This window comes from Gossypium arboreum, chromosome 11 (assembly GCF_025698485.1).
Source record: "Gossypium arboreum isolate Shixiya-1 chromosome 11, ASM2569848v2, whole genome shotgun sequence".
Classification (NCBI taxonomy): Eukaryota; Viridiplantae; Streptophyta; class Magnoliopsida; order Malvales; family Malvaceae; genus Gossypium; species Gossypium arboreum.
Window position 1 is genome coordinate 122,314,864 of NC_069080.1, and position 144,179 is coordinate 122,459,042.

The 144,179-nt window shown below is 32.8% G+C and overlaps 10 protein-coding genes, 3 long non-coding RNA genes and 1 pseudogene across 30 annotated transcripts; 5 read left to right on the top strand and 9 right to left on the bottom strand.

The window, feature by feature from the left end:
- Positions 1-16,225: 16,225 nt before the first annotated feature.
- Positions 16,226-24,893, top strand: LOC108471802 (importin subunit alpha-like; annotated as a pseudogene).
- A 1,819-nt stretch (positions 24,894-26,712) lies between these two features.
- Positions 26,713-27,653, top strand: LOC108471803 (uncharacterized). Its single transcript, XM_017773368.2, has 3 exons — positions 26,713-27,000; positions 27,092-27,317; positions 27,422-27,653. Exons 1-3 carry the CDS (start codon positions 26,857-26,859, stop codon positions 27,535-27,537), a joined length of 486 nt encoding a protein of 161 aa, XP_017628857.1. The 5' UTR covers positions 26,713-26,856; the 3' UTR covers positions 27,538-27,653.
- An 872-nt stretch (positions 27,654-28,525) lies between these two features.
- Positions 28,526-30,043, bottom strand: LOC108471804 (F-box/FBD/LRR-repeat protein At4g26340-like). The gene is made up of 3 exons (XM_017773369.2): positions 29,099-30,043; positions 28,878-29,015; positions 28,526-28,807 (listed from the first exon to the last, which is right to left on the bottom strand). Exons 1-3 carry the CDS (start codon positions 30,041-30,043, stop codon positions 28,526-28,528), a joined length of 1,365 nt encoding a protein of 454 aa, XP_017628858.1.
- Positions 30,044-37,157: 7,114 nt separating this feature from the next.
- LOC108470954 (pentatricopeptide repeat-containing protein At1g09190) lies at positions 37,158-40,985 on the bottom strand. 4 transcript variants are annotated; one of them, XM_017772490.2, is made up of 4 exons: positions 38,331-40,985; positions 38,068-38,216; positions 37,936-37,976; positions 37,158-37,558 (listed from the first exon to the last, which is right to left on the bottom strand). In XM_017772490.2, the coding sequence occupies exon 1, from the start codon at positions 40,555-40,557 to the stop codon at positions 39,100-39,102; it is 1,458 nt and encodes a 485-aa protein (XP_017627979.1). In that variant the 5' UTR covers positions 40,558-40,985; the 3' UTR covers positions 37,158-37,558; positions 37,936-37,976; positions 38,068-38,216; positions 38,331-39,099. The 4 variants fall into 4 exon arrangements, with proteins under 4 accessions (XP_017627979.1, XP_017627980.1, XP_017627978.1 ...); XM_017772491.2 differs by having other exon boundaries at positions 37,158-37,555; positions 38,331-40,978; XM_017772489.2 differs by having other exon boundaries at positions 37,158-37,562; positions 38,331-40,978.
- Positions 40,986-48,147: 7,162 nt separating this feature from the next.
- LOC128283547 (uncharacterized) lies at positions 48,148-48,995 on the bottom strand. Its single transcript, XR_008273910.1, has 2 exons — positions 48,949-48,995; positions 48,148-48,378 (listed from the first exon to the last, which is right to left on the bottom strand). It is a non-coding gene; the product is annotated as an uncharacterized LOC128283547 (long non-coding RNA).
- A 10,864-nt stretch (positions 48,996-59,859) lies between these two features.
- Positions 59,860-61,433, bottom strand: LOC108470956 (uncharacterized). Its single transcript, XM_017772492.2, has one exon. The coding sequence runs from the start codon at positions 61,229-61,231 to the stop codon at positions 60,080-60,082; it is 1,152 nt and encodes a 383-aa protein (XP_017627981.1). The 5' UTR covers positions 61,232-61,433; the 3' UTR covers positions 59,860-60,079.
- Positions 61,434-64,128: 2,695 nt separating this feature from the next.
- LOC108474070 (uncharacterized) lies at positions 64,129-69,176 on the bottom strand. 12 transcript variants are annotated; one of them, XM_053022198.1, is made up of 6 exons: positions 69,051-69,176; positions 68,094-68,199; positions 67,909-67,964; positions 66,053-67,804; positions 65,333-65,471; positions 64,129-64,852 (listed from the first exon to the last, which is right to left on the bottom strand). In XM_053022198.1, the coding sequence occupies exons 1-6, from the start codon at positions 69,060-69,062 to the stop codon at positions 64,302-64,304; spliced, it is 2,616 nt and encodes an 871-aa protein (XP_052878158.1). In that variant the 5' UTR covers positions 69,063-69,176; the 3' UTR covers positions 64,129-64,301. The 12 variants fall into 12 exon arrangements, with proteins under 12 accessions (XP_052878158.1, XP_052878157.1, XP_052878156.1 ...); XM_053022197.1 differs by having other exon boundaries at positions 66,053-67,807; XM_053022196.1 differs by having other exon boundaries at positions 67,909-67,967.
- Positions 69,177-70,444: 1,268 nt separating this feature from the next.
- Positions 70,445-75,165, bottom strand: LOC108472818 (ATP-dependent DNA helicase Q-like 1). The gene is made up of 10 exons (XM_017774376.2): positions 74,974-75,165; positions 74,398-74,759; positions 74,043-74,294; positions 73,618-73,781; positions 73,390-73,486; positions 73,260-73,303; positions 72,176-72,290; positions 71,735-72,088; positions 71,097-71,321; positions 70,445-71,025 (listed from the first exon to the last, which is right to left on the bottom strand). Exons 1-10 carry the CDS (start codon positions 75,086-75,088, stop codon positions 70,918-70,920), a joined length of 1,836 nt encoding a protein of 611 aa, XP_017629865.1. The 5' UTR covers positions 75,089-75,165; the 3' UTR covers positions 70,445-70,917.
- Positions 75,166-77,871: 2,706 nt separating this feature from the next.
- Positions 77,872-79,670, bottom strand: LOC108472528 (uncharacterized). 2 transcript variants are annotated; one of them, XR_008273771.1, is made up of 2 exons: positions 79,088-79,670; positions 77,872-78,994 (listed from the first exon to the last, which is right to left on the bottom strand). It is a non-coding gene; the product is annotated as an uncharacterized LOC108472528 (long non-coding RNA). The 2 variants fall into 2 exon arrangements; XR_008273770.1 differs by having other exon boundaries at positions 79,084-79,670.
- Positions 79,671-86,060: 6,390 nt separating this feature from the next.
- Positions 86,061-87,995, top strand: LOC108471805 (universal stress protein A-like protein). The gene is made up of 4 exons (XM_017773370.2): positions 86,061-86,475; positions 86,564-86,676; positions 86,764-86,882; positions 87,888-87,995. Exons 1-4 carry the CDS (start codon positions 86,298-86,300, stop codon positions 87,991-87,993), a joined length of 516 nt encoding a protein of 171 aa, XP_017628859.1. The 5' UTR covers positions 86,061-86,297; the 3' UTR covers positions 87,994-87,995.
- Positions 87,996-88,607: 612 nt separating this feature from the next.
- LOC108471806 (histidine kinase CKI1-like) lies at positions 88,608-92,221 on the top strand. Its single transcript, XM_017773372.1, has 6 exons — positions 88,608-88,799; positions 88,888-89,550; positions 89,639-90,014; positions 90,107-90,693; positions 90,768-91,946; positions 92,021-92,221. The coding sequence occupies exons 1-6, from the start codon at positions 88,608-88,610 to the stop codon at positions 92,219-92,221; spliced, it is 3,198 nt and encodes a 1,065-aa protein (XP_017628861.1).
- Positions 92,222-112,202: 19,981 nt separating this feature from the next.
- Positions 112,203-115,500, bottom strand: LOC108473954 (calreticulin-like). Its single transcript, XM_017775791.2, has 14 exons — positions 115,348-115,500; positions 114,553-114,660; positions 114,278-114,470; positions 113,925-114,183; positions 113,761-113,817; positions 113,621-113,668; positions 113,442-113,528; positions 113,301-113,358; positions 113,136-113,203; positions 112,948-113,043; positions 112,800-112,847; positions 112,692-112,721; positions 112,514-112,603; positions 112,203-112,428 (listed from the first exon to the last, which is right to left on the bottom strand). The coding sequence occupies exons 1-14, from the start codon at positions 115,445-115,447 to the stop codon at positions 112,417-112,419; spliced, it is 1,254 nt and encodes a 417-aa protein (XP_017631280.1). The 5' UTR covers positions 115,448-115,500; the 3' UTR covers positions 112,203-112,416.
- A 4,636-nt stretch (positions 115,501-120,136) lies between these two features.
- LOC108471016 (uncharacterized) lies at positions 120,137-122,835 on the top strand. Of its 3 annotated transcripts, none has more exons than XR_001869442.2 (5): positions 120,137-120,282; positions 120,423-120,570; positions 121,182-121,297; positions 121,766-122,240; positions 122,386-122,835. XR_001869442.2 is itself a non-coding variant. In XM_053021923.1 (5 exons), exons 2-5 carry the CDS (start codon positions 120,463-120,465, stop codon positions 122,481-122,483), a joined length of 630 nt encoding a protein of 209 aa, XP_052877883.1. In that variant the 5' UTR covers positions 120,137-120,282; positions 120,423-120,462; the 3' UTR covers positions 122,484-122,835. The 3 variants fall into 3 exon arrangements, 1 of the variants encoding a protein (XP_052877883.1); XR_008274524.1 differs by having other exon boundaries at positions 121,766-122,170; XM_053021923.1 differs by having other exon boundaries at positions 121,766-122,073.
- A 16,477-nt stretch (positions 122,836-139,312) lies between these two features.
- On the bottom strand, positions 139,313-140,166 carry LOC128283806 (uncharacterized). Its single transcript, XR_008274216.1, has 2 exons — positions 140,108-140,166; positions 139,313-139,493 (listed from the first exon to the last, which is right to left on the bottom strand). It is a non-coding gene; the product is annotated as an uncharacterized LOC128283806 (long non-coding RNA).
- Positions 140,167-144,179: the final 4,013 nt, after the last annotated feature.

A 144,179-nucleotide genomic window follows, 5' to 3' on the forward strand; every position in this document is an offset into this window, starting at 1 on the left:
GCTCCCCCTAAAGCACTCTTGGGAAATAATCTATGATATCTGCACTAATGATGTGTTAGTATTTCTCGTAAAACAAAGTCAGGAAACTATTCCTATTTGGGGCCTTCAAAGGAGGCATTCTGTCAATTACCGATCGAACCCCCTGGGACATAAATTTAGAGAACAAAACCTCATTCATCAAATGAGTGATACACACATTGATGCTTTCCAACAAATAAGTAAAATCCAAGGGACTGGAAAAAGAAAACAGTCATTGAAAGTACCATGTGGCAACCCCAAACATAGCATCCAGATCGGTAAAGGTACCACCATCGTCATCCACCAAAGAAGTGAGCGAATTCATTTGTCTCCAAGAAGTGTCATACTTGTGGTAGAATGATGTGTTTCGATCCCCAAAGCGCAACCAATTCATTCATGCCTGTTAACCCTAAAACAATTCCTCTTTGTCAGCTTTTATATTAAGAGCCAGTTTAATGTCAGTGAGCTCAGCCAAAATGGTATCGGAAGGGTCAACCTAATTCAAATGCTTCAACCGAGCTGTAGCCTCTAAACAAACCTATGCATATTTCAACGAAGAGTCCTACCCTAAGTAGACAAAGTAGTCCCTAAAGTACAAAGACGACTAAGAACCAACCTTGTAGTTGTTGTCCAAACTCGTCTAATCTCAGCTTCACATGAATGCTCAGAGACCCAATGAGATTCAAAGTAAAACACCGATGGCAGTCGCCTAAAAGCATCCCCAGAAAGTGAATCAAAAACCATAATCACCAAAGGATAATGGTCAGAGACGGAATGAGGAGCATGAAAAAGCCGAAAAGTAAGAAAACGATCTCTCCACTGAAGAGTAACAACACAATGATCCAATCGTTCCCGAATATTAGTGGTTAAAAACTGACCCTATTTCTAAGTGAACCATTGGCCCTCAAAGCCCAAATCATGAAGCTCACAATCAGCTAAAACCAAACGAAAGGCCTCTATTTGTCGATCAGAGCGAAGACATCCCCCTCTCTTCTCAAATGAGTACGCAATCTCGTTGAAATCACCCACAACCATCCACGGAAGAGTAAGATCCCACCCCAAATCCCGAAGCAAACGCCATGAGTTGGCTATGGCTTATTCCACAGGAGATCCATAAAATCCAGTAATTCGCCAACTCGTCCTTGGACCATCATCAACCACAACCACATCAATATGATAACTCGAATAACTCTGCAGATGAACCTGGTAACCTAGTTTCCACCCCAACGAAAATCTCCCTATTGCCAAAGCTGAGACATCCAAACCATAAAGAAAACTAAATCGACGATGAATTTGATCCATCCTCTTTGCCTCAAGTTTCGTCTCTATAAGAAAGATCATCTGGGGATTGTATTTACGCAGCGTGTGCTACACATGATGAACGTTCTGTGGATTCCTCAAACCATGGACGTTCCAACTAATCAGAATCATAACGACCGACTGCCTTGCGTAGCAAAGCTAGCCGCATAAAAAGTTGAAGTAGTCTTTGTCGAATTCATTCCTCAAAAAAAAGTGAATCGAGCCCGTTTCTTCTCACCTAATCTAACGGTAGTCGAAGGATGTTGTTGTGCAAATTCAGCCAAGGCTGTTGAGTGATCATTAACATCCAAGTCCCCAATTGGAGCCTCCGTAGATCATAACTTATCCAAGGTGAGACCTAAGTTATAGTTTACTTTTTGCACAAAAATGGAGGTAAAAGCTATCAAAGGAGACAGGCCAGACAAACCAATTCCTTTGCCCAAACGTATCATTGGATCAGGGCGTAATCAGACACTAGGTTGAGGTTGTTGACAACGGGGTTGTGCTTACAAAGAAACATCCTATCCCATAGGGACATCTTTCATACCAATAGTCAACCAAAGAGGGTAGAAACTTTCACCGTGCCCCAATTTGCGATAAAGGAAGCAAAAAAAATGATAAGCATTCATACTGGAATTGTACATAGACCCTCTACTAAGAAGACAAAGCAAGGTATTTCTTGCGTCATAAGGGAATCTGGATACCCATTCGCACTAAACCCGTATAGAGTGTTGGAAACTAAAAACAAGAATGGAAGAATCAAACTCTAAAAACGTTCTAAGGAAATTTCCAAACTGCCTAGCCAGATCCTCAGTGTGATATCCAATAGGAATATCATGGACCTGCACCTAAAAATCAACCAAACACAAAGGCACTTGAAGAGGATCGTCCCCCGGTAACAGGCGGTGAAACACCAATAGGTGATTATTGAAAGTCTAAGGACTACCCTTAATAACTCGATCAATATCCATTTCCGTATAAAAACAAAACAGAAATCTTTCTCTCCCAAATAAAAAATTGTAATTCCCTCAATCGGGTGCCATAGATTTGCCATCGTCGTGCACATCGCTTCAAATCGAATCACACTAGCCGTCATGAAACAGCCGACAAGTCAAATTTCAAGCTCGGTCACACCCTTAGAACCCCCAACAACGACTGGCCACACTTCATCTTCATCATCACGAAGGGATAAACCTGCAATAACATCTTCCATGGACGAAAGCAAACCAAGGAACCACTGTCAAAGTGATAGAAACGGAAAAACTAGACCGAAGGCAACGAAAACCATAAAACATGTGCCAAAAGGCAGACAAAAAACAATTCAATTTTTGTTTAAAAATTATTTAAAAGTATGAAAAACAAAAGTGTCATCATAATAATATAAATTATAAGTTAAAAGAAAGAGTATTTTATAATTTTATTTATGAAAGGATATTTTAAAATTTTATTGATAAATTGGTAATTAAGGGTGACATCAATTCAATAAAAACTTAAATATAAGTATTTGAATTGATAAGAATAAATAAAAATGGAGGAATTATGGTATGTTGAACTTAAATTTATATTATTTATTCTTAAAGAAAATTTATTCATTATTTTTATATAAATATATTGGCGTAAAATAGAAATTTGTTTTTTTTACAATAAGTTTAATGTATCATTTGATATTTGAGTTTGATATTTTTTTATATGTCGTACTTGTATTTATTTTTGATTCAATCTAATACTTGTATTTGACAAAAGTTTTATATTTGGCACCAAAAGGTAACAATGTTAACTTTTAGTATTTAATTTGAGTTTTAGGGTTGATTTGATGAAACTCAAATCGCTAATATTATTCTGTTTGAATTTTTCATGATTTTGTAATTAATAGAATAAATTTATTGTTAATTGTGAATTGTTAAATTTTAGCAATTAATTTTATCAAATCAACTCTAAAACTCGAATTAAACACTAAAAAAAAATATTGTTATCTTCAAGTACCAAAATATATAACTCTTATCAAATATATGTATCGGACAAAGAACTCAGTACCGCATTAAAAAAATGTTAACCTCAAGTACTAAATTATAAATTAAAACTTTAAATTATGATTTTAATTGATTTAAATTTTAATAAGATTATATGGTACATTGATTTTTACTTTTTATCGTTTAAGTGGATTGATTATTATTATTATTATTGTTATACACATAATCTAACCACCATAATTTTGAAATGAATTATCTTAGTTTATAATTTTTATGGTTTTTATAAAATTTAATATTTTTATAATTTTAATAAAATTTAATTTTATATTAAAATTTAATGATTTTTATAATTTTATTGATTTTTATTTCTTATAAATTTTTGTCACATGTCACGTCGTGGTAGTGACACAGTGTGGTTTTAATTGAAAAAAAATTAACTGAGTTAACTTTAACAGTCAACTGTTAAAGTTAACGGTCAGAGAGTCTTTTTGATGCATTTTGACATTTCAAATACCTAATTGAATGTAAAAAAAAGAAAAAGAAAAAGAGAAGGGGCTTAATTACTTTTTTTGAAAAAACTTGAAGGCCTTTTTGATGCATTTTGAAAGTTTAAGTACTCGATTGAGTGCAAAAAAAAAAGATTAAATTTTTTTTAATTTGATAACTTTTTACATCTTTAATCCTTTACTTTTTATCGTTTAAGAGGAATGATCAATTTTTTTTAAAACACATAATCTAACTACCATAATTTTGAAATGAATTATTTTAGTTTATAATTTTTTCATTTACTTTTTATTTTATTGCTTTTTTCATTTACTTTTAGATTAGATTTTTGAATTAATAATATTTATTTAAATTTATTTACACAACTTAAATCATTTAAAAAATCTTTTATATATTTTCTCAATCTTATGTAATTATAAATAGAATGTATTATAAATTATTATATTAAAAAATTACTTTGTCTTGTATCATTTGATAAATAAATTCTTTGGACCAACACTAAAACATTTTTTTTTCCCAAACTGTTTACTTTTCTTTTTTGTTTTGTTCAACGATGATGCTAATCTCTAAGTTGACTACCGCTCGACTTTTTCTTCCTTTCACCAACCTTTTCTTCTTTTTTCCTCCTCATTTACTCCATGTGACTTCCCTCTTTTCAATTTATAGATATATTTTGTGGGCATCTTTATTGTCTTCACAAGTTGTGATGGTTAGATAGTGGTGCCTGTCATTGTTGAAACTCTACTGGTCACTAATAATTTCTCTTAGAAAGTGGATGACTCTTCGTCGGCTTCTTAATCTGTTTATTTTTTTAGAATATTTCAGAATAATCAATTATTTCATGAGTTAGTTTGGATCCGTGTTGTATTGAGTTTAGTTTGGATCTATGTTGTATTGAGTTTTATATGTTTTTTTGTTTGTTTTTATTACTTAATAAATCTTCACTTTTAGAAGTTTTTGTTTGCTTTTATAGCATGGTTTTTTGTTTTATTTATACATGTAGTCTTGGTTTTGCAAGTGATTTTAGGGATGGTTTTGTCGTCGTCTTCTCCAATTTGGTGGATGTTCGATTTTGTTACCGGTTTTGCCTACCCACAACTTTGGACCATCCGAGACTGATTTTCTTATCGTGATAGTTACTTGTAATCATACTAGATATGTTGTGCTTAAGTTGTGGCAAAGTTAGTTATCAACATACCATAATGTTCTATCGAAACCTTCATCGTGTTGATGGAGCTTGTATTTCACTACCGACAGTGAGTATTTATTATTATTATTATTATAATTATTATTATTTATTCAAATTATATCATCCCATAAATTTTCCTTTTAAAAAAATAAATTCTCATATGCAAAAACTAAAGGTAAGATGTAACCTTAATATTATAATTTAAAGATATTGGGCTTTGAAATCTTAACGTGAAATCATGGGTTATTCCTTACGTGATTCTTTTGACAATTAAACCTTCTCAATCATAACTTTCAGCTTGAGTTTTAAATTTTAATTTTTTTTTATTTTAGACCTAACCTTAATATTATAATTTAAAGTCCTAACGTGAAATCATGGGTTTGCATATCGTAATCCTTACGTCATTCTTTTCACAATTAAACCTTCTATCTTGGGTTCTTAATTGTTAGTTTATCAAAACAAATTCATTTTATTTATAATTTTAATATCCTTTACTTTCGCCCAAAGTATTATCTAAAGCTTTTTATGATTCAAGTTAGGTTATAGGTAAATCATTTGGCTATGATATATTTTATTTAAATTATTTATAATTTAATAATAAATTATAATCGTGTCATTCCTTTTAGATATTAAAATATATAATTTTTGTCAAATATAAGTATCACATCAAACTAAAACTAATATAAGTACCACATTAAAAATTATTAAGTTTAAATATCAAATTATGCATTAAACTATTTAAAAACCTAAATAAATTGTAAACATATATAGTTATATTAAGAAATTTTCTAAATGGGAAAGCTTAGACTTCTCAAACCATAAAAGGAAATGTTACATAAATTACTAATATTAGATATTGTTGGATCCGAAAGAATTTTTTTAAATTATTTAATAATGAATATGGTGCAATGAAAACAATTTTATCCTATAAACCAAACAAGTATTAATTTTATTTTTAAAAAATTCAAAGCACGGTAAGGACAAAAAATAAAGTATGATAAATTTGAATAATTAATTAACTTTTTAAGTTCCAAAATTACTATTTTAGAAAATTTTAAAATTTTAATTTTCTTTATATATTTTTAGAAATTTTTTAAAAATATAATTTTTGGAATTTTATAAATATTTTAAAATTTTAAAATTATTATTTTTAAAATTTTGTTGAGAGAAAACCAACTTGCTCGTTTTCAAAATTGACACGAACTAAGAGAGTATCTACACTAATTTGTTATTCAAATTATTTGAGTTATTCCAATTGTAAAATTTAACTCGACTTAAACTCAAATTACTTATTCGAGTTGATTCGAATAACTCGATTCGATTAACTCAAAATTCGAATACTTTTTTCAATTTTTTCGAATCGAATTGAGTTTTGGCCACCTTTAATTAAGACTTTAAATTATAATTTTAATAGATTTAAATTTTAATTGTATATCATTCTATTCGGAAATGAATTAATAAATTTCCCAAAATTTAGGTAAAGTTTAAAAATAGTTTTTATGCAAAAACCAAAGCTAAAATCTAAACTTAATATTTTAATTAAAAAATTTGGCCTTTCAATTCTTAGGGTGAAATCATGGATTATTCTTTTGACAATTGAACCCTTCTATCTTTTATACCTAATCATAACTTTAATCTATCCGCTTGAATTTTTAATTTAATTTAATTTATTCGCTTTCAATAAAATTCTATATAAGTTTTTGCCTTTGTATGGCTTATGTATAGATACCAACGTGTTCCCATCACAGAAGAAATTATTCTTCTATACTTGTGCAATATATACATATCCTTTCCCTCACATAACAGAGTTACCTTCATTAATTGCCATCCCTCTTCCCCAGTCTCTATCTTTCTTTTTGTTTAATCTTAAATTTCTACATTTTCTTCCTTCTTTCACATGGAAAACATACTTCCCTGCAATGATACATCCCACTTGTCAGTGATAACTCTTATGGAGACTAAAGAGGATCGTTGTGAAGAATGTGGAGGGAAAATCTCGAGTACTGCCTTTACTTGTATTTTGTGCAATGTTTGGAAGCACATTTCATGTGCGGATAAACTGAATAGTGATCTGCCTCATGAGATTGTTCACCCCCTCCACTTGCAGCACCGACTTCAACTAGAATGGCGTTATGAGAAGGATTTCATTTGTGATAAATGTTTGTATGTATCTACAGCTGGTTATAGATACATATGTTCTTCATGTGATTTCAATCTTGATCTCACATGTGCTTCTTCGGCCAGTGCTCAACTGCCAAAAGATCAAGAGCCATTGAGATTTAAAGATGGAAAGAGAAAGACAATCTCGCACTACAGCCACTTTCATGAGATGAGCTTCTTCAAATATAGGAAGGTAAACGATAAAGACTATGATTGTTTTTGGTGTGAAAAACATCTACTGCCATCAGAAGTGTACTTTGGTTGTAGAATATGTAAGTTCTACCTCCATCAGGTGTGCAGTGATAAGATACCCAGGAGACTTTTTCATTCTTTTCATCCTAAGCACCCTCTTCGCTTAACCTATACCCACGATAGTGTTTTTTATAGCTTACGATTACCCACGGACGATGTTAAAAGTAAATGCAATGCTTGTTTAAAGGAGTCTCGTGGTAATAGCCCTTTGTATGTGTGTGAGATGTGCAGCTTCTACCTTGATTTTCACTGCGCTAAACTCTCTCCTTCCCTAAAACTTGACTGCCACCATCACCTTCTCACTTTTTTCAAATATTTTATCAAGAAAGGTGACGGATGGGATTCATATTGCAAAGCATATTGCAAAGCATGTGGCAAGGATTGTGGTGGTGCTAGTGTTTATCGTTGTGTGCCATGCAATTTTAGTCTCTATTTAAAATGCGTTGTATCATCTTCAGCTAAACATAAATATCACAGACATCCGTTGATGATGGAATTGATTAAAGAAGATGATTCTGAAGAATATTATTGTGATGTTTGTGAGAATGAAAGAAATCCGAAAGATCCAGTATATTATTGTCAAAGTTGCACATTCATATCTCATATTTAATGCGTACTTGATCAGGTAATAATCTTTTTTCACCCTTCAATTTAAATTTTGCAATCAAAGGGGAAATTTATAATATTTATTGATGTTGCTTTCTTCAATTTCTTTGTAAACAAAATAAAATAAAAATAAACAGAAAAAATATCAAATAAATTTGTCAAGTTCTCCACTTTGATCAGTTTAAATGAAATAATGATTAATACTTGTTTGATCTATAGGATAAAGTTTCATTGGTAAAGGTCCCATCCTCGTCCCCCCCACCTATGGAAATCAAAGCTTTGTTTGTGGATGAAATGAAGCAGAATGAAGGGACCGACGTCATCCGCACTCTGGTTTGCAACTACATTATAAATTTATTAACTTCATTTAAAGTCAACATTTTTTTCTCAACAAAAATTGATATGTTGTCCATGCAAAAAATGTTATACAACCAATAATTAAGAAATATATAAGCCTTAAGAAATGGGTTTGCTCATTCTTTGCTTTTTTTTTATTTGTAAATGTCCAGATTCGACCTATCATTCATCGTCATCAGATGTATGAAGTAACTGAAGAGTTAAAAAGAAAAACATATTGCTACGGTTGTCGCCTGGTTCTTAATGGTCCAACCTACTTCTGTGAAGAATGTCCTGAAGTTTACCTACATGAAAATGTGCTAAATTGTCATATGAGATACGCCACCCTTTTCATTCTAGCCATCCTCTTAACCTTTATACATTAACTGACCATTCGATCGTTTGGCGTGTTTACTTCATTTCATGCGATGAGTGTAGAGACATTTGTCATGGTTTCATATACTGTTGTGAGCAGTGTAATTTCAAGCTTGATGTGAAATGTGCGACTCTTGCAACTCATAAAGTTGGGGGTTTAGAAGAGAAAGAGATGGGTAGAGTAACTGAGTCGCGCCATTTCACCCACCACCATAAGCTTGTCCTTGGCAATTGTAATGACCCTGAACATAAGACAACATGCATAATTTGTGAATTGCAAATCTTAGGTCCATCCTATTTTTGCCCTCAGAAAATGTGCTATTATATAAGTCATGAATCTTGCCTTAGGTTACCACAAAAGATTCAAGTCCCATTTCATTTAAATCACATGTTGGTTAGTCGCCAGCTCCCTAATATTATTGATTCAAGTCTAGAGTGTTATGCTTGCACTTTTCACTTAGGATGGGGTAAATTTGCATATAGCTGTGAACATTGTGACTTTGACCTCCATACTATATGTGCTAATTCCTTAAGGCGACCCTTGAAATGTGAGTTTCTCCAGGATGATCTTTATTATTTTGGGAGAAATCATAAATCATTCAATGGTAGTCCATTTTCGAGTATAAAATTTGATTGTTGTGAATGTGATGGAAGATCTAATGGAGAGCCTTTTTATCGTTGTCTAAATGGTAAAATTAATTTTCATTTGAAATGTGTTCCCATACCAGATACTGTGAAATCCAAATATCATATTCATCCTTTAATCTTAAAAGATTCATTTATTGAAGATGATTCTGCAAAGTATTATTGTGATTTTTGCGAGGAAGAAAGAAATCCAAATGATGATATATATTATTGTCAAGAATGTAATGGTCAAATAATCGCTCACATAGAATGTGTACTGCCCGAAGTAAGTTAATTACATAACTTTTAAAATATAAAGGTCCAATATTTTTTTGCTCTAACATTATATATGCTCTTGTTGTTAGGTAGAAGATGATTACATAGAGATTAGGAAGAACAATCACGAAGAGCGTTTGCGAAAAAAAGTCCATTTTCAATTTTTATTATAAATATACAATGTTAAGACGGTAACATTTCCAAATTAGCAATTTAATTGATTGGTTCTCGTAACCTTTTTCATATTTATTTCAAACTAGAGTTGTTATGAATAATTAACATGCTTGTTCATTTAATTTTTAATTTTTGTTTATGTCATAGTTTTACCTCGTCACCATCTTCATAAATTATTTGCATGATATGTCAATTGGTTTTGCTTGTGAATTGATTAAGCATTAGGTTGTTTTTATCGTGTTTCACTCCTTGACTACAGTTGGAAAATTTGATTACCGGTGTCTGGTCTGATGATAGTAGTTTGCAGCTCCAAGCAATCATCCTGTTTACGAAATTGCTTTCAAATGGTGAGAAAATTATTTTGTAATAAACTTTATTTAAATAGTAATATCTTTTTCCATTTATCCCAGAATGTAGAGCACCTATTGAGGAAGTGATTCAAGCTGGAGTGATTCCTCGCTTTGTTGAGTTACTTGATTCCCCAAATGATGATGTTCGTAAGATGGTATGCATATAAAATGAAATTATTCTAATTAGGAAGTGAGATCAATTAAGTTTTACTCAGCAAATTCTGGTATGGAATATTTTATAATCTTATGTGTTCTTCTTTTTTCCTTTTTGAAATTCAGGTTGCCTGGGCATTAGGAAAAATTGCTTCTAATTCTCTTAGATGTCGTGATCAAGTCATTGGTCATGGTGCTTTGCTTCCTTTGTTGGCTCTATTGAATGAGCATGCTGAACTTCCTATACTCAGAATTGCTACACAGTCACTGTCGATGTTTTGTGAGCCTCCCTTTGATCAGGTTTGACCCTATGTCCCTTCTTTTTCATGTATAATGCTTTTTTCCTTGCTAAATCATAAATACATTAAGAGCTAAAAAGTGACTACAGTAACAATTTACAAGTGGAAACCAAAGCAGAGCAAACCATAAACACACAAACAAATCATTAGCCAAACAACATAAACACGCTCACAATCGATACAAAAGTATCCAACATTAAAGAAGAAAAATAGGAAAAGAAAAACTCGTCAAGCAAATGATCATAACCATCGACAGGTAAAAACCGTAGATAAACCAAAAGTAGATAAAGCAAGGCTAACTGTCATGTAATAAAACACTTTCAACCAACGCACCTTCCAAGCTAAGCCAATGAAACTCTCACTATCAATAATAATTTTTACAGCTTCTAAAGACGAGGGACCTTGTTTTCACACCAGTTCAGCCTCGAATGGAAACCAGCCTAGGAAAAGATAACCACAACATTAATCCACTCAAGAACCCTTAAATTTACCAAAACCAAAAATTAACAACAATGAAAGACTCTAATGGAAAACTTCATCTCGGTAACTGGAACATCCATAATGGAAACCTACAATAAGGGGTAATAGTTATAAACTTCTAGGCATATTTTCATTTCACAGACTCTAATGGAAGCCTTCAATTCTTCCCATTCAACACAAATGATATCATCGATTTATTGCTTTACAGGGCAAAATCATTTCTATTTATCTTTCAAATCTAATCTGGTGAATTGTTTGTCTGATATGTAAACTATGCATTGCTATGCACTACTAACATTAAATTAGAAAGTGAGATATATTGCTTGGAGGCTTTCAAATATTTAGTATTATTATCTAGCTATGAATATTGCATTCAATTCGCTACCAACATTAAACTGATTTTTGTCTTACTAATTACCCTTTATTTATTGTTTAGGTTAAGCTTGTACTGCCTACATTAGCTCGTATTATTCATTCAAATGATGATGAATCAGTGTTGGAACATGTATGTTGGGCACTCGCTTATCTTTGTGATGCCACAAATGACAAAATCCAAGCTGTTATTGAAGCAGATGTATGTGGGCGTTTGGTGGAACTTTTGATGTGAGTTAGACTATTTTTTTGTTGATTGACTCTAAAATCCATTCAATTTCTGAGCTATATTGTTTGGTTTCCTAACCCAAATTGTAAATTTTTGGGCTTTCGTAGGCACCCTTCTCCTTCGGTGATAGCTCCTGCTCTTTATACAATAGGACGTATTGTTACTCATGTGCAAGTTCAGGTATTAGACACTCTATTTAATTAGTTTTTCCCTTTTAAATGATCGTACTAAAATATGTATCTTTTGCCATTTATCACATCTTTTTTTGTTAATAACTAGTTTTCTCATTAAAACCACATTTATACCCCTCTTACTTGGACTAAAGATTGTTTGGGTTTAGTTGTTAAAGATGACCTTTTTTTTATTATTATTCATGGACAAACCTTGTTGCTACACAGAGTGTCATTAGTCGTCAGGCATTGCCATGCCTTCTAAACCTTTTGACAAATAATTATAAGAAGAGCATCAAGGAGTTTGCTTGTTCGATAATCTCGAATATCATGGTAGGAAATGATGAGCACATACAGGTATCAAGTTCGAACATAAGGTTTTATCTACGTTGATTTGTACAATGAAACGGTTTTAATGGTATAAATTTTACAGGCTGTAATTGAAGCTAATATTATTGCTCCTCTAGTTCATTTGCTTCAAAATGCTGAATTTGATATTAAGAAACAAGCTGCATGGGCCATCTCAATTGCTACAGATGGAACTCATGACCAGATCAGGTACGAAAATGGTTTCCTGTATTATTTTTCAAGGGAATAATGTCTTGGTAGAGTACGAATGATAAATTACCTCATCTGGGCATGTCGCATATTTCAGGTTCCTTGTAAGTCAAGGTTGCATCAAGCCATTGTGTGATTTTCTCAACTGCCCCGACCCAGAGGTTGTTTCAGTTTGCTTACAAGGGCTTGAAAACATTCTCAAGGTAGGAGAAGCTGAAAAAAATATGGGCACTACTGGAAAAGTGAATCTCTATGCACAAATGATTGATGCTGCAAAGGGTCGAGAGAAGATCGAGTATTTACGGTTTCACGACAACACCAATATTTATGAAAAGGTTGTGAAAGTTCTTGAGACATATTGGTGACGCTACTCAAAACAGGGTTCCATTTTGCACGGTGTGAGCTCTCTGTTTCTTCTTAGGGATTCAATGAAGATCTCAAGATGTTATTAAACAAGACTGTTCTAATCTTTGTGCTATTTAAATTTGAAAGAATGATTAGGATCATGTGATTATATTTGTTATGTGGAATTCTTTAAATTTGGAAATAAATTATATTCAAATATTTCTTTTCATTTCCAAGTTTTACTTATAATTGTAAATGGTATATTATCAAATCCTTATAAAGTAATATAAATTTAGTAGATTTTATAAAAATATATATTTTTATTACATTATGTTAATATAAAATTTAAAATTTAAAATCAAAATACAAATAAATATAACAAAATAAATTAAAGTGTAAAGGGTGTTTGTTTCATGAGAAATAGCTTGTTGAAAATAATTTCTAAAAATGAACATATTTATTAGAAAATCTTATAAATTTCTTTTTACATTTAGATGATTCCGTATAAAACATTTTCTGTTTTTCGACAGATTTTTCAAAAATCTACTTCCAAATTTTTAACATAATTTTATTTGTATTTGAATTAAATAATTGTTATGAATAATTAAATGCAATTTAATCTATTTAATATTTTTATTAAAATAATGTATTATCCTACGCTGCATGCATGAATTTATTTGGCCACGTTACAAATGGTAATTAGGTAAAGGATACACAAAGGAAAATCAAAATCAAAAGTGGTTTTAGAGCAATTATATCATTGGTGAATATGGGAGAGATATTCCCTAAACAATGAACCAACAACAATTCTAGTGAAATCAATTCCCAAGATATGAACAAGTAGCACATTCATGACACACTGCGATGGTCGATCAAATAAGCACATATCACCAATTAGGGGAAGGCTATGTTTCAGTAACAAATCTATAACATCGTATTGTTTTAATGAAACAGAAATAAGAATACAGACGATTAACACTATTTGAGATCATCTTAAATAGCCATAGTCGAATATGATTCAATTATAACGTTCTGAATACCTTTTTTCCACGCAACTTCAACCCCAAGGAAAATTTCCCATAGCTCTGCCATATTAACACTGCAAATTCCATGGAAGATTGAAAAACCCACAACCCAATTACCATGGCAATCTCGAGTAGCACCTCCCACACTACTTGCTCTCATCCCCCACCACTTGTTTTTCATCTATAAGAACAATTGCCATAAAGTATAGTAAAACTTCATTTGTTTTTGTAATGCCCTAAGTTTTTAATTTTTGAGTGTTAATTTATGTCAAGTAATTCATTTAGTTTAGTGGTTAAGTGTTCTAGACGTGTGTTTGAGGTCCTATGTTTGATTCCCTTTCCTTAGAGGTTTTTTTATTATTTTTACTTACTTTTAGCTTATCTTAGCGGTTGATATGGGTAGGAACCTTTTTGCATTGCATCATGTGCACAACATATTTGAATGTTATTGATTTATGCTATGTATTGTATTTTTTTGTATTGAATGGTATCGAAATTAATGATTGTTACTCGAATGAATGATGACCTATGCTCATACACCATTTGACAACAATTTGATAATGGCTATGTAACGATATGAAATTCCCATGATAGTTCTGTTTTCTATTATTAAAGCTAATCTTTTTCATTGTATTCGATATTTATGTTTGTTTAAATAATTGTTTGACTAGCACTGAGCTTTTCATAAGCTCACCCCCCTAATAGTGTTTAACTTTTCAGGTAAACCTCAAAATTAAGACCAGACTCAGCATTCGGAGAATCAACTTGGACCTCAGATTATTATTTTTTTAATTAAGTATTATTAAGTCTTTATTGCTTTTGGCTTGTAATTTTTAATTATTTCTGATCTGTGGCTTAGTAACTTTTCTTTTGGAAATTTTTGTATGCATGAATTACTCAAGCATAATAACCGGATAATGCATTATATCGGGCTTAAGTAAAATTTGATATTGTTTCCTAGTTTCCACTACATTGCAAATGAACTGTTTTTGAAAAACAAATCGATAAGGCAACTAATTTTCCAAAATGACTTGAAAAATGGTTTTTCCGCTGCAATAGTTTAACATCGAGTTTTTTTTTTAAAAAAAGAGCAACAAGCAAACGATTTTTCTAAAACAACTCTATCAACAATAAAATGAATCCTAACCATACACAACCTAATGAATGAATGCTTTTAAGCTAACTCAAAGTACAACTATAGTTTTCTCTAAAATGAGTTTATTTAAAATCTTCAAAAGTAACGTAAGTTAGCTTAAACATTTCGGTGGCTAATTTAGCCTTCTCAATCTAGCCATAACGTCTAGGCCGAGTTTAGGAGGTTACAATTCAGGTTGTCTAGGCATTGGGAAATATTGCTGCTGGTTCTCTTAGATGTCGTGATCTTGTCCTTAGCCATGGTTCTTTGCTACCTTTGTGGGCTCTATTGAATGAACCTATTTCACGTTCTATGCTGAGAATTGCTACATGGACATTGTCATTGTTTTGTAAGCCTCCCTTTGATCAAGTTTAACCCAAAGTCCCTTCTTTTTTTAGGATATATTGCTAGTTTAACATGAATTAACAATTTTTTTCATGTAAAATATTTTTTTCCTTGCTAAATCATAAATATATTAAAAGCTAAAAAGCAAGTGTAGTAACAATTTACAAAGTCTAAACCAAAATAGAGCAAATCACAAACACTCAAACAAATCATCAACCAAACAACGTAAACACCCTCACAATCAATTAAATTGATTTTTGGCTTGTTATTTATCCTTTATCTACTGTTCAGGCTAAGCTTGTACTCCTTACATTAGCCCGTCTTATTCATTCCAATGATGAACAAATGTTGACTCATGCATGTTAGGCACTCTCTCATCTTTCTGGTGGCACAAATGACAAAATCCAAGTTGTTATTGAAGCAGGTGTATATGGGCATCTAGTGAAACTTTTGATTTGAGTTAGACTATTTTTTTGTTGATTGACTTTAGAACCATTCTATTTCTAAGCTATTTTGTTTGGTTTCTTGACCGAAATCGTAAATTTTTGCGCTTTCACAAGCACTCATCTCCTTCAGTGATAACTCATGCTCTTTTTACAATTCAACATATTGTTACTGGAGATGATGTGCAAACTCAGGTATTAGCCATTTATTATATCTTTTTCTGTTAATAACTAGTTTTCTCACTAAAACCACATTTTCTTATTTACGAGCAAACCTTGTTGCTACACAATTTTGATTGTTATGAATGTGATGGAAGTTGTAAAAGAGAACCCTTATTGTTGTCTAAAGTACGATACCAATTTTCATTTGAAATATGTTTCCTTATTAGACATTGTGAAATCCAAATATCATATTCATCCTGTTGAAGTTGGCCTGCATGCAGCATGTGAAGAAGCCAAAGTGTCAAGAAGCAGCCCGAGCCATGCATGCAGCTGTAAAGAAAAGAGATTAAACTGTTATATTATTATCGATTGAAGTATGCATCTTGAACCAGAAAAGGCGGCCATGCAGCTGGAGACCAATAGACAGAAGCAGAAGCTTACTGATGCTGTCCAATTTCAACTCATTTTGGTTACCTTAAGTTCATAGTTTGTAACTTAGTTCTTTTAGAACTTAGTTGGTAAATCTTTTGATGTATTTTTAGATGTTGATTGACTGAAAATTCAGCAAAGCAACTTGTGCAAGCTAGTTTAGCAATTTTCAATGTTTTAAGTGGTGTTAGGTAAATGTTTAGGTAGCATTTTGACTTGTAATGATCATCTCATGTTTGATATATGTAATGGCTGTTTGCCAATGTTTAATTAATGAAAAATCATCATCTTTTCCATTTAATATCCTTTCCATTTCCTTTCTTATTTCCTTTGCTTTTCAATTTTGTTTCTATTTTACTTAAAAACTCCAAACCTGATTCACAAGTTTTCTTCATTTTTTATCCGGATAAAGTGTCCCAAAACACCAACACATCCTTTGAACTTAAAGGATTCTTTTATTGAAGATGATTCTAAAAAGTATTATTGTGATTCTTGTGAGAAAGAAATAATTCCAAATAATAATATATATTATTGTGAAGAATGTAATGGTCAAACAATTGCTCACATAGAATACATGCTGACTGAAGTAAGTTAATTACATACTTAACTTTTTAAATATCAAGGTCTAATATTTTTTGCTCTGATAGATCTCTAACATGATATATGCTCTTGTTTTTAGGTAGAGGATAACACAGAGATTAGGAAGAATAATCACGAAGAGCGTTTTGTGAAAAAAGGTTAATTTTCCATTTTTATTGTAAACATACAATGTCAAGACGATAACATTTCCATATTAGCAAATTAGTTGATTGGTTTTAATAAATTTGTTTTTAGTTTATTTATTTTATTAAGCTTAATGATCAAAGTTTGAAGCCAATTAAGTGGTTGGATTACAATTTTGTTGTTGGCATGTGCATGATAGTAACATGCTTATTTCTTTAATTTTTGTTTATGTCATAGTTTTACCTCGTGACCATCTTCGTAAATTATTTGCATGATATGTTGATTGGTTCTACTTCTGACTTGATTGAACATTGAGTTGTTCTTATCACGTTCCGCTCCTTGACTGCAGCTGGAAAATTTGGTTGCCAGTGTCTGGTCTGATGATAGTAGTTTGCATCTTCAAGCAATCACTCAGTTGACAAAATTGGTTTCAAATAGTGAGAAAATTATTTTGTAATAAACTTTATTTAAATAGTGATATAAAGTTTAAATTATATCTTTTTTTCCATTTATTACAGAATGTAAAGCACCTATTGAGGAAGTAATTCAAGTTGGAGCGGTTCCTCGCTTTGTTGAGTTACTTGGTTCCCCAAGTGATTCTGTTCGTGAGAAAGTATGCATATGAAATGAAATTATTCTAATTAGAAAGTGAGATCAATTATGTTTTACTTAGCAAAAGCTGGTATGGAATGTTTTATAATATTATGTATTCTTCTCTTCTTTTTTTTCTTTTTGAAATTCAAGCTGTCTGCGCATTGGGAAATATTGTTGTTGATTCTTTTAGATGTCGTGACCTTGTCCTTAGCCATGGTGCTTTGCTTCCTTTGTTGGCTCTGTTGAATGAACCTGTTTCATATTCTATGCTGAGAAATGTTGCATGGACACTATCAATGTTTTGTAAGCCCCCATTTGATTAGGTTTGACCTTAAGTCCCTTCTTTTTTGGGAGCTATTGTTAGTTTAACCATTGTTTTCTTGCTAAATCATAAATATATTTGTTAAAGGTGGTAACAAACAGCAGTATGTATGTTACCCAGATGAAATACAACAACTACAAATGTACGTATATTATCCAGATGAAGTATGTTTTTTTGTAACAGACGACCTGTATATGATATGACAGAAAACTTTTTGACTGGATAAAGTTGGTCAAGTACTTTCCAGTTTTAGACAGGTCTTAGGTTATCATTAGGATGAATTTAATGTTTGTTCACTTCTACAAGTTAAAAATATTGTTGTAGTTTTATATATGTGCATCATACATTTGATAAATCAATGTAAGAAGAATAGCCAATTCTTGCTCTCTCAATTTCTCATTTTTGCTTCTGTTTGTTTGGTTGTTTCTTGCAACTCTCATCTCTTTGAATCTCAAACTTATTTCATACTTTATCCAGAATTATTACTTTGTTGCTCTAGCTTTATCAAGAGCTTCATATTTTATCCGGATAACTTTATTCTATTTTTCTTCCTGTATGAAAAACCCAACAAATGGTATCAGAGCTTCATATTTTATTCGGATAACTTTATTCTGTTTTTCTTCCTGTGTGAAAAACCCAAAAAATGGTATCAAGAGTCTAAGTCTTTGAGGACCTTGGTTGTGTTCGAGAGAGAAGAAGCAGAAACTGTTTTTTCTATTGGTCTGTTTGTTTGCTGCAAAGATGAGTTTCACACCACCACCACCACCACCTATGTTTGCTAGAGAAAACTACCACATGATTTATAGAGTGTGATCGAGAATGATGCTGAACCACCTCCATTGAGGGCCAATCCAACTATTGCTCAGATGAGGCAACACAGTGAAGAGTGTGCCAAGAAGCATAAAGCAATGGCGTGCTTGTAAAATAGGGTCTCTGATGTGATCTTTACAAGAATAATGACTTGTGATTCACCAAAGCAAGCATGAGAGAAGCTAAAGGAGGAGTTTATGGGGTCAGACAAAATAAGAGAACAACAGCTGATCAACCTTAGAAGGGATTTTGAGAATCTGAAGATGAGAGAGTCAGTGACCATTAAGCAGTACTCTGACAGAATAATGGCCATAGTCAACAACATTAGGCTCCTTGGTGATAATTTCAGTGAGAGCAGAGTTGTTAAAAAGGTCATTACAACTCTCCTAGAGAAGTTTGAGTCAAAGATTTCTTCATTGGAGGACTCGAGGGATTTATAAGCCATTTCACTGTCTGAGTTTGTAAATTCCCTATATGCACTTGAGCAAAGGAGGGTCAACAGGCAGGAAGAGCATCCTGAAGGAGCTTTCCAAGCAAAGGCTAAGGAAGGCTCAGGTTCTGGTCAAAGCGGGAAGAAACCTTGGGTCGATAGAAGGGAGAAATTAAGGAGAGATGCAGGGAAGAAGAGGTTTCCACCATGTATTCACCATAAGAAAACTTCACATTTAGAGAAGAATTGTTGGTACAGACCAGATGTTCAGTGTATAAGATGCAAACAGCTGGGACATGTTGAGAGGGTGTGCAAAAACAAAGGGAAGGCACAAGCTCAACAGCAAATGCAAGCTAAGGCCGCTGATGATCTTCAAGCTTAGGAGGAGTATGTTTTTACAGCCTCTTGTTTTGCAACCTCGAGCAAGGTTAGTTGTGACTGGTTAGTGGATAGTGGCTGCACACACTACATGGCAGCTGATGGAAGGCTGTTCATTGAGCTCGACAGAAGTTTTGCCTCAAAGATCAGGATTGGTAATGGAAACCTGATTAAAACCAAAGGCAAGGGTAATGTGGTGATCAACACAAAGTTAGGTAACAAAGTGATTTCTGATGTACTTTTTGTGCCTGACATAGATCAGAATCTACTTAGTGTTGGTCAGCTTGTAGAAAAAGGTTACTCACTTACTTTTAAGAATGGCTTATGCATTGTTGAAGACTCTTATGGTCAGGAGTTGGTCACAGTAGCAATGACAGACAGATGTTTTATGCTTGATGTCAATCAACTTGAGAAGAGGGCTTACACCAGCCTTGTTGATGATGCTAGTCTATGGCACAAAAGATTAGGACATGTTAATTACAAAGCACTTGATCAGTTGCATAAGTTGAACTTGGTTGAAGACATGTCGAAAGTTGAACCCAAAGACACTGTCTGTGAGGTTTGCCAGCTTGGTAAGCAAACCAGGTTGCCTTTTCTTGCTAATGTGGCATGGAGGGCTCGAGAAAGACTTGAGTTAGTCCATTCTGATGTCTGTGGACCAATGAAGACCTCTTCCTTAAATGACAGTAAGTACTTTGTGCTATTTATAGATGATCTAACCAGGTTTTGCTAGGTTTATTTCTTGAAGCAAAAATCTGAAGTGTTTGAAGCCTTCAACAAATTTAAGGCATTGGCTGAAAATCAGTTTGGTTGCAAGATTAAGGCTTTAAGAACAGATAATGGCACTGAGTATCTGTCTGAAAGGTTTCAGAAGTTGTGTGAACAAGCTGAGATTCATCATCAGCTAACAACAGTCTATACTCCTCAGCAAAATAGAGTATGTAGAGGAAAAATCGAACAGTACTTGATATGACTAGATGTTTGCTGTTTGAAAGCAAGCTGCCAAGCAAGTTTTGGGCTGAGGCTGTCAATACCTCAGTGTACCTGTTCAACAAGTTGCCAATCGTTGCTGTGAAGGAAAAGACTTATTTTGAAGCCTGGCATGGAATCAAACCTTCTGTTTCACTCCTAAAAGTGTTTGGCTGTGTTTGCTATGCCCTTATTCCAGCTGAGAGGAGAACCAAGCTCGAGAGAAGGGCTATTCTAGGAATATTTGTTAGCTACAGCAGCACTAACAAGGGCTACAGGGTATATGATCCCTCGAAAAAGAAAATATTGGTGAGTAGGGATGTGAGGTTTGATGAAGGTAGAGTATGGAGTTGGAATGATGCTGATGCAAGGTTGACTGATGAAGATCACCGACGATGAGTTTGGAGCTAGGCGATGAAGAGCCGATTGATGATATTTTGATAAAGCACACTAAGAGGACAAGGACTATTGCAGACATCTATCAAAGATGTAATGTTACAATAGTTGAACCTTTAAATTTTTAAGAGGCTGCTAAAGAAGAATGCTGGAAGTAGGCCATGGAAGCTGAAATGGAGATGATCCATAAAAATGACACATGGGAACTGGTTGATAAGCCAGTAAACAGAAAGATCATAGGTGTCAAATGGGTGTTCAGGACCAAGAACAATGCAGATGGATCTCTGAACAAGCATAAGGCCAGACTAGTTGTAAAGGGGTATAGTCAGCAGCAAGGTGTTGATTATTTTGAAACCTTTGCACCTGTTGCAAGGTTAGACACCATAAGGCTATTGTTTGCCTTAGCTGTTCAAAAACAGTGGAAGGTGCATCAATTGGATGTAAATTCAGCATTTCTGAATAGATTTATCAAGAAAGAAATCTTCATAGAACAGCCTGAGTGTTTCAAGGTCCCTGGTGAGGAAGACAAGGTTTACAAGCTCAAAAAGGCATTGTATGGCCTAAAACAGGCTCCAAGGGCCTGTTATGACAAGATTGATGCATACCTGTTGAAGCTTGGATTTGAGAAGAGCATAAGTGAGCCTACACTCTATGTGAAGAAGGCTAAGAAAGAAACCTTGTTGATAGTCTCACTTTATGTGGATGACTTATTGATTACTGGTTGCAGGGGTGAGCTGATTGAAGATTTCAAGAAGCAAATGCTAGATGTGTTCGAGATGACTGATTTAGGTTTGATGACCTACTTTCTTGGTATGGAAGTTAATCAGAATGAGCATGGCATTTTCATAAGCTAGCAAGCATTTGCACAGAAAGTTTTAAATAAATTCAGCATGTCAAAGTGCAAGTTTGTTAGCACTCCTGTTGCACTAGAAGAGAAACTCTCAAGCATCAATGAGCATGATCGAGTAGATGAAAAGGAGTATAGGAGTTTGGTTGGTTGTCTACTCTACTTGACAGCAACAAGGCCAGACATCTTGTATGCTGTTAGTCTTCTATCGAGATTCATGCACTGCTGCAATGTTGCACATTTTAAAGCTACTAAAAGAGTCCTAAGGTATGTCAAAGGCACCTTAGGCTATGGTGTAAAGTTTGAGAGAGCTGAAGAACTGAAGCTGGTCGATTATTTAGACAGTGACTGGGCTGGCTCAGTTGATGGCATGAAGAGTACATCAGGATACTTCTTCACTCTAGGATCAGGAATCTTTAGCTGGAGCTCAAAGAAGCAACAAACCGTTGCTCAATCAACAGCTGAAGCAGAGTATATTGCGGTTGCTGAGGCTGTTAATCAAGCAATTTGGCTTAGAAAGCTGTTGGATGACTTGAATGCTGGTCAAGCTGAAGCAACAAAGATCAAAGTTGACAATCAGTCAGCTGTTGCAATTGCCAAGAACCCTGTGTTTCATGGCAAAACTAAGGATTTCAAGATCAAATACCATTTTGTGAGGGAGGTAGAGTTGTCAAAGGAGATCAACTTGGTCCATTGCTGCTCAGAAGTTCAATTGGCAGACATTTTGACCAAGCTGTTAGCTGCCACCAGGTTCGAGTATTTGAAGAAGCAAATTGGAGTCTGCTGTTTTGTAGCCAATGAGGAGTGATAAATGTGGCAACAAACAGTAGTATATATGTTACCCGGATGAAATAGCAACTACAAATGTACGTATATTATCCAGATGAAGTACGTTTTTTTGTAACAGACGACATGTATATGATATGACAGAAAACTTTTTGACTGGATAAAGTTGGTCAAGTACTTTCCAGTTTTAGATAGGTCCTAGGTTATCATTAGGATGAATTTAATGTTTGTTCACTTCTACAAGTTAAAAATGTTATTGTAGTTTTATATATGTACATCATACATTTGATAAATCAATGTAAGAAGAATAGCCAATTCTTGCGCTCTCAATTTCTCATTTTTGCTTCTGTTTGTTTGGTTGTTTCTTGCAACTCTCATATCTTTGAATCTCAAACTTATTTCATACTTTATCCGGAATTATTGCTTTGTTGCTCTAGCTTCATCAAGAGCTTCATATTTTATCCAGATAACTTTGTTCTGTTTTTCTTCCTGTGTAAAAAACCCAACAATATTAAAAGCTAAAATGCAAGTGCAATAACAATTTACAAGTCTAAACCAAAACAGAGCAAACCACAAACACTCAAACAAAACATTAGCCAAACAATATAAACACTCTCACAATTGAATACAGAAGTATCCAACATCAATGAACAAAAATAGGAAAAGAAAAACACGTCGAGCAAATAATCATAACCACCGGTAGGAAAAAACTGTAGATTAACCAAAAGTAGATTAAGTAAGGCTAACTATCATGCAATAAAACACTTTCGAGCAATACACCTTCCAAAGATGAGGGACCTTGTTTTGACACTAGTTCAGCCTCAGATGGAAACCAGCCTAGGAAAAGATAACCACAGCATTAATCCACTCAATAACCCTTAAATTTACCAACACCTAAAATTAACAACAACGAAAGACTAATGGAAAGCCACGTCTCGGCAACTAGAACATCCATAATGGAAATGGAACCTCCAATTCTTCCCATTTAACACAAATGGTGATCTAGTGAATTGTTTGTCTGATACGTAAACTATGCATTGCTATGCACTACTAACATTAAACTAGAAATTGAGATATATTGCTTGGAGGCTTACAAATGTTTAGTATTATTATATAGCTATGAATATTCCATTCAATTCGCTAGCGGGATTAAATTGATTTTTGTCTTACTAATTATCCTTTATTTACTGTTCAGGTTAAGCTTGTACTCCCTACATTAGCCCGTTTTATTCATTCAGATGATGTAAAAGTGTTGACTCATACATGTTGGGCACTCTCATATCTTTCTGATAGCACAAATGATAAAATCCAAGCTGTTATTGAAGCAGGTGTATGTGAGAGTCTGGTGGAACTTTTGATGTGAGTTAGACTATTTTTTTGTTGATTGAGCGGTTCTATTTCTAAGCTATTTTGTTTGGTTTCTTGACTGAAATCCCAAATTTTTGGGCTTTCAAAGGCATCCGTCTCCTTTAGTGATAACTCCTAGTCTTTATACAGTTAAACATATTGTTACTGGAGATGATGTACAAACTCATGTATTTGCCATTTATCATATCTTTTTCTGTTAATAACTAGTTTTCTCACTAAAACCACATTTATTTTCTCATTTATGGGCAAACCTTGTTGCTATATAGTGTGTCATTAGTCATCAGTCATTGTCATACCTTTTAAACCTTCCGACAAATAATTATAAAAAGAGAATCAAGAAGGTTGCTTGTTGGATAATCTCAAATATCACAACTAGAAATGAGAAGCATGTATCAATTTCGAACCCAATGTTTTATCCGCATTGATTTGTACAATCAAACAGTGGGTAATGGTATGAATTTTATAGGTGGTCATTGAAGCTAATATTATTGCTTCTCTAGTTTATTTGCTTCAAAATGCTAAATTTGATATTAAGAAAGAAGTTGCGTGGGCAATCTCAAATGCTACATTTGGTGGAACTCAAGATCAAATCAGGTACGAAAATGGTGTCCCATATTATTTTTCAAGGGAATCATTATTTGGCAGAGTATGAATGATAAACTACCTTATTTAGGCATGTCACATATTTCAGGTTCCTTGTAATTCAAGGTTGCATCAAGCCATTGTGTGAACTTATCAACTGCCCCAATCCAAAAGTTGTTACAGTTTGCTTAAAAGGGCTTGAAAACATTCTCAAGGTAGGAGAAGCTGATAAAAATATGGACACTACAAAAGGAGTGAATCTCTATGCACAAATGATCGATGATGCAAAGGGTTAAGAGAAGATCAAGAATTTACAATCTAATGACAACACCGAAATTTATGAAAAGGCTGAGGAAATTTTCTATATATATGGTGATGCTACTCAAAATAGGGTTGTATTTCCATATTAAATGAAGATCTCAAGTTTAAATATAGAGGCATATTGGTGAGCTCTTTGTATTCAATGAAGATCTCAAAATATTATTTGAAAGATTAATCAGACTATGCGATTATATTCGTTGCATAGAATTCTTTAAATTTGAAAATAAATGATATTTAAATATTTCTTTTCATTTCCAAGTTTTACTTATAAATGTAGATGGTATATTATCACATCCTTATAGGGTAACATAAATTTAGTAGCTTTTATAAAATATATATTTATTACATTATGTTAATATAAAATTTAAAATCAAAATACAAATAAATATAACAAAATAAATTAAAATGTAAAGAGGTGTTTGTTTAATGAGAAATAGTTTGTGGGTTAAATCTAAATTTGAAAGATTTTTAAAAAAAATCTAAATTTATAATACCAAAACTACTTTCAAAAATCTTTTTAATATAATTTTATTTGTATTTGAATTAAATAATTTTGATGGATAATTAAATACAATTTAATTTATTTAATATTTTTTATTAAAATCATGTGTTATCTTATGTAGCATGCATGAACTTAATTGATCATGTTAAGAAGGATAATTAGGCAAGGGACACACAAGGAAAATTAAAATCAAAAGTGGCTTTAGAGAAATTATATCATTAGTTACAATTTCTATCATCCATAATAACATTTCATTATAAAAATTAAATTTGTTTTTGGTGAATACGAGAAAGAAATTCCTTAAACTATGAACCAACAACAATTTTAGTAAAATCAACTCTCAAAATATGATTTCAAATCTTATCATGTACAAATTTCTTAATGGTTTTACTAAAACATAGAGAAGACAAAAGTAATCTAATAATAAAGAAAACAGAAAAATAGAAATTAATTTATAGAAAAATAAACAATTTGTACATTTACTCATTACACTTTAATTTATTATTAATTTGATGATTTTATTATTAATAATGTTACGGCTAATTAACATCATTATTAATGTATTAAGCACAAATATCAAACGCGATCGGTTTTAAAAGAAATAAAGAATTCAAAATTATATCTTCTTTAATTGATGAACTTTAGAACATGAAATTAATAATACTTAGTTGCCAAATAATAAATTCTAAATAACTTAATCCTAAATTAAAGAATTTGGTGTATTATTCGAGATAGGTTTAACTATAAATTTAACCTTTAAATTATATAAAAAAATTCTTAAAAACAATATTTTTTAATAAAATGATACTAAAATTATCAATTTCATCTTATTTTACTCATAAGGCATAACATCCCATAAAAAGTTTCACATGTGACAATTTTATTGTCTAATTATATTTTGGTAAAATAATACAATTAATAGTTTAAATATCACTCTTAAAAAAATAATTACAGAATTAGTATATGGTTTGAAGACCAGTTTTGCATTTAACCCTTCAAAACGGTCAATCATACTTAAAAGTACCTTTTTCCGGAAAATAAGTAGAAGCACATATCAGATGCGTTCGTGCGTGTGTATATATATGATATAAGAGCTGGTTAACAAGTTTTATAACCAAGATATAATATTAATAGCTGGTTAACAAGTTTTATAACCAAGATATAATATTAATAGCAATAGAGATCCTGTTTTAGAAGTAACAAGTTCCTTTAGTCAAACTTTATGATTTTGTGCTTCTGTCTACTTCACACAACATAACAAAGCTTTAAACTACCAGTTTTGAATCTCAAATGTTGCAGACGCAAGTACAAAGTTGGTGACCTGTTTCACCAACTTACACTTAACACCACTAATCATTTTTTCCAACTCCTAAACACCCTTTGGCAAGCTACCAACCCTCACCTTATTCAAATCCAGGTGGTCTACTCTTTTGGTTTCTTTCCCTTTGCTTTTTTTTTTTTTCTTGGAGGGTGTGGGGGGTTACCAATCCCTCGAGCATCAAATAAAACCAGTCTCTCCGCGAAGCTATTTGGTCACAGTTGCTGCAACAATGGCAGCACCTACTTCATCAAACCTCAAGTGTTTCAAATTCATTTTCATTGCCATATTCTGCTGCAACGTTAACTCAGGGAATGCTCAGAATTTCCCCGCACAATCCCTTGCAAAAGCGTTCTTTTGTTTCAGCAACAAATATGTAAGATTTTAATGTACTGTTTTTGTTTTAATGTAAATATTCATTGGTAATTTTCTTTTTTATGGATATATATATATATATATATACACAGATTTATACTGGCTGCGACGAGGCTTATAGATTGAATGAGAGTGGTAACCTTAACGTACCACGTGAAGCTACTGACATCTTCTGCAACGGACCTTGCTTTGCTGAGACACAGTTAGTGCTTAAATGTGTTGACAACATTTTATCAGACTTCATATTTTATAACAAGGCCACCATTGGAGACGTCACAAATGTACTCCATGCTGGTTGCAGCTACACAAACAGAAGAGGTAATGTCATTGATTTTCTATTAGTAAAATGTCGCATACTATCTATATCAGGATTCCATATATTATTCTTCCTTTTGTCTGAAGCTTTTTCACCCTTTTGTCAGGGAATTTCGATGTGGGAGATTATTTTCAGGGTGAAATAAGCGAGGCACCAAGTTTGCGCAGCTTTATCATCAGCTTGTCTACATTAACACTAATCATTGGCTTTTTTATGTTTTAGTCTTATATCTGCTCTACGGCAAATTGGCATTGTATAACATGCATTATTTCTAATATATATACACATACTGGCGGTGCTTTCCAAGTTATATGAACAATAAAATAGGTTTTGTCTGATATCATAGCATAGGAGAACATGTTATTCACTGATATACTGGAATCAAGCAGGATTATAGCTTATAGATTTTGGAAACTAAAGCTTAACTTGTCTATGTGACATCAAATTTGCAGCGACACAGAGAGATTTAAACATAATATATTAACGTCTGTATATAAATATATAGATATGAAGATAGCATGTCATATGCCCTCCCCTCAAATTCAGTTTCAAGATATGATAATGACTAGCTACCCCCACCACAACCAAGATTAGGCTAAGAAGGCTCATCATTTACACTGGTGGCCTCCTTTTCTTCCTTCTTTGGTGTTTTCACCACAGCAGCAGCATGATGGCTTCCCCTGGTGGTATCTGGTTTCAGATCTTCTTCCTTCTTTGGAGTGCATACATAGATCCTATATCCACAGAAACTCTGCCTTTCCATGTCTGCTCTTTTCTTTCACTGCTAGCTTCTGGGGTTGGGAGGTTATAATCAAAGCAAAGGGCAATTTATGCAACTATGGATGGATGGATAGAATGGAGTGTGGAGTAATAGTAGTTTATAGAAGCAGAAGAGACCAATAAAATTCCTATTGGATCCTTTCATCTTTCATGAAACAATAATCTCTCAAAGTTAATGTCTTAATTAAATTGAGTGCAATGTATAATCCAAAGAGGATTCATAATATGCTTCAAATCAAGTGCATCATAATAATGTCTCAAGGACAGTTCACAAATTTTTTAATCAAATCAATCACTATTTCCCATCAATATATCACCAAAAGACTTTCACTTCACTCCCAAGCAAACTAAAACATATTACTTTTTTCCTATCTATTTTTCCATCAGCAATAAGCACTTGCTGAACACTCCATTAACAAACCAATTTTTGTTATCTTGACGTACCACCGGCCGGAAAATCGGAAAACACGATCTTGCATCCGCTCGCCTTTGGAGATTCCCACAGTTTCCTCCTCAAGTCTATACATGAAAATGGAGTGACAACCATCTTTTTCAATACCTTTCCCATATGCAGAAGATATAAAATCAATTCGATTTCGTAGCTTGTTTGGCCTTCAGGTGCAATGATTTCTACCGTTTCGAGGTGCGATATCAAACACGATGGGACTGGCACCGGAGGCATCCATGTCATTGGTCCGGAGATGAAGTGATCCTGAGGAAGATGACGGGGGAACATTACACTTATTCTAAGTGATCATGAAATCCTCAAAATTGAAACTTACCTTATCAAAGATCAAGTGCTTCAAATGAGGTGAATGTTGAATAATGGAAGAAACAAAATACAAGTCTTGGCAACTTCCTATTTTCAAATGGGTCAAATTGCAGAACTCAGGTAAATTATCAAGCTCTACCTTAGCCATCTGGATATGAAAACAGTAATCATATTTAATATCCATGTATGTATGAGATATGATCAGCATAGTTAAAGGTTAAAACAACTTACAAATGTATGGTGGGTGGACCATTCAAGTTTTTGAGCATTGGAGATGCCTTGAAAAAGCTTCTCGACTGATATATGGCCATGATGACCGAAAGATGAACCAATATCCATAACAACAGAAACTAAAGAGGGTGAAACACTCATGCTAAAACCCAACATAGAATGTTCCACAAAATGAAGATGTTCAAGTTTTGGTGCTTTAACAACAAAATAACCACGAAACCCTTCTTCACGTTTCCATTTTAGTATCTTCAATGAAGGTGAAATAAAGTAAAAATGCGGGATTGATTTAAAACCGGTATCCCCGGGTTCCATGTATAGTTCTTCAAGAACAGGACAGCCTGATAAAAGATTCTTCAACGTGTTTTCTTCCTCAAATCGGACTTTAACAAGACGGAGATACTTAAGACTCAATAAACAGACCGTTTCAAGGACATCGAAACGGATAAGTACTCTATTAATGGACTCTAAACTTAATGTTACCAGGTTTTGGCATTGAAACAATGTAGGAGGCATATTGAGAGCCGGAAATGTACAATCAATCGAAATAGAAAAATCAAACTTTTCAAGATCATTTGTACTTACAGCATCAACCCATTTGATGATATATGGGCTGTGTCTATACCTAATGAAATCTGCATAACCAAAATAATATGAAAGGGTGAAGGCTTTTACCGGGAATATCATGTTATGGCCAAATAAAACCCCATTGATGAAGTTAATGAAAGTAGTTCTTCGTCTAATCTCTTTGTCAAGAGACAAGCGTTGATCGAAGCGCCTCACACATGATTTGTTATTCAAGTTGATGATATGAGTCAAAGTCCAAACCTTTTCCCATCTTTTTGATAAAATCATGGTTTTGAAAGCATCCCTTAGTTCCAAAAACGACAGAATGTGAGCCAAAATATCGTCCGATAAGTTGCTGATCCTGTCTTGTTCTTCGTCCATCATCGTCTGCCTCTCTTGTTTTTTCTAAGTTCCTATGATGTTAAAGGCAAATAGATCTTTTGGAGGCTAAGATTCTAAGAGTTATACCCAAACGTTAACTCTCGTTAAAGCTAATCTCTATCATCCTTTTAGAGATTTATACGATTCGTCATGGATTCATCTTTAATATTTAAAGGACTTAATTTATTAGATAAACTGCTAAAACAGTCACTTTTACTTGTATTAGGTTAAATTTTAGTCACTTATGTTTGAAATGTTACGTTTTAGTCACTTACATTATCATGTTGTAATATTTTAGCTACTGAACAGTAAATTAACGTTAACGGTGACACGATAAGCTGACATGGTACATTATATAATTATTTCAAATGAAAATTTTAGGTTAAATTCTACAATTGGTCCTTGTATTTTTTTCATTTTGAACAATTTAATTTAAATTAATCTAAAATTTTTGTTTGAAATGATGATTTAACGTGTCACATCAACTTACCGTTACACCGTTAACAGCAATTAACGGCTCAGTGAGTAAGTGACTAAAACGTAATATTTCAAACATAAGTGACTAAAATATAACCTAAAACAAATAAAAATGACTATTTTGATAATTTACTTTAATTTATTTCCCACGGAATAAAAAAACAAGGTGACCTGTTTGCATTTCTTATAACTATCAAAATCATATGATACAAAGATATCACCCTATTACACTTTGTCCCATTGCTTTCTTAACACTCTTGTTCTCATGCATCCACCACGTGAAGGAGATCAACCATGCCAGCAATTCATTATTAAGTTGGGCCAAAATAAAATTTTACAAATTTGAAAGGTCAAAATAAAAAAAAATTATGTTCAAAACAGGTTTAAAGTGAATACCTCATAATTAAAATGGACTAAAAAAGATATTATACCCCTTAACTAGGAGTGTCAAAGCCGCTACCTACCCTCCGAATATAAATTGCCTAATTAAATTACAAGAGTGAAGCAACACAAAAAACTAGAATTCCATCCTTACTCAAATTTAATAGGTATGCTTTTATATATTATTCTTCCCTTTGTATATACTTTTTAACCTTTTTTTAATAAAATTAAAATAATTATTTAATAATTCATTGGAATGCATTGTCAAAAATTAGATAAAACAAATTAACATAATCTTTTAAAGATTAGATATTTTTTAATAAAAAGATTAAAGAGTTTTAGTTCAGATAGGAGTATTACTGAAACATGACAACATACTTCTCAAATAGCAGTGAGAAGAGAAGCAAGTTTTCAACTAGACATATATATATATAATGATGACTAGTTACACCCACCACAAGCAAGATTAGGCTTAGAAGGCTCATCCTTAACGGTTTCATTCTCTTCCTTCTTTGGTGTTTTCACCACAGCAGCAGGTACTGGAACTGGTGCAGCTTGATGGTTTCCCTTGGTGATATCTGGTTTCACATCTTCTTCCTTCTTTGGAGTCACCATTGCTTCCTTCTTTGGAGTGCATACATAACTCCTATATCCGCAGCGACTCTTCCTTCCCATGTTCGCTCTTTTTCTTTCACTGCTAACTTCAAGAATTGGGATGTTATAAAGAGGGCAAACAACAAATTTTGCTACTATGGATGGATGTATGGAATGTGAGTTAGGAATAGTAATTTATAGAAGTAGCAGAGCCTAATAAAATTCCTAATGGATCTTTTCATCTTTAATTTGTTCATGAAACTAAAATTCCTCAAACTTAGTGTCCCATTAATTGGATTAGTACAATGTACCTTGCAAATTTCCTCGTACAGGAATGAACCCAAATAGGATTCATCAGGTCCTATCTATTTGCTTGTTAACCCCTCCCCTCCCTCCCTTATTTTTAGACCACCAAGCTTTCATGCCAATTAACTTGAACCCAAAATCCAAATCAGACTCAAACTTAGTCAACTATAAAAAGTTAAAAATCCAAGTTCGTCCAACTTGAATTACGACTCAAATCTGAAACTGATCCAATTCAAAAATACTCAAACTCTGGAATGACTTAAACCTCAAGTGGTCAGAATTCAAAGTAACCCGAACCACAAAGAACTCAAACTCAAATCCAATGACCCTGAACCAAACTGACAAAAAAATTAAACAAGAATAGTTCCCAGTCAACTAACACGAGCTGAAATGATCCAAAAATGAAATCACTCAAATTTATCCAATCCACTGACAAGTATATTTTCCTAACTATTTCCATTAGCAATGAGCACTAGTTGAACACTCCTTTTAACAAAACAACTCTTGTTTTCTTGACATACCACCATCCGAGAAATAGGAAAACATGATCTGGCATATATGAAAACAGGGTGATAGCCATCTTTTTCAATACCTTCCTCGCATGCAGAACATATAAAGTTATAAGGGATAAATGTACTTTATGCTCAAGGGCAAAAGACTATTCGATTATTGGAGCAATGGGCAGTTTATTGAAGCAAAAGGAAAATTAGATGTTTTTGTCAGCATTCCAACATGTACTAAAATAGTTTCTGATGTATTGCTAGTGTCTGATATTGATTAGAACTTACTCAAAGTTAGTCAGCTTAGGAATTGCATGATTTATTATCCATATGGATGTGAACTTATATTTGTTTCCTTGAATCAAAGAAGTTTTGTTTTAATTTGGAATTTAGTAGCTTCTAGTACTTATGTTGGTAAAGTTGAGGAAAGAAATTTATGGCACAAAAGGTTGAGGCATGTGAGTTAGAAAAGCACTTTGTCATTTGTACAAAAGTGATCTTGTTTTAAACGTCAAAAGTTCTTGAGCATAGTGAAATCCTTGGAGTGTGTCAGTTGAGGAAGCATATAAGGCTTCCATTTCTAGCAAATAAAGCTTGGAGAGCAATAGATAAATTGCATCTCATCCATAGTGATGTGTGTGGAGCTATGAAAATACTAACACTTAATGGAAGCTAGTACTAGTACTTTATCTTGTTCGTTGATGACAGTACCAAATTTTGCTAGGTTTATTTCTTGAAGCAGAAATCAAAAGTTACACAAGTTTTCTGGAAATTCAAGGCTTTTGTGAAAAATTAGACTAATTGCAAGATAAGAATCATTGGATAAGACAATGGGACTGATATACGTCTCACATGTTTGGAGAGTTTTATGAAGTAGCTGGTATTGAGCATCAATTGGAAAATACTTATTCATCAACAAAATGGGGTTAATAAGAAAAATAAAAAACAGGGCTGCTATGGACATGGCATGATGCCTTCGGTTTAAAAGGTACTTGTAACACCCTAAACTCGGCTTAGACGTTACGGCCGAATCCAGCGTGTCACGTTGAAGCGTTACTGAAAAACTCATGTTTTATCTAAAATCTTTCTTAGCGTTTAGAGAGTATTTTCATTATGGGTTAAAGTGAATGGAAGCTGTGCACCAGGTAGGATGCCAGAAAAAGAGGAGGTGAGTCCATTAGACTGCTTAAGTACCAAGCTCTCTACGGATCCACTCTTAGACATGCACACAACCATTGCCACACTTTAACCGAGTGTTTGTTCATGGAAACCGATTCGTTTAAAACCAATATAAAGGTTATTAATCTTGAAAACATTTTCATTGCGGAAGCTTTGCCATGTTATCGTGATATTTTGAAAACAAGTAATCCTTTTAAAACGCGCCTAGAGCTACTCAACTTCAAACAATTAAATCAGTATCATGCCTAAGCTAACAAAACATATTAAAAACAATTAAAAGTAATTAAAGCGGCCTTATTACAACTTAAACCCAAAGCAATTAAAGTAAATAAAACTAATCAAGTCATAAAAAGAGAATTTAGCTTGCAAAACAGGTGGCCACTTCAAATCCCTCATAGCTCCAAGTCCACTATGGTTGAGGGTTACCTGCATGGATAAAATTAAGGGGTGAGTTTAGAAAACTCAGTGTGTAAAATAACCCAACCATAGTCCAAATTAGTTCAAACCACAGAAACAGATTAAGTTGGGCCTTAGCCCTATACAGAATTCAAAATGAAGCCTATAGGCCCATAACAGAAACAGAACAGATATATCATGTATGCAGAAAACCCAACCCATATCCATCCGTATACACCCACGTGCCAACCTTACACCATGTGGGGAGAGTACTCGACCCTTTCATCCGCTACACGTCACAAAATTTACAGCATGGCTGCCAAAACAGATATTGTGACAGAGTCACCAGATACAAATATTGTGGCAAAGCCACCAGAAAAGATATTTATGGCATAGCCACCAGAAACAGATATTTGTGGCATAGCCACCAGAACGCTTCCTCCATCAATAAAACCCATAACCCATGCAACAGATATACATGTCATGGCATACCACAAATAGAATTAGAATATCATGCATCTCAGTCAAAATTAACCTAGGGGTATAATGGTAATTTTGCACCTAGGGGTATTTTAGTAAATTTAACTACAGCCATTAGCGCATTAACAGAAACACTTACCAAGCGTTTTTACGAAATTGCGCATTCTGCAATGATACCGCTTGTGATTACCAAAACTAACAAACAAATCATCTCACGAACGCTCGCACGCTCGCAAGTTCACAAAATGCCGGCTTTTTGGCATTTCGGCTTTTCGACTTTTGCCGATCTAGTACATGAGTGAGTGTCATTTACACACCTGATTTGTAACCGTACGCTGGCGAGATCCACTCCCGAGTTGCCTACAATCAAGTTACTAAACGTCAGTCTACATACCGAAAACAAACTACGTGCTATTTCCCCCTTACCATATTCGGCCAACATTCCCCTTAGACCCTAGAGTTCTTACCTTTTTGCCGAAATATGGATTAGATCTAGAGATCCAATCTGAATCAGTCTTCAAACCCTTCACTGCACGCTCCCTTGTCCACGCTAACGCTTACACAATGAAAAGGAAAGAGGCACCAACGCCCTTAGTCCAAACGCTAGCCACTCTTAAGGGGTTTCGGCTTTTATCTTAAATCATAAATAATTAATGGAAGTTATTCGACAAACTTACCAATCGTTGTTCGGCCCAGAAAAGTGCTCCTATCTATGATCTTAACTCCAATCCACCGTAGTTACGAGAAAAAGCAGATTCAAGTAGCCAAAAATTTGGCTTCCTATACTACAGGTATGAGGGTTTCGGCTTTTAAAGAAAGAAAAGAATAGAGGTTCGGCTATGATGAGATTCGGCTATTGAGAAATAATGAAGAAAGGAAAATAAGGAAAGAGACAGAGAGAGAAGAGTGTGGGTTCGGCTATGGAGAAAAGAAAAGATGGAAGAAAAGAAAAGGTGAGAAGGGGAGTAGTATTCGGTTATAGAGAAAACAGCACAGTGAGGGCTTCCAAGTTCGGCAATTAGCAGAATGAAAGGGAAAGAAAAAGAAACCCTAAGCCAAACCTATTTCGGCAAGCCAAAAGAAGAAAAGAAGGAAAAAGAATTGCCAGGGACGGCACCACACTTCCCAAATGCTGAAATCCCCCCTTCAAAGACCTAACCGAAACTCCCTACACTAGAGACCCTTGGCCGGCCAAGAGTTTTGTTCAAAAAAAAAAGTAATACCTCAAATTGCTTACCTTGTGTGACTTGAACCTTAGCTCCCCCTAAAGATCTACACGCCACTCCCCCAAACACTTATGTGGCATCACATGCCACTCTACCACAAGTCTCTTGTGCCCTATTTTACCATCTTTTAATTTAAAAGCCCACAACGCCCGAACCCTCTCTTTCTAAAATTGGAAATTTAGAAATTGCCTTTAATTGGATTTACTCTTGGGCTTTTTAAAGGCCCACTAACATACTCAAACCCACAACAGACAGTTAAAACACATAATTTCTAGAATTTATTGAAAATCACAGAAATCCCAAAAATTGGGGCGTTACAGAACTTGCCTAAAAAATTTTAGGCAGAGGCTGTAAACACCTTCAATGTCTCCCTTAAAGGTTTTTAGATGCATATGTTATGCTTATATTCCAAAAGCCAAAAGAGATAAGATGGAAAGAAAATATCATTTTGGAATCTTCGTTGGTGACACCAGGAAGAAGGATTGTTAACTTCAGTGAGCATGCATCTTGGAATTAAAGTAAGTCTGAAGTTGAGAATTTTAAGCAATGTCTGTTTGGACTTGGTTTACCTCAAGATCAAGTTGAAGTTGAAAATAATGAAAAATCTGATGATGAGCATCCTATAAAAGATACTGCACCATTTTCAAATGTTTATGAGAGAAGCAATATAACAGTTTTAGAACTTGCTAACTTTGAGGGAGCTATCTTTGAAGGTTAGAAAGAAGCCATGCAAAATGAAATGTCTATTATTCATAAAAATGAAACTTTGGGTGCTCCTTGATAGTCCAATGCATAGTATTGTTATAAGTGTTAAATGGGTGTTTAGAACCAAGCTAAATGTTGATGATTTTGTCGATAGATTAAAAGCAAGACTAGTGGTAAAAAGGATATTATCAACAGTTTAGAGTGAACTATTCTAAAACCTTTGCACCAGTGGTAAGGTTAGACACCATTAAATTGTTGCTAGCTTTGGCAGCTCAAATGGAATGAAACATCCGTTAACTTGATGTTGAATCAGTGTTCTTAAATGGCTCTTGAAGGAATAAATTTATATCGAGCAATCACCAGGGTTCATTGTGGAGGGAAATGAATCAAAAGTCTATTAGCTTAAGAAAACTTTGTATGACCTGAAGTAGACACCCAGAGCCTGGTATGAGAGGATAGATTATCACCTGCTGAAGTTGGGTTTTGAAACGAGTCTAAGTGAGCCTACCTTTTAGGTTAAGAATCAAAAGAAGAAACTTTGTTGATAGTACCTTTATATGTTGATGATCTCTTGGTAACTGGGAGTAGTGAACAATTGTTGATATCAAACTTTTAAATCATGCATATAAACTACTTTTAGTGAGTTAGTATTGGACTCGTAAAGCTAAACTCTACAATCCATTTAGAGGCCTATCCGATTGATATTTAATATTGAAATGCATTGTCATTAGATAAAACAAACTAATGTAATCTTTTAAAGATTTAAGATTCTTTTTGATAGAAAAGATTTAAGAGTTTTAGTTGAGATAAATAGTAAATCAGATGTTATTCTCTTATATGATAGGATGAGGCAGCTTATACCCTATAGACTTCGGTAACTAGACCTCTTCATATAAGCATTTGTAATTTGAGGGGTATTACTGAAACATGACAATATTCTTCTAAAATAACAGTGAGAAGCTAGTTTTCAACTATAATATACTAACTGTATAAGAGTAGTATGTGATACGGGCTCCGCTCTAACTTTGTTTCTAGATATAAAAATAACTAGTTACACCCACCACAACCAACATTAGGCTTAGAAGCCTCATTCTTAATATTGACGGTCTCATTCTCTTCCTTGGTTGTTTTCACCACGGCAGCAGGTACTGGAACTGGTGCAGCATGATGGCTTCCCTTGGTAATATCAGGTTTCACATCTTCCTTCTTTGGGGTGCATACATAGTTCCCAGAACCGCAGCAGCTCTTCCTTTTCATTTTTGCTTTCACTGCTAGCTTCAGGAATTGAGATGTTATAAATAAGGCAAAGGGCAATTTTTGAGACTATGGATAGATGGATGGAATGGAGTGTGGAAGAGTAGCAATTTATAGTAGCAGAGAAGAGACCAATACTATTCATATTGGATCCTTTCATCTTTCATGAACCAAAAATCCCTCAAAGTTGGTGTCCAATTAATTAAATTGAGTGCAATGTACAGGTCCCCTCTATTATCTTATGAACCCCTCCCCTCCCATAATTTGAGCATTTATGAATTGACAAGCTCTTAGACCACTAAGTCTTCAAGCTCTAATTCCCCCTTAAGTCAAGCAGAGGAATACTGTTTCCTATAAATGTATCAGAAAAGAATTGTACTACATTGGAACTGACCCTTGAGACCTCCGGGTTAATGGTCCATGGATGAAGTGATCCTGAGGAAGATGATGGGGAACATTATAAGTGAAGGATAAAAAACTATTAACTCATCCAAAGTGAAACATGAAAGCCTCACAATTAACTTACCTTATCAAAGATTAAATGCATCAAATGAGGTGAATGTTGAAGAATGGAAGAAACAAAATGCATATCTTGGCAACTTCATATTTTCAAATGGATCAAATTGCAGAACTTGGGTAAATTATCAAGCTCTTCCTCAACCACCTGGAGGAAGCCTGCCACATACGAAAACACTAATTAGTATCAAGCCACATATGAAAACAGTAATGATATTATCAAGTATGCACGGCATAGCTATGTTTATCAAGGGAGGAAGTTAAAGAACTTACAAATGTAAGGCGTGTGGATAATTCAAGTTTTGAGCATTGGAGATGCCTTGGAAAAGCTTCATGATTGATAAGGTAACCCAAAAAGTTAAAGAGGCTGAAGCACTCGTGCAAAATCCCACCAGAGAATGTTCCACAAGATCAAGATATTCAAGTTTTGGTGCTTCAACAACATAAAAAACTACCAAATCTATCTGAGTGTCCTAAACGTTGCCATCTTAGAATCTTCAATGAAGGTGAAATAACAGAAAACTTCTGGTTTTTACTAAAATGAGATTCTGATTGTCTGAGTTCCATACATAGTTCTTCAAGAACCAGACAGCCTGATAAAAGATTCTTCAATGAGTTTTTATCCTCAAATAGGAGGACTTTAGCAAGATGGAGATTCTTAAGACTTCAAAAACTGACCTTTTGGGGGGGCATCCAGACAGATAACAGCTCTATAAATGCAATCTAAATTTCAGATTACCAGCTTTTGGCACTGAAAAATGGTAGGAGGCATCTTGATAGCTAGAAACTTACAATCAATTGCAATATGAAAATCAATCTTCTCAAAATCATTTGTACGTGCAGCATCAATCCATGTGATATTAAGGCCCCGCCTAATTTAATTCTCAGAGAATAAAACAAGGAAATCTCCAAAAGATTCTACAGTTTAAGCTTTTGGCATTTGGTGGTGGAACAAAATATAAAGTATTTAAATGGAGGGAAAGGAAGGCAGGTTCAGATTCTATAATTATCAAAATCATATAGTACAACGATTAGAATGTAATCACCCTGTCATGCTTTGCCCTACTGCTTTTTTAACACTCTTTTCCCTCATCAATACTCTTATTTTCTCTACTTCATCCCATCTCCCTTCTTCTGCATAAATGTTTGACAACAATACATAATTACCTGAATTCCATGGCTCAAGATTGATAAGTTCTTTAACAGCAAGTTCTGCAAGCTCTAGTTCACCATAAGTACGACAAGCACTGAGCAAAGAACCCCATAAAGTAGCATTAGGCTGAAAATGCATGCTCCTAATCAGGTCATAAGCCATTCTCACGCATCCACCGCGTGAAAGGAGATCAACCATGCATCCATAATGCTCAAGTTTAGGATCAATATGGTAATTTTTGCTCATTACATCAAACAACTCTTGCGCTTTTTCAAGCAACCCTGCATGTGTACAGCATGTTAGCACCCCTATAAAAGTCGCATCATTAGGCCTCTCACCATTGTTTATCATCTCCTCAAACAACTCCACCCCAAGTTTTCCTCTTCCATTAAAAGCCAGACCTGAGATCATGGTATTCCATGACACAACGTTCTTACAAGGCATATCTTTAAAAACCTGAAGGGCCGTTTCCAAATTTCCACCCTTACTATAAAAATCAACCAATGCATTTCCCACGGAAATCACGTTTCGATAAAGCTTGCTTGACTCGGCATAAGAATGAATCCATTGACCAATATTAACATCCCCTAAATGAGCACAAATAGGCAAAACAATAACCACGGTAGCTTCATCAGGTTGGAACCCCAGCTCCCTCATTTCGTGAAAAAGTTCCAAAGCTTCACTATGCCTCCCACTCTGTGCTAAGTAAGAAATCATCGAATTCCATGAAACTACACTCCTCTCGCTCATCTGCCTAAATAAACTTAACCCCAAATCGACATCCCCTCTCTTGCAAAACCCACGAATCATCAAATTCCAAATGATGACATCCCTTTTAGACATTCCATCAAACACCTTCTTTGCTTCCTCCATTCTCCCACTAGAACTGTATAACTCCAGAATCCCAACCTGAACTGAGCCAAAAAGCTCGAACCCAGATCTAAGAACTTCCCCATGAATGCATTGTCCGATTCTTACATCACAAAGACCCGAACATGCCTTCAGCAAAGGCGAAAACGTGTATTCATCGGGAAAAATCCCGTGAGCTTTCATTGAAGAAAACAAGGTAACAGCTTCTTCAAAGGGACCATTAAGGGAGTACCCTTTGACCATGGAGTTAAAAAGCAAAATGTTGGGGTTGTGGGTCTGCAAAAACACAAAGTTCGCGTAGTCCATTTTGTTGAGGTGACCACAAACAGATACAAAATGGGAAAGGATTTGGTTGGATTGGTGAAGACATTGACGGATGAAATGAGCATGGATTTGCCGGAGGTTGCATCGAGTTTTCTGGCCATGGAGGAGGCGAAGGATCTTGCGCTCCATCGCTAGGGATGCTCTGCTCATCATGTTATTTCTAATGGCATTTGAAAGCTATGTCTTTTGTTTTGAGTCACATGTATGATAATATGGGATATATTTTGTGGGCGAATTTGCATAAAATTGTAAAGAACAGCTAAATGAATAGTCAGAATTCAAGTATTTGGTTCCAACCATTGCCATTGTTATGAGTTCCAAGCTGGAGGTAACCTGGCATTAAAAGTTCTTTTTCATTTAATTGGGATACAAGTTAATCCATTCAACTCAATTAAACAGATTTTATAAAAAATCAATATCCCTTTATGAACTAATACCCAATTAATTTCCAGTTTAACCAGTCTAGTTTAATTCAAAAAACTTTGGATACAAGTTAAGGTTGATAAGATGATTTCATTTGTTTGTGTTTCACTCGGATGGGATACATGGGTAAGTAATTGTATCCTAATTTAGATATAGGATCGAATTTGGGTTAAATTCATATACAATATTAATGTTATATATAGAAGTAATTTTCTTGGTCCTGCAAAAGAGGTCTTAAATTTTGTCTATATTTATAAATGGTTAACTCGAATTCATTTAAATCCGCTTATATTATTGTTATATTTTTAGAATATAATTACTTTTATTTAATATTTAATAATTATGCATATTATCATCATTATATATATTTTTTAATTAAATTTATAAAAGCTTAACATGTCGAGTCTGGTTAGGTTTGGGCATTGAATTTTAAAGCTCAACTCATATTTAAACGGGTCTAATTTTTTTACCTAAGCCTATCTTTCGAGCTTAGTCCTATTTTTTTTTGTCGAAACCAGGGTATCCACCACTAGTAGCAGTGACTATTTCCCTTATTCCGAGTGTTTTCTATAGAAGTAAACGATTAGCCATGAAATTGCTCCATTCTCATAGGCGAGGGGATTGAACCCTCAACCTCGTGGTTAAATGATGATGTAAGCAACTATTATATCACGTCTCATGGTTTAGTCCTACAATTTCATTGAATACACATTTGGTACCTAAAATTACAAGTTGCCATAGAAAAAAAGTATACTATTTTCTTTTTCCACTTAACTTACCCAGCTACCCTCATAGTAATTTGTTGATACATGGTATCGATGGAGGTAGAGAATGACGAGAGGGAGTGGTGTTGAAGGAGGCTGGCTCACTCATTCTTGGGTCGAGAGTCAAAAAAGTAGAGGCACTCAAGATGATTGCTTAATGCATTAGGATTGAGAATGGAGAGGAGTCCCTCCACAATGTTGATACATTGGGGTATTTATAATTAAGTGATGGCTTTTACTTGATTATGCTACTTAGTAGGCTCTGAGTGGTCCAATAGAGGGTCTAATCTGGTCCAAGTTTAGGTAAGAATATAACAATAATTCATCTCCTAATCAAGAGTTAGGTTATAAAATAGTGTCTCAAGACCATCTACATGGTGGAGGGTACAATTTATTAGTTGGATGACTCGAGAATATACAATGCCTTGTGAGGCTATTAAAATTTATTTGTACCTATAATAATTTATTGGTAGATGGTGTTCCTATTCATGGTTGGCTCATATAAATTTCGATTTATAATTTAGTGGATGGTATGTCTATTGGCTCGACAATCCGAAAATGAATAACATATTATACAATAAAAACGTGTCATATATATATTATGGATGCAATTATTGAAAATATAAAATAGAGGAGGTTGAAGCCATCTACTGGTAATAAAATATAAGAGATGCAACTCATTCGTTAATAATATGAAACTTAAAAAAATACATACCATCAATTAACGATATAAAATGTAAGAAATGTGTAATGCCCTGCATACCATCAATACATTCTTTTTCTTACATGGGACTTCTCCCACTAGTCTACACTTTCTTGTTACAAGAATTTCCTTTTTCCCATTTTAACTTCCTCAATTACGAAAAAAAAGCATAATTGTTTCTTTTTATAAAATTCTTTTAATTTTTAATTTAATATTTCACTTTCTTTTAGTTTTTAAATATGTAATTATTTGTCTAATCACTTTAAAATAGATGAAAAAGTTAATTTTATTAAGGTGGCATTTACATGGCGCTTTATTTTTAAAAAATAAAAATATTTTATATTTTGTAATTTTATAATAAATTTATTTTTAAATGATTTTCTGTCATATTAAAATTTAATTAATTACTGACATGGTATTCACGTGTGCATGGTCAACTAAGTTTATAGATATTAACTTTTTCATTCATTTTGGGTGGTTTGACAAACATACTAAAATTTAAATAAAAACTAATATAAATTTTTTATAAAGTTGAAAGGCCAAACAGATCATTATACTTTAAAAAATAACATTGTATAGCTCATAACTTTAAAAATATTTAAATTTAAAATGATTTGAATTCCTAATAAATCAATTCAAAAACTTAAATCTCATATCCAATTCAAACTTAAAAGAAATTAAAATTAAAATTAACTTAATCCGAAATTTAAGAATAACAAATTTTAAATTTTAAAATCACTTGATTTAACACAAAATTAATTTAATCCTATCTATTCAGAACAGAGATAAGGGATTAAATATTTGATGGGAGAAGGAAGAAAAATTAACATAGTGGACTTGTTGTACAAACCCATAACTCAAAATCTACATGAAAAACCCGTCCTCTACAAGGGGACTTTAGTTGAAGTGATTTTGCCCCACATATTGCTGCTGGAACTGGGACCTTATATGCTACTTTTGGCTTCTATTGGCAACAGCTAACCCAAAGCTTATCTACAAACTAAATCTGATTATGGATTGAGTCATTTTTTAAGTCTGAAAGTTTATTTGAAAAGTAAAAAATTTTAAATAAAAATATAGACTAAAAAAATAGATTTGAACAAAAAGTAAAAATGGGCTGAATTTTTGGTAGGATTTTTTTTATTCGGGCCTAGTCGAATCACTCTAAACTTTTTTTTGTTTTATTTTGCTACCTTTTTAGTGTTATTTTGTTGTCATTTTACAATAGTATTGCTTCTATTTTATTATTATTGTTTGAATACTGTATATAACTCTTTTATATTGTTAATTTTGTTATTATTTTAAAGTCATTTATTTGTTAAGTTGCAACTATCTTAATATTATTTAAGTATAATTTTTTAATATTTTTTAATTTGTTGAAAATATTTATTTTAATATTTTTAATGTATTATATTTTTATATTTGTTTTAAATAAAAATAATCTAAAAAGAAGTTATACAGACAAACTAGATCAAGCTCGGCTTAATATTTTTAACTCAAGTTGAGTTTAAAAAAAAATTTAAACTCATATTTTGAACCGAACCAAATCCAAACATAAAAAACAAATTTAAAATTTTTAGTTAACTTTACTGGACCGGTTCATAAACAAATCTACTTCAAACCAATTATATGGATAATGATGGACGTAAGACTATTGGGAAAGGCAGAGAGGTGATGTGTTTTGTTGGATTTTTCAATTTCCGATTGTCCTAAAACGACAAGATGATCACAAGATGGAAGGAAAAGATAAAGAAGAAGCCAAAAGAGTATTAATCCATTTGTTTGAAACTGGTAACACTATCAAAATCAATGCCAAAGTCCCTTAATCTTAACCTCCTTTATGTCCATGTCTCATCATCCCCTTTCATGTCTTCATCTACCTAATTACTTCTGCATTGGTACGCTAATGTCGGTTTATTTTTGTTTATTATTCCAAATTTATTAATATTTTTAAAATATTTAATATATGTATTATTTAAATGAATGAGGTTAAATAAATTTTAAATATAAAATATTTATTAATAAATTTTGGGATGTTCTTGAAGGACTACAAGTAACTCGAAATCTAGGGCTAAAAAGGAGTGTTTAAGATGGATAATATGCAATTATTCATTTTATTCAAGCAATTTCAGTAGAGCAACATCACTTAATTGTGTTACGAGTTTTTAAAAATCTATTCCAACTATTTTGAACAGTTCAGATTACATATATATTTAAAGAGGGTAACCGGTAGTTGATAGTTTGACATGAATAGCGTCCTCAAAACCTCTGGATACGTATATCTACATGCAACCGTCGGATACAAAAATATGTAAACTATAAAAATGGGTCAAAGTGGATTGTCCCACACTAGCACTTCCACGTAATAACTCTACCAAAAGCGATCCTATTACCGGAATAGCTTCTAGAACACCTGTTACAATTTTGATTGCCCAATAACCAATTTGGTCCCGAGGTAAGGAATAACCTGTTATGCCAAAAGATGCGATCAACACAGCTAGAACCATGCCTATAACCCAAATTAATTCGTGATTCTTCAACTGTTACACAATAATTACTCTAAAATAACTTTTTCTCGTCTAAAAATAAACAAAAAAAAAATATCATTACATGTAATATTGTAACAGTCTAATTTTCAATGGTGTCGGAACAGTGATTTGAGATCACTAAATCCGACAAATGAGTAGGAAATATTATTAATTTAGTGAGTATAAGTTAAACGTGAAGTTAGGAAAAATTTTGAAATAGTGAATAGTGTACTAAAAAATATATATATTAAAATAATTAGAATCGAAAACGAGGTATCGAGACCTCGGGAATTTTAAATCAAGCCATAAATATTTTTATAAATATTTATGGAGTGTTACTAAGTTAGTATTAAAGTTTCGTCAAGAAATTTTAAAGTACTGATAGCTAATTGAACAAAAAAGACTAAATTGTATCAAATGCAAAATTGTAGGAAATGATTAAATAGCTTAAATGATAAAAGAAAGAGGGTTTAAAAGGAAAATAGACCCAAGGTCTATTTGGGTTGGACGGCAAGGGCATGAAATCAGCAAGAAAATAAGGAGAATTAAGGGAAAAATTGCAAAATTGCAAAATTTTCTTAATAAAGCTAGGACTAAAGTGGAATTATCTAGATTTCTCTTTATTTTTCTGCATTCTCATCAGAAAAAACACCATGGAAGAGTTCCCTTAAGCTTCTTTTCATATTTTTACTGCAAGTAAGTTCAATTATTGATTATTTCTTGAAATTTTTGTGTTTTTGTGACTTTTACAACTAGGTCCACTTGTTGAATTCATTAGTTTCTTATTCTATGAAAGAAATTGAAAGTTGCTATGAATATGTGTTGGAAGTATATGATGATTTAGCATGGAATTAGAGCTTTAAATTGTTTATATACTGATTTTATTGAAAGAATTGAATAGAAAGTGAATATTTGGGACCTAAATTGTAAAAGAGTTTGAAGTTAGAGTTTTATGTGGAAATTCTGAATTTAAATAGTTATGAAATAACTTATAATGTCTAGGAAAAGTATTAATTGAGAAAATTAGCTTAATTGAGGGGTTAATTGAGTAAGGACTGAATTGTATGAACTGTGAAATTTGGGGCAAAATGAAAATCAACATTTTACACTAAAACAGTTTTGGACAGCAGCAATAGTCTAACTTTTAAAAATCACAAAAAATTGTATAAATTGAATTAGAGAATGAATAAAATGTGAAATTAAATATTATTAAGTCTAGTTTCTTATAGAAGAAGCGGTGTAAGCAATGGAATTGTAAATCATGAGATATAATAAGTTTTGTGAGACAATGTCAGAATAATTTCGGGTTCCCCTGTTCTGAATTTGGAAAATCATAAAAAATTGGATAAAAATAATTATGGGCTTAAATTTATATTTTTAGAATCCTGAATGAGTCTATTTTCGAAAGAAATAAACAGAAACATCATTCGAATTCTATACGAGGAGATAATTAATTTTTAGTGAAGAAGGGTTGGAACTGTTAGACAGCAGAATAGGGGAAAATTTAAAGAATAAACTGTACATATTACCTAAACCAAAAATTTTGAAAATTTTATGGTAAGAATATATATGAGTCTAGTTTCATGGAAAATTAGTGGATCTTAATTTGGAGTTCCATAGCTCCAGATATAAATAATTTAGTGACTATGATACGGATGGATAGCTTTGAATATACATATAAGTCAATAGTGAAATTATTGATAATGTTACTTGTAAGCATGATATATACATTAAGGATGTGGAATGGAGAGGAGGAGGAGGAAAATATATATGAATATTTAGCTAGCATGGCTAATTTGCATGTTTTGAGCTCAGGGACTAAATTGAATAAAAGTAAAATTTTAGGGGTAATTTTGTAAAAATATCAAAAATGACTAAATTGAAGGGAATGAATTGTTTTATTATCTAAATTAATAAATTGAATGAAATTATCAATTTAAGATTGGGTGAAATTTGGGAAAATGGTAAATTACCAATATGCCCCTAAATCTTGATATTTCTGCAATTTAGTCAGGTAGGTTCGTATATCTTGAATGAGCATGTAAATATGACAATTTAAATATTGTATCGTATTATATATGACGTTTGAATTGAATATATGAAAAAGGATGTTAAATGAAACATGAAAATGAATACTAAATAATATAAATTAATTGAAATTATTCTGAAAATCTCGGTAATGCCTCGTATCCTATCCTGGTCTCAGGTACGGGTATGGGGTATTACAAATATTATTTGAGTATAAACCCTAGCCAAGAGTGCTTTGCTTAGTATCCTAAAGAGAACAAATTTTTGTGGCTTAGGATGGAGGAGAGTGGTGGCGCAGAGGGTTTTAAAGGAGATGAGATCTCCCTTCTGGCGGAGGAACTAATCCAATTATCAGTCAAAAGCTCGATGGTGGTACCAAGTGAAAAACCAACCTTATTGTGCACAATATGGATGAAGAAATTCTATAATCCAGATAGTTTTCGGGCACAGATGAAAAGTATTTGGAAGACAAGAAAGAAGTTTGAGATTAAATTGGAAGGGCTGAATCTATTTTTGATCATGTTTGAAAGCGAAGAAGATCTGGGATTAGTTATAGAGGGGCAGCCATGGCTATTCCGGAAAAATTTAATAATTTTTGTGTAACGTCCCCCTACCCGAGACCGTTGCCGGAGTCATGCAGGAGACATTACAAAACTTATCTTAGCACTTAAACAGTTTTCGTAGTAAACTATCCATCTGCGTCACGGTCGCTAAAAAAATCATATCTCGAGTTACGAAACTCGAAATCCAATTCCATAAATTTTTCCTGAAACTAGACTCATATATATACTTACTAATTTTTTTCTAGAATTATTGGTCAGGCCAATTAGTATAGTTTATTAGAAAAAGTCTCCCCTGTTTCAGGGTTCGGCTACTCTGACCCTTGTGCACTACGAATCAAATTTCTTCCTGTACAGAAATCCAATGACTATTCCATTTGTTTCAATTAAAAATAGACTCAATAAGGAATCTATACATATAAAGTTTGAGTCCTAATTCTTAATACACAATTTATGGTGAATTTATAAAGTCAAAACAGGGAATCCATAAATTGCTCTAACCCTGTTTCACCATAACGTAAATATCTCATAAAATACAACTCTTTTACCTATTTTGTTTCTTCCATATAAAAATAGATTCATTAAGCTTAAATTACATATTTTATTCATCATCTAATTCACTTTATACAATTTTTGGTATATTTTAAAAGTTAGACTACTATTACTGTCCAAATCTGTTTTAGTATAAAATGTTGATAACTAAGTTTATAACATCTTCATTTCTTCTCTCTACAATATTTACCAACACTTCCTCTTATTACTCTTCACTAACATATCAAAACATACCATACTTAAGGTTTTGGTAACATTTACAAAACATACCAAAATATCACTTAACAACTTAGATACTTTCAAAATGACCAAAAGACATCCTAGGTACAATGCCATTTTCCAAAAAGATAGAAACTTCACCAATTTGAGTTCGGGGATCGGCTTGTATGCTGAGTCCTTATACTTTCATACCTAGCCTGCGCACGGAAACAAACCGTACGCTGAGAATACTCTAAGTGGTATTTCTATAAACAATAGCTTAATCAACTTTAAAACATGGTAATTCAAACACATTATTGCTATTATTCAATATCAATCAGTACTTTAATAACCTTTACTTTATTTACCCTTATTAACATAACTCGGACACTAACGGATACACGGATCCAACCCACACTCCGGGATAAGCACATAGTGCTTCATCGGAACAAATCCGGAACTTTAACATTATAGTACACAAAGTACTTCATCGGAACAAATCCGGAACTTTAACATTATAGTACATAAAGTACTTTATCGGAACAAATCCGGAACTTTAACAGTAGTCGACACATAGTGTCTCATTGACTCAATGTCGGAATATCCCAATACTTCCAATTTCTATGACATGTCAACTATATTCGATCGGCCGACACTTTTTATTAATAGGGTATTCAAAATCACATTCATTTCAATATGGTAAAAATACTTACCTCATTCACATTTTCATACAATATAAATATCAAATATAGCAATAACGATTAAGCTCGGTTTATAGAAATACAAACCACTATTTATCGAATTTAATCGATATCTTCGTTCACTTTCTCTTTTCCCTTCTTTGATGACGTATCCGGTGCTACGTTTGCTACTAACAATCATACAATTAAAAATCATCAATATACTAATTCATAAAACACATTTTCACTTTCTATCAAACTTTTACAAAAATTTCAATTTCGTCCTTTTTCCATTACTAATCTTTTTTCTTTAACTTAAGCTTCATATTCTCTTTTAATCAACTCATTAACAATTTCTAACTCATAAAATTCATTATAAAACATAAATTTTGAGCTCTATTCAACTTAATCCCTATTTAAACCTAACTTAGAATTCTTTTAATAAATCACTCAATTTTCACTTCTAACTTCAATTTCTATCAATTTAACCCATAAAACCTCAATTTATTCAACTAAATCAATATCTAAAATTTTCTATTTTTCATCATTTTAACCTCATACATGTAGAACTTTGAATTAGGCATCCATAAACATAAAAATTATAAGAAAATAAGCTAAAACATATTACCAATCAAGCTTTAGGGCCTTAATCTTCAAATTTCCCTTTTCTATTTCTTTCTTTCTTTCTTTCTTTCTCACGTTTGCTCTCTGTAACTCTTTCTATCTTTCTTTCTTTCTTTCTTTTTTTTAACTTACTCATAAATCTATATTCAATATAATAATATTAATAATATAATATTATTCTAATAAAACAACTTAATCTATAAGAAAAACTACTTTAACACATTTAATATCTTTACCAACTATTACACATGTTATATCATACATTCACACACATGGCACTTAGGGTCTAATTGCTAGATTAGTCCCTTTACTAATCTTTAATCTATAATTAAACTTTTATACCGTATGCAATTTAGTCCTTTAAACTAAATTCAAGCTACTTCACTTAATTAAACACTAAATAACCATTCAACTATAATTCATAAATATTTCTAATAAATATTCATGAATTAATTTCACGGAAACAATACTCAAACTCAATTTCTGATATCGTAACTTTTGGTTCATTACATTTTGATCGGTTGATTAGATTGATAGAAAGAAGTCAAATCCGACTTAATTCATCCCTTTTTTGGATAAAGATTGGACCATGTTCTCTAGAATTTGATAAAAAAGATTTGTTGTATGCTGTAGAGGTTGCTTTTGGAGGCGTCTTCAGATCTGAAACAATTGGGGAATTCTGTCGGCTGAGAGTCAAGCTTGATGTGCAAAAACCCTTGTGAAGGGGTATTTTTATCTCAACGAAAAATCAAAGTAAGTCCTAGATTCCTTTTAATTATAAAAAATTACCTACATTCTGTTTTGGTTGTGGAAGGATGGGGCATGGGCTCATGGAGTGCCAAGAGTTTACACCTGAAGAAAGAAACAAAATTAGAATTGATCCTCCTTTTTCACTAGCTTTGAAAGCAGAATTAAAATTAGTTGGAAGAGAGAGTCTAGCGTTTAATGCCAGTTCAAAAAAGATGTTGCCCCAATGTTTATACGTAGGAAATACTGAGAATTCTCCTGAATTAAACTTACAAGTGGAGGAAATAATATTATGTCCCAAGTTAATTCACAAGGCACAGATAAAGAGCTAGCGTTAAAGCTGCAGGAGGGTAAAATAGATGTTGAAGATAAGGCGACTGGGGCAATTAAAAACTCTACAGAAATTTTGAAATTAGCAAAGAAAGTGAGTTAGAAGCGAATCGAGATAGAAAGAGGGGTGGACGCTTTTAATGGCAAAAGTATATTGAGGAAAAGGAAATCGGAAGGGATTGCTTTTGAAGGAGATGATCCAAGATTCTTTCGTGAAGATGAAACAAAAAGAATGAAGTATGAAGCCAAAGAATGTCAAACTACAAAAGATACAATTTTTTCGGATGAATATTTCCTACAGAATTATGATTTTCACCAATATAGATCGGCGGCTACCAAGAGGCATGCCGACCGGGCACAATGAAAACCATATGCTGGAATGTTCGTGGATTGGAGAGTCCACGGGCAACTCGAAGGCTTCAGTATTTGCTGAACCAACATAAGTCCCGGATGGTTTTCCTTATGAAGACCAAAATTGATGGAAAGTGCATGAAAAAAATTAAGAGGAGATGTGGTTTTGAAAATGGAATTGATGTAGGAGCAGAAGGGTCTAGAGGAAGAATTTGTATGGCGTGGAAAACAGGAATTACTATAGTTCTCAAAAATTTCTCAAGAAGTCATATTAATGTAATGGTAAAGGAGGAAAATGTCAATGAAGAGTGGAGATTTATAGGATTTTATGGCTCGCCTTATGTTCAGGATAAGAACGCCTTATGGAATATATTAAGGCAATTGGGTAAAGATCAAAACCATCCATGGCTAGTTTGTGGTGATTTTAATGAAATAATGTACTCTTTTGAAAAAAGTAGTGGCCAACCGAGGGAAAAAAAAAGAATGGGAGCTTTTCACGAAGTTCTTAATGAATATCAATTAATAGATGTGGGTTACATGGGGGTTTGGTTTACATGGGAGCGTGGAAACTTACCGGAAACAAATATTAAAGAAAAACTTGATAGGGGCGTGGCAAATGAGAAATGGATGCGACTTTTTCTAAATGGAACTATTCATCATTTAACGCATACGATTTCAGATCACTGCCCCTTACTTATAAGTACTAATAATGGGAAAAGTAATAATGGAAGCCAAAGTTTCAAATTCGAGGCATGGTGGACAATGGAGGAATCTTTTGAACAAGAGGTTAGAAGAGCATGGGAGTCTTCGGATGGATCTATATGCGAAAAACTAGATAGGCTACAATTCAGCCTAGTGGGGTGGGCTAACGTAATAAAGAAAGAACGAGTTGGTTTAAAGAACAGGCTCACAAAGGACCTTGAAGAATTAATGGCAAGCGACAGAGATAATATCACTATGGAAAAGCTGATCGATACTAGGATTCGACTCAATATGGAGATTGACAAAGATGAAATGTACTGGGAACAAAGGGCACGAGCTAATTGGCTTCAATTAGGGGATAAGAATACAGCCTTTTTTCACAAGTATGCTTTAGTACGTAAACAAATAAATACTATAAATAGGCTGGAAGGCGATGGAGGACAGGAAATCACTAATGAGTTGGCAATTAATGAGGCTGCTTCAAATTATTTCCAAAATCTATTCATATCGAAGGGTGTGGGAAATTTATCCCATATACTAAAAGGAATAAATACTAGTATTTCAGCTGATATAAATGCAGTTTTAATTGCACCATTTACAGCAAAAGAGGTTTTTTCAACTCTGAAAGGAATGGGGCCTACTAAAGCGCCATTTCATGATGGTTTTTAAGCACTATTTTTTCAAAAATTCTGGCACATTGTAGGTAAGGATGTTGAGAAATTTTGCTTGGGAATTCTGAATGATGGAAAGAATCTTGATTTAGTAAATCTTACCGATATTGTGTTTATCCCAAAACTACCAAAACCTACAAGTCTAGCTAATTTCAGACCTATCAGCCTATGCATAGTTTTATACAAAATTGTGGCAAAAACAATTACTAATCGTTTTCAGGGGGTCATTGGAAGAAGTATAAACAAGGCCCAAAGTATTTTTATTCTAGGAAGACTAATTACAGATAACGTGCTAATAGCTTATGAACTCTTTCACACATTGCAGAAAAAACAGACCGGGGAAAAAGAGTTGAATAGGTTTTTCTAAAGGAAGTTATGCTGAAAATGGGATATGCAAAGGAATGGGTGTCATTGATTATGAAATGTATCTCCACAGCCTCCTACACAGTCAACATCAATGGAAGAAGAGGAATTGCTTCTAAACCCACCTAAGGGCTCCGTCAAGGTGATCCACTTAGCCCTTTTCTATTTCTAATATACAGTGAGGGACTCTCGTCTTTAATAAGAATGGCGACAACTGATGGTTTTCTAAAAGGAGTAAAAGTAAGTAGAAGAGGCCAACGATTTCCCACCTATTGTTTGCAGATGATAGTATAATGTTTGGCCAAGCGACAAATAAAGGAGCACGAATCTTAAAAGGTATCTTGAAAGAGTACGGATAGTATTCAGGACAATGTGTGAATTTGAGTAAGTCAACAGTTTTCTACAGCTCAAATACAACAAAAAGAGATAAAGTGGAGGTATCAAGAGTATTAGGGGTGAGATGCTCAACAAATCTAGAAAAATATCTTGGACTCCCTAATGTAGTAGGCAGACAAAAAAAGGAAGCTTTTCAGAATATAAAGAATAAAATTAAATCAAAAATTGATAGTTGGAGCATAAGATTATTGTCACAATGGGGTAATGAGGTTTTTATCAAGTCAGTGCTTCAAGCAATTCCAGCATATGCTATGTCATGTTTTCTCCTACCAAAATCTTTTTGTGGGGGAGTTGGAAAATATTTTTTCGAAATTCTGGTGGCAAAAAGGGCAGCGTAGAAAAGGGATACATTGGTGTCAATGGAAATATATGTGCCGATTAAAAGAGGAATGGGGTATGGGTTTCAAGAATATGTCGCAATTTAATATCTCACTACTAGCTAAGCAAGGATTGAGGATTATTAATAATCAGGATTCATTGGTCACACAAGTTTTTAACGCAAAATATTTTCCGAATGATCACTTTTTAAATTCTCGATTGGGAAAAACTAGCTCCTATATTAGGAAAAGTATATGGGCAGCAAGGGGTATTTTAGGAAAAGGTATGTGCTGGAGGGTTGGTATAGGTTCAAATATTTCCATTAATGATGATGCGTGGATTCCAGATGCTGTTAATTTTAAAGTATCTTCAGTTGTTAATACTATGCAAGATGCAAAAGTTAGTGAGCTAATCAACACTGCGTGAAAATGGAACAGAGAACTCATCAACAATACCTTTTCAACGGTCGATGCTGGAAAAATTCTCTAGATACCTTTAGCAAGCACACCTCACGACGATCTGCTTGTGTGGGGACGTGATCATTCAGCGGGATTCTCGGTACGCAGTGCCTATAAACTATTACAAATCTTTGATTAATTTCATAGAGCTTACGCTTTATAAACCAAATACGGGGATTTTTTCAAAAAACTATGGCGACTAAATTTACTGACCAAAATAAATATTACAGTATAGAGAATTGCATAGAACTATTTGCCTACGAAGGTTAATATACAACACTGAAAACTGATCAGTAACAAAGACTGTCCCCAGTGCGGAGAAAGGAATGAAACAACCGACAGAATATGCCCTGTCACAATGGAAGTTTAGACACTATTAAAACTTCAAAATATTCTCATGAATCCAGACATGGATTTTTTACAATAGATTACCTGGGCCTCTGGTCAGTTTAATGCGTGCCAGAATAGACTTTTCTGCTATGGCCTTTGGGATATCTGGGGTGAAAGAAACAAAAGAGTACATGAGTAAAAAATCAGCACAAGGCAAGTAATAGTGAACTTCATTAATAACTACCTTGTTGAACTTATTGGTCTTGAAAAGGCAAAGCCAGTGCGACAAGAGGAACAAAAAAGATGAACTCAGCCACCTAGCGAGTTCTTCAAAATTAATTTTGATGGTGCCTATGATTCGACTTATCAACAATCTGCTTCAGGAGTTGTAGTTAGAAACACTGAAGGAGTCGTTTTACTCACCTACTCAGAGGTTCACTACGATGTACCGTCCACCTTTGCTGCTGAAGCAATTGTATGTCGAAAAGCTATCCAAATAGGAGTAGAACAAGAATGGCCGAAGATCATCATAGAAGGTGATTCCCTCACAATAATAAAGAAATGTTTGTCAGAGAGTCAAGATCGATCATGTATTGGAGCATATATTCACGATATTAAGTAGAAACTAAATAGATCTAGGAGTGTCATGTTCAAGTATACACCAAAATCGACAAACGCTCTCGCGCATACAGTGGCAACAGAATCGCTAAAAAGGAAGGAAGAGTTATACGTAGAAATAAAGACCCAGAATATGCTGAGAAACAAAACCAGATCGAATGGAGAAAGGAACCAGATTGAAAAGGAAATGAAGAAGAAATACATAAGAGGAAAGCAAGGGAAGTAGAGGTATCAGTTTTGAAGAACTCCTTTCCATATACTGAATCGTCAAAAGCAAAGAAAAGTAATGAGTTTTCTAGATGAATAGACAAGGTTCGACAGTTTCTGACTGGGCATTAATTAGAAGCAATAATTAGGAATTCTCTAGACTTCTAGGAAAATATCTAGATTTTTTAGTTTTGGGCTCCGTTGCATTGGACCGATTTTAATTTGATTAAGTTTGAAAAGTTGTCTTTTTCTTTTTTAGGATCTGTTTGTATTTCATTTCCCATTAATAAAGCCCAGTTTGAAGTTTCAAAAAAATATATATATCATTACATACTAGAAATTCCACAAAGTATAACAGCCCGTTTTCAATGAAATCGGAATAGTGATTTCAGGACAACAAATCTGAGTCCGTAAGAAAAATTATTTTAAAATTATTTTATGGTCTACCGTATGATAGGAATATCGTATAAAAAATTTGTTAAGAGAATTTTACTGATTACATGTTTAATTGTTAAAAGAATTAAATTGCATGAAATGCAAAAGTTGAGTTCTAGTAGCTATAAGTGTCAAATAGCTATGGAATTCAAAATTTGAGGTCCTTATATGGAAAATAAACCATTACGAGGAGTTAGTAGATAAGTATGATGTATCTTCCATGGAAAATTAAATAAAGAAAAGGACTAAACTGGAAAGATGAAATAATAAAAGATGATATCTTAATTAAATAAGAAATATCATCATTTTATATCATCTTTCCCAAATTAAAGACATGGAAACCCTAGTTATGGGTGTTGAACTCAAGCAAACTATTTTGGCTTAATTAGGTATGTTTTCTTGTCCCGTTTTTAATCATTTTCATATTTCTAAGATCGTAATAGCTTAATCTAGCTATCTCGGGGATTAATTTGTAAATTTATCAAAGTGGTAGGATTTTACCATGGATGAATATAGTTGAGTTATGAAATTTTATGGTAGAAAATGAAAGGTTGTTGATAGATAAACAACTTTTGTAAAGGGAATTTTGATGAAATTATGATTTAGGGATTGAAAAGTTGTAAAATTCATGGAAAAATTCTGAATTTTATGAAATACATAGGCTGTTAATGTTACATGTAAAAATCGGCTAGGTTTGGAATAAGGATTAAATTACATGAATTTCATTTTCCGAGTCTAAGGACGAAATTAGAATTAATTAAAAGTATAGGGGCAAAATGGTAATTCTGCCTAAAGTGTGAATTGAATTAAATTGAATATGAATTGATGTTAAATTCATTCATATAGATTCGGATAGACCAAATACGGAATTAGAACGAGGAAAAGAGAATGTATCAGATTAGTAGATTACAAATACATGAACACTTGTTAAGGTAAGTTCGTGTAACTAAATTGTGTATATTTATATGTTTGAATTGAATGTTGTATATGTGAATTGTGAAATTGTTATTTATATGAAATTGATTACATATCCGATAGAGCCTGATAAATGTTAAGTTCCGTTTGAATAGATGAAATTTCAATAGATACCAGGTTCCTGAATTGGTTATGGTCCTGCATATGTTGCGGACACACCACAGCTCGAAAGAGCTTCTTGTTATTAGTCCTCTCGAGCTTCCCGTTATATAGTTCCTGCGAGATTTCTGTTAATAGCTATTTGAAGCATTCTGATTGGTTGTGATCCTGCATGTGTTGTGGGCACACTGTAGCTTTTATGAGCGTCTCGTTATATGGCTCTTTGGAGCTTTCTGATTAAAGGCTCTTTGTGAGCTTCCTGATTAATGGTTCTCTGAAGCTTCTCGGTATTGGCTCGCTTGAACTTCTCGATATATGGCTATCCGGTGCTTCTCGATTAATGGCTCTTTGGAGCTACCTATTATTAACTCACATGAGCTTCTTGATTATGGCTCTTATGAGCTTCTCGCTTTACAGCCTGGATAAGCTTCTCATTATACAGCCTGGATAAGCTTCCCATTATGCAGCTCAGATGAGCTTCTTGCTATATGGATTAAGAGAGGGCTTCTCGATTATGTGCTCTAATGAGCACCCCCGAATATGAATTGACGGATTTCAGATTCGTACACTTCATGTATACTACCCTTGTATCCATCAATATTTTAAATGATTTAATGGGTAAAGTTCCGATATAAGATGAAATGAATTTAAGATGAATTACTATTAGAAATATTTGAAATACAAAGATATGATATATACATGTTCAAGGATACTTGAAGTGATAAATACATGTATGTGGAAATTGAATATTAATGAGCTCATTCATGTTTCTTGGTATTTATGTGAATTACATGACTAACATGCTTGATGAGGATATGTGTTTAGGCAATTGGCCAAATTGGTTTGAGCATATTTAGTTAGCTTACCTTAAATGTGAAATAAATGGTAAGTTAATTTCATGTTATACGAACTTTCTAAGCATTAAATGCTTACTCTGTTTTATAGTAATTCGAAAGCTCGTTGGGTTAGAGGCTTGGCGGAGATATTATCACACTATCCATCAGCTCATTTTGGTATATATAGTAATTACATTTTGGTTATAATGGCATGTATAGGCTAAAAGTGATTATGGATGGTATGTATGTGTTTGGTTGAAATTAGCCATTTGGTATGGCATGTAATTGATTTTTTTTTATATGTAAAATGTGGTTTTAATATGTTGATGCGTATTTGAAATGGATAAATGATCAAAATTGTATAGGCATGTTGATGATTGGTTTGTGATAGTATAAATTTGGTAAAATATGCCCATATGTATGTATGGTTGTTTTGGTAAGTTTGGATAATTGAACATATGAGTTGATATGTGATGTATAAGACTTAGTTTTGGCTTGATTTAAATTTTTTTTATTGGCTTGTGAAAGTGTTAAAGTGTTGATGTATTGGGTGAGAAATAAAGCTTGGAAATAGCTTTATTTTGTCCACACAGGCGTGTGTCTCAGCTGTGTATGATACATGACCTGGCACATGGGCGTTTGACTTGGCCGTGTGTCCGCTGCATATTCAAAATTTCAAAACAAAATGCTCAGAACTGATCACACGGCCTGGCACATGGGCGTGTGGCTTGGTCGTGTGACCCCTGCACCTTCACACAGCCTAGCACACGGGCGTGTGATTTGGCCATGTGACCCAAGTCAGAGAGTTACACGGGTACAAACATGGGTTGAGGCATGGCCGTGTGTCCCATTTCGAATGCCCACACGGCATGACCACATGGGCGTGTGTACCCTGCACCTAGGAAAAATTTTGAAATTTCGCGAAAAATTCTCTTAGTACCCGATTTAATCCCGACTTGTTTCTAATATATGTTTTGGGCCTCGATGGTTCATATAAGGGACTTTATGAATAATATCTAACATAAATGCTAAATAATATGAAATGTCTGTATTTGTTTTGTTTATTCCGGTAATACTTCGTAACCCTATTCCGACGACGAATAAGAATTAATGGCGTTACATAAAGAAAATACACGTAAAGCTATATTTGTGAAGCCTTTAAAGATTTTGTTTTTTCTTTTAATCTTTCTATTTCATTTGTTTGTTATATAAATTATTTATCAATTTTTCCTTCAAATTTTAAACATTAAAATTTAAAGTTGGTAAAGTTAAAGTTTTTATTGTTTATTACTATAAACAGTAAAAATAATAATTTTATATATTTTAATATTATTTATATATCAGGACACAATGATCTATTAATGGATCAAAATTAAGTGAAATAAATTGATGCAAACTGAAATTTTCATTGATACGGAATATGAATTGACTACTATAATTTTCTACTGATCGGAAATGGTGCCCACCCATCAATACAACCAGAACCGATGTGGAACCAATTATGTTGACTAACCCTTCATGTCTCCATTGAATAAAGCTCACAAATTTTTAACCATACTAGAAATCATCACGCCTACAAATCATTTTAACTAATAATTTTTTATAAAAATTATATTTTAAAGAAAAATAAAGTAAGGGTTAAAATTTAAGAGGTAATTTTAAGCACATGATTATTTTTAGGTGTAGTTACTGGGTTGGTTATTTTTTAATTTAAATAATTATTTTTATTAATAAAAGAAAGAGTAAAAGACCATAAAAAAAACTTCAAACTATATACTTCCAATGGTGCAAATAGTAATTAAAAAAGAGTTACAATATTAAAGAAGTCCTTGAATATCTACCCAAAAAAAAACTCCTTGAACTATGTAGTTTTATTTAAATAAACCCTTATGCTATTTTCCCTAAAAGTTTTTATAATTTTATTATACCTAAATAAATTATTAAACTTTAATTGATATCAGAACCTCGTGTGATAACCTGATACTTAGACTATTCATCATTCCAAGTATAGTCTGCGTTCAAATCGCAAAATTTATCCTGTTCTTTAATTGGTATCCCTTGATCTTTAATTTATACCTAATATTTCAGTTGAAATAAAGACTAATAGGGCTTATTTGGATAAAACAAAAGTAAATTAATTGAAGGGTTCTTCTAGCAGGTTTTTTAGTTATGAGATGCCTTTTTTTTTTAGGCAGAACAAGTGAAGATAGGAGCAGTGTTGATGTGAATTCATATCTTTCCAAAATCCCAACAAATCCATCATGCAATACATTGAAAAAAAAAACATCATGTCCATGTGCATGTGCATGTGTAAACCAAGAAGAAACAAACAAAAAGATCCAGAGTTTTTTTCATTTAGATTGAGGGTCGGTCAGGTCATATGGGGGGCCATCATCATGTGCTACTGCTGCTTTGGGTTTTCATATTTGCTCATCTGCCATCATATTGTAAACCAGGAAAAAAGGTTGAAACTTTAGATGCCCTGAACTCAAACCATGTGTGTGATATTATTGCCTTAATGGATCACCCTTTTTAAAAATCTTACAAATGCATCAACACTAGCAAAATATACCCATTCTTTAATAAGTTCATCACTGCAAAATACATGGAAAATATTGAACATTGTTTTACTCAATCATCATCATTTCTAAAGGAAAAGCTTCTCCTTTATTGCAAAAGAGAACTTAATCATAATATTTTCTAAAAGGAAACAATACAGAACAAAAAAATCTTCTATACAATTAACTTTTTTTCTTTTCATATGGTAGGTACCCCTAATTTACCTGGAGGAAACAGGATTCAAAGCTTTACATAAGCCATTCATGGCACCATAGCCTTTTGAACTAAAGCCCAAGCAACCAAGCAAGCCTTGCCTGTAAGGCAAAAAAGTCTTCTTCCTCATTTCTTCAGCTTGTGCTCTATTTGCAGTGTAATGCAACTCATGTGGTGATGGTGGAACCCTCCTCTTAGATATCCCATTCATAGGCTTATTATTATTGTTCTTGTTGCTTCTTTGATTCTCTGATCCCCCATTTGACACATTATTGCTTAGCTTCTCTTTTCTCCCAGGTTTCTTCTCTTTTGCCGGAGAGAATGAAATGGTTGACCAGAACTTATGATTGTTGCTTCTTCCTTCACTTTTGCTCCTTAAAAAATCTTTCAAAAAAACCCATCTCTTTGAGCTTCTCCCAGCTGAAGAAGACCTTGAAGAAGACGCTGACATTGAAGCACTGGTTTCATTGCTGTCAGCTGTGTCAGCTTTCTTGTCTAAGCCTTGATCTAAGCACATGCTTTGATCATCAATGTTGAGACCCAAAGTGGCAGTTCTCAATGGGGACATGGATCTTGTTCTTCTCCTTAAAGACTTATCCCTCAACCACAGATCTCTGCCTCTTACTTTGCCATCAACAACTTCATTGTCTTCATCTTCATGTTCATGTTCAAGATCCAGCAAAGGAGCCAAAACCTGAGGCCTTTCCAAATGGGTGCATAGCTTCATAGGTCTGATCTTTCCATTCAAGAACAGTTCATCAGCTGAGCTCATGGATCCTGTTTGACCCGACCCTGATGATGACCCATATCTTGCAGAGAACTCAAACTCAAAACCAAGGGGAACAGGGTTATTATCAGGAGAAGATGGTTGAGTTGATGCTACCATTGAAGAAGATACCGAGGTCATTGCAAAATGCATAGGACTAGCTGGTGCACTATAATAGAACCCACCATAACCATTGATGGAGCCAGGTCCTGGTCCTGGCGCTCGGCCAGGGCTTGAAGGAGCACTTACATAGGGTGTAGAGCAGGTACTGTCATAGTCTTCATGGAAAACTTGGGGCTCATCATGGGGACCTAAGGTTTGGCCATTTGGGGTAATTTGTAGTTGTGATGCTAAGCTTGAGCTTGATTTGTTGATTGGGTTTTGGAACTCCATTTTTTGTTTCTTTTTTGGTGAGTGGAGTGAAGTGAGAAAGCTTTGGAGAGAGTTGTGTTGAGAGTACAAATAATGAGATAAAGAGATGAGAGAGCTTTTGAGTTAGAGATTTGTTCATCAATGTGGTTAATGAGTGGGGGGGAGTTCTTTATAATTTGTCAAATACCCAAAATGTCAATTTGGGGCTTCTTTCCATTTGTCCGTCCTAAACTATGTGAATTAACATTTATTAATTAATTTCTCAATAACCCCTTTCTCTTTTCAATGATTATTAATGATATTCCAAGTCTAGAACTAGAATAGATCCCACCTAATTAGCTCATCACTTCAACTTACACTTCTTTTTTGCGAAGAGGATTTCCATATCAGGAAAGAGATCATAAACAACATTTTTGTAATTGTTGTAAATGAAAAGTTACAAATAACTTAAGGTTATGTTACTTGATTATTAATAAATAGTCATAATTATTTAAGTAGATATCTATTAAATTATTATAACTAACAAAGAGATATGAGCCCTCCTATAAATAGGAGTAAAATTTCATTTGCATGATAATTCATTTTTGATATCGTACCAGCTTTTATATTCTTAAATTGTTCTATAAAAAATTAATGTATAAATTCTTTATAGAAATTGATATTCTTGCTATGCTCCACTTAGTGTTTAATGGATTGTTTCTGTCAGTGCAACACGTAGACAGTCATTAGGGTTCATTGTATTCTTGAGGTTCATCTGTTAGTAACGCTTTTGCACATCATAATATAGGTAAGGTGAATAGAACCTTAAAGAAAGTGGCATTGATACATACGCCTTGAAGCATTCGTTAATTTCTCATAAATTTATTTTTATCCCACGCACCAATATATATATGTATAAAGAGAGAGAGAGAGAGAGAGAGAAAGGATTGTATGAAATTGTTATTCTACGTCATCCTTATCTGTTTCCAATAAGAGCATGATAAATTTGATTTTTCCTCTCTCTCTTTATATATATATATAAAGCAATATGAATGTTTGATCAAAGTCAAGTCATACTAAGCAAATTCTCAAACTAATGTGTTAGATCTAGTAACATCAATTTTGTGCATCTCAGTTAACCTACAAAACCTCTAAGAATAATAAAATCACTAGACCAAATGTTATTAAAATTGAGTTGAACTAGACTTGAGAAAGCAAAATACAATGGATCTAGGATGCATGAGTCCTCTTTGACACAAGAAAACCTCCCTCAAGGATGAAGCCAAGAAAAACCTTAACCAACATTATTATGTCGAAAGACACAACCCTCTTATGTTGAAAACAAGGGTGGTTGGCGGAGGAGGAGGATGTGGTGGTGATGTGGAGGATAATTAAAGAGAGTTAAAGGGATGGGGAGGGAAGAGTAGGTGGGGGAAGAATGGAGGTCAATGAACTGCTCAGTGTTCGACAAACATCAATCGTGGACGGTGGAGGAAACCTCACCTCCCCAAAAAACAAGCATTTGATTTTACTTTTTTTTTTATTAAGAAATAAGGAAAAAAAGAGCCAACTTTGATCATAATATAATTTGAATGAAATAATTTTTCATGTAAAATATTATGTTTTGAAATAACACTTTTAATTAAAAGATTCCTTTCATTTTATTATTTAATTTAATTCAAGAACTTTGAAATTTTAATAAATCGTCAAAATATATGTTTTAATTTATCGATTTTAATTGAATTAATTCATGTAATGATATTATTTATGTTCCCTACATCCTTCTTCAACCATTTCATACAATTTAAGAAAAGACTATTTTGGTACAACATATTATTAAAAAATAGATTAGAAATTAACTAAATCCCCAATACACTCTCTCCTTCAAATTCTTTTTAATTCAACCTCACCCCAAACTTAGAAAGTCAATGCCAATGGCAGCCACTCAATTAATTAAGAATACCCTGCTTGTAAGGGTGAATAATTGGAGCTGAATGTCTCAACTTGTTGAATAAAAAAAAACCTAATGCTACATCAAAAGAATTAAAAAAACAAAACAAAACAAAAAGCAAGCATTGAGAGAAGAGTAGGGGAATTAGGGATCCATGTGATGTGGGGAATTGGAAACTGCTCATTCAAAAAAGAAAAACCCTAAACTACACATTGTCAAGTTACTAGTGTGAAAAAAAGATGAAGACTTTCCTGTGATGTCACCCCACCATTTCTTCCCCAACAACCTCATTTGGTGTCACATGTTCTTCAAAAGGTAATGGGAGCCATTGGGCAATGCATCAAAAGATGAACAATAATTTTAAGGCATAGGTACACATCAACACCATGGGAGAACAGAAACTATAGCTCCTCCTTTTCATAGGATCCTAATTTTGGAGCAGCTGTTCCTCCTAGGCTGTGAGGTCCTGCACTGTCACCTACATTATCCTGCCTACTGATTATTAACTAATAATTTAATCTTTGTTAGAATAAACTTTCTTATTTAATATATTGAATTAAGGGTCAGAAGGATTACCACCCTAATCATGTTTAGATTTTTTTTCCCTTTTAAATTAATCAGAAGGATTAAGATTTCTACATGCTAATCTGTAAACATCTCAGAAAACTCTCTTTTCAGTTCCCAATAAAGAAGAATATTGGTAGTATTCTGTAAGGCAGGCCATTTTCATTGCCAGCTATAGGAGAAAAATGGAATAACCAATGAACATGTGTTTCTCTTTAAGGTTTAAAGTTGAACTGTCATGGATTCATTTAGACATACTTCCAAGATTTTGATTTGATGGTTTCTGGGAAAATTAAAAAAAAAAAGGATTAAACTTAAGTTCTAAGAAAAGTAAATTTGAGTACGAGAATTTCAAGGTTTAAAGACAAAATAACCATCTGATATTTTTGTTCATTCTATTTTAGTCTCCAAATCTTCTTTAGACTTTGTTTTCATATAATGATGTGAGGAAATAAAAAGTTGCCATTGATTTTCATGGATGCAAAGTTCACAATTTTGAATTATACAGCAAGTATATATATATCTTCTTTCTGAGCAAAGAAGATTTTAACAATGGAACCTCAAAAAATACTAAAAAAAAAAAAAAGAGAGGCTATCTTAAAGCAATAATAATAAATCAGAAACTAATTCATCAACTAAAGAAGTTAATACAATCTTCTCGATTTCTACACCCTCTTCAAATGCTTCCATGTCAAAATCAAGCCATCTTCCATACTTTGTGCTCATGTCCTTGTCTACAAGATCATCCACCATGGTATCATCCAAGCTTTTCCAACCAAAAATTTCTTTGTACACCTCTTTTGCCAACCACTCCCTATTTTGGATCAAAATTTCCCATTTAACCAAACCTTTGCAGCTTCCAACTGAAACCTGTCTGTACCTTGACTCCACGCATTCACTCACGCAATCAAGTAGAAGCTTTTGTTCGAGTTTGTAATCTTCTCCATTTCTCTCCGCTCCATTCAGATGCTCAAGCTGATTGGAAGCCTTCAGGGTCATAACCTTCTCAGTCTGACCCAATGCATATTCTGTAAATAGTAGCTCAGAATCTTTTAGCACCATTTTCACAAAACCGTTTTCCCAATCGGTTGACTCTTTACAATCTCCGGAATTTGGTGGCCTTGTTAAATGCTTTTTGTCCATTTCTCCTGAAGGTTTAGAAGATGCCAAGTCAGTTAACTCCATACCAAATTCTTGATCTTGAACCAACAAGAATGGTTTGGAGCCTGTGAGTGTTAAGAGTGTTGTACGTGGTGGTTAAAGCAACGATAACAGAATTCCGTAATGTCATTCAATCAGGCTTTAGCTTATACAATAGTCACCACAATAACATGGTTACTGAAATTTATCCATAATGAAGATATAAGCAAAAATAAAAGTATGATGCAAAATTCATAAACTAATCCAAATCATTCTAAATTCATGCACTTCACAAATAACATTGCACTGCCTCTCAGACATATAGTTTACTATATTCTCTAGACTTTGTCCCAAGTTCTTAATCACAAAAATATTCCTAGTAGCTTCATATCTTTCCAATTCATATATGATGCATAAGAAAATGGGCTCAAATGGAAGAACTGTAGAACTACAAAAAAGAAAATAAGAATAAGACGAGTGAAGCTTACTGTTTCTGCTACCTGAGCAGCTACCACTCGTGACAGCATGTTTAAGAGTCAAAAGCAGGCCGGGATGTTGGTTATCAACTTCTATGTCATTCTCACTGCTGCTGCTGCCAGCATTTTGCTCTTCGATTTCTTCAGATAGCTGGCATCATTCAAACTTAATTTTAAGTTATATGTCATCTTTATGTAAGATTGAAAACTAAGAATACAGTTTCTAGAGATGTAATAGACAATAAACTGAAGAACGGTTGCATGAATGAAGGAGAAGCACAAGTCCCAGATACCAATAGAGGAACATCTATAATTTCAAATAGAATCACAGGATGAAGATGCCAGGCATATGTTGACAGAAAAAAGGAAGTAGAATTGAAATTGCAAGTTATTTGGCAGTGCACTAGATCAGATTTCCATATTTCAACAAATCAAGAAGAATCCAACTTTGGAGACAATGAAACCACCTTAAACAAAGTTCTCCATCAATTACCAACTTCTCTTTGTGATCACCATTCATAGCTATTGCTTGCTCTGGCTTTTAACAATAAATCTAAAAGTTTCTACATATAATAATTATTTAATACTATTATTATTTATTTGGTTCAGGGAAAGCTAAAATCCAAGCAGATTCTATACTCTTGAAAAAACCTTTTGCAGTGCACAAAAGCAGGAAAAAAACCAAGACCTGCTATTATGAGTATATCATAGCAGTGAGCAAGAAAAACAAACCTGCCACTTTCCCCAATCAATCCCCAGCTTGTCAGAAGAGTGATCAAAGTCACTTGAGCTATATGAGATATCATGATCTAGATCCACCTGAAGAGTTTTTTGATGTGCTGCTGATGTTGTGGTTGCTGTATCAGATGAGGGCACTGAGTTTTGCAAACTGGAAGTGGGGCTAGCAGAAGTCCCCTCTATAATGATATTGCAGTTGGATGACTCGATTCTACATGTCAATTCTTGAAGCTTTTTCTCCAAAATAACACTCAGAGCATCCCCACCAATTACATTGAATCCAGGAGAAGAAAATGACGAGCTTTTTAAAAATAGCAAATCATTGTCACTAGAAGGATCAGTATCAAAGCTGCTGCTCTGTTCAGAAACTTTACTAGTGGAAGATACGTCAGGCATGGACCTTGATAAGGGGGATGTAAATGTAAATGAAATGACATCCATGCTTGTTTTCTTTATATCTGAATCCTGATTTAAGTGCCCATCAGCTGTAACATTACATTTTATGGACCTTTCACCACCATTTTTAGATGATATATCAGGAACAGTTTCTCCAACTGGAAGATCCTCATTTACAGGACGTTTCTTTCTAGGCAAATTCTTTCTTCTAGACATTGGGACCTCCTTTGCAGTATCAGTTGCCACTGAAACCGTCTTCCTGGAGTTTACGGTCCTATTAAGCCCTGTTGTACCATTTATGGACCTACCATTTTTACCTTGTTGGTCCAAGGTTGAACTCTTTGATGTTGAATAATCTCTATTGGATATGCAATTCTGCTTCTGATTATTCTGCCTCAGCACATTGTTAGTCCTGTTTGCAGAGGTTCTTTTCTCCACTGTCCTTTGTACGTCTGACACACTTGTAGAAAACTGTTTTCTTTTAGCATCATTCCTTTCCTTCTTGTTCACTACACTCCCATTAAAACTCGATGATGACCCTTCTTTCCTTTGAATACTAACCCTTGCTTGTTCTGCAAGTGAGACTGCTTTTCCCTTTTTCCTTGAACCATTAGAAATACTTTTTTCTGAGTCCTTAGTTATCCTGAATGTTGGTGTATAATCTGATTTACAGCGAATCTTGTCCTTGTGCTGTACTTTCAAAGGCTTCACCGTACTCTCACCACACTCATCGGCTCTTTGAGGCCTGGATGCTTTATGTGCAGCTTCAATTTTCTCTTTCAAATTCCGCATTTTCAAAGGAACAGAGGAGGACCCAAATGATGGCACTTTACCTTTGGAAGTTGCCTGAGGACTAGCCTCAATAATCTTTGCAGCTGCTTCCATTATATAAGCTGCGTTCTTGGTTGGGGTGAATGCTGGATTCCTGATAGGAGACAAAAGCTTATGATGAGTGATTGGAATTGGCTTTGCTGACTTTGGAGGCAATATTTCAGTCTGAAATCTCTCAATTGGTCGGTTCTGCACCTTACGAGACCTTGGTTCAATGGGATTTGAAGACGACCTGTCAAGCTTGTTAGAAATGTTAGCGTAGTCTGCAGGTTGATATTCATTCCATAAATTAGGAGTATTTCTTTCAGTGTGAGATACTCTAAGAGAAGAAGACCCTGAGTACGGGATGGAAGAAAGCTCAGAGACATTCAATGTCGGCAACGAGTCCAACCCCATAAGCCTAGCAACAACCCCAGGCGCTCTAGATCCATATCCTTCATCACTAGTCACTGAAGAAGAAGAATTAAAATCACCACTTCGCGTATTATTTGAAGTGGCACTATACTCATCCCCCTCTCTCTGCTAATGCAAGAAAACCAAACAATACATCAGAAAAACTAACATTTAACCAGGATAAACAGTAGAGCAAAAGAAGATTAAAGTGAGAAGGAGAGGAAATTTACCACCGAATAAGGCGGCGGCTTCACTGCATGTTCCTCAGCTTTTCCTCTCTTTGATTCTTCTATGGTAAAAAATGCAAACAAATGGTGCAGTTAATTACAAACATGTCCACGATAAATTAAAATAGAAACTTAAAAACACAAAAGAAATACATGCATATCCATATAGATGAAGAACAACAATGTACCTTGTAACTCAGAATTGTTTGAAAACAGCTTCTTTCGAGATTTACCATTCCAATCAAATAATTGAAAAAACCCTCCCTTTGCACGTTTCCTTTCAGCCTCCATTATCTTATCTAACACAAATCAACATTACTCAAAGATTTAAACCCAAAATGCAGAAAAAAAGTTCAATTATTTATCAAACAAGACCCTAAAAGTCAATCTAAAACGAGTATTATCCCCTAAACTAAAAAAATGTAGCAGCTCTTAAGGGAGTTGATGCGAAGTCAATAGCTAAGAAAAAGGAACGAACTCTAATTTCAAAAACCACATACAAACAAGCGAATCAGATCTCCATAAGATGTAAATGAACCCCAGGAAAAATAATTAAAAAGAAAAAAAGTCACCTTGAATTCTTCAAAAGTGGCAAAACCCCATGATCCAGGTACCAAGCTCCTTCCTTGTTAAAATGGGCTTACATAAAAGCAGCTAAACCTAACTGGGTATTCTTTAAATTGATCAATAAACTTAAATCTTTCAAAAGTTTGAACCTTCAAGCACCATTTTGTTTTCTTTCTTCCAAGTATTGTAAGGCTGTCTTTTTTACTGCAACTAGAATACTACTACTAATGCAGATAACAGAAAAAAGAAATGGAATTTGGTTTTAGCAAAATGGACCAAAAAAGGACAGAAAAAAGGATCCATCACTGGGAAATATTTTAATAACATTAGCAGAGAGATAAAAGAGACAGATTTGTTTGATACCCAGAGATTTAGAAGCAAAAAAAGTCAAATTAAATAAAGAAAAAACAACTGGATGAGAGAGTTTAACAGTGTAAGAAATGTCTGGTTTTGAGCATTAAATTTTTGAAGGAGGAGTGACATTACATTGCACGACCCAACTCTGCTGTTGAAGATTTAAAGACCCAAGGCTTTGTCTTGTGAAATAAATTAATTTTTTAAAAGGGGGAAAAACTTACTGCCTTGGTCATGTAGCGTTCTTACTTTGTTACCACAGCCACATGGGGCAGTTTCACCATGGGCTTAGGACCTTCTCCATTGGTCGGACTCCACCTGCACCACCACTTCGCTAATTATTTTTGGTCAAATTCTGCTATTAATCCCTCTACTATATATAAATTGTAGATTTAATCTCTATAATTTAATTATCATCATTTTTAGCCATACTTTTTGAACTTTAAAATTTCCAATCCTAACCCAATTTCTATACTCTACCATTTTTAATAATATTAAGCGATAAACATATTATCACATATGTAATCAGGAGTGATCTGCCTTGCCCCCAAAATAAAAATTTGTATTAACCCTTTTAAAATCTAAAAAATTGTAAATTAATACATGATAAAATGATATTTTGTCTCTCTAAACTGATAAAATTGTGATTTAACCTTTCTAAAAATTATAAAGCCTTAAGGTTACAATGAAAAAAAAAATATTTTAGTTCTCATAAAAATTTTAATTTTATTTTCAACCCCTCCATAAAAATCACTTCCTAGCTTCGCCCTATTTGTAATGTTATGACAACTTGTTATTATTACATAATACTTGCAAGAAGGGATGTTATTTTAGTTAATAGTTTAACAACTATTGTCTAAGTCGAGACTGAAATTTCAAAATCTTTAAAAATATAAAGACTAAAAAAATGGCCAATTAGAGAATAATGACTAAATCCTCAATTTTTGCATAGCACAAGACTAATAACTAAATTTGACCTATCAAATTTAACTGATATTGTTTAGATTAAAATTGAAATTTCAAAATTCAAAAAATATAAAAAAGAAAATTAACCAAATTCAAGCAACCTATAATTATACAAGGGTTAATAGCAAAACTTGACCCATTGTTTTGTATATTTCACCCAAAAACAAATATACTTTAACTGAATCAAAATATTTACAACCGAACAAAAAAAATTAAAACTGAAATGTGAAATGTAATGAAAAATACCTTATTCACGTGATTGGTTTATTCTTTATGAAGTTAAATTTCCTTTATTTAAATTTTGTTGTTCTTCCGCTTTCTTTAAAACCTTTGGCCCTTTGCAAGTTTATATTTGCAAAGCTTAAAAATTGTGAAATGGTAGTGCCACTGTGCCATTTCCATTGCAGGAACTGTGTTTGTCCTTGTAAGAAAAGAAGCAGAAAACAAACTATTAACTTACACTATTTAATTCATAAGTTGAAGCATGCAATTGCAAATGTGCAATACAACTACATGTCATTCTGTTTTGTTCAATGCTGTTAAGATTCCTATCCTAAGATTTTCTTATCCTTTTTTGCCTGGTTTCTCCGACAACCAAAAAGGCCCAAAACCAACTAACCTATAAAAATAAACCCTTTATTTTTTGTCAAACTTTTCAACCAAAATTTATTATTTTTATTTATCAAAAAGTTTAGGTTAATAGACAAGTTTTTACAATTTTAAGCAAAGGGGTTAGTCTTTTAGGCACATGATTATGTAACAACAATATAGGGTGGTTGACATGTCAATTTCAATGTCAAACAACAATACATAATCTCTCTTAATTGAAGGAATCCTTCCCTGTGAATGTGCTGTGCTGAATGAACCAGAAACCCTACAAAAGACAGACCATGTTTGTGGCTGTTGTTTTCATTGGCTGGGCGCAATAGCAACATTATCATTAGTCGTAGCATACCTCCGGTGGGTCTCTCAATTATACGCTAAACATACCTCAGCTGTAGGACTTGAAACATGTTTTTCCATTTAACCTCAAAATCACGACAAATTCATGCAATAAAAGATCATTTCTTCATCCAAATTGAGAAGGTAAGGGAAGGAAATAAAAAACCTTCATGCCTATGGTCATTAGGAAGTTCTGAGACAATTATCACAAGGGTTTGAACCGTTTTTACAAGCTTTTCTGTCAAAAGACTCTCCAAAGTGTTCGAGTAAGATTTTTCTCCGGCATTCATCCTAGAAAAGATGAGTTTCAGCGTAAGTTATGGTATCAAGAGAAAATAAAAGAAAAAGGGTCACTGACAAACCTTGAGTTCACAGTACTGCCGCATTTTCTGAGCTTGAGCCATGGCTGCTTTAAAGCTTTGGCTCTTGCAACCTTGCCCGTTTCGTAACATGCATACAACCCGACTGAAATCCTTCTTCTGGTATAAAGCAATGCATACAGCACTGCAATTATCTCTTCCAGCCCTCCCGGACTCTTGATAATAACTTTCAATTGATTTGGACATTGTGTTGTGCACAACGAAACGCTGAAAATAGTTTTATAAGAAAAAGAATAAATAAACTCTATTTAAAAAACTAATGAAACATAAAGATGTATTTTAATATCAACTACCATAAATCAGGTGCAATTATTTTAATTACAATGTTATATAGCTACAAACGTGAAAATAACTGGAACGATCAAAGCAAAAACAGTAATTAGGTTAAATGTCGTGTTGAATTTTATTTTAAAAATTGACTAGACTGGTTGATGAATGTAATTATGATTGTATAAAGCATAGATAGTTTTCCCATATAAATCAGTCACCTACCAAATAAAAATTTCCCCCATAATGCACTGTCTAATATGGTCCAATTACACAACCGGAAATGTGCACAGCCTAGTTTATAAAATTTATAGGCATGATAGAGTTAAATTGTAAATCTTATCTGGACTTACAACATCTGGTTTGTCGATTCCCATCCCGAAAGCAATAGTTGCGCATACAATCTGGACCTCTCCATCAAACCATTTCTTCTGAACAGTTACTCTTTGTTGAGAAGCCAAACCAGCATGGTAATATACTGTTTTAATCTTGCATTTCTCATTCAGAAAATTTGAAACCTCAGCACATTCATTTTTTGAAAGGCAATATACAATCCCACATTGATTCTTAAAACGATCTTGCAGAAGCTGACCAAGTTGTTTTAATGAATCCTTAGCCTTCCCAATCACCTCATACTTCAAATTGGATCTATCAAAGCTTGTCTTGAGGACTAAAGCATTAGGAATTCTCAACGCTTTAAGAATATCCTGCAAAGCACCAATGGAGACAAAACGAAAACTTATTGTTTAATTTATTCAACAATTAAAAGAAAAGCCCAACTTAACTTTAAGTACCTCACGGACTGAATGGGTGGCTGTGGCCGTCAATGCTGTCACTGGAACATTCGGAAAATGCTGCTTAAGACATCCTAGTCCTCTGTAGTCTGGACGAAAATCATGACCCCACTGGCTGGAAAGAATTTAAAGCTCGTAATTTTCTTGTTATAATAAATTAATATAACAAATTGCATAGTTTGATCATTGATTTTCGCTGCTAAGGCACATAATGTTTATCAGCCAGGGATACAGTTGGCCAGGGATGTATTGCTTACTATGTAACATAATGCTAGTCATAGCAAGCTTTGTAGGATGCAGGTTGGTTATTCTAAAAAGAATCTCACTCATGATTCCTCCATCCAAAAAAAAAAAAAGAAAGCACATAAAGAAACAAACTATAAAAGGCCGACATAATTTGTTCATGATGTGGTCTTTTACACAGAAACAGAAGAATTAGGCTTATGCAGACAATCAGCAGTCAAACATAGAGTTCCTACACAACTCTTTCATCTCAGCTAGGGCCATCTCGGATGCCATAAAAGCCTTGGTGTCAAGTTAAATAGAGAAAATATACAAATGCAGTCAATGGCTGAGAAACATGGATAATCAGCTTGGAAAAAAAATTGTATTTGGCAAATATCAAAAAACACTTACACCTACTAATTTTTTGACTATGATAATTTGAGATACATTTTCTTTCGAGTTTGGTTCCCATGAGATATTCACTTTTCATAGACTCTTACTTTTCTATAACCACAATAGTATACCAAGTTGTGTATTATCAAATCTCCGACTTACACCAATTGTTAGGTCTTTGGACCTTGCACAAATGTTTGGTATTTGGATCATGTCAGAGCATGGTTTGATGCATGCAGAAACCACATAGCAATCAGTGAGCTGAGTTGATTTGAGTTTTGAAAATATTTTACAAGAGGCCTTGAACAGTTCACAAGTTATGTACCATATGCATATCAAACATGGGAGGAATAAAGCTTCTTACATGACATATATTTTAAGAATAGAATCAAATATCAAAATATGCACGTCAAAACCATCAATAATAACCCAAATTTCTGTAGTATAAACCAAGAAAAGGGCAAACCTCACACAATGTGCTTCATCAACAGCAAAACCTGCCAATTGTCCCTACATGAGAGAAGAAATTACAATAGCAACTAAAAATTTCAAAGCTTAACAGGTTTACATTCATTTAGTAAGAATGTAAAACTCACCTTTCTATGCAAGCATTTCAATACCTCAAGAAATGATTGGTTTCCAGCAACCCTTTCTGGAGTCACATATAAAAGCTTGCATGATGGATTATCTTTTCTACAAGCACAAAAAGAAAACATAAATAGGAAAAGAAATAGCTAGACCAAAAACCTTTTCAGTGATCACTGTATCTATAAATTCAGAAAAAAGAAAAAGAAAGATATTTCCTAGCCAAAAAAATAACTTGCCTTAGCTCATGCAGGACAGCTGCTGCTTGAGAAGCAGTTTGTTGAGAATTCAAAAATGTAGCAGGTATTCCAAACTTAAGGTTCAGTGTAACTATTTGATCCTGAATTAGAGATAGTAAAGGAGAAATGACCAGTGTAACACCAGGTTTCAAGGTCGCCGGAAGCTAAACAAAACATAAGATACATCACAATGTTGAAAATAAAGATAAAAACTAACTCAACTAGCCAAAACAAATAAATAAGTAACAAAAATAAAACAAACGAAGCAGGTCTGCCCTATCCAAGTATCCAAATAAAATCCCAGCATTATCCAAGTGTATATTATTCAGTTGCAGCAGTAAAGGTCAGATCTTTCACCTGATTACTTCTGAAACTTTACAAATTTAATAGAGATAGTTCACAATTATCATCTTTAGAGATTTGACCTGATAACAGAGACTTTTACCACCCCCGGTAGGCATGAGAATGAAGCAATCTCGCTTAGCCAGAGATGCTTTACAAGCCTGACGCTGCAATGCTCGAAATGATCTGTTACCAAAGATAACAACATTTGCTAATTCAACGTCATCCAAAGCCTGTAATTCATCATAACTCAGAGTCCCATTGCCACCCATTGACGTGCTGAAGAACTGTTTTTGTCCAGAAATTGAACCTCCAGTCACACTACTCCTACAGTCCTTCAAAATCAAGCCAACTAATTCAGTATCTTCAAGTGTCTTAACTTTAACAAGAAACCAATCATTGTGATTACTAAAAATCTTATAGTGAAAAACTTCTTACCACACGACTACTTTGATCCTGACGAGAAGAGAGGGTCGAAAAGTTACCCTTTTTCTTCGAAATCCAGGCGTCCAAGCTCTCTTCGTCACTGGAAGAATCCAACTCCATCAAATTTGTTTGCTTTTTTCGTTTAGGCGAATCATCTATGACGTTGATGCAGTTTCTCACATTGGTATTACTGTTACTTCTAGTGTTGGGAAGGGCATTTTTGTCAAGCATATTATTCAAAGCTCCACAAGCTTCTGATTCCACAACCTGTAAATCATCATCCCAATCCTCACTATCTTCCATTGTTTCAGCCAACGCCACCAGAAAATCATCTCCACAGTGCTCCACAGTAATAAAATCTCGCCCATCATCACCTTCAGAAATTCAATCAATTTTTAAATCTTGCACTATATATTTACTTGTTCTTCTCTTAATTTCACCCATAATTTTATTTATCATTTAATATTAATAAGAACCATTTCTTTTTTTTTCTATCGAATGAAAGAAAAAAAAAATGAAAGTCGAAAATTGGTTCAAAAATTAACCCAAAATAAGGCAAAAAATGAAAAAAAAAATTATGAGAAGTACCGTAGAGAGAGATCAAACGATCTAAGCTCTTCTTTGCCAATCGTTCGTCAAAACCGAACTCAAGAGCCAGGCTCAGCAACCGAGCTTTCTCCAGCTTGAAATCGTGATCTTCCATTTCCGGATTGACGAGCGGTGAATCTTGCGAGGTTTTTTTCTTTTCTTATTTTAATCAAGGCAGAAGCTAAAATTAAAACTCCCGCGCTATTGAGCTTTTAAACCTAGAATATCCGGCGCCTAATTTGATGTTACGACGTCGTGTTGATACCACAATTTAATTAACATAAATGAAAAGGTTAAAATGTGCTTGAAGTCCCTATACTCTTCATACATTTTTAATGTAGTTTTTCTACTTTTATTTTTAGGATTTAATCTTATTTTTTAAAATTCAAGTTTACTTGTTAACCTATTAAAATTATTCTGTTAAATTCCATGGTGAAATATTTTGAAATAAACAATATTTACTTAGTAGCCTTGTAAACAAAAAAAAAAAATGGTGTTGAGATGAATTTGAATTTAATAGAAGAATCTTAGCAATGTTAACAATTGGACTTACATTTTAAAATTAGAAAAATTAAAAATTAAATTTCTTAAAATAAGAGTAAAATATTGATTTCAAATTTATAAAGAATAAAGAGACTTAAAGTATATTTTAACCAAATAAAATGTTAACCTATGTCATATTAAATTATGTTTCCATAAAAAATCACTAGATTATGCCCCATGACTTGAATGAAACTAAATTCTTGATGTGAATTTTTGTTATCGGCTTTAAATCGATAAAAATAAAAAATACCGTTACAATAATATATATCTTTTAATAAAAAAATTTAAACCTTTAATATTGTTAACTCGTAATATTAGTTCAGCCAATAACATTATTATTAAAGATAATAAAATTTGCATATGATAGATATGTGCTATATTTCGCATTACAATTTTTACTTGTCAAGTAAAACTTAAATAGAAGAAAAATACAGCCACTTGCACTATTAGGAACTTGAAAAGTGCAATTTGCTCACCGGTATCTTATCAAATTTAATAAAATTAACTAGCAACAACTCTAAGTAAGTTGACAACTTATTAGCTTGTATTAAAAACATCAAGATAGTTCGCATGTCAATTCACAAGACAGCTCGCGTCTTGTGTATCCGTGAGTCTATTCGTATTTTGACAATCCACCAAATGGTTCGCACTTGGATTGTCTTCAAGAAATTTCGCCATCCTTCTCACATTTGGACTATTCGTCAAATGACTTATGCTTAGATTGCTCGTCAGGTTGCTCAAACTTGGACTGTTCGCCAGATTGTAAGCTTTTGCATAATTGATCATCTCGTAACAGCGGTTACATATGAAATTGCATTGACCAAATTTCTTCAAATGACCACGATAAAGAATGCTGAGAAGTTCATTGGAGAACTAAACTTCAACTAGATAAAATTCTTCCAATGAAAATGCACCCACAAAGTAACTCACGAAGGATGATGTCCAAGATAGGTGCTCCTTTTGCGGCAACCACCCCAAAAGCATTGAACATATCCTTAGGGATTGCCCTTCACGAAACAATGGAGGAAAGAATGGTTGTATGGAAACCTATGTACCAAAGTCTAGATTCATAGGAATAAAGTTGTGGCAATTGGTCTTCACTCATATGCTATGGGAAATATAGCTATGGCACAATGGTATTATCTTTGGAAGAAGTCTGTAGTTAATCAAGCTCTTTATCGAACTGATGGATACTTTGCTCTATAGTCGACCATTTTGAGAAGACTCTTACACTTCTTTGTTCCTATTACCTAGAAAGCCACCAAGAGAGATAGGATGAAACTCAACTCTTATGGGTCATTAGTAGCAAACCTCGAAAAAGTAGGTGTTGAGGCCCTCATACGAGATCGTAATGGTAACTGGATTATACGCTCCTACAGGCATATCCATTGCCAATATGTTGAGGCAGAGCTCGGGGAACTCTGAGATGGACTCGAGTTAGCTATGGACTTGAACATTGATAAACTTGAAATTGAAGATGATGTTACCACTGCTATTAGCTTGCTCTCAACCAACTACAACACTAATATTCTTTTATCTACTTTGGCTGATGATTATAGGATGCTGCTAATTTCTATCCAGTTTAGGACTCTCACATGAATTATGTAATTGAAGTCCTTTAATTATACTTATCTAGATTTATTAATTACACACATTTGTGATTATAAAGTAATTACACGTAAACAAATGACTTTTCAAATAATAATTAAAAAGCTAATTCAAGTACTTGTTAATAGTTGAGCAAAAATAAAATTAATAAATTATGGTATGTAACAAATATATTAATAAAAATAGATATTAAAAATAAATTGATGGGTGATATCAATTCAATCAACACTTTAAATATAAATAATCACTTTTATTTGTCTCATGTCTCATTTTACTCACTTATATTTGAAATTTTACGTTTTAGTCGCTTACATTGTGTTGTAACATTTTAACCATTGAGCTGTTAATTGCCGTTAACAGTGTAACGGTAAGCTAACATGACACATTAAATCATCATTCATGGAAAACATAAAAAAGACTACATTCAAAGAAATGAAAAGAGGAGGAAAACAGAGGGAGAAGAGAATGGAAAATAAAGAAAAAAAGAAAGTTAAAAAGCATAAAAGGAAAAAATTAAATTGCTCAAAATAAAAATATATATATAGGGACTAATTGTAGAATTTATTTGAAAATTTTATTTGAAATGATAATTTAACGTACCACATTAACTTACCGTCACACTATTAATGACTAAAATGTAAGTAACTAAAATGTAAACCAAGACAAATAAAAGTGATTATTTTTATAGTTTATCTTTAAATATAATATAGAAATATTATATATTTCTTCAAATTAATAAACAATGTATTTGTTACAGGTAATTTTAACTTATATATAAACATAGATTAAGCAAACCCTTAAGGTAACGAATACAACTATGCCTTTCTTTATTAGAGACCAAAAAAAAAAGGTAAAATTAATATTAACCATCGAAGCCTAAATAGTCATGAACCAACCTTTCATTCATTCCTCCACCTCTCTTTTCCGTAATCAAAGGAGCTTTCATTATCATCCTCTTATCTCTTCTTCTCAACTAAAAAAGCTTGAAAAAGAAGAAGAAAAAGAAAACCAAGAGAGAGCAAAGAAAGGGTTTGGGGGCATCAATTGATGGATGAGTTTCGGCCCTCATCCTACCAAGTATACGGTGGTGGCGATGGCGGTCGAAACCTCGAAATCATAGATGGCAACGTGTTGAAATACGTGCATAAGCCTTGCTACGCTTCAACTTACCCTCCTTCCTTTGATCATCATCATCAAAAACAGACTGTTCCTAAGAAGAAAAAGAAGTCATCGTCTCTTTCAATCAAGTCATGGTGGAATGATCCAAAGATGAAAAGGAAGATGAGACTTACGGGCTATAAAATGTACGCCATTGAAGGGAAGATCAAAACTTCTTTGAAGAAAGCACATAAGTGGATCAAGAAGAAGTATCGTAGTATCGTGCATGGTTACTAATATATGAGAGTGGGAGATATATATGTTTGATCATAAAGAAAACACAAGTATTTTCCATTTTTTTTTTTTTGTGTTCTTGCTTTGATGTGCCTCGTTTTATATTTTTTATTTTTTTCTTCGTTGCTGTTGCTGCACTTTTTAGACCACTTGTAATAGAAAAAAAAATTTATGTGTTTTCTTTGGTTATTTTCTTTCATGAAGAACTTGTAACGTGTTGCATGATGAAAATATATGAACAATATATTGAAATTATTCACATGTAACCCCTAATCATGAGTCCATGAATTTAATATGTTTTTCTAACCGTACAACGAAGTACATACTAACTCAAGTTAATTACTATTTAATAATAATAATAATTATACTAGAAGTCATAAATGAGAGATTACCTGTAAATTAAAAGAGTTGAATCGGAACGATGGAGACCACCAGAACTACCCTTACCCAAGATAAGTTTTGATGCTGCTTTTCAAAGCTATACAAAGAAATCATGCTCAGGGATAGTGGGCAAAAATTCAGAAGGGTCGATTTTGGGTTCGAGAATGATTATCAACAATCACGTACTTACTCCTTTCGCGGCAGAAGCGCTTGCATGCCTCCAGACAATTCAAGTGGGCCTTTATCTGGGTTCCCTTACTATAGTAAGGAAACTACATGCACAAAACGAAGATGGATCTGTCATTAGTGCGTATATTACAGATGCAAAATCTTTGAGCGAAATCTATGACACATGTATTTTTAAACATGTACTAAGGAAAGAGAACGGATTGGCACATCTCCTAGTTACGGAAGGGATTTGAAGGGGCGAAACAACTTATCTGGTGGATAGGGTGCCTTTGTTTGCTGCTAGTGCGGTGGAAAAGGATAGGCGGAGGTCAGACCCGTCGAATTAGCTGTTGATGGCTGTGATTGCTCGAGAGATAGAGGTCTTCGGATTTTGCATTTTCTGAAAGAGACAGTTTGTTTTCCTAATAGGCTCCTGTGGTTGAGCTCATTAAATCGGCTAGGTTCTCTTTGGTTTTATCGAAGAGATGCTTTTATTTTCTAGGAAATTGTTAGTTTTTCTTTATCTTCTATTAACTATTATTGTTATGTTTTTTTTTTAACCCTATTAATAAATGAAATTCAGCCTTTTCTTCAAAAACTCAACTAGGGATGAAGCTATACCATTTGGTTTAGGGATGAGATAAAATTTTAAAATTTTGAGTGAGGAAGCTAAAAATTTTATTTTAAAAAGGTTTAAATTATATTATTTTTTATTTTTTAGGGTTCATATATATTTTTTCATTTATTTAAATAATTAAAAATTTTAAATTAATGATTAATACTTAGGACTATTAATTAAAAATGCCCATTCCTCTCTCAACCCAACTTCAATTACTAATTTAAAATTGCATGGTATATATACTAAACCAACTTTAGAAATGAGGTATAGCTTACCCTTGAGTAGACTTGATAATGACTCGACCCGAAGGTTTGCCCGAAATGTGAGAGAGTTTAGGTAAAAATATAGATTCGAAAAATTGGTTTGGACAAAAAAAAGTCTCATTTAAAAAACAGAGTAGGCCTCGGGTAAGGCATTTTTGGCCCTGCCCAACCCGAATTCACTAAAGGATAAAAAAATCTGCTCTTTTTTTTTTTTGTTTTTGACTGTTATTTTCTTGTTATTTTCTCCCTATTTTGCTACCATTTTACTATTATATTGCTGCTATTTTGTTATTACTGTTTGGATATTGTATAAAACTTATTTTATTATTAATTTTGTTATTATTTTAAAGGCATTTGTTAATTTTGTTATTATTTTAGAGACATTTACTTGTTAAGTTGCATCTATCTTAGCGTTAATTAAATCTACATATTTTTAAAATTTATTTTCAATTTGTTGGGAAATATTTAGTTTGATGTTTTTAGTATTTTGATGTATTATATATATTTAAAATTATATAAAAATAATATAAAAATTAATAAGGAGGGACGGGTTGGGGCTTAGGTTTTATCATTTTTATTCGGTTGGGCTTGGGCAAAATTTTTAGCCCATTTTTTTTCGGGGCGGCCCGGCCCGATCCAAGAATGAGCCTAAATTTTAGTTGAGCCCAAATTAACCCGCCCAAATTTATGAGCACCTCTACCCTTGAGTATGTTACAAGGCTTTAAATTTTTTTGGTTTACGATGAAAATGTGTTTGAAAATTAAATTAATAGAATTTAAATGTGAAAAATTAAATTTATCTAAAATTAGAATCAAATTGATAAAATATATAAGTATTGAGAATTAAATGTGTCAATTATACCAATTAATAAAGGCCGCATACGAAAAAGTGATCACAACAGAACCAATCAAAAACATTATTGGTGAAATTGAAAGTTTTTGTACTTTAATGACTAAAAAAAAAATACGCTAATAATTAAGTGAATAATGGTTAGTTTACCCTTAGAACAATTCAAATGATACGATCCAAAATTAAAATACTGTAAAACTAGAAAAAAAAATATTCAAGGATATATATGTGGAGGTGTTCAAGCTTTGGTTAAAACCGAATTAACAGATCGAACCGGTCTAATTCGGTTAATCGGTGATGACCAAACTTAGTTCGGTCGGAGGTCGGTTAATGATTTTTTCGAATTTCAGTTATCGGTTAATTTAGTTTGAAATCTGGTAATTAACCGAATTAACCAAACTTAATAATTATGTAGTATTTCAAGACTTAAAATTTCGGTTAACTTTCACGACAAATGAACATTATTAATGTATTTTTTTATATGGTTTATACTTGTTTCAACCAAAAGACAAGAACATATAAATTTTGGTTAATTCGGACTGACCAATTTAACCAAAATTATTTCGATTCGGTTAATGATTAAAGGATTATACAGTTTGATTAATTCGATTAATGCTATTTCAGTTATGTTAATAACCAAAATATTTCTGGTTTGCAGCTACCATTTTAGTCACTTTTTCTTCCCTGTTTGTCATCCTTCCTCTTTATTTAGGGTCACAATATTAGCTTATGGATGGCATATATCTCCAGTGCATAGGTAAGTCCACTATAAATGATGCTTAACAGTAATCTCAGCTTAACACTCGTTAAAGAAGCCCATCTCAGAATCTCTCTTAGACATAAGAGTTCAGCAGACATCTTGTCTTTTGATGACAAACATTTCCAAACATATATCTTCAAGAGTTTAGTTGTTTATTTTTTAGAGGATTTCAATAAATTATTGGTCTAAAAAATAAGTATGAAAAATAAATCTGGTTTTTTAATTTAGCAAACTTTTCTTACGACGAAGATGTTTATCAACATGGATAAAGTTGTTTAAGGAGATGAGACTTTTGGTATAAGAAGTAAAGTAGAAGAACAAATTCTTTGTAGGACTGAATATTTCCTTCTAATTCAATCTTTTCCATAGTATCTGTCGGTAAATGGTAGCAAGACACTCTTTTTCTGTGCCAAATGAATAATACTTGTAAGAAAATACAACTGTTTAATTTGGGAAAAAACTTAAGACGATAGATCTAAACCCAATTCCCCTCAATATGACTGTCATTATCTCTATTAGAGACATTAGAAACCCATTTATAAACCATTGGTTCCCTAAAAAACAAAAGCCAACATGTTAGCCAACCCCCCATCACTAACAGGTTTATCCATGAATGAGGTTCTCTTGGATGAGGATGACGCACTGTATGAATTTCTTCACTCTCCATAGAAAACATCAGTATAGATATCTAACTAGGAGAAGGGGGAGGAGGGGCCTTTTTTTCCCTGTTTGTGGTTTTCTTCAAGTGTGCTGGGTGAGCTTCTTTTCTCTTTTTCTTGAATTTGTTTTGTTTTCTATGTTTTTCTTGTGTTATCAAAATATTAAGAACAAAAGTTAGTCATTTGAGTGCACAATGTTGAATATGACTTATATTTCAGTCAAATTTAAAAAATAATCTTTCAGTTAAACTCTATTTATTTGTTTCAATCAAACTCTGATTAGTCTAGATTATTTTATTATTATTTGACCTATGAATTTAGCCTATAAATAGGCTCTTTTACAACCATAGAAAATACACCTATTAGATATTAGAACTCATAACACATTTAGAGAATTTTGTGTTTACGTTTTGAGGATTCTTTATTTTCGAATTTTCAGGGTTTAATTTTTATCTCCATCTTTTGTACTTTTCGTTCTTTTTCTATTATAGTAAAATTATATTTACTCGTGCTTTTTTATCCTCTTTGGAGGGATTTTTTCAAGTTAAATTTGTGTGTTTAATTACTCAATTATTTCGCTATTTTTTTACTTGTTGCTTAATTAGATCGATCCCAACAAATGGTATCAGAGCTAATTCAATTTTCATAGACCAGCCCATTCAAAGATGGCAACAACAAGGTTTGAAATTGAGAAATTCGTTGGTGAGACAAATTTCAATCTGTGACAAGTTCGGATGATGGTAATTCTAGTTCAAACTGGCTTGAAAAAGGTTGTTATCGGGAAAAAGCCTAAGAATCTAAATCAAACAGAATAGGAAGAGCTTAATGAAAAGACCTTGTCTGCAATCCAGTTGTGCCTCGCGAATACGGTATTACAGGAGGTATTGATGGATAAAATCTCATTTGCCTTATGGAAAAAGGTTAAAAACTCTTTATGCGACTAAGTCTCTAGCTAACAGTTTAGTGTTGAAACAACGTTTCTTTATGTTTTGCATGAACGAATGTGAGCTTCTTAGAGATCACATCAGTTAATTCATTACTCTTTTAAATGATTTAAAGAACGTTGAGGTTCATATTGATGATGAAGATCAGGCTATGCTATTATTGTGCTCTTTACCCCTTTCATACAAGTCTTTCAAAGAGACCCTGATTTATAACAAAGACAAACTCTCATTCAAAGATATGAAGGGTCATTTGTTGAATAAAGACAAACTCGACAATGAGTTTTGTTTGGATAACAAGACAGATAAGCAAGCTTCCGTTTTGGTAGCATCAAAGAAACGAGACAAAAGATGTCGCTATTGTAAAAAGTTAGGTCACGTCAAAGCAGATTCTTACAATAAACTGCGAAATAAAAGAGCTGTTGAAAGTAACGAGAAAGATGTAGTTGGTGCTACTTTTGGTCAATGAAAGCAGTGATGATTTCTTGTTAGTGTTAACGAGCGATAACTCCAAGCTTATGTCTGAATGGATCCTAGATTCAGGATGTTCTTTCCACATGTGTCCCAATAGAGAATGGTTCTCCACATATAGTTCGGTTGAAGGTGGAGTTGTGCGCATGGGAAACTATTCATCTAGTAAGATAATTGGTATTGGTACTGTTAAAATTAGGATACACGATAGGACGATTAGGACACTCTCAGATGTCAGTTATGTACCAAATTTACGAAAGAATCTCATCTCCTTGAGTATTTTAGACTTGAAAGGATGCAGAATCAATATCAAGTCGAGCGACATTAAAGTATCTTGTGAAGCTCTCGTTTTGTTGAAAGGTAAAAGAACCGACAGTTTTTATATTCTGGAAGGTTCTATAGTAACCGGTGAAATCAGACGTCCCTCATCTGTTACGGAGTTGAAGCCAACTCGTTTGGAGCGGAGGCAACTTGGACATAGGAGGGAAAAAGGTATGACCATTTCATTGAAGAGAGGTTCTCTTTTGGATGCAGGTTTTGAAAAGTTAGGGCACTGTGTTCGTGAAAATCAAACTTGGGTTAATTTTGATTTGGCAGTGTACAAGTCAAAGGCTAGAAGTCTTCTAGTTTCTAAGCACAGATTCAACTCAGTTAATTCCCTGCATAGTTCATGGTAGGCTCGTTGCAAGCTTTGGCAAAGATGACGTTATGGAAATATGAATCAAGGTGGAGATTTGTTGAGTATGACTCCTATTTCAGTCAAACTTGAGAAATATGAGTCAAGGTGGAGATTTGTTGAGTATGACTCCTATTTCAGTCAAACTTGAGAAATAATCTTTCAGTTAAACTCTGTTTATTTGTTTCAATCAAACTCTGATTAGTCTAAATTATTTTATTATTATTTGATCTATGAATTTAGCCTAAGCTCTTTTACAACCTTAGAAAATACACTTATTAGAGATTAGAACTCATAACACATTTAGAGAATTTTGTGTTTATGTTTTGAGGGTTCCTTGTTTTCGAGTTTTCGGGGTTTAGTTTTTATCTCCACCTTTTGTACTTTTCGTTTTTTTGCCATTATAGTAAAATTATCTTTACCTGTGGTTTTTTATCCTCTTTGGAGGGGTTTTTCCACAATAAATTTGTGTGTTCAATTTCTCAATTTATTTCGCTATTTTTTTTACTTGTTGCTTAACCGAGTCAATCTCAACACACAACAATAGAGAAAGCGATAAGGGTTTTGTTAGAGTGTCGTGGCCTCCAATTGGACAATTATTAGTAGGAATCGACATTTCCAAGTGGGGAAATTTGCTTAGTATGGTGGCTTGGCCAAGGGGGAAGGGGGGATATTAGCTTTCTTTATACCTCTATGTGCATTTAAGGATGAGTTTCATTGTTCATGTCTAGGTTATCTACCCAGACCCGAAGATTAGTTCAAAATTTGAGAGGATTTGAACAAAAATATTAGGCTCGAAAATAAGTTTAAACAAAAAAAACTTGACCCATTTAATATATGGGTTAGGCTCGGGTTTGAATGTTTAAGCCGCAAGCCCGGTCTGACCCGTTTTTAAATTTATAATACTTTATATTATGTTATTTTTGTATATTATGTAATTTAGAACACATGAAACAAATAAATCTATATTAAATATATAATACTACTCTAATGTAAACACTAAAATAATATTAAAATGATTATATAAAAATTTCAATAAATTAAAATGTATAAAATTATTAAATATTAAATATTAAAATAATATAATATATATAGTTTTTAAAATTTTTAAAAATAATATGAGAGTGTTAAAATGAGCTTGAGTTAGTCTTTTACAAATATAGGCGGGTTTGGACAAAATTTTAAATCTATATTTCAGGCCAAGTCGGACTTGGACAAACATATATCATTCTTAAGCCTGACTCATGAGTACCTCTAGTACTTTCACCTTCCCTTCATCTCGAGTTTTTTTTATTTCTCAATATATCTATTGAAGTGAGCCTAATAACTAATCCTCTACATTCCGTAGGTCCATTAAAAGGGTAGATACTAATCACGAGTTTTAAAACTACTTCATATCCAATGCAATAATCGAATCCTCAACCATTGGGTAAAGAAAAACTCTTACCACCTCTTCACCCCATTTTTGTGGAGATGCTCAATGTCTATGGACTCGCATCAGGGCAGTTAGTGAGAACTTGTTGGTGGAATCTGGTGATGTTATTCATTGACCACCAGAAATGCACGGAAGAACCCTCGGCAAATGTATTTTGAAATATCTACGTGTTATATCCTCTGCTACTGGCTTCAAAAGGAGATCCTATTCTTTAGAATGGGCTAAAGATGAAACTTATCCTTCGACTACCACTTTAAAAATAAGAAATTAATAATTTTTTAACTTTAAAATTTGGAATTAATCTAAAATCTTACGTGTACCAACACTCTCTACATAACATGGTAAGGAAATGAATACAAATTAAATAAAAGGAAAAAACCAGACAAGACACAGATTGTTTATGTCTGATACATGCATGCAACGTTTGAGACAAAACCAACCACCCAAAAAGGCCGAAACACTCCCTTCTATAAGATCCATTACACTCTCCCTCTGCACAGCTTACCATCAAAACTTGCAACTTTTCATTAACTGTTCAAATCCGAGCTCCTAGATCCAATGGCTGATGTTGTAGATAAGGACCGCAAAATCCTGGTAGCCGTGGATGAAGGCGAGGAGAGCATGTACGCTCTCTCATGGTGCCTCAAGAACATCATTTCTCAATGTTGCAAAGATACCCTTTTCCTCCTTTACGTTAGATCTGCACAAGCTTTTCACTCTTCGCTCGATGGCACAGGTTTTTTTTTTTTTTTTAATATCGAAATCTAAATGCATGCAATAATGGGTAATTTTTTTTTTTAAATTTGTTGTGGTTTTTGTTTCAGGGTATTTGTTTTCTGCTGATGTTTTGGCCACCGTGGACAAGTACAGCAACGATGTGGCGAATTGTATCATTGAAAAGGCCAAAAGGATGTGCAGAGAGAAAGGTGATGATGAGGTGAGTTACTGAGTAATTCTTGTTTTGGTTTATTTGGAGGATCAAAATTGAGTGTTTTGAGAATTGAAGGGGTTTTTGGGTAATTAGGTTAAAGTAGAGGTGATAATAGAGAGTGGTGATCCAAGGGACGTGATTTGCCGGGTTGCCGAGAATATCAATGCTGACGTTCTTGTTATGGGAAGCCATGGCTATGGCCTTATTCAGAGGTGGGTAATCTCTCTCAATTTTTGGTCTAATCCTCAACTATTCTTATTTTAATTATTTAATCTTTCGTCTTTCTATTATTATTAATATTACCCACCCATAATTTCAGTCGTATATATTCACTGTCTTAAATATGACTTGAATTCGAAAAATACTAATCATGTCGTTATTAAGAGTTTAATTTTTTTTATAAGTCTCTCTCTATATATATTAGCATAATTTTATTGATAGGATTTTCAAAAATTTCATGTCAAATTATTTGAATTAAAGCTTATTATTAATATTAATAGGAGAATCAAATAAATAGGCAATTGTGATTAGAGCTTAAAAAATTTGAGTTGACGAGTTCTATTTTATCATTTTATTTGATTTAAATTTTTTAAACCAAGTTGAGTAAAATTGTTTGAGTTAAATTAAAAGATTAAACATATCCAAAAATATTTGAAATCATATATGTTTGAAAACTTTTCAAAACAAAATAATAAAAAATAAGATACTTTAATACCATAAATTTGAATCATTAATTAATTTATTTAGTTCCTCTAAATTATTATTTTAGAAAAATTTAAATTTTTAATTTTAAAATATATTTTTAAAAATATAAATTTTGGAATTTTTATAAATAATTTGATTTTTAAAATTATTTTAAAATTTTGGAATTTATTTTTAATTTTAGTTGAGAGAAGTCAATTTACTCATTTTCAAAATTGATAGGGACCGAAAGTGTATTTACACAAATTTATTATTCAAATTATTTGAGTTATTTGAATTCTAAAATTTAACTCGATCCGAACTCGGATTACTTATTTATGTTTACTCGATAAACTTAAATTTTATTTTTAATTTTTAACCGAATCAAATTTTACCCGCTGGAATATCACAGATTATTGTTTCATACTATATTTTCTATTACAGCTTAAATTTATTACAAGAATGAATGTGATAGGAATTAGTGATTAGGCCTAAATAGGTTTTAATATATGGTTTGAATAATTTCTGGGTGACAGGGCATTCTTGGGGAGTGTAAGCAATCACTGTGCACAGAATGTGAAGTGCCCTGTTTTGATTGTGAAGAAGCCCAAATCTTCCTCCTCTGCAACTGGAACCAAATGATGGGAATTTTAGATTACATATTCACTCACACTCTGCTTTATTTATATCCAAATTTCACTTCTTTTTTCTTCCATTCTACAATCTTAAACTTTCATATCTTTGTGATGTTATTTGTTGAATAAACTTGCATATTTGAATGTAAAATTTCCAAAAGATGCAATTTAAATTTAAATTCTCAACTGCTTAAATTTTTGAATTCATTTTGGTTTCTGTTTTAATAATATATTCATTTCTTCAATTTCCCTATTATCCCTCTACCAGTTTTCTGTTATTGATTTCAATGAATCTTTCAATTCTTTTTTCAAATCTTTTGTTCTCTTTCAATTCGGTGTTGTTCTTTAAATACTTGCATTAACTATGGTACTCTGTATTTCTCAGTGATTTTGTTATATGATTATACTTGTTTGATTGTTTCAAGTCATAGTCCAAGCTCAACATGCCTCAGCAGAGAAATTGTCCCAAAATACTTCTATCAACAATTTGTTCTCTTATCATTTTAGTAATTATCAGTCTCATGAACTTAACTAATTCTCCTCTTCTTCAATCTTCTTCTTCTTACATATTGTTGAACTTGATGGCAGGGGGTTTGTGTGTATCTAACAAGAAAGTTATGCATGTTGAACAACGATACCAGAGATAGATTTACGTCTGATTCTTATTCAGAACACCAGAACTCGATTTCGGCAATCGAAGCCACTTCAAGGTTCTTGCTTCCTCTCAACACATCAGCACTCAACTTAGCAAGAACATTGAGCTCGGCGCTAAATGGATCCGAGCTATCATTTGTTACAATTGAGAAAAAGGTGGTACATTGTCAAGGTTTAATTACAGTTTTTGTTTCGGTTTTTTCAGTGACATGAATGTGATTTGTGAACACATTTTGTTGTATGTCAGATTGCACCGTCGTTGTTCATTGCGCTTTCAACAATTCCAAGTCTATCACAGATTTCTTACGTGGGATTGAATGGCTTGATGTTTTCGTATTACAATGATGAGGACGACCAAAAGCTAGCAGTATTCTGCAACACTTCCTTTTCTTCCCATTGGTATAGTATGCTGGTCAATCGTGATACTGGCGTCTTGTATGGAAAGGCAATTACTTTGAATGCCACGAATCGAATAAACGAAACATGGTTTCAAGAAGCCTTAAATCGAACCAAAGGGTATTTTTCTCTCGGCAAAGGATGGAATGATGATCAAGATAGCCTATTTCTTAGCTCTGTTACTATGGATGGAAGTGGTGTTATATCTGTTGGTTTCCCTGTTCAAGTGGTTATTGATCATTTTGCAGCATTAAACTTTAGTGGAGGGTACTTCCATTTGGCTACCGTCGACGGGGATGTGATTGTGCAATCCGAGCTTCCAAATGCTGAAATTATAGTAAATAACAACACAGTTTTAATTCGACCATCGGAACTTGACGGTAGTACGATACGGAGTATCAGTTACTGTTCGTGTGAACCTGTTGATGGGAACAGAGTATCGTTTCATGGGAGAATTATGGGAGAGAAGTACACATTTTATTGCTCCACAGTTGAGATTGCTGGAGTTCAAGCAGTAAGTCTTTTGGCATCAATGGAAAAGACCCTTTTGTCTGAAGTTCAATGCTGATTAAGCTAATCAATGGTTACAACTTGATTTTCAGGTGTATGTGTTAGCGTATCACAAGGGCGGATTGGTCACCATCATTGAAGAGAACACCAAGCTATCCTTATTGCTTCTTATTCTCATGTTTATATCCATATTGGTTGCGTTCATTATCTTCATTTTCTTTTCCATTAGAGCAGCAAAAAGAGAAATGTACTTGTGCGCTGCTTTCGTAAAACAAATGAATGCAACTCAACAAGCGGAGCGCAAGAGCATGTTTAAGACTCGAACTTACTTGAGGGCGAACCACGACATTCGATCTTCCTTGGCTGCAATATCAACTTTGCTCGATCTTTGTCATGCCGATGCTCATCCTCACCCCGAGTTAGCTGCAAATTTGGTTCAGATAAAGAGTTGCAACAAGGACCTTCTAGGTGAGTTTGATATAAGATTCTTGCATCTATGCAATATTAAATTGCTACTATTTATTATATTCATTAATGCTTACTTTGATAAAATCATTCAGATATATTAAATTCAGTATTGAATATCGGTAAAATTGAGGCCGGGAAGATGGATCTCGAAGAAGAAGAATTCAACTTGGCTCAACTCCTTGAGAACGTTGTCGATATCGAATATCCTTCAGGTATCAAAAAGGGCGTTGATGTTGTACTTGATCCTTGTGATGGTTCCATTGGTAAACTATCTCTGGTGAGAGGTGATAGAGTTAAGCTTAAACAAATTTTGTTCAACTTACTTCGCAATGCTATTAAGTTTACATCAGATGGTCACGTCTCGATTCGTGCAGTCGTCAAAAAACGAAGTTTTGAAAAAGAAATCATTGCTTCTAATGGTAATTTAGTATCGAAGTGTCTATCCCTATTATTTTGCAAGAAAGAAGACTTTGAGGATATGGATGCACTTCATAGAGCTGAACAAAATCTCAACAAAATGGAGTTTGAGTTCGAGGTTGACGATACCGGCAAGGGAATTCCTAAAGACAAGCAAGCATCTATTTATGAAGAATTTATTCAGGTTAAGGATACAACTGTCGGTGAAGGTCGCCTCGAAGAAGAAGGATGTGGTCTCGGACTTGGTATTGTTCAATCCATTGTAAGTGCTTGAAACCTCTTAAATTGTAAGATACATGCATATTGTACTTTATGATTAAATGTTGTTTTCTGTAGGTGCGGCTGATGGATGGAGAAATAGGCATTGTTGATAAAGAGCCTGGTGAGAGAGGCACTTGTTTCAGGTTCACTGTTATGCTTACGGTTTGTCAGCCCGAGCCGACTCTCGAACCCTTAGAAGACTCTGTGAATGGAGGTGAACCACGTTGTTCCATTTCTAGGAGCCCTGCAGCTAGTTCTCATGTCATACTCTACATAACAGGGGAAGAAAGGAAGAGAGTTCTGAAGAAATATATGGAAAGCTTAAACATAAAAGTGACATTAGTAAAGCAAGGGAAATGTGTTCATCGGCTGCTCGAAAAGATAAAGTGCAAGCTGGATTATTCTTACAGCAATTCTTCAAGAAGGCCCGAGTCAAGTTCAGCAAACTTCCCAGCAAAATCTGCATCAAGCAGTTCTACTGCAGGAACAAATGATACATCTGCTGGGATCAAAGGAGGAAGTGATAGTAGTTGGGGACAATACACAAAGAACAACTCTAGAAATTGTCCAACTTTCATACTAGTAGTAATTGAATCCAGTCTTGGCAATTTATCTGAACTGTGCTGTGCTGTAGCTAATTTCCGGGCATGTATTCCGGATAACTTATGTAAGTTTGTCTTGTTAGATAATCCGGTTACCCGTTTGAGAGGTGGAAAAGAAGAGGATAAGTTAGTTAGTCATTTTCATGAACGAATAAGTGAACCATTCCATGGATCACGCTTAATGAAAGTGCTGCATCTACTTCCAGAACGTGAAGAATTCCAACAGAATTGCTTGGGGACCAATCGACATAGGACTTCTTCATCTCATCCTCCGTCACTTGAGCAGGTGGCAATAAATGAAAATACAGAGATGAGAATTAAAAAGTCTTTAAATGAGAAGACAATTCTCAAGCAGGTGGTGATAAACGAAAATACAGAGACGATGATAATAAAAAAGCCGAATGAGAAGACAATTCTCGAGCAGGTAATGATAAACGAAAATACGGAGAAGCCTTTGAATGAGAAGACAATTCTTTTAGTTGAAGACTCTCCGCTAAATCGAAGGATAACAAGTGAAAGGCTTAAGAAACTTGGAGCAGAAGTTGAAGTGTGTACAAATGGGGAAGAGGCAGTCGATAAAGTTTGCAAGATGTTGAAAGAAAATAACAAACGCAAAGCTCAACCTTATGATTTTATCCTCATGGATTGCCAGGTATTGTAGTGCTATTGACCTCAATTAAAAATTAGCATACATATAGTTAAATTTGAGAATTTTTTTTTTTATAGATGCCGGTGATGGATGGATATGAAGCAACAAGACTAATAAGAAGGGAGGAGAAATCGTATGGTGTTAGTATACCAGTGATTGCATTAACCGCTGATCCTTTATCTGAGGAAGCAACTACCGGCGCTGGAATGAATTCTTATTTGATTAAGCCATTGAATCTTGATAAATTGCTTGAAATTATGTCAACTTTATCTAAATAATTTATTTAAAATTTTAACTTTCGTATAATTTGTAAGTAATAGATGTATGTCACTGAAGTGATAGTCCATGATATTTGTAGTTAAACTTTTGTTAATGAATATGTTAATAAATTGAATTAATGCTTTGGTATTTTGAATGCTAACAAATTGTATATAACCATATAGACAAGAAAGTAAGGGAGGAAAGATGTTCAAATGCTACTTACAACCTAAATCATGCAAGAAAGAGACACAATGGAAAGAGTCTAGAGGCTTCTAGAGACCTCTACTTACCTTGTCCAATAATAGCTAATACAACAAGAATTAAGCATAGAGAATATGTTTTGTTTTATTTATTTAAGCTACATTGTCATCATAGGAAAAATATCGAATCTTTCATATGTTTGATATATGTCTCGTTTTGTAATCACAATCAATAGAACTTAAAAAGAATGATCAAACTTAAGAAAAAAAAACCATATATTAATACTAAACCTGATTATGGGTCGGACCACCAACTTAAGTTCGAAGGTCCGTTCGAAAAGTGGAATGATTTAAGAAAAGATATAGGCTTGTAAAATGGGTTTGGATAAAAAATAATACTTGTTTTCTAAACGAGTTAAGCATTGGGTAGGATTTTTGGCCCTAACTTGATCTGAATCAGCCTAAACTTTTTTTGTTGTTGTTTTGTTGTCATTTCATTATTATATTACTACTATTTTGTTGTTGTTATTTGGATATTTGTATAACTCTTATTTTATTGTTAATTTTACTACTATTTGTTTGCTAAGTTAATTTTACTACTATTTGTTTGCTAAGTTACAACTATCTTAATTTAATTGTATTTGATGTATTATATTTTAAATTTATTTTTATATAAAATAATCTAAAAAATAATCAAATGGACGGGCCAGATTGGGCTCCAGTTTAATATTGTTAATCTGGACCAGACTTAAGTAGAATTTTAGGTTTATTTTTGGAATCGGATCAAACCCGAATCTAAAAAACAGATTTAAAATTTTGCGTCGATCCTCCTAAGCCCATGATCAAATCTAACTAATACCATGAATAAAAACATTGAATCAAATAAAATCAAATTTTTATTATACAAATAGGCTAAGCAATAAACCACTACAAATCTAAGTTCTAAATTTAGAGAAACAAATAACAACAACCCAAGCTTTCTAATTTTATTTTCTTTATTTTATTAATTTTCTTTTCTGGACAATCAAATAGAAGCACTACTTTATGGAATCAAAAGGAACACTAATTTAAACAATATATCATAACTAAATGTAGGAAAAATCTTCAAGCAAAATGATTCAAATAGTAACTTATTAATTTGTAATGAGTCGTTTTCTTGATGGTATTATTGGTTTTATGTTTTGATATATGCTTTGTTTACCCTAAAAAAATCTTACAATGGTTATAGGTTTTGATTATATCTATTATTTTTTATACAATATTTAGAATTATCTATAACTCTTTCCTAGCTCATAAACAAGAGGATAATGCGCTTCAGCGCACTTAAACCACGCCTTTCTACATTGACAATAATACCCAAACCAATCGAATTAAGGCTCAAGAGGAAATATATAAATTCAAAGAATTTAAAGTTGAAAATGTTGCTAAAAATAATTCATTAATATAGAAAGAAATGTAAATAGGGTGTTGAACAGGTCACTTTCTTTTTTTTTCTCAGCCAAAATATGGTAATATTAAAATAAAAAATAACCAAAAGTTAGTAAAATTAACAAAAAATTATAAAAGAAAACATCTAATTTATCTTTAATTTAAAAATATTGGGGAGGATTAATTTAAAAGAAAATTAATTTTTGTTGGACATTAAAATCAGTGACTTTAACTTGGTACCTACAGATTTATATATATAAATACAAGTTAATATAATATATGATATATATTATTAAATATTCAAGTTAAAATATATTATGTTATATTTACAAGTTAATATATTAAATATATAGATATATAATGAATATTTTTCATATATCTTCAATATTTATTTATTTTTGAATATTAAATATATATTGATATATAAACGTATAATACACTTTTTATGTATATTAAATAAATATACATACAAAAATTAACATATAGAAAAACTTCTCGTGTTGGCCTGATGGTCAAAATATTCATTGCTCTAGGTATGACTTGGATTCAAGTTGCACTAGTCTCATTGTTATAGGGCTTTGCCTTCTCACAATATATATATATATATATATATATATATATATATATAACATATTGAGTAAATCAATCGGGCTTCTATTATAAAAAAAGGAAAAAAGAAGTTGATTGGGTTTCTTATTTCTAAGTAGGGTTTGGTACGATTATGGAAAGTAGCCACTTTCCTGATAATTTAATCAGTTTGGAAAATGATTTCAACATTTGGTATGTTTTTTATTTACTTTCATTGTGATCTAACCTTTCATTGGGAATTACTTTCCCATAAATATGGTAATTCTCATAGTAAAATGTGAGAAAGTTACTTTCTCGTGTAGATTGAAAAATTTAAAATATTAAGACAAAATTAACTTATTTTATGTTGATTTAGGGTATTAATCTACTTAAAAAAGAAAAGAAAAAAGAAGAAGAAGCTATTTCCTTCTCCTTGTGTCTTACTACTTGCTTTTTGTATTATTTCAATGGATTCTTTGCAAGTATTATATATATTTAATTTTTAATTTATTCAAAAGCAAATTTTATATATACATTATTTTATACGCATTATTATATTTACAAAATATAAATAGGATAAATTTAAAACAATTTTACTTTCAATTAACATTATAAATAATATATTTTAGATATCAATTAAATTTTGTTATAAATATTTAACCAAAATATTTGTTAAGAATAAAGTTTATAATAAAATTAGGATAAATCTCAAAATTATACATGAATTTTAATTTAATGTGCAATTGTATACATAAACTTTAATTTGGTGTAATTATACAAATGAAATGAATTCAAATAGAATTTCAAAAATATAGAACTATAGGAAGGGTCAATAGCCTTATTTTTTTATAAAAACTTTTTCGTTGAAACAAACGGAGCCTAAGGCCATTTTTCCTTATTTTGTGTGGTATATTTTGGATGCAAATACTTAATTTCATTGAATTTAAAATTAATAATAAAGGAGTTCTAGTAAATTTAATTTAATTTCAAATAATAGAGGTTCAAAAATTTGTGGATGTTATAGTTAAAAGGTCAAGCGTATGTTACGCTTTTCACGCGTACTTGGAGATTTTCTTTCTTTTTGATGAATTACAATAATAGGGTAAAGCCCAAAAAACAAACGCAACTAGCGCGACTCAAACCCAGGTCACACCTGAGGCAATGAACACCCTTGATCATCAGGCTATTTACATGGGTTCATTTGGAGATTTTTTTCAAAAATGTGTTCTGTTCTTTTTTCATATTGTTAAGTTTTTTTTTTCATAGAACAAAGCTACTGAGTAATTCTGAATATAACTGCAAATAGAAGAGTGGAATATTTTACAGCAGTCGCAATTCAGTGCATAATGTAACCTAGTAGTAACAAACCAGCTACTATGTTTGTCATTTGGGAAAGTCCTAGTCCCAAGGTATCCTTCATGCAATGTAGCACTTCCATTCTTGTAGCTTGGTGAAGGAGAAGGCTTTACGTTTTTAAATATTATATCCATAAAGTTTTAGGGAACAAGATTAAGTAAAGAATCATATTGGCCCCTGTTGCCTCTCTAAGTCATTGGAATGACGTCTTTCTCTTTCAGATTTCTTTCTCTTGTGATGATAACTAGGCAACCTGATATTAAAGAGAGACATATGAGAAGTGGCAGAGCTAAAAAATTCTTTTTGGAGCAAAATTAAATTATATATTTTTACGATAGTAAAAAGTAATTTTATCATTTTAATATTTTATATTTTTATAATTTTTAAAATGTTAAATCAAATTTTTATCATTTTTGGAGGGGTCAAAGTGTAATTTTATCATTACTAATTTAAAATTTTATAAATTATAAAGGGCCTAAATTAAAAATCTAACGTATTAGGGGGGCCATGGCCCTTGGGTCTCTTAGTGGCTCCACCACTGTGTATGAGACTTGACAATATTGTAAAAGATTGACTAAAATAGCATGATAAGGGCAATACTTTGATAACAGTATGACTTAGTTCTTATTGTTGCCTAAGTGTTCCTAGATGGTTTTGATATCTATTGTCCTTGCTGACTTTTAAAGGATGGTTGGATGCCTTTGAAAGGAGTGTAGAACTTGGTTCAAAACCAATGACACAGAATACCCCAAATACAAGGTTGTGTTTGAATCTCCCTCTTCAAGGTCGCAAGCACCAAGTCACATTTGGACTGTGAATGCTATGGCTCATGAGATAATTCTTCCTTTCAGCATGAGAGTATTCAAGATAGGATCGAATCAGGTGATGGAAAGAAATCTCTTAGCTCCTCAACCTACATTGTTAAGATTGGCCGACATTTCAACACTTCTCTTAATAGTAGGGCCCTCTTGATGGTTGATAGTCCTTACCATCTCATTGAGAGTGGTTGTCTCGACGAAGGAAAGGCTGTACCTAGAAAGATTCAGGGTATTGATAAGATTGAGACTGAGTTGTTAGAACTGTAAAAACAAGATATGATATAAACTTAAAATTGTAAATCAAGATCTGTCATGTCAAAGCGTTAATAATTTTCCAAATTAATTTTTCAAGAAAATCCTTTAACCAAATTCTCTAATTGAACAATTCTTACAACTGCCTAATTTAATTCCACATTGAATAAATTGACTCAATTAAATTATTTCAAAAGTCGTAGAATTTTCTTCTAATTAAAAAAATAGTTCGATTGAGTTTTTATTGAGCTAGCAGAGGAACCAATCAGACATATACAATTAGGCTCTAGTAATTGCAATTATGTCTAAAAGTATCATTCTGATAATTCGTAATTACTTAATCATGTAGTCAGTCCACAAGAAGTACCAAGATTGAAAACTCCTTATTGTATACTATTTAAGAAAGCAATTCATCCAATTACTTTGTCCAATGACCTCGTCATGTGTGTGTTACCCTCATATGATATCCTTGATTCTTTTGAGTTAAATCTGTTCATTCAATACAATCCTATTTTATTTCATTGCCACTATTGTGGTCAAGAACAAGTAACCTATGGTCACATTCTATATTTATCAATCCACATAATGCCAATGAGAGGGTATTGTTAACTCTTTAGTTGAGCTATGAACTCGACTGTTGCTAGTAAAGTCATGTCATACACAAGTAATGTACCCAACATATAGGCTATCGACACGATCATCTTTAGAGCATAAGCCTCCAATTATATCAAAGCACATAAGTTACATACGCATGGTCAATGACTAACTCAAGATTTAGGTAAATCACACCATGAAAGTCACAAGTGAATTAATTCACAAACGGATTCAGAATTAATTCATCTTGGGTCCAGTCTAATATATCATTCTGCCAATAAATACATCTATGTCTCTACCCATGGAGTCTACTGCTCCAATAGCCAAAACTAGTCATCTCCTCAATTAGAATTATAGACGACATAATAATCCTTCTCAATATTTGAATCAAATGCTCACTTTATATCTTTTATCGGATTACGGACTCGTTTAGATTATCTACTGAAATAAGTTGTCTTTCTCGCAATGTAAACGTTCTTACAATGCACTTATTATCAGTTTGAACTTAGATAATCAATGAGCTAATATATGATTGTTACAAATTCGTTAAGTATGCAAAATATGAAAGACAGAAATACAAAAGACATAGTAGTGAAAAGTGAAATTAATTTTATTTATTCATCGTTCAATTAAATAGAAAATAGTTACATGTTTACTACAATATGGACACATTCCCAACATTTACCTCGTAGTCTTATACAGAGTTTCATGTATTGTGATCTGCCATTTTGATTTACTCATTTTCAAAGGTAACGCTGTGAACATATATACATTCATATCACATTATGCCATGGGTCTTAACAACATGGTCTTATACACATTCATGTATCGTAATTTGCCTTTCAATCTCATCTTATTGGAGGCTACGCCATGAATGGTTCCAATTCATACCAAGCTGCCACGAGCCTCTACCTCATGGTCTTATACTTGTTTTTAGTCTGTGATATGCCAATCTGGTTAGCATTGTAGCTGCCCTACCAAAGGCTTCACAATGGGACATTTCTCAATTCTTACTTACCCAAATGATTGTATTCTGACTATCATTCCTTTCGCACCATAAATACACCTGCACTTTTATTAATCAATATTCTTCTTAACTAGAACTTTACACAGTAATACCTATTTCATCCTTACTATGATCATACATTTACTGATCACTATAGTCATCATCATCCTTTATATATATTTATTTTTATCTGATAGATTTACACAAGAGAGTCAGAGTAAAGACTCACTTGACACTCACTTACTGCAGTTCTAAACTCCAAACCCAGACATCCCTCTTGAACCAGCAACAACCACTGCTTAGAAACATAATTTCAATATTACTACTCTTGTACATTCAAATTACTTATCATCTTAATCGCTAACAATTTCATACAAAAACCTTATACTTACAATTTTACTGCTCAAATACCACCTATAGATTTACTCATTCAAAACTTAAGATACAGAGCTAAAACACTTACCATGGAACGAAAAAACCACAGATCATAAAAGAACCATAACTTCTAGATTATCGATGTAATACTCATTCAGACTCAAGGAATGAATCAAGGAATACCACTTAAGGGAGAAAAAGAAGAAGAAGAAAGAAGAATCCCTTCCAAAACTCATCTTTCACATATAAATATGACTCAACTTACCTAGGGAATTTTAACAAGTGTCACACATGTTAGAATTTTCCCCCATAATGGTTTACAGTGTAACACCCCTTACCCGTGTCCGTCGCCGGAACAGGGTACGAGGTATTAACAAATTATAGTATATACTATTAAATAAAACCCCACAAAAATATGGCGTGCAATTTGATCATGAATCATTATAACATATGCCATTAACAATACAAACCAATTTCAAAGGCTTCGTCCAAAATGATTAGTTTGATACTACAAGTAGTAATTTAAACCTAGACAATTATGACACGTAACAAAATAACTAAGTCTGCTATACATGCCATATTTCAAAATGTTGAGTTCAGATACCCAGAGTATTGATAGTGCGGGCGGATCTTCTACGATCTCTAACTCCTGTGCTAGCTGGATGACACTATAAGACAAATGAGAGAAAAGAAAGTAAGCTTATAGCTTAGTAAGTAAGTATATAAATAACAAATAAGGAATCTAATATGTTTACAACATAACTCAATTATATCATATTTTTAAATTTTACTATTTACTCCAATTTGATCAAGCTGTCCCTCCTGTGTCATGATCACTAAATAAATCATAACTCGAGTTACGAAACTCGAAATTCAAATCCGTAAAATTTACATGAATCTAGACTCATAAAAATTTTTACTAATTTTTTTATAGAATTTTTGGTTCAGCCAATTAGTACAGTTTATTAGTTAAAGTTTCCCCTATTACACAGCTCAACTGATCTGACCTCTGTTCACTACGAATTGAATTTCTCTCAGTACACAATTAAAATAACCATTAAACCTATTTTATTTAAAACTAGACTCAATAAGAAATTTAGGAATATAAACTATATTTCTTAATTTTTTTTGTACAATTTTTAATGATTTTTCAAAGTTGGAACAGGGGACCACATAGTCATCCTGAGCAAGTCACACACAATTGTAAATATCTCAAAATATAGAATTCCTTTGCTTTCTATGTTTCTTTTATATGAAAATAGACTCATTAAGCTTTAATTTAACATCTCATTCAACCTACAATTAAATTCCTTCTATTTTTGGTGATTTTTCAAAATCACGTTACTGCTACTGTCCAAAACAGTTTTAATGCTAATTTCACTCTTTCACCCATTCTTTGCACTAACCTCATTTTAACTTACATATATATATACCACAAATCATTTTCACCACATTTCATACATCACAAGTGTAGGTCCATGACTACAATGTCACCACAAAGCCATCCCGTTGAACAATTCGGATTAATCCTCGATACTTGATGGTTTCAGCACACATCCCCACCATCATATTTCATTTAATTCGGCTCTCTTGTACACATGGTGAACACTTAGTACCACTCATGCGACTTAGCCGATGTGTCTCGTAGCTCTCTTGTCTACATGGTGTCCTTCACTTGGAATCACGCATGCGACCTAGCTACATTTATCTCTCACGTAGCTCTCTTGTCTACATGGGATACGTCCCGTATCACACATGTGACCTAGCTACTACATAGTATCTCGTAGCTCTCTTGTACACATGATGGGCACTCAACACCATACATGTGACCTAGCTACGCTCCATCAATTTTATTCAATCTTGCCGAATGTTCAACCGGGATTCCTCTCTTTATTATTTATTTCTATTCTTCCAATAGTCGATTTATGCTACAATATCAGCTAGAATATATATAATAGGCTGAAATATAAAAATGTAAATGAAGTTAATGTTTATTTACATACAAACTTACCTCGGTGCAAAATATGGAAATTTTGCAATTTAGTCTAAAACTTTTTCTTTCCCCCGTTCGAGGTCAATTCCACGCCTTTCTTGATTATGAAGCTTGAAAGTTGAAGAAACCCTAGCTATGGAGGAGAGCAATTTTCGGCAGCAACTAATGAAGATGATAACCAATTTTGTGTTATTTTTCCCATTTTATTTCATTTAATATACAAATGACCAAAATGCCCTTACTACTAAACTTTCAAAAAAATTCCCTCCATGTCCAACTTTTGTCCATAACTTAGGAATGGGTCAAATTGCTATTTAAGACCTCCTAGTTAATATCCCAAAGCAATTTCATACTAAAAACTTCTAAAACACGAGTTTTACAATTTATTCGATTTAGTCCCTAATCTCAACTTAAGCGTGCAATGCACAGAATTTCATCACGAAATTTTCACGAAATCATGAAATCATATCATAAACCCCAAAATAATTATAAAACAATTATTTCTATCTCGGATTTGTGGTCACGAAACCACTATTCCGATTAGGCCCTAATTCGGGTTGTCACATACAGTTTTTTGAAGAACATAATTAAATACCCTTCATCACAATTAGCAAGCTAGGCTATACAATTGATTTCTAACCGAACTATTTATAAATCTAACTAGCATAGTATTCCAGACATACTAAGTGTACTATACCTTTGGCGAATACTCAGTCCATAATTACCATTTGTCAAACAACACGAACTTCTCATTAACATGGCAAAATACCATGAATTCAAATTCTTACTTTTTTATGTGGCAGATACTGAAAGCTCTCTCGCATACGCCAATACAATCACTTGGGCAGATAACACTTCGTCAGACAGACTGTTTAGTATGATCCGCCAAATCTTTAGTATAACTTTCTTTATATAGGGAAAGTTTAGAGAGTTCAACTATGATTAAATTTAATCAATTTAATATTAAATTACTATAATACTTATCAAGATAAATATTAGATTAAATTTAATATTAAATTGATTAAATTAATAGAATATTTATCTATCAAATAAATATAAATATTAAATATTAAATCTTATTAAAATAATATTTTTTTAGAATAATTAATCTGAAATCAAATTATCTAGTAGAGTCTCAATAGGAGTGTGATTCTTCCGCTGCTCAACCGCCGAAAGACCACCCGTCGACCACTGGAATGTCATCGTCACCACCGCCAGCATCATCATGTTCAGTGGTGCCATCGTAGGTGCAACACCCCGAGCAGATTCAACTATTACCGATTTGGCCCAAGCTAGTGACGGCCCAACCAATTCGATTCAACCATTCGTTGGACAGTCAGTTCGGTTTCACATACCAAGCCCAGTTTGATCAATTTTTAGGTTCTCGTGCCCAATGTTCGATCTTAGGTCCAATTTTTAAGTTCAATTACCTATTTGGTCAATTATTTGACTTGAAAATTAATTTATAAGAATATCATATTTATTTTAATTAACTTGATTAATTTAATTTTGCTTTATCAAAATTAGTTTTCCCAAAAATCACTAAGATTTTCCAAATTAATTTTTCAAGAAATTTTTTTAATCAAATTTTCTAGTCGAACAATTCTCACGACTGCATAATTTAATTTCACATCAAATAAAGTGACTAAATCAAATTATTTCCAAAGTCGTAGAATTTTTTTTATGATTCAAATGCAATCCGATCAATTTTTTGTTGAGTTAGCGAAGGGACTAATCAAACATATACAATTAGGCTAAAGTAATTGCAATTATGTCTAGAAATATTGTTCTGATAATTCACAATTTACTTAATCATGGAGTTAATCAACAAGAAGTACCATAATTGAAAACTCCTTATTATATATTTTTTACAAAAGCAATTCATCCAACTATTTTTTGAAATGACCTCGTCATGTGTGTGTTACCCTCATATGATATCCTTGATTCCTATTTATTTCATTGTCACCATTGTGTCTTCTTAGTGATTAATATGATCACTGTAAAAAAATAACTGTGATAAATTGCTTGTTCATGAACAAGCTACCCCTGACCACGTTCCATATTTATCAATCCACACAATGCCAATAAAAGGATATTGTTAACTCTTTAATCGAGCTATAAATTCCATTATTGCTAGTAAAGCCATGCCAAACACAAGTCTTTTGACTAATTCAAAATTTAGGTAAATCACACCATGAACGTTTCAAGTGAATTAATTCACAAAAGGATTAAGAATTAATTCAATTTAGGTCCAGTCCAATGTATCATTCTTCCAATGACTATATCTATGTCTCTACCCGTGCAGTTAACTGCTTTGAGAGCTAAGACTAGCATATCCCCAATTGGAATTATAGACGACATAATAATCATTCTAAGTATTTGAATCAAATGTTCACTTTGATTCTTTTACGGTATTATAGACTCGTTTATATTATCTACTAAAGTAAGTTGTCTTTCTCACAGTGTAAGTGTTCTTACAGTGCCACTTATCATCAGTTTGAACTTAGACAATCAATGAACTAATATTTACTTGTCACAATTTCGCTATGCATACAAAACATGAAAGACAGAAATACAAAAGACATAATAGTGAAATGTGAAATTAAATTTATTTATTTATTCATCGTTCAAATATATAGAAAGCAGTTATATGTTTATTACATAATGGGTAAATTTCCTAACAGAAGTGATAGTAGTTCGGGACAATACACAAAGAACAACACTAAAAATTGTTTAACTTTCATGCTAGTAGTAATTGGATCTAGTCTTGGCAATTTATCCGAACTATGCTCTGTTTTAGCTAATTTTTGAGCATGTATTCCGGGAAACTTATGTAAGTTTGTCTTTTTAGATAATCCAGTTACAAGTCCAAGAGGAGGATGAGAAGAGGATAAGTTGGTTAATTACTTTCATGAACATATAAATGAACTATTTCATGGATCATATTTAATTAAAGTGATGCATCTACTTTCGAAATATGAAGTATTCCAACAGAAATGCTTAAGGACCAATCAACATAAGACTTCTTTATCTCATCCTTCATCACTCAAGCAAGTGGTGATAAATGAAAATACATAGACAAGAATAAAAAAAAAAACCTTTGGGTAAAAAGACACTTCTCAAGCAGTTGGTGATAGACGAAAATATGGAGACAAGGCCTTTGAATGAGAAGGCAATTCTTTTAGTTGAAGACTGTCAGTTGATGCGGAGGATAACAAGAGATAGGCTTAAGAAACTTGAAGCAAAAGTTGAAGTGTGCACAAATGGGAAAGAGGAATTTGATAAAGTTTGCAAGATGTTAAAAGAAAACAACAAATGAAACTAAAAAGTTCAACATTATGATTGTATCCTCATGGATTGCCAGGTATTGTAATGCTATTGACCTCAAATAAAAATTAGCATACATACAGATAAATTTGATTTGATTTGATTTTATTTTATTTGATAGATGCCAGTGATGTATGGTTACGAAGCAACAAGACTAATAAGAAGGGGGGAGAAGCCATATGGTGTTACTATACCAATTATTGCATTAACCATTGATCCTATACTTGATGAAGCAATTACCAGTGATGGAATGAATTCTTATTTGATTAAGGCATTCAATCTTGACAAATTGCTCGAGATTATTCCAACTTTATCTGAATAATTTGTTTTAAGTTTTTGGCTTTCTTTCGTATAACTTGTAAATAATAGATGCATGTCACTAAAGTGAAACTCCTTGATCTCTCTAGTTAAACTTCTGTTAATGAATGTGTTAATAAATTGAATTAATGCTTTGGTATTTTGAATGTTAACAAATTTTATATAACCATATAGACAATAAAGTAGGGAAGGAAAGATGTTCAAATGTCGATTATTTACATTGAGACAAGTTGAGAGGATAGATATATTGTTACTGGTGTCAGGTGTCAAGTTAAGGGGATAGGTATATTGTTACAGGTGTCAGGTTTTGATAGGATAGATATATTATTATAGGTGTAGGTCTTTGGTATATTATCTACAAATATCTTTGCTTAAAGACAACCTAAATCATGGTAAAATGAGACACAGTGGAAAGAGTCTAGGGGTTTCTAGAGGCCTCTACTTACCTTGTTGTCCAATAATGGGTAATAAAACAAGAATTAAATATAGAGAATGTCTTTTTCTATTTATTTAAGCTACATTGTTATCATTGAAAAATATCCAACCGTTCATATGTTTGATAGATGTATCATTTTGTTGCATTAATCTTTTTAGTAGTAAATATCACAACTTATAGAATTTAAAAGAAGGATCAAACTTACGTAAAAAAAAAATCTATACTAGTATTAGACTTGATTATGGATGAGACCATTCGCTTAGGTCTGAAGGCCTGTCCAAAAAGTGAGAGGGTTTGGGTAAAAATATGGGTTTGTAAAATTGGTTTGGATAAAAAAATAAGGCTCATTTTCTAAACGAGTCAGATCTCGAGTAAGAATTTTTTATCCAAATATGGCCCGAATTAGCCTGAACTTTCTTTTTTGCTGTCAACTCTATTATATTAATACCATTTTATTATTCTTTAGCTATTTTCTAACTTTTATTTTATTTTTAATTTTTCTATTATTTTAGAGGACTTTTTCCCTACTTTATCAGTTTTTCATCTCACCAAATTTAAGTCAGGTCATATACCTATCCTGATTGACGTGGGGAAAAAGAAATCCTAACATCACTAATAGGTTATTTAAAATTTTTTGGGGCAGGTTAGAGCACGATAGTTTTAAAGACCTTGTCCAAGAAAGTTGTGTAACACCCCAAACCCAGTCGAGTAAGTTCGACTTGAATCTGGCAAGCTACAATAGCCACCAAAATGACTCACTGTTAACTCCTAACCTAACCTCAAACACATCACATACTTACAACAAAAATCATGCTAAGTTATAACACAACAACAGAAATAATTTACTCAAAGGAAAATATGCGAGCTTACAAAACTACCAAGAAAGGTTCGCATATCATCTATAAACAAGTTATGGTTCGCACATAATAGCTTAGTTTAGGTTCACTTATACAAGTGGGCTTTTCAATTAAAGAATTATTCATGTAAGGATTTCATACTCTAATAGGGTTTCGTATGCATAAACTAACATAGGTTCGTATAACACATATAGAGTGAGTTCACACAAAACATGAGTTCATAAGGTAACAGTATTTCGCATACTTCCTAGGTTCACACCGAAACATGCAAAACTTGGTTCGCGTACAATAAAGGCTTTGCAAACAAATGAATCTTTTACAAACAAGGGTTCGCATACATATATGGGTTCATACAATTTACCTGGGTTCGCAAGTAATAAGACTAACACTTTCAAGGTTACGCATACAATTTTTAGAATTCCAAACATGGATCGTAGAAAACAATACTTAGCAATAAATCTAACTTGTATAATTTGATATAAACTAAAGCAAATCAACTAGCACTTACGCATGAAAAGCTTCAAATTAATCATAAAAAAAAAGATAAAAAAATATTCTAAGTCATGGTTTGCAAAACAATAAAACAAAACTTAAACAGACAAAATAAACTTAAGCTTAAATAGAATTGTTTCAATAACAAAGTCAGAAATATAATGAGTCTAAAATCCACTTAATTAAAAACCCGATCACCTAATTTCCAAGGTTCACCATTATCTAATCAGAGATGTGCCTTGCCAAGACATTTACCTCGCCATTGTTATCCTCAACCTAGTTACCTACGAAGTAAGAGAGGAGTGGGTGAGTTCATTGTGAACTCAATGAATAATTAAGAATCAACAAGTTATGCTTTAAAACAGAGCTTAAAACAGAAGGAATACTTAGTTCTAAAATCGTTTTGCATGTTAAGTTCGCAGTGGGGATGTGAGACCCAGTTCGCAAATCCTATCAAAAAACATAAGTTTGCAACAAAAGTTCACATGTATTCACTAAAAATCATACTTAAAAACTTAGCTTGTGCTTTCTTGAAAACAAAACTTATTCAGTATGAAACATGCTTATATACTTGTCTTATAAGAATAGCTGAGAAGCATAAAATATGTTCTCACACTTAATACACTTATCAGAATTTGTCTCGTTGGATATGTGAATCTCCTTATAACGCCTCAGAATGACTCAAAGAGTTTTTATAACGTGTGCCATAAGTGTAGCGAGAGGCAATACACTCTCCTGTACACCAACATGTCCTAGTGAATGGAGCACAACTCGACATTCCCTTATCACTTTACATGTCCTAGGGCCTCAACGCCCAAAATCACAGAAATAGAGAGGTGATTACTCACAATCCTTTGGTATACCAATATATCCAACATGGCTCGCAAATGAGCACGCACAAATACATATCACAGAGAGCTCACAAAGGGAGCTTGCACAGAATTTTATCACATAGAACTCGCATAAAGAGCTCACTTGAAAACACTTGTAAAGAGCTTGTACAAAAGCTCTTAAAAAATAATGTATAAAATCGTACTTAAAAACGTTTCTAGAAAACATAGGCTCACATAGGAGCTCGCATAAAACTTAGCTTTTAAAATATATCTCAAAATCGTATTTTTGAAAATAGATTCCTAGATTTTGAAAATAGGGTTTTGTCAAAAACTTACTTTTAAAACTTAGTTTGAAAACAAGTTCTTGGAATCCATCATAGTTCGCACACAAGATACGAACCTTAAACATTTATACAGAAAAACATATTGGTTAGTACATACTTATGATGACCTAGATCACTCACCGAAAAATTGAGAAACTTAAACAAGCTTGGCTTTACCTTTATCTTTGCTAGTAAATGGTCCGGCTGGTTCGCAACATACATAAACACACAACTTAAACAGACAAAACTTACAGAATTCACACATGCAAGCAAACTTAGCTTACTGGAAATCATACCTAACAGGATAGAGACTTAACATGGGTGCTACGAACTGAACTTAGAATAGAAACTTTGATGAAAGAATATCGATGGAAAATTTTCACAGAATTAAGGGTTATATTTATAGACTTAAGAGTTCTGGTAATCTAAGGATACCCTACTTGACTTAGGAAAGACGTTACTTACACGTGAAGTATTCCTAAGTTCACTATATCTTTATTTCCTAATTTGAGTCTAACTTTATCTTTGATTGTCGAACCCTAGTTCGCAACTCAACTGGCAAACCCCCAGTTCGCCAAACAGGCTAGTGAACACTAGCTCACCATCACATTGGCGAATCCCTTGCAATGAACGTGGTGAACCCCTTACCATATCTTTTGGCGTACACTGCTATTGCCGAACTCCTTGTTGATACTCTTTTGGTGAACTCCCAGCTCGTCGAAGCCTTGACAAACCCCTTGTTCGCCGAAGCACTGGCGAACCCTCATTTCACGAAGCCAAAACTTCCAAGCCCGACCTCGGGATATTACAAGCTAGTGTCAAACCAGACCATATCTGAGTCCATGGCAGCTTTTACAACATGGTGAAGGAATGGAACAACAATACTTGCAAGTATATTAGGGCTAGGAAGAAAAAAGTGATGGCAAGGTTAAATAGGATCCAACGGGCAATGGAAACTCATCAAACAAGAAACTCGATTGCTTTGAGGGCTAAACTTCAACAAGAGTCAAAAGAAATTCTTGGCTATGAGGAACTTATCAGGAAACAGAAAACCAAAGTGGACTAGCTTGAATTTAGGGATTAGAATACAAATTATCTTCATAGTAGAATTATGTCTCCTAGAAGGCATAATTATATAAATTCGTTGTGGTTAGAAAAGGAATGGTGTTATAAGGGATGAGCAAAATTCGATTCGATTTGAAAAAATAAAAAAAAAAATTGAAGTTCAAGTTATAATCAAATCGAGTTATTCGAGTCAACTTGAATAAGTAATTCAAGTTTCAAGTTTGAGTCGAGTTAAATTTTACAATTCGAATAACTCAAATAATTTGAATAATAGATTGGTGTAAATAGCATTTTGGTTCCTGTCCATTTTAAAAATGAGTAAATTGGTCTCTAAACAAAAATTACAAAAAAATTCAAAATGTTTATAAAAATTTCAAAATTTATATTTTTAAAAATTATAAATATATATAAAGAAAGTTAAAAAATTCTAAAATAATAATTTTGGAATCTAAATATATTAATTAGTGGTTCAGTTTATCAATTTAAGATGATAAAATAGAACTCATGAATTTGATTAACTCAAAATTTTTTCACTCGATTCAAGTAGACGCTCACCCCTAACAATGATGATAAGTTAAAAAATGCAACGATTGCTTTCTTTTAGTAAGCTATATTCGATGAAAGAAACTATTATAGCAAGTTTTTTATTTCTAATTGTTTTCCAAATATTAGAAAGGAAGATATTGAGTTTCTTAATTCGAGAGTGATTGAAGTGGAGAGCAATTCAATCTTGTTTGATATTGTACCTTTGAAGGCACCAAGTAGGGATGGTTTACATGCAAAATTTTTCCAAAGTCAATGAGATATGGTTGTGCCTTAGGTATGCGAGATGGTTAAATAGTTTTTAAGGGAGGTGTTTTAGAGCCATGAGTTGAATTTTGGTGAAGGGTGTTTAAGAAGTGATTTACCTTATAATGGATAATATAATTTTTGTTTAAGAAGTGATTCACTTTATGCTAATAAAGAAGAGTCGTATTAATTGGATGACAATTAAAGTAGATTTGAAAAAGGTTTGTGACGAAATTCGTTAGGAATTTCTTGAAAACACTTTGAGGGATGCTAATATTTTGCATAGCTTTATAAGTATTATTTTGCATTCCATAATTTCTTCTTTAATATAGGTTTTACGGAATGACTTGTTAAAGAAAGAGTTTGTCTTTCTCAAGAAATAAGGATTTAGGGTTTAGGGAATAAGAGAGAGAGACCAAATATCACTATATCATTTCATTTTGGGGATGGAGCATTTGAGCCACATTAATTTAAAGCATGTGGAAGAGGAGTGGAAATTACTCAAGCTATCAAGAAATTGTCAACCAATTTCACATCTTTTTTTTGCGGAAGATCTGATCCTATTTTGAAATCAAACTTAATCCAAGCAAATATTATTGATTCTCTCTTGAAACAATTTATTATTTTTCAAGTCACAAAATTAATGCTTACAAGACTTAGGTATATTTTTTACCAACACAGGGAGCAATGCTCAATATGCAATCGTTACAAGGTTTGGGTTCAAGGGGGTTGATGATATGGGAACTTATCTAGGGATGCTACTATTCCACAAAATAGTCTCTAAGATACTTACCATTTCGTAGTAGATAAAGTTCATAAGAGATCAGAAGTTGGAATGCTAGCCTACTTTCTATGGCTTGTAGAGTAGGGATGCTCAAACGGTTAATCAAACCAAATTATTATTAACCGAATTAATTAAATTTTTTAATCTTTTAACTGTTAACAGAATCAAAAATTTTTCAAAAAAATTAACCGAATAGGAATATTTTGGTTAATTCAGTTGGTTAACCGAATTAACCGAAATTTATATATATATTTTTAAAACAAGTATAAAACATATAAAAAATTGATAATGTTCATTTGATCGAATTAACCAAATTAACTGAAATAGTAATAGCCTAATACATATAATATATAATATTATTTATTAAGTTCGGTTAATTACCCTATTTCGAATCGAATTAATCGTTAACAAAAATTCTAATAAAAAACTTTAATCGACCTCCGACCGAACTAGATCGATTAACCAATTAATTAATTGAATTAAATCAATTCAATCGATTAATTCAATTTTAACTGAAATTTAAACACCCGGCTAATTACTATTTCTAATTATTTCATGCAAACGACATTACTTCTGGCAAGCATTTGTAGTGAGATTGAAAAGTCGGTGAGAAGTTTTGTCGGATAATAACTGAAAAGCAGCTAAATGAGATACGTGTTATCAATCAATTCATAATGGCAAATGCGAGAGCTCATTCATCCTCAAATTAGGCTTTAATCTATTGGCGAACTATGAGGCTCTCTTGGTCCAATTTCTTAAAAACAAAATATAATTTTGGTGAAGGATGCCACAAAAAACTGATAGCTTGAATTGTTCTTTAATTTGGGGATCCTTGATGAGGTCTTGGGATAGAATAAGAGAGCATTTATTGGTCAATCAGTGATGGTGCGCATGCCAAGTTCTAGGTTGATACATGGATGCCGGGGCTTGGCCCAATAAAGGACTACTACCTCAACTCATATTACATTGATGATGAGATGAAGGAACGAGTTATGAGGGGTGTTGGAATTGGGAGTTTTTGGAGCAAGTCTTCAGTCTGCAAACTCCCGTACACATAGCGAGAATTAGGCCACCTTCGATGAGGGCAGGATCGGATATGTGTGTATGGCGTTGTGTCAATAATGGTAGATTCTCAGTCGCAAAAGCCTATAGATATTTAGCAGAGAAAACTTGGGAACCATTTGATAATCGATGGCTTCAAGTATGGAGATTACAAGCTGCTCAATGCTGTGGATTGCTTTGTGAGGGAAGCTTCTATCTTAAGAATGCAGGTCATGTTTTGGAGAATGCCATGTTGGACGGCATTATTTGGGATAAATTTGCACCTCAAAATGTCATATTCCAAGTTTTTTCACTGATAGGTTTGCGAAAAATACTAGCGGTAGTTGTTTTTGATGTTGGAGAGGACTTTAATTCCGAAGGAGTGGATAACAAAAACGAATCCTGTAGGCTGTAACGCATCTGCGCAAAGGTTAGTCGAGCAGATAGGTTGGAGATCTCCCCAAGTGGTACTGACTGAAACCGAATGCGGATGGAACAGTCAACTCAAGTAACACATCTGCATCTGCATCTGCATCAGCTGGGGGAGTGCAGTGGATCATGAGAATAGAGGTTGTTCTCTATTGCGGTCCAAAACAAGTATTTTTTTTTCATTAGCAACACTTCTTGTAGTCAAAAGAGTAACGAAAAAGCTGAGATTTAATTACATTTGAAAGTAAAAATTATCATAATACCTTTATTTGTGTATAAAAATTACTTAAATATTTGTGTACCATTAATATTACAAATAATTTATATTAATTATTTAAAAGATATTTACATTTTATATTTCATGTATCATTATATTTAAATATTTAAATATCATATAATTATTTTTTCTATTATCATATCTAAAAAAACATTTTAACTTTTAACCATAATTTTAACAATAAAGAACACTAAAACAAACAAATACACTTTTTCACCACAATTTTGGAAAACACTCTTGAAAAACACTTTCAAACAACAACTGTAATAATAAAAACTTGTGGATGTTAATTTAACAATTGTACATAGTTTATTGAGTGATATTGTTGGTAGAAATTTTGAGACTTGATATGAGATGATGTTTCTTTTTAGGGCTGTGCCCTCTCTTCAATTCAAAAAAAAAAAAAAGAAAAGTAAAAGGCAACATACGAGCGTGAAATGTTCAAAACCATTGGATAAATCTTAGTTTAGGCAGAGTTAATGAAATCATACTCAAACGCGTCACTCAAACTTCTCTTGCCAGCATTTAATTCCTTTTTTATCTAAATAAAAACTAATAAGACTACATCTTAAAAAGATACTAATGGAAAATTTAAGCACTTGTGTTTAAGCTCTCAACCAAATTGCCAGCGAAATACTGTATTCCTCTTGCCTTATAGCTCATCCTGCAAAAACACAATAATCGATCAATAAACATACATGCATACATACTATAGTAATAATATTTGATCAGAAAAGCAGAATACTTACATGTTGTACTGCATCTTCCTCAGCACTGTCTTTGCTTGAATCCGACTCACTTCCTTCACCATCATCAGTATCATCGTCGTCGTCCTCAGCCTGGAACATCATCAAGCAACACCATGAAAACCATATCAAAAGAAAACAGTGAGTGAAATCATATTCATAATTAGGCATGTATGCTTACATCGGAATCCACTGGCTCATCCTTCGATTCCTGAACATCATGTTCCATCAGTTAGAATGTAAAATACAATCAGTAACATATAAGACACTCCTTGATTAAAAACAGTACCTCTTCCTCTTTCTTCTTCTCTTCCTCCTCAAATGCTGCCTTCTCAGCCTGCAAAAGCCAATAAAATCACTCGCATATGAATAAAACAACTAAGAAATATGTGAATATGTACATATATTATAAATTCAAAATACAGAGATGCACTTACATCCTTCTGCTTGCCCCATGTTTCTTCAGCTAGTTTCTTGGCATACTCTACATCATCAGCAACTAAGATGTTATCAAACATTGTTCCTGCTTTCACCTGACAAAACAGAAACAATGAGCCATTACCATTTTAAAATGGCATGGATTAAAAGTATTGTAGGAGTAGAGAATAAAGGGGCAAAACAATACCTGCCACAACTCAATACCAACATACTTCAAGCTGGGGAAAACATAGAGATCCGGATCATCCTTGAAATCTGTTGGTCATATGAAAACACAATAATAAATAACCTAAAACTTTGCTGTTAAAGAGTAAAAAGAAAAAGGCTTGAGAGGAAAGGAAAAGAAATAAACCAGGGTTGTCAATCATTGGTGCCTTCCACTTGCCCTTGTAGTTGGGGTTCTTGATTTTCTGCAGATAGAGGAAAATTCTTTACACATTTCTAATTCAAAAATAATATTAAAATGCTGCTTCTAGTTGAGGATTTCACAAACCTTTGGCTTCCATGGGCCCTTGTATTCAGGATTGGGAATAGTTGAAGGTGTCCATTCACCATCTTCTTCATCATCCCAATCTTCAGGCTGGTGTAAATTATTTCAACCATTAATCTTTATTTTAAATAAGGCATGGCATTTCCCAACAAAAAGCATTCCAGAAAGAATTTAATGACTACCTTCTTAGCATCAGGATCTGGAATTTCTTTTGGAATGTCATCATAACCCTATAGTAATCAAAGACGAGATTATTTTTCCCATGCACTTTCAGGAAGTATATATAAAGTAGCATAAGAGAATGAAGGGGCAAGGTTACTACCTCAGGCTTCTTGTCTTCGGGATCAGGGATGTATTCCTTGTCATCCCAATCTTCAGGCTGTCCATGATGCAAAATACTTAAGTTGTATTCAAAATTCATATGAGAACAAAATAAGCCAAAATGACATCAATTTAGATTAGGTTTGACCAATTACGGTTACCTACCTTCTTGGCCTCAGGATCCTTTATTTTCTTAGGTGGGAGAAGATCCCAATCAGTGTACAAGCTACCAGTTTGTTTCTCAACATTGTCAACAAGGATACTGTAGGTAGCATCCGGACGGAGAATGAACGTATAAACATGAGTGAGTTGGTCAGTCTCACAAGGAACTTCCTTTTTGATCAAGTGGTTTGTCCCATTGTAGGTGAGAATAGCATGCACTTTCTTAGTGCTATAGCCGCAGATATCAGGCCCAAACATGATGCTGCAACCAACCAACACAACAAAAAAAGGGTAAATCCATAATAATTTTACCTTTTAGAGATACATATAGCTTAGATCACAGGTGAAGAAAAAACCTGTATGGGGTTTCACCACCAAATTTCTTCTGGTCAATGTCACCGCTGAGCAACTTCATGTAGCCACCACCACAATCAAGCTTTTGCTCATGCTTGACAGAAAATTGGAAGACTAGAGTCTTATCTTTGTTGTTGACTTCTGGGAACTCAGCTGAAATAGCATAGAACCTGTAGTCTTCACTAGTTTGAATACCTATACGAAACGCAAAAGCCATCAGTAACTAACTAGAAACAAGGAGTTAAAAGACACCTTTTACGAGTATCCAGAATGTTACCTTTGTCATTAGGATCTCCATTCCATTTTCCAGAAGTGTAATTCCACTCCCCAGCCATGTTCTCATCCTTTTTCCAGTCAGATTTTACCCACCGACTTTCCCATCCCTCTTCAGTTTCATAACAAAAGAAAATTAGCCCCAAAAAGAGGAAACTGTACAATTTGAAAACAGTGAAAGGTAAAAAAGGTACAATTAAAACTAAAGTGGCTTCCTTTACATGAGTTCTCTTTAATTTTTTTAAAGGAATTCAGAATCATGAGAATGTAAGCAGGCATAGTACTACTATTTACAGTTTCTACTTGATTACTCCCATATGTATTCTTCTAAAAAAGATAATAAGTATAAATTATTTCCTTCTCACATTATTAAAAACTAATTCTTCATTCACTTCTGTTCTCTAAAAATAACAAACACTCTCTCAAGTATCAATGAACAATAAATTAATACAAACAAACGCTAGAACACTGTTAAAATAAAATGAAACGATTGATACTGTAGCTTTCGCCGCCATTTCTTGTGGTAATTAAACTACATTTCTGATATTACGCTTACAAAAAAAATTCAGAATCACAATGCCAAATAGAAAATGCAGATCTAATCGAATTAATTACATTTTCAAACGTAATTAAGCATTTGATAAAAGAAACAAATCAAAAACAACTGGATCGCCAAATTAACACGTTAAAATAGCTTGATCCGTTCAAAGTAGATCGAAATGAAAGCATATATCTCTACAAAAACAGATTCAAACGGCGAAAGCAAGCCGATCTAAAAGACGAGCCCGTAAAGGTTTACCATCAAAACGTTCTTCGAAGAATACTTTAGCGGAGGCGATTGCGAGGAGCGAAACAAAGATTACAGACAGGAAAATAGGGTTTCGTTTGGGAATCGCCATTAGTGAAGCTGCAGACTGGCAAACGAAAATTGACGAGTTTCCCTTTATATAGTGGTCGTTGAATTCAGTGATGGTTTACGGTTCAGTGAAAAAATGACATGGACTGTAGTAAATTATCTCATCCAATAGATGAACGCCACGTTTCCATTAGATTGACGTGGCGAAGAACTATTGGGAAGGAATTGACATGACACGTAGAGGATTTTTAAGAGGTTACGTTTCAGTCATTTGGAACTGTGCTAAACGTGGCAATTATTCAGTGGCCCAGTTAGAGAGGGGTCCACTCTACAAGTTAATTTGTGCCTTTGGCCAAACTTAAATTTCATAATTTAGGAGTAGGATTTACGTTTTTTATTTATTATTATCCCCTGCAAATATCCATTCAAATTTAAATTTATTCAAAATTTAAAATATATGTTTTATTATTTTTAATTAATTTTAATATTTTTAGTTTTTAAATAATTTTAAAATTTATAGTTTTTAAAAATTAATTAATTACTAATATGACATTCATACGTCAAATTTAAATGTTAAAAGAGATGAAAAATTAAATAAAAAATGAAGTTGGAGGGCAAAATAAATTATTGTGACTTTATATTTTAGATAAAAATTAATTTATTTTTTGTTCATAAAAAGTATTATGATTTTAAAAGTAAAAAGATTATCAATATTAAGATGTAGATGAAGGACCATTTATTAATGATGATTGTTAGGACCATACTAAATTATTCTCTAATGCATAAACAAAATACTGTTTTCATTTATTCTTAGTTAATAGGAGTGTTATTTTTCTCTACCAAAAAAAATAGTAAGATCAAATGTGGCGCAATGTATCAAATATGATGATGAATAAAATCATATTTAAGATGTTAAAAAATTAAAATTTTAGATTGGAGTTCTGTTTTATGGTAACCTTTTTTTAATGTGTATTAAATTGAGAGAGTGGCGACAATTTTATGATAAAAAGGTAATAAAACCAGAGAGGTAAATCCATCAAATAAGATAATTTTGGTAGGCCATGGACTCTAAATCCAAATAATCTCTAAAATGGGCTACAGCCGGCACCCTTTTTTCGGGTTTTTTTTTTTTTTTTCTAAATTATATTATTTGGCTTGTATGCTTTGATTGGAAGACACTTAAAATTCATTGCATAACATTACTGGACTTTGTGATCAAATTATTATTATGTGAGCTAAGATTGCACAAGATTTGATTTAAAAAACATAAAAGTTTATTATTCCAAATGAAGTATTAAATTTATTTATTGTCGTTAGAATTTAGTAATTAAGTTCGATTGAGTCTTAGTTTAATTGGTATAAGTATTGTTATCAATATAGAAAGATGTGAATTCGACTGCGCTGAAATGCATTATCTTCCTATTTATAGGTTAGGAAGGGACTATGACTCAGTTATAAGTATTATATCAAAAAGAGCAGATATAATCAGAACCTATAATGAGATTATTCAACAAAACTTAGGATTATTAAAAGTAACAAACCCAAGCTTGATTTTCTTTTGCTTATTGGTTTTTTTTTTTAAGTGTAAGATAATAGAATTACATAAAAACATATTTTAAAAACATTTCTTATAAGATTTGCTAATTTAATTTGGGTGTAATTCCTTATAATTATATAATGATAATATGTTTGGGTAATCAATGTATAAGGAAAGGATTGTATAAAATAGGGACGACGAGTCATCTGTATCCTTTTATCAATAGTTTAATGTCATATCAGTATTTTCATCATATTTTCATCCTGAAAGAAAAAACAAATCTAAATGAAAATTTCATACAATCAGTTCTCATCAATGTAATTTTTAGGTCTCACCGAATTAGGTGTAATTGAAGTATTCTAATTTATTTTATTTAACGGTGAGATGTCATATTATTATTCACTGATAGTGCATGAAACTTATTCACCAACAATGCATCAAATATTCTTCGTTAAATCAAACGTCGGCCTTACAACTATTACAAGCAATATCGCATTCAAATTTTCCCATTTGGGAACAAAATAATATTGTCTTGAGGTGAATGAAGATTGGAAACATGGTATTTAGGAGACAAATTGCAACACAATGTTATTTGTTTCTACGAAAAACCAATCTAAGTAATGGTAAATTTTGTGAAATTATCGATGTTGAAAGTAAAAGAAAAGAAAAAGATGATTGCATAAGCACCAAATAGAAGAAGAGGAACAAGTGCATTGGGCTTCACAGTCGTTTACTCTTTGAAAACTACGAAATGGATATGAAAGATTTGTGTTTCTAAAGATCCAAGGAGAGTTGTATACAATGTATTTATATTATACCTAAGCTTTGGGTTGTCCGAAGGGTTATTCCATGCATGCTTGTTGGTTCTTTCACTAGTCATGTTGGCTCTACATTTTTAGGTGTTTTAAGTTTTTTTTCAAACAGAACCGTGTTAGATGTACTAATTGATTTAATCTCTAATAAAAATATGATTGTGTTGAATGTTTGAAATATCACACCTACAAACATAAAATTAATTTAGCATTGTTTTTTAGAAGCACTTTTGGGTCATTAAAAAAATGTTTTTGCAAAATTTTCCTATTTCCCAGAAACATTTTTAAAAAATTTAAAAATATCTTATTTAGTAATATTTTAATTTCAAAAGTATCTAAGAAGCGATGCTAAACTAGTCATTAATAAAGTTCAAATACCCAACAACAAATATCTGGTGGAACATGTCAAAGCTAAGTGCAAAAAGATAAAAGGACTAATGTAGTTTAGTCCATTCTGCAGAGTAGTCGAATACCACATGAAAATTATTGGAGAAATGAGCTTGAAAAGAACCAGAGAAATATCTTGTCGTATTCATATTCACATTCCATCATCTCCTTTCCTAAGCCTTTTTTTCTGAAAATTTCTTTGACTTAGAGCTGGACTCAAGCATTAGAAGATAATCAAGCTGTCAATTCCGATATCCCTTAACTCATCTTTCTAATTTTGCAAATCGAATTGGACACTTTTAAAACTCTTTGGTAGACCCAAATTTATGTCAGTTCGAAAAAGATTAACGATGCTAAAGCTTTATAAACTTGAACTTACTTTATAATGTGACTTGCGTAACATTACGTGCAAATTAGATTTGTCCATTGGTATGGTGATGAGACTCGAAGGTTCGCCCGAAAAATGGGAGGGTTTGGATAAAAATATAGGTTCGAAAAAGAACTTTGACAAAAAAATAAGATTTGTTTATAAAATGGGTCGGACCTCGGGTAAGACTTTCTTGGCTCATGCTCGACCCGACTCAAATATGAAAAAAAAATTTACTCTTTTTTTTACTATTTTTTTGCTTTTATTATTTTCTTGCTATTTTCTTGTTGCTTGTTCACTATTTTGCTATCATTTTACAATTATGTTACTATTATTTTGTTGTCATAATTTAGATATTGTATAACTCTTATTTTATTGTTAATTTTGTTACTATTTTTCACATTTGCTTGTTAAGTTACATTTATCTTAGTGTTATTTAAGTATACATATTTTTTAAATTTATTTTTAATTTATTAGAAAATATTTATGTTAATGTTTTAATATTTTTGATGTATTATATATTTTAAAAAAAATTATATAAAAAAATTAATATGAACGGGCTCGGGTTTTAGTATTTTTATCCAGGCCAGGCTTGGATAAAATTTGTGGCCCTTTTTCTAGGCCTAGCCCAGGCCTAGCAAACAAGCTAAAAAAATTTTTGGACCTGACCCGGCTCATGAATACATCTAGTACAAACATATTTTATCGAAAAAAAAATCAAATCCAATGTCAAAACAAGTAATTGAGATTTTTAATTAAAATGATATAAAAAGTAAAATTAATTTTCAAAATACTATAAATTACCCATTATTTATCAAACTAATATGAATGCTAGAATTATTTTAAGTATGGGCCACACTTGGAGGTGTTTGTGGGTCAGATCGAATTGTGTTTGGGTTAAGCCTAAATATAATATTAACATATTTTATATTTGCTTAAGCCTGGCCCGACTCGAAATATGAGCTTAAAATTTTGTCCAAACCCTTAATATTTGCAAAAGATTAATCCAAACACATTTTAAGTCTGCTCATATTATTTTTAATTATTTTTAAAAAAATATTTATATTATATTATTTTAATATTTAATAATTTTATTTTTATATAGTTATCTTAACATTATTTTAATCTTTACATTAGAGTAGTATTATATATTACTATTTGTTTATTTTTTTAATATATTTTAAATTATATTATATATAAAAATAACATAATATAAAATATTATGAACTTAAAATAAATGAGGTTAGACTTTGAATGTTCAAATCCAAATTCGCCCATATTTTAAATAGTTCTTATTTTTTTTATCTAAACTCATTTTTCGGACCTAATATTTTTACCTAAACTCTCCCAAATTTCGGACAGATCTTTAAATCTGGAAGAATAACTAAATCCATAAACAGTTGTATTGATTAGTTAGTATTTTAGGATAATGTTGCCCATGATATTTGCCACAATTAAAATTTTTGTAAAACTTTTTTTACAATAAAAGAGCTAAATATCATTAAAGCGAAATTAAGATATTTTTCAATGCACAAAAATTTTCCTAAATAATTTATAACTTATATATCATTTTGGAAATTAATTTTATTTTTATATTATTTCAATTAAAAAAAAAAGGAAAAGAGGTATCTGCCTTGAAGAGTATCTTGCAAACGACGCCGTTTTCCCTAGCTGGAGTCTGCCTCAGAGTTCAATATTACTACTTGTTTTTCCTCGTGGAAGAAACAAATAAATCATCGTTTGTTTTGCGGATTGACATCAAAGAGGACGACAAGGTACGATGAAACCCTTTCTAACTATCTAATCTCCATCTTCTGCTATTCATCTTCTGTATTTTTTCCCAAGTACCCAAATTTTTTTTGGCTTAACGAAGCCTCAAGAATTGAATTTTTATTCTTTTTGCTTCTTTTTTCAGGCATTGAATTTAAGGGATTGAATCTGTTAATTTTAGTAATATGGGGTCATCGTCCGTAATAACCCCAGAAGATGTGTTGGAGTCATTGATGAATGATGGAACCATTGATGCTCTCAGGTTGAAGATTATAAATCAACTAAAAGCCAATGTTAGTCCCTTTCTTATCTCTTTTATATTCAACCTGGTTTTATCTGGGTATTTTTGTTTTGATGTCAAAATAGTTCCCTGAACGTTTTTCTGGTATACTTTCCCTTGAATTTGTGCATTATCATGAAAAATTGCAAATTTAGTGATATTTGAGCTTGTTTGATAGCTTGGATTTGAATCTTCGTTCCTTTGTTGGAATGCAATGATCAATTATTGAGTGAACTCTTTGGCCGTACATAGATTTTGGAGTCCCCTTGTGAATCCAGTTAACTCCTTTTAGTTTTTCCTTCTTTATGATGTTATAAAGGAGAAGATTTTTTCTTTTTTGTGGGTACTGGTTATAACGTTACATACTTAATGTAATCTCTATAAATGTTTGACAATGATTTGTTTATTATATTTATTGTTCTAAGTTCTAACTTGGTTAAAGATGATCAATTAACTTAAGTTCTGGGATCTCCGTTGAAGTTGCTGATATTGATTGTGTGCTTTGCTGGCATTCCATAATTAATTAATATTGTATACAAAACCTACATTCATTGAATTTGAAGAGTAATGACTTATAACACTTCCTCCAATGTATATGATATCTTCAATTTCTATTTGCTATAGGAGGAGCTGAAGAACACAACCATCAAAATGGCAGCGCAGAGTAAGGTCCTCAACACGTCTGGTGCGGAGAAACAGACCAAAAGAGAATTGTTTGATGCACTTAGGCAGGAACTTGAGTGAGTCTTGTGGATCCTTCATTGTTCTTAACAGCTAACGCTCGATATTTCTTAGACCGTTTCATGTATTTCTTTCATGTTTTTATCCTCCCAGCCTGAGGAGAATTTTTTGATGCACTTAGGCAGGAACTTGAGTGAGTCTTGTTGATCCTTCATTGTTTTTAACAGCTAAAGCTCAATAATGCTTTAGATGGTTTTGTGTACTTCTTTCATGTTCTTACCCTCCCAGCCGAAAGAAAATTGTTTGATGCCCTTAGGCAGGAACTTGTTGTTTGTAACAGCTAAAGTTCAATAATGCTCTAGATGGTTTTGCGTACTTCCATGTCTTTACCATCCCAGCCTATATGTTTCTAATAATTTATAAAACTTTTTAAATCTTCACTCTCAATATGCTATTTGCTCCTGACTGGAAATCTAATGGGAATTAAAAGTAATGTGGAACTAATTTTTGTTCTTATTATTGGGCAGAACGCCAGTGCTCGAGAGGGCCTCAAAAGCAGTTTGGGAGTTGATTCTAGACAGCAATGGGCTAGGGAAGGAAATAAGTGAAACAGTTGAAAGAGTATTTTGTAAATTAAGTGGCAGGGAACCTCCACTGTTTCCTCATTCAAATGATATTGTTCTTCAGCCTGAAAAAGCAGTCGGAAATGAGAAAAGAAAAGGGAAAGAAAAAGAGTATGAAATCGAAAGGGAGAACTCTAAATCCAAATCAAAGAAACGAAGTTTCAACGACATGAATGCTGAGGGAAATTGCACTGACATCACTGGAACCTCTGGTGATACTCCAGCTGCACCGCATGATGCTAATTAATCTCCCACAACTAGCATGAAGATATGTTTATGTGTCAACAGAGACCATTGTCTCAGAACCTGGTGTAGTCTTTTGACTGGGAAAAAAATTCACCCTTCAATTTAGAGTGATAGAACAATACAAGAGTGCTAGGTTTAGTTCATTTCCTTGTTATCCCCAGGCCTGTTTCTTTTGGCTTTGCTTATTTACTCTTATTTTTTTAGCATCTTTTTGGCTCTTGCACAATAGAAATCCCCTTGACGCTCAATTATTTCTTGTCTTTGTTGTACTTTGATAGATTGCCCTCAAAAGAGACCATTTGCACTTAGAAGATGTCAAGTTCATAGCTTGCGAATTTTCAAAACAGATATGGAGGAAGGTATTGGCAGCTTGTGATAGTGAAAGAACTGTGGAATCTTTGCAGGATGAACTAAATTGGGCAGTATATACCAGATTTGGCATTTGAGAAACAGGAGACTCCATGGTGCAAGGGACTTAGCATGACGTCGTTTAACATAGTTGTGAAGATTCTTTTCTTTTCTTTTTTTTTTTTTTTTTTGATAGAAAGACCATGAGTAAGAATAAGGGCTGTTTGCTTTATGAATTTCTGATGTAATGTCTAAAATTATTTAGAGCTTCTTCCGACTCTTAAATAAGAGGATAATATATTTTAGCATATTCGAATCTACGTTCTCCTGTATTGACAATAATATTAATGCCAATTGAGATAAGACTTAATCAATATAAATGTTTTATGTTTAAATCTTTATACAAAATGTAAATATTATTTTTCAAAAATTTTCCTCTAAAGAATATAAACTATTTTTAGAAAGAGTATTAGAGTGGCTGACCTTAGTTAATTCTCACGAGTGGGTAGGAATGCCTTATTTTCAAAGTTTTATAAATAAAAAAATAAATATTGTTTTCAATTTTTTTTATAAAAGTCAATAAATATTATGTTCAAAAAAGATTCGAGAGCGATTGAACTTAATTAGGGGTGAGCATTAGATCGAGTCATCGAGTAAAGAAATTTTAAGTTAATTGAGTTGATGAATTCTATTTTAGTAACAGAATTTAATTTAAATTCTTTTTAATCGAGTCAAATTGAGTCGAGTTAACGAATCTTACTATTATTTATACTCAATGTTGCGTTTATATAGACCGATTATTTAACTAGTAGACGAAGAACAAGATTATTTAACTACATAAATAATATAATTATTTTGTCTTTTAATTTAATGGGTAAACAATTATTAAAACGATATAGTTTTGTCTTTTTAATTTAATGGTCTTAACTTTTTAACTTTTGAAAAATAAACATTTTTCAAAAACGAAGTAATTTTGTTTTTTATTCAAATTTTTAAATAACTCGAATTGTATAATTTATATTCGAATTAAATTAAAAATTTAAATTTTATTCAATTAATCTAAATAACTTAAACTATTTAATTCAAAATTTAAATTTTTATCAAAATTTTCAAATCGAATTTTATTCGCTCTTAACATTAGTCAACTAATTTGCAAGTGGGTGAGAATGCCTTATTTTAAAATTTTATCCTAAAGTATTTAAATTATGGCTTCTGCCTCTACAGTTTCATTTGATGATCGGACCTGTATCGAAACGTTCACTGATGAAGAACGCAACACCAAAAAGGTCAGATTCAAAAAGGTGGGAAAAGATTCAATAGACAATATGGTGGTTGACATGATTCCAGTCAAAGAAGTTTCTTGGAAAGAGAAGCTTATGGGAAAGAATGTTTCTGAATCCGGTGATGTTATTTCCGATGGAGACTTCGTCATTGAAGAAGGTGACATTCTTCGATCCTCCATTAATGAAATCCCTGCCATTGACTTCTCGGAGCGTTTAAGGAATTTTTTGGTTAGGGATATGGAAACTACCATAGTTGTCAAGCTGTTGGGACGGAACATAGGTTACGGGGCGTTACACAATCGTATTTCTAGCCTTTGGAAACCCTCTCAACCTTTTTTTCTGATGGATATCGAAAATGGATATTTCCTTGTCCGTTTCCAATAAAGGGTAGACTATGACCTAGCTCTGACTCAAGGTCCATGGATAGTGTTTGGTCACTATCTAACTGTTCAGCCTTGGACAATCGAATTCGATCCACTGAAACCTTTTCCAAATGTGGTTACGGCTTGGATTCGTTTCCCAGGATTACCGGGCTTCCTGTATAAGAAAAATATTTTAGAAGAGATAGGGAGTTTAATCGGACAAGTAATGAAGTTAGATTTCAAGATGGACAGTGGGGCTAGGGGTCAATTTGTGAGAATGTCTGTGTCGATTGATCTGCATAAGCCACTTATTTCTCAAGTCTCGATCAATGGCCGGATCCAAAGAGTGGAATTTGAAGGCCTTCCCACGGTATGCTTTCATTGTGCCAAATATGGTCATTTAAAAACTTCTTGTTCTTCTTTTTTGGCAGAACAGAACATACAAAGAGAGAAGGAATATGTACCTATGACGGCGGACAAGGACATAGATCCGGCGACAGTGACTGACGCTTATGGTCTATGGATGGTGTTCAGCGTAAATCTAGGCGTACTCCGGTCGGAAAGCCGAATCAACATACAAGTTTAGTGGAAGAAAATCGTGATGGGTCAAGATTCATGGCTTTAATTTCTGATGATAATCAATTGACAGATTTGGGGTGTAACGTCCCCTAACCCTATACCGTCGCTGGAATAGAGTTACAAGACATTACCAGTCAGTACAGCCCAATTCTGGTTATTAATTAAAATAAATATTCACTCTCACCCTAGTTTTAAGATGTCGTCCCATTAATGGGCTCTCGCGATCCAATATGAATAGTAAATTCAATTTGGAACTAATTTAGAATCACTACGAATTTTTTTTTTATAAATTTCAAAATTCATACTATATACCGTTGCCAACCATAATTTACTTATTTCATCAATACTTTTACAACCTAAATGACTCTCATTAAACATCCTAGGTACATGCCATTATCAATACTCAACATACTTTACCTCATTGAATTCGGGATTAGCCTTGAATGCCTGATTCAACAGTCTAGCCTTAACTTAACTCACAAGACGAAACAAACTGTGACATTGAGTATACACTCAATGGTATTTCTATAATCCGAACACTTGATAATATAACAATTAAACTTAAAAATCACAATAACAAATATAACTATTCATTTATTTATTTTATAGATAAGTTTCATTTACTTACCATAAAAATTCTATATAAGCCATATAACAAACACAACAACATATTTGCTCAATTCTTTTCATTTGCTTACCGTATAAATTCTTTACAATATATTCACAATTCATTTGTATTCACACTTTACTTCTTAACAATATATCATTTTAATTCATTCTAACATCAATCATCATCCATTTGAACTTCACTCATTTCATGAACCTTTTGGTTCATGTTTTCAATCTCATATCTCAATTTCAATTCTCAATTCAATTTCTCATTTCATTCCAATAGCTCAATCAATCAAATTCACTCGATTTATCTTTTCACTTATTTACCCCTATTAACAAGACTCAGACTCTGATAGATACGTAGATTCCTCTCAAACACACCAGAATCTCCAACCCAAACACACCAGAATATCCAACCCAAACACACCCGGAATATTATAAATACTCCATAACACACCAGTATATCATATCCTCCCAAACACACCAATAAGGCATTAAATGTCTCTTCGGATAAACCGAAGTATATAATAACAGAAACATCTTCTTGGCCGAACTACAAATCTCCTCATCACATCACAAATCCAATGGCATGCCATTTGTATCCAATCTGGTCCGATACTGTTAATAGGGTATTTGATTCACTTTCTCAATTTAATAAATCTTTCATCAATTTACCATTCTAATAATCACATATATTCACACATTTTCATAATTTCATACATTTTCATTCAATTCAACAAATATATTTCAATTATTCACATTAATTCATAATTCAATACAACTCAATTCACTTTTCAATATCAAATATTCAATTATCACAAATCTCATATATTCATATCAATTCCTCATATTCCAATCAATATAATTTTTCAATATAACATTCATTCAATATTCAAATTTTTACATAAATCATATATATAATATATATTTCAATCAATATAAATTTAATCAAAATGATTTCAATCAATATAAATTTGATAAATTCATCACATACCAAAATCAATCCATTTCAATTGTAAAACATCATAATTCTAACACTAACAGTTGTCATATGTATATAAATATAACAAATAATGACTGAGTTCGGATTATAGAAATACAAACCGTAGTTTTTGAGCTAACTCCCGTTGACTTTGTCTTGTCCTTTCTTAGCCGAGATTTCCGGTACCACATTGACTACGAAATTAATACAATTCATAATCATTAATACATTACTAATTTATATCTTGAGTTACATAATTCTAAATTAAGATTCGCTAATTTTTCCTGAAACTAGACTCACAAATCTTCTTACCATAAAATTTTTAGAATTTTTTTTTTGGTTTAGCCATTAAGTACAGTTTATTCTTTAAATTCACCCCTATTCTACTATCTGACAGTTTCAACCCTTCTTCACTAAAAATTAATTATCTTACAGTACAGAACTCAGATGATATTCCCGTTGATTTCTCCTAAAAATAGACTCATTAGGGATTCTAAACAGATAACTTTAACCCTCTAATTATTTTTTTCCAAAGTCAGAACAGGGAAACCCGAATTCATTCTGACATTGTCTCACAAAATTTATTATAAGAAACTAGACTCAATAAGCTTTAATTCCATATTTTATTCATCCTCTAATTCAATTTCTATAGGATTTTTCAAACTTAGACTACTGCTGCTGTCCAAAATAGTCTTAGTGCAAAATGTTGATTTTCTACTTTTAATTTCAATTTAATCCTAACTAAATTCACTTACTTTTCTATCTTAATTCGTACTTTATTTCTACTCAATTTTTAACCAAACTTAGACATAATTATCAATTTTTCATCATAAAACCATAATTTCGAAATTCTTTCAATTTAGTCCTTAAAGCATAAAACTTATGAATCACTTTACAATTCAATCCTTATTTCATTTCTAACTTGAATTTCTATCAATTTAGCCTTTAATTCATCATTTTACTTAACATGAACAATATTTATAAATCCAATAACTTTCAAAATATTAACTTAATTTCATCAAAACTTTGTTCTAAAGCTTTTAAAACATCAAAATTAAGCAAAAAGGGCTAAATTGATATTCCTATTAAAGTTTAAAGCTTCAAAACCTTGATTTTCCCTTTTCTCCCTTTCTTTCTTTCTTTCCTTTCTTTCTCCCCTGTTCTTCTCTGTTTCTGTTTCGTTTGCTTTGTTTTTCTTTTTCATTTCTTTTATTTCATTTTCTTTATTTTATTATTAAACTATTATAATATTTATTATTTATACATGTGTAAATTTATTAATATACATGTATTAATTTTTCACCTTACACTTGACATAACTTTTATTTATTTAATTAATTAATATAAAATGATATTAATATAATATACTTTAATTATTATTATTTTACTTATATAATAAGTAAATACACATGTATAATACATGTGTACCATTTATATTTGTACACATTTAACTTATTTTAACCATACATTTGTCACCCCTTTTGGCTTATTTCCTATTTAGTCCCTTCACTTTTCTTTATTCTATAATTAAACTTTCACACTTAATTCAATTTAATCCTTTCCACTAATTACTCTTAATTAAGCTAAATTTAATTAAAGTGTAATTAACCACTCAATTGACTTCGTAAATATTTTTAATAAATATTTACGAATCTATTTTTTTAGAAATGGAGACCTAAAAATTCACTTTCCCGATAACCGTAAAATTTGGGTCATTACATGGGGGTTGAAAAATTAGGGATTGGAAAGTCATGGGTTGAAACTTCGGGGTTGAAGGAGGTTGTTTTTAAAAAAGGTGATTTTATTAGGAATTTAAAAGAGAATAGGCCTAGGGTTTTTTATGGACAGCGGGCTAAAGATAATATGGGCAAGGAAATAACGGGTCATAATAGTCGTATTGGGCTGAAGGATAAGTCTAGTAGGCCAGTTCTTTTGGAAGTTGAACATTGTAACACTGGGAAAGGTCTGGCGATTGGGGGTTTAATTTCAGGAAAAAATATCGGTCTAAATTCTGATGGGTCTCAATCATTTTTAACAGACAAGCAGGATTTAAATGATTCAGGGATTTTAGACCATGGAGCACAGATGTAACACCCCTTACCCGTATCTGTCGCCGGAATAGAGTACGAGGCATTACCGAGAAGCACGAAATACTTACAGATAATTTAAATACATTTTCATAACAATTTGTTTCGATTTCATACTATTTCATATTTAAGCTTTATTCACTAAAGTTTTTGAAATATCATCTTTATGCAAATAGCACACATGAAGTACATAATTCTATAATTATAAATGAACACATTTATCAAACATATTCCATGTTTTATATATATCATAGTTTCATATTTCCATGTATCAATTACCATCACTTCCTCGTATTTCGCACAAATACGTGTAACAATTCATAAATATGCAATTCATTAACTCTTCCTACCAATTACGATTTAAATTGCCAAATCACTTATTGAGCCCAATTTCAATGTTCACTAAAATTTATCATATAAATTTTGATGTACGTATTCATCAATAAATTCCATGTACAAATATCATCATCTTATATTTCCACATACATTTGCTTTCCACATTTATGAATTCCAATAGCATATACAATACATACCAATGTATTTCAAGTACGTTTTCATGATATTTCATTTCGAACTCAGATTATTTCATACTAGAAGTTTTCTCATTAACTCATTTGGAGTACCAATTCATACGGATAATACACTCAAGGCGAGAAATATATAATCACAAATGAATTCATCCATCAACCAAGTTTTATGCTCATGTCTCATCAACTCGTATTTCCTTATGTCACATAATTTCATGTAATACTTACCAAACTTCTTCAAATTAGTGAACATCTTACGAATTGAGTACTTCGCTTTTTTCGATGCTATAGTTCAACTATGGTCTTACACATCTTTACATAATGATGCCATAGCCCAGCTATGGTCTTACACGTAATCACATATCTCACTGATGTCATATCCCAGATATGGTCTTATACAGTAGCATATATCACACCGATGCCATATCCCAGATATGGTCTTATACAGAAATCACTTGTCACTTGTCACTTGTCACTTGTAGCCAAAGCTACCACTATTCACTAATCAGGTAGCTGGTGCTACCATTTTTCACTGATCAGGTAGCCGGAGCTACCACTTTTCACTGATCAGGTAGCCGAAGCTACCACTTTTCACTGATTAGGTAGCAGAAGCTACCATTTTTCACTGATCAGGTAGCTGAAACTACCACTTTTCACTGATCAGGTAGCTGAAGCTACCACTTTTCAGTTGTCATTTGCCATTGATCAGATAAGTGTAGCCGAAGCTATCACTTATCACTTTCACTTGTCCTTAATCAGATAAGTGTAGCCGAAGTTATTACTTATCACTTTCATTTATCCTTGATCAGATAAGTGTAGCCGAAGCTATCACTTATCACTTGTTTCCATGGTCCAACCATGGTCTTTTCCTTCAATTCATCTTGTCATCGAACCGAAATGCTCGGTTTGATCATTTATTCAATTTTCATGCTTTTACATTATTCACGATTTTATCATCAATACATATGAAATAACTCATCATAAAATTCATAAAATTAACAAATAATCACTAAAATTTAGCCATATAAACTCACAAGTTCAATTTTTGTATTATAACGATAATCATAATTTCATAATAAATATTCCAAATAAAACATTATATCATTTCTAATCCAACACTCATCGATTATAACCGGCATGTGATCAATTTATACACGAGTCATTCATATATATGTATATTTTCCTCCTCCTCCTCTCCATCCACATCCTTAGTATAAACAACACACATGTAAGTAACATTATCCATAATTTTCATTATCTACTTATGTGAATATTCAAGCTATCCATCTGTGTCATAGTCACTAAATTATTTTTATCTTGAGCTATAGAAATCCAAATTAAGATCCACTAATTTTATCTGAAACTAGACTCATATACCTTCTTACCATAAAAATTTCATAATTTTTGGTTGGGCCAATTAATACAGTTTATTCATTGAATTCTCCCCTGTTCTGCTGTCTGACAGTTCCGACCCTTCTTCACTAAAAATTAATTATATTCTTGTACAGGATTCGAATGATGTCTTCGTTTCTTTCTATTGAAAATAGACTCATTCAGGATTCTAAACATATAAATTTAAGCCCCTAATTATTTTTATCCAATTTTTTATGATTTTCCAAAGTCAGAACAGGGGAACTCGAAATCATTCTGACCTTGTCTCACAAAAGTTATTGTATCTGATGATTTACAATTTCATTGCTTACATAATTTCTTTTATAAAAACTAGACTCAATAAGCTTTAATTTCATATTTTATTCATCCTCTAATTCGATTTCTATAATTTTAGTGATTTTTCAAAGTTAGACTACTGCTGCTGTCTAAAACAGTTTTAGTGCAAAATGTTTATTTCCATTTTGCCCCAAATTTCACAATTCATACAATTCAGTCCTTGCTCAATTAACCCTCAATTAAGATAATTTTCTCAATTAACACTTTTTCTAGACATTATAAGTTATTTCATAATTTTGAAATTCAGAATTTCCATATGAAACTTTAACTTCAAACTCTTTTACAATTAGGTCCCAAACATTCATTTTCTATTCAATTCTTTCAATAAAATCAGCATATAAATAATTTAAAGCTCTAATTCCATGCCAAATCATCATATACTTCCAGTACATATTCATAACAACTTTCAATTTCTTTCATAGAATCAAAACTAATGAATTCAACAAGTGGACCTAGTTGTAAAAGTCACAAAACATAAAAATTTCAAGGAGAAAGCAAGAATTAAACTTACATGAAGCTAGAGTATGAAAACCAGCTTGAACCCTCCTCCATGGCAGTTTTTCAGCTGATGAATATGAAGAGAAATGAAGAGAATTCTCGATATTCCAATTTAGTCCCATTTTTATTTAGCCAATTTTGGCAATTTTCCAATTTTGCCCTTATTTCATCCATTTCCTGATTTTTCTCAGCTATTGCCGCCCAAAATATCTCCTTTAGGACTATTTTCACTTTAGGTCCTTCCTCATTTGACAATTGAGCTATTTAATCCTTCTAGCAACTTTTACACCCTTTTCAATTTAGTCCTTTTTATTTAATTAACCACCCAAACGTAAAAATTTTCTGACTAAATTTTAATAATACCTCACCAACACTCCATAAATATTTCTAAAAATATTTATGGCTCGATTTATGAAGTTGAGGTCTCGATACCTCATTCTCGACCCAATTTACCTAATTAATTCTTTTAAATCACCAAATTCACTAATTCAAAAATGCTTTTATATTCGCATTTGACTCATAGGTATTAATTTATTAAATTTCTAACTCACCCGTCGGATTTAGTGATCTCAAATCTCTATTCCCGATACCACTGAAAATTAGGCTGTTACAACTCTCCCCCCCTTTAGGGATTTTCGTCCCCGAAAATCTTATCAGAAAAGAGGTTAAGGTTTCAGCATAAATCCTCCATCCTGTAATGTTGCCTAAGAACCTTACACTGTACTCGATTACTTTAAATTCTCTGAATGTCATTATACAATATTAATTAAGTAATCATCACTCGCAAAGTAAACAAAACTTCATTACTCAGAGCATACATATCTACGTTTACTCTTCTGAAAGGTTAATCGATAGCTACTCACAATCTTTCAACAACTCAAATCATCATCACTGTCTTGAATTCAAATTTTTCTGTAATATTCGACACTTTAAACTCTTGGAATCAAGAATTTTTTTATTTTTTTATTTTTTATTTATTTTCCGGACTATCCGTCTATTTACCCATGAATACATAAAATTCATTTCCAAACTCGAGGATCGATTTACATGCATATATCTCAATTTACCTTCTAACTGAATAACTTGTTCTGATTAAAACATCTAATTCCATCTTAACTGTCAAACAATATTAACATTTCAAAACAATTTCCTCTTCAAGTTGTTAGAACAACTCAAACACATAATCTTTCACAATTTCCGTAATATGCTAGTAAAAAAGCTTTACTAACGGCATTAGTTCAAACAAAACACCACATCTCGATTTATCTCATTGAACTTAATCAATATTACCTAATAAAAGGAAATTAATATAAAAATTTAGCTTGAACAGTCACAATCCACACTTTGTCGATGCCAATCTTCTTAAGAAAACTCGAAGAATTCCTGATAACACATTCTTTAGATATCATACCTGGATAAGTTGATTGTCCTCTTCTTTAACTGTGGCATCACTTAATTTGAATGATTTTCCAAACAGTCTATCATCTCTTCCGAACTGCTTTTACTTGCTAAACCATTTTAATCTCGACTACATTATTAATTATTCCACTTTTGAACTCTTTTGTTTCACACTTGTGAACTTATTCAATATAAATTTCATAAATTTTATTATATAATACCATAATGATAGGGGTGAAGATTGTAAAGCCTAGACTTTTAGCTCTTATATATATATATACATCTAACATATCATTTATCAATAACATAACATCATATAAATACCAAACAACATAGGCGTGCTCATCACAAGATAAACTTTTATTTCATTTCATACATCATCACATCCATATCATGAACTCTTTTTCATACCTTTCCAAGTTTCAACTCATCATAAACACATTCTTACTCAGACACATTAGTGTCACTTTCAACACTTTCTGAAATAACTCGATTGAAAAGTATTTATGCCTATAAGTAAAATAAAAATTTGATCAGATTATACACATCACTTTATCACAGATTTATACGGCATGTATCTCTAAACACTTTACACATCTCATTTGATCCAAGAATCGGCTAAACCGAAGCTCTGATACCAATAAATGTAACACCCCCTACCCGTATCTGTCGCCGGAATAGAGTACGAGGCATTACCGAGAAGCACGAAACACTTACAGATAATTTAAATACATTTTCATAACAATTTGTTTCGATTTCATACTATTTCATATTTAAGCTTTATTCACTAAAATTTTTGAAATATCATCTTCATGCAAATAGCACACATGAAGTACATAATTCTATAATTATAAATGAACACATTTATCAAACATATTCCATGTTTTTATATATATCATAGTTTCATATTTCCATGTATCAATTACCATCACTTCCTCGTATTTCAGACAAATACGTGTAACAATTCATAAATATGCAATTCATTAACTCTTCCTACCAATTACGATTTAAATTGCCAAATCACTTATTGAGCCCAATTTCAATGTTCACTAAAATTTATCATATAAATTTTGATGTACGTATTCATCAATAAATTCCATGTACAAATATCATCATCTTATATTTCCACATACATTTGCTTTCCACATTTATGAATTCCAATAGCATATACAATACATACCAATGTATTTCAAGTACGTTTTCATGATATTTCATTCCGAACTCAGATTATTTCATACTAGAAGTTTTCTCATTAACTCATTTGGAGTACCAATTCATACGGATAATACACTCAAGGCGTAGAAATAAATAATCACAAATGAATTCATCCATCAACCAAGTTTTATGCTCATGTCTCATCAACTCGTATTTCCTTATGTCACATAATTCCATGTAATACTTACCAAACTTCTTCAAATTAGTGAACATCTTACGGAATTGAGTACTTCGTTTTTTTCGATGCTATAGTTCAACTATGGTCTTACACATCTTTACATAATGATGCCATAGCCCAGCTATGGTCTTACACGTAATCACATATCTCACTGATGTCATATCCCAGATATGGTCTTATACAGTAGCATATATCACACCGATGCCATATCCCAGATATGGTCTTATACAGAAATCACTTGTCACTTGTCACTTGTCACTTGTAGCCAAAGCTACCACTATTCACTGATCAGGTAGCTGGTGCTACCATTTTCATCGATCGTAGCCGAGCTACCACTTTTCATCGATCGTAGCCAAGCTACCACTTTTCATCGATTAGGTAGCGAAGCTACCATTTTCACCGATCGTAGTGAAACTACCACTTTTCATCGATCGTAGTGGCTACCACTTTTCAGCTTGTCATTTGCCATTGATCGATAAGTGTAGCCGAAGCTATCACTTATCACTTTCACTTGTCCTTAATCGATAAGTGTAGCCAAGTTATTACTTATCACTTTCATTTATCCTTGATCGATAAGTGTAGCTGAAGCTATCACTTATCACTTGTTTCCATGGTCCAACCATGGTCTTTTCCTTCAATTCATCTTGTCATCGAATCGAAATGCTCGGTTTGATCATTTATTCAATTTTCATGCTTTTACATTATTCACGATTTTATCATCAATACATATGAAATAACTCATCATAAAATTCATAAAATTAACAAATAATCACTAAAATTTAGCCATATAAACTCACAAGTTCAATTTTTGTATTATAACGATAATCATAATTTCATAATAAATATTCCAAATAAAACATTATATCATTTCTAATCCAACACTCATCGATTATAACCGGGCATGTGATCAATTTATACACGAGTCATTCATATATATGTATATTTTTCCTCCTCCTCCTCTCCATCCACATCCTTAGTATAAACAACACACATGTAAGTAACATTATCCATAATTTTCATTATCTACTTATGTGAATATTCAAGCTATCCATCTGTGTCATAGTCACTAAATTATTTTTATCTTGAGCTATAGAAATCCAAATTAAGATCCACTAATTTTATCTGAAACTAGACTCATATACCTTCTTACCATAAAAATTTCATAATTTTTGGTTGGGCCAATTAATACAGTTTATTCATTGAATTCTCCCCTGTTCTGCTGTCTGACAGTTCCGACCCTTCTTCACTAAAAATTAATTATATTCTTGTACAGGATTCGAATGATGTCCTCGTTTGTTTCTATTGAAAATAGACTCATTCAGGATTCTAAACATATAAATTTAAGCCCCTAATTATTTTTATCCAATTTTTTATGATTTTCCAAAGTCAGAACAGGGGAACTTGAAATCATTCTGACCTTGTCTCACAAAAGTTATTGTATCTGATGATTTACAATTTCATTGCTTACATAATTTCTTTTATAAAAAACTAGACTCAATAAGCTTTAATTTCATATTTTATTCATCCTCTAATTCGATTTCTATAATTTTTAGTGATTTTTCAAATTTAGACTACTGCTGCTGTCTAAAACAGTTTTAGTGCAAAATGTTTATTTCCATTTTGCCCCAAATTTCACAATTCATACAATTCAGTCCTTGCTCAATTAACCCCTCAATTAAGATAATTTTCTCAATTAACACTTTTTCTAGACATTATAAGTTATTTCATAATTTTTGAAATTCATAATTTCCATATGAAACTTTAACTTCAAACTCTTTTACAATTAGGTCCCAAACATTCACTTTCTATTCAATTCTTTCAATAAAATCAGCATATAAATAATTTAAAGCTCTAATTCCATGCCAAATCATCATATACTTCCAGTACATATTCATAACAACTTTCAATTTCTTTCATAGAATCAAAAACTAATGAATTCAACAAGTGGACCTAGTTGTAAAAGTCACAAAAACATAAAAATTTCAAGGAGAAAGCAAGAATTAAACTTACATGAAGATAGAGTATGAAAACCAGCTTGAACCCTCCTCCATGGCAGTTTTTCAGCTGATGAATATGAAGAGAAATGAAGAGAATTCTCGATATTCCAATTTAGTCCCATTTTTATTTAGCCAATTTTGGCAATTTTCCAATTTTGCCCTTATTTCATCCATTTCCTGATTTTTCTCAGCTATTGCCGCCCAAAATATCTCCTTTAGGACTATTTTCACTTTAGGTCCTTCCTCATTTGACAATTGAGCTATTTAATCCTTCTAGCAACTTTTACACCCTTTTCAATTTAGTCCTTTTTATTTAATTAACCACCCAAACGTAAAAATTTTCTGACTAAATTTTAATAATACCTCACCAACACTCCATAAATATTTCTAAAAATATTTATGGCTCGATTTATGAAGTTGAGGTCTCGATACCTCATTCTCGACCAAAATTTACCTAATTAATTCTTTTAAATCACCAAATTCACTAATTCAAAAATGCTTTTATATTCGCATTTGACTCATAGGTATTAATTTATTAAATTTTTAACTCACCCGTCGGATTTAGTGATCTCAAATCTCTATTCCCGATACCACTGAAAATTAGGCTGTTACAACAGACGGGTCCTTCACCGATTTTATAAAATAAAAGCTCATCACTGTATTTTAATCCTACATTTGAAGGTCCTTTTGAATCTGAGGTGGTATTAAATTTCAGCTTGTTAGATCCCAAAAGACATTCGACTGTTACTTTTAAAGGAAATTCGGATCATAATGTCATAACAAAAAGGTTAAATAATAGACCAAGTTATGCGAATATCTTGTCCGTTCCTTCAAAAGGCCATAGTCTTGATAATAAAAAAGGAAGTGGGCGAAGTGGTCGAGCGTTGAATAAGACAATTCGTGGACGTGGGGGACGTTTTAAAATTACTGGAAATTCCCGTTTCTCACTCCCTGATGCTATGAATTCCATGGCAAAGCTTATTGGTGAGCAGGTAGAGGCTCTTTCTGATACGGTCATTACCAACTATGAGGGAGATAAAGCTTCCATTAGCCTTTGAAAGGTTAGTACTCATTTTTTAATATTTTAGTTATGAATTTAACTATTTTTTCTTGGAATTGTCAGGGTAGTGCTAGTTCGAAGTTTGTTCGGGTTTTTCATGAGTATAATCATGAACATAAACCCGATTTGATCAGCCTTATGGAAACGAGGGTTAGTGGGACAAAAACTGATTCGATTATTGCGAAACTTGGTTTTCAATACTCACATCGAGTAGAGGCAGTAGGTTTTTTCGGTGGTATTTGGATTGGTTGGAAAGAATCTATTTATGTGGAGATTCTAAAAAATCATTCGCAATTTGTGTTAGATAGAATTTCTGGTACCTCTTTTAGTAAACCTCTTCTGGTTACTTTTGTGTACGCCAGTCCGAATCAGAGTAAACAAAAAATTTTATGGGAGGTTTTGCAGAGAACTATTCTAGCAGACGGGACTCCATGGATGGCGATTGGTAACTTTAATGTTATTCTTTCTCCTACCGAGAAGAGAGGGGGTCGATCACTAGGAAAAATATGCCCATTTTTCGGTAAACTTATGGATTCCGCTTTGTTGCAAGATTTAGGCTTTAGAGGTCCGCAATTCACTTGGCAGAGAGGGGGGGTTATGGAGCGGCTGGATAGGGCTATTTGTAATAACGCTTGGTCTACTCTTTTTCCTTCTCTTGTGACTCACTTGCCACGACTTAAATCGGATCATAGACCCCTTAAACTATTTTTGATGCCTAACTTTCTTTCCTCGCAAGGGCGCCCGTTTAGGTTTTTAGCAGGTTGGGTTGAACATCCATCATTCTTCAATTTTGTTAAAGAAAATTGGAGGCTTTTTACTGATATGTCGAAGATCCACTTCGAGTTTACTGATCTAGTCAAAAGATGGAATAAAGATATGTATGGCCATATTCCTACCCGAAAGAAGTTTTTAACTAAGAAACTACAAAACATTGAGATCGAACGTAACAGAAATAACTCGGCTTTTCTCAGACAAGTTGAAATGGAAGTTAGAGAAGATTTGGATAATATTTTGTATCATAAAGAAATTCTCTGGCGTCAGAAAGCTCGTTGTGATTGGTTAGTCTTAGGAGATCGCAACACCAAATTTTTTCATACCCGTACTTTGAGAAGAAGAAAGCAGAATCTAATCACTGCTTTAAAAAACGAGCTGGGGGATTGGATCATAGATGAAGAACAACTTAAGACTGAAGTAGTCAATTTCTTTAAAGCTTTGTATGGTGATCGTCCTGGACCAATGACTGGTTTACCCACTAGCGCCTTCCCGCCCCTCACTGATGAGGATCTAAGGTTTCTTAATAATCCAGTTTCTGATGAAGAAATTAGAGTTGCTTTGTTTGACATGGCTCCTCTGAAGGCTCCAGGAAGTGACGGTTTTCGCGCACTTTTCTACCAAAGTCAGTGGGACCATGTTGGCACTTCCATTTGCAGTTGGGTTAAGAGTATTTTTGCTAGTAAAAGTATTGATACGGAGTTAAATAATTCGCTTATTGTTCTTTCAACTAAAATTCAAAATCCGGAATGCTTTGCTCAGTTTCTTCCAATTAGTTTGTGCTTGTTCTTTATAAACTGGTTATGAAGATTATTGCTAATCGTTTTAAAGTGGTTTTGTAACGCCCCCACGCCCGAAACCATCACCGGAGTCAAGCTTGAGGTGTTACTAAACTTATCTTACCTTTTAAACAACTCTAAATCACTTATTTTAATTTTCAGAATAAACTGTTTTTCTGCGTCATGGTTACTTAAAAATTCATTTCTCGAGTTTAAAAAATCGAAATTAAGATCCGTAAATTTTTCATGAAACTAGACTCGTATATATATCTACTAATTTTTTTCTAGAATTTTTGACTTAGCCAATTAGTACAGTTTATTAGTTAAAGTTTCCCTGTTTCAAAACTCGACTGCACTAACCTCTTGTTACTACGAACCATGTTTCTTCCTGTAAAAATTCATATCACTAAGCCGTTTGTTTCTCTTAAAACTAGACTCAACAAGGATTATAACCATATAAAGTATACCTTCTAATTAGTTTTGTACAATTTATGGTGAATTTCAAAAGTTGAAACAGGGTTCTAGAAATCGCTCTGACCTTGTTTCACTAAAACTCAGATATATCATGAAATATAATACCTTTACCTATTTTTCTTATTCCATAAGAAAATAGACATAATAAGCTTTAATTTCATATATTATTCATCTTCAAACTATGTTTATACAATTTTAGTGATTTTTCAAAGTTACATCATTGCTGTTACTTGAATCTGTTTTAGGTTACTTTCACATTTTTCATAATTTTCATGTGATAATCACCATTCAATCATACATATTAATAAACATGCATATCATCGGCCATTTTATTAGCTAATCACTAGCAAGTATTTACACATCATTCATTGTTCATATTATACCAAAAGTGGCTAAGTTTCTATACATGCCATACACAAAACAAAACGTCTAATTATATCGAGTTATTTCTTTGATAGTGTGATCGGCCTCCGACATTTCCTTCGATCCCCGAGTGACTAGATAAGTACTATAAGAAGAAGAAAATAAAGAGATTAAGCACTAAGCTTAGTAAGCTTACAAGCAAATAAATCACAACATTCAACATAATGGATAATTATGCATAATATCATCTAACATCATAAATTTCTTTACTTCTCAATTTCTATCTTCTTCTTTATTCCTTACCTTCTTTCTTACCGACCTTTCCTTTTCATAAGTATAATCTACTTTTCCTTTGCTGTTAATTCACTGTAATTTAACTCAGATCCTGACCCGTTGAACCACTCGGAATACTAAGGATACTAGGTCGCTCTCGCTCATCAATATCTCGCCAATGCCATGTCTTTGACATGGACTTACATGAATTATTCTGCTCCAATGCCATATATAATATGGACTTACATGGCTCAATCCTGTCTCCAAAGCCATATTTCTAATATGGACTTACATGGCTCATTTCGTTACGTCTCACAACCCTAATATCCTAACATTCCTAGGGTTCAACCGGCTTTCTAACACTTTTCCTCCGTCACTTCACCTTAAATTCGACTTTAAATATTTTCATAACACAATATATAAATGCTGAAATTGACAATAATAATGTAAAATAAAAGAATATTGCATTTATTTATCAAAACTTACCTCGATACAAAATGTGACTAAACTTTACAATTTAGTCATTTACTTTTTCTTTTCCCGATCTACTCTCGAATTTCGCTCTTCTTGATCTATAATAGCAAATTTAGCTTATTTAATATCAACATTTATCAAAACAACCCTTTACTCAAACTTTGGCAAAATTACATTTTTGCCCCTAAACTTTCACATATTTGCACTTTTGCCCCAAGGCTCGTAAATTAAACTTCATCCTATTTTCTTATGTTTTATGACATGCTGATCATTTTTCCTTCTATGGCAACATCAAATTCACACACTAACATGTACTTATGACTATTAGGTATTTTTACCGATTAAGCCTTTTTACTCGTTTTCACTTAAAACCAAGTAGCACAAGTTGTCTAACATAATTTAAAACCTCATATTTCATCATAAAACATCAAAATACACAAATTTCACCTATGGGTATTTTTCCGAATTTGATTCCTAACTTAAATTATTGCTAGCATAAGCTTTATCGAGCTAAGGACTTCAAAACGTAAAGATCATTAAAAGCGGGCTTGGAATCACTTACTATGAAGCTTGAAAGTTGAAGAAACCCCAGCTATGGAGAGAGGTAAGGTTCTGCTGGTAACTTGAAGAAGATGATACAATTTTATCATCTTTTTACCTTTTATTAATGTTAATAACCAAATGACCAAAATGCCCTCCTTACTAAACTTTCAAAATTCCTTCCATGTCCTAATTTTGTCCATGAACTTAAAATTGGTCAAATTACCATTTAAGATCTCCTAATTAATATTCCAAAATAATTTCATACTAAAACTTCTAGAATGCAAGTTTTGCAAATTATTCGATTTAGTCCCTAACCTCAATTTAAGCACTTTATGCATAGAATTTTATCACGAAATTTTCACACAATCATGTAATCATACCATGAACCTCAAAATAATAATAAAATATTTTTTATTTTATTTTTTTACCTCAATTTGTGGTTTCGCAACCACTGTTCCGTTTAGGCCCTATTTCGGAATGTTACAGGTTTTCCCAAAACTTATAGCTCCTGAGCAGACTGGCTTCATAGCAGAACGGGATATCACAGATAATATTGTCATTGCTCAAGAGGTTGTACACTCTATGAAGAGCATGCAGAAAAATAGAAAGTGGATGGCCATCAAAATTGATTTGGAAAAAGCTTACGATCGAGTGCGATGAGATTTCATAGACTCGTCACTTCAAGCTGCAGGTATTCCTATTTTTTTACGTAATGTTATTATGTCTGCTATTTGCACTTCTACTATGCAGGTATTGTGGAATGGGATTCCAACTTCGAAATTTAAACCAACTAGAGATGTTCAACAAGGCTGTCATTTATCTCTGTACTTATTCATTTTGTGCATGGAGTGGCTGAGTCACAATATTCATGCTGCTATTGGTGCGGGTAATTGGACCCCTATTCAGCTGGCTCACAATGGTCCACCGCTTTCTCATCTTTTCTTCGCGGATGATTTGATTCTCTTCGGTCACGCTGAGGAGCATCAGGCTCAAATCATTAAGAATATTCTTGATGGTTTTTGTAGCTACTCGGGGCGCAAAATTAATATACGGAAGACGAATATTTTTTTCTCCAAAGGTGTGGACAGCAATTCAAAGAAATGTATCAGCAGTTTTTTTGGATTTCAGGAAGTTGAAAATTTGGGGCTTTATTTAGGTGTTCCCCTTTTCCATAAAAGGGTTACTAATAATACACTACGTTTTGTAGTCGATAAAATGCGCAGCAAGTTGTCTAATTGGGACGCCAGGCAGCTTTCCTTGGCCGGTAGGGTGACTTTAGCTCAATCTGTCCTTCTTTCGATCCTAAGTTACTTTATGCAAACAATGATGGTTCCTAAAGGTTTGTGCGACGAGATCGAATGTATTGTGCGAAAATTCATTTGGGGATCCTCTAATGGCAACTCGAAGGCAGCATTGGTTAGTTGGGACTCGGTGTGTCAACCGAAAGCTCATGAGGGCCTTGGTCTAAGGCGTCTGAAAGATCATAACACCTCTTTCATGATGAAGATTGGTTTTAACATTGTCTCTAATGTTAATGCTTTGTGGGTTCGTGTCCTTCGATCAAAGTACGGAGTTCCTAGTGGTTTACCCAAAAATATTTCAAGGGGGCGTTGTTCTTTCCTATGGAGATCAATTGCTAAGGTTTGGCCCCTTATTTATGAAAACCTCTTATGGTCCGTTGGTGATGGTAAGAATATTCAATGTTGGTGTGATCCTTGGATCCCAAATTGTGGACCCTTATTATCTTATATTTCATGTTTTTCTAACCTTAATATGGATTGTAGGCTTAGTAATATGATTGCAGGTGATGGATCGTGGAATTTAGACCTTTTTCGTTTGTGGATCCCAGAAGCGATTGTTAATAAAATAGTTGGAATCCCACCACCACACCCTTCTTTAGGGCCTGACAAAATTGTGTGGGGAGCTACCTCGACCGGCTTATTTTCCATTAAAAGTGCCTATGAGAAGATCCGAGATGGTACTTTGAATTCTAAAGAATGTACTTGGGAGTTACCTTGGAATTTTAACGGTCCTCAGCATATCCGGTACTTTTTATGGCTCGCCCTCAAGCAGTGCCTTCTAACGCACGCCGAAAGATCAAGAAGAGGCATAGGGAATAACAACACTTGTGGATTTTGTGGTCATGAATGCGAGGATGTATTTCACGTACTTCGAGATTGTTCTGCAGCCCGAATCATATGGGATAGTATTATTCCAGAAGAAAGACGATCCAGGTTCTATTTTGGCTCCCTTCAAAATTGGATGATGATTAATCTCAAAAATCATTTTTCTATTTCTATTGATGGTGTGGACTGGTCATGTTTTTTTGGGATTATCGCTTGGCGAATTTGGAAGAATCGTAACTACTTTATTTTTCAAGATTTTTCTTGGAGTTACGAAGAGATTCTCAAGGGTTCCTACAGTTGGGCAAGACAATATTCATCAGCCACAAAGCTAGTTCATCATAAGGCACATGCTTCTTCACACATTTTACATACAGACAGTAATTGGGTAATTTTGAAATCTGATGGTTCAGTCAGATTTGATGATGGCTCTGGAGGGTTTCTTTTTGATCATAATAATGGGTGGATCATAGGGTATTGTAGGTATCTAGGTAACTGCACGGTGGTCGAAGCGGAGCTTTGGGGGATTTTAGATAGCTGAAATCTTATTTTGAATAGAAGTCTCGAAAAGGTTGTTATCCAAACTGATAGTATTGAAGCTGTTAAAGCTATTCAAGAAGGATATTCAGGGACATCTAATTCTGCTCTCGTCAGAAGAATCCTTATTATTCTTAAAGCTCTTAATCAGTGGAAGATTCAGCATATTCCTCGTGAAGAAAATTTAATCACAGATAGTTTGGCCAAATCAGTTCATTCTAGAAGACTTAGGTTATGATTAATAGAGGATCCTCCTTTATGGATTTAGTTTTCATTTATTTGTAATTTTTTCTTTTCACCAAAAAAAAATTTATCCTATGTTTGGACTGAAGTAATACAAAATAAAGTTAAGGAGTTGAGTATCCCTTCTCCTCAACAATACAAATTTTTAGTAACCTCAAATTAGAAAAAGCTAGGAAGGTAAATAAAATTTTAAAATGTAAATTTTAATTATTTCTTTTCCTTTCCGGTTTAATTAAATAAAAATAGTTAAATTTACTTTATTTTCTTTTATTTTACTTTACTTTACTTTCCTTTACAATTATTAATCCAAACATAGTGTTAATTAATTAAACATTTCTTTTATCTTTTCCTATGAAAAACAGTGAATATTCAAATAATTTGATTAATCTTAAAAATAAAACTTTATATTTATATTTTAAAATCTCAAAAAAATTTAAAATATTTACCATTTAAATTTTTTTAAAAAGGATTTAATTATAAAGATGTAATAAAAAATTAATAATTTTAAATTTATTTTCTGAATTTGAAATTTAATAGATAAATTTACTTTTAAATTTAAAAATTAAATAATCACTTAGGATAGAGTATCTTATATTTTAAAATTAATATTGATATAGATAATACATATAAGTGCATTT

Excerpts from the sequence above, each read along its gene's own strand:
- LOC108472818 (XM_017774376.2), bottom strand. The coding sequence starts at position 75,088 with ATGGAAGATCACGATTTCAAGCTGGAGAAAGCTCGGTTGCTGAGCCTG. Across the intron at positions 73,487-73,617 it reads GCTGTCCTGCATGAGCTAAG|AAAAGATAATCCATCATGCA; the intron begins GCAAGTTATTTT and ends TTGTGCTTGTAG. Across the intron at positions 71,322-71,734 it reads GAATCGACAAACCAGATGTT|CGTTTCGTTGTGCACAACAC; the intron begins GTAAGTCCAGAT and ends AACTATTTTCAG.
- LOC108471804 (XM_017773369.2), bottom strand. The coding sequence starts at position 30,043 with ATGGACGAAGAACAAGACAGGATCAGCAACTTATCGGACGATATTTTG. Across the intron at positions 29,016-29,098 it reads GGTCCACCCACCATACATTT|ATGGCTAAGGTAGAGCTTGA; the intron begins GTAAGTTGTTTT and ends TTTCATATCCAG. Across the intron at positions 28,808-28,877 it reads AGCACTTGATCTTTGATAAG|GATCACTTCATCTCCGGACC; the intron begins GTAAGTTTCAAT and ends CATCTTCCTCAG.
- LOC108473954 (XM_017775791.2), bottom strand. The coding sequence starts at position 115,447 with ATGGCGATTCCCAAACGAAACCCTATTTTCCTGTCTGTAATCTTTGTT. Across the intron at positions 113,669-113,760 it reads CCGAAGACAAGAAGCCTGAG|GGTTATGATGACATTCCAAA; the intron begins GTAGTAACCTTG and ends TGATTACTATAG. Across the intron at positions 113,044-113,135 it reads TTGGTATTGAGTTGTGGCAG|GTGAAAGCAGGAACAATGTT; the intron begins GTATTGTTTTGC and ends CTGTTTTGTCAG.
- LOC108474070 (XM_053022195.1), bottom strand. Across the intron at positions 67,968-68,093 it reads AAACAATTCTGAGTTACAAG|AAGAATCAAAGAGAGGAAAA; the intron begins GTACATTGTTGT and ends TTTTTACCATAG. Across the intron at positions 67,808-67,908 it reads AGCCGCCGCCTTATTCGGTG|CAGAGAGAGGGGGATGAGTA; the intron begins GTAAATTTCCTC and ends TTCTTGCATTAG.
- LOC108471016 (XM_053021923.1), top strand. The coding sequence starts at position 120,463 with ATGGGGTCATCGTCCGTAATAACCCCAGAAGATGTGTTGGAGTCATTG. Across the intron at positions 121,298-121,765 it reads GCACTTAGGCAGGAACTTGA|AACGCCAGTGCTCGAGAGGG; the intron begins GTGAGTCTTGTG and ends ATTATTGGGCAG. Across the intron at positions 122,074-122,385 it reads TGACATCACTGGAACCTCTG|ATTGCCCTCAAAAGAGACCA; the intron begins GTGATACTCCAG and ends GTACTTTGATAG.
- LOC108471803 (XM_017773368.2), top strand. The coding sequence starts at position 26,857 with ATGGCAGCACCTACTTCATCAAACCTCAAGTGTTTCAAATTCATTTTC. Across the intron at positions 27,001-27,091 it reads TTTGTTTCAGCAACAAATAT|ATTTATACTGGCTGCGACGA; the intron begins GTAAGATTTTAA and ends ATATATACACAG. Across the intron at positions 27,318-27,421 it reads CAGCTACACAAACAGAAGAG|GGAATTTCGATGTGGGAGAT; the intron begins GTAATGTCATTG and ends CCCTTTTGTCAG.
- LOC108471806 (XM_017773372.1), top strand. The coding sequence starts at position 88,608 with ATGTTGAACAACGATACCAGAGATAGATTTACGTCTGATTCTTATTCA. Across the intron at positions 88,800-88,887 it reads TTACAATTGAGAAAAAGGTG|ATTGCACCGTCGTTGTTCAT; the intron begins GTACATTGTCAA and ends GTTGTATGTCAG. Across the intron at positions 90,694-90,767 it reads TTGGTATTGTTCAATCCATT|GTGCGGCTGATGGATGGAGA; the intron begins GTAAGTGCTTGA and ends TGTTTTCTGTAG.
- LOC108470954 (XM_017772490.2), bottom strand. The coding sequence starts at position 40,557 with ATGATGAGCAGAGCATCCCTAGCGATGGAGCGCAAGATCCTTCGCCTC.
- LOC108471805 (XM_017773370.2), top strand. The coding sequence starts at position 86,298 with ATGGCTGATGTTGTAGATAAGGACCGCAAAATCCTGGTAGCCGTGGAT. Across the intron at positions 86,476-86,563 it reads CTCTTCGCTCGATGGCACAG|GGTATTTGTTTTCTGCTGAT; the intron begins GTTTTTTTTTTT and ends TTTTTGTTTCAG. Across the intron at positions 86,677-86,763 it reads GAGAGAAAGGTGATGATGAG|GTTAAAGTAGAGGTGATAAT; the intron begins GTGAGTTACTGA and ends TTGGGTAATTAG.
- LOC108470956 (XM_017772492.2), bottom strand. The coding sequence starts at position 61,231 with ATGGAGTTCCAAAACCCAATCAACAAATCAAGCTCAAGCTTAGCATCA.